The sequence below is a fragment of the Oncorhynchus clarkii genome, chromosome 20 (assembly GCF_045791955.1).
Source record: "Oncorhynchus clarkii lewisi isolate Uvic-CL-2024 chromosome 20, UVic_Ocla_1.0, whole genome shotgun sequence".
Classification (NCBI taxonomy): Eukaryota; Metazoa; Chordata; class Actinopteri; order Salmoniformes; family Salmonidae; genus Oncorhynchus; species Oncorhynchus clarkii.
In genome coordinates, this window is record NC_092166.1 from 78,258,637 (window position 1) to 78,391,189 (window position 132,553).

Below are 132,553 nucleotides of genomic sequence, written 5' to 3' on the forward strand. Positions count from 1 at the left end.
GGGCAGAGGAACGCACCCATGACGTGGTTAGATGTTACATAAAATAACCAAGGAGGTGCACGTTTTGTCTTTTGCCCGAACACCACACAGCTGAGATCTGTTAGGCGTCAATAACGCCTGGGCAGCGGAACACGCCCAATGCTTTAGTAAGCTTGACCCTAGCAGCACCAAAACACAGGGACTGAGTATTGGGTGACCATGACTTACACGTTGCCCTTTCAGCACGGCATACTTTTGACTGAGAAAATGGCCTATGGGTATAAAGCAGATTTGACCAAGGTCTGGAACCTGCTCTTTTTCTGTTCTACATAATTAATTGCACCCACCTAGTGTGCCAGGGTGAAAGCACTGGATTATATAGGAATGGCACTAATTGAGATCCAGATCTGTTTGAGTCAAGGGCTATGCAGTGGTTCTCAAACCTCTCCTCATAAACCCAAGACGTTGCAGTTGTTGTAGCCCTGAATTAGCTTACCTGGCTCACCTATTCAAGAGCTTGATAATGAGTTGACAAGTAAAATCGTGTGTGCTAGCGCTGGAATAGCTCAAATACATAGAATGGATGGAGGTCCCACAGGAAAGGTTTGAGAACCACCTGTATAGAGGAAGCACTGTGTCAAGAACTGGCTTGTGCACAGTAAAGGAATGGGTCTCACAGTGTCTTTTGGGTACATAAGAGGTCTGTAGACCTATAGACTGTGTTTAATGGAAGATGAGCAAAGAGGAGAGCTGATGCCCATATTAAAGCAGACACATATTTGGTAAATATGCCCATCAGCTTCATTCAAGGTGTAGCAATACAATCATTGACTAAATAATATTACAAACATGTTTTTTTCCATTTTCACAAGTGTAGAATTGCTAAAAATTGTAGTATGCTGTAACAACTCATGAGGAATCTAGTTTGAAAATCACTTAATGGGTATTGGCTAGCGGTGTGAAGGAGCCATTACCGATGGGCTCAAGGACTGTTAGGGCAGATCTTGTAACAAAATAGTGAATCAAATTAACCACAAATGTTTATTAGCATTCACCTAAAGCAGTTACAAGAAATCTTGCGAGGGTACACAAAATCCACAGATTCGATTTGTTAAGCTAGTGGAATGCCCTTCATCCCTCCCCTACCGAGCCTTTTCCATCAACAATGTACAACCAGCTCACAACAGAGGGACTAAACCACAGTTGGAGGGGGGTTTGGGATAGGCTGGTGGAACAAGCTTGATCGAACAAACGTTAAACGCAGCGATCAGGCTGGTTCCACCAGGCTAGGGTTGGGAGAGAGAGAATGGGAAAAAGGAGTGTATTTGTACATCAGGAATGGGAAGAGACCATATGAGAACAACACAGGGGGAAGAGATGGCGTGATCAGATCTACCACCACAGCTGTAATTGACTCTTACAAACCAGAACAAGGCAAACGGCAGCAGTAGCACCAAGACGAGCGCCGGGCGACAACTGCACCGGGCACTCACAGGGTACCGCAACACCCCCGCCAGCCACTGCACTGCCACCTCACCATCAGCACTGCATCGCACCTTAACAGCTAACCAGCAATACTCAACTGCTACACAACTGCGCCTAATGCACAAAAGATAACAAGAGGAGGAGGGTTAGAATTCACAGGAAAGCAAACTTAGAACAGAGAAACGGCAAGAAAAAAAATGATCTAGTAGACGTTAGGCAAAAAACAAAAACAAAACACTGCTAGGCAGGTTAACCAATTACATAACACATGACATTTGATACAATATTGGATTATTATTGTTCCTTCTCTCTTCATGTTACTGCTTTTGCTTAGAAAATAATGGAAAATATTTAGGGGCTATTCACTCTCCCTTTGCTAAAAATCAACTCTGCAAAAAAACAAAACAAAAAAACACTGTTAACTCAAAAAACAGAATCTGTCTGTAGAGAATAAAAGACTACTAAATACAGAGAAAAGCTGTAGCTACTTCACCATAAAATGTTTTATTAACAAGATCAAATCAAAATGCAACAAACCAGCACTAACAATAAGACAAAATCCAGTATTCACCTCACAAAACCTTTAAACGTGTCCTCTACTCTAGTCATGGTAGTTACATCGCCTTGGTAATTATATAGTAGAGTCTTTCTGGGCAACTGAAACCAAATAAATCATTTTAGACCAAGTCACAATAACCTTTTGGTCAGTATTCTGTGGGGCATAGAGGGGTGTCCACTGGCAGACTTATGATCTGGTTGGCGTCCGCAGAGAAGAAGTCTCCATCGTATCTCACCTGGAAAAAAAAGACAAGCTGTGTTGGTGGCGGTCAAATGATACGCTGCTAGTTTGAGAACAGTTTGATTGTCTAGTCGTGTCAATCTAAAGTCAAATGTACAGATCGACCATTCCATCCAGGACTTGTCGGTTTGTTTTTAAAATGGCGATTTAACATGTCAATTGTCCATGTTACAGAACTGACCCTTTCCCCTGTGGGCAGGAAATAAGTTCTTTACAGCGTCAGTCGTCTTCACACTCCAAGGGCCCCCAACCCAAAGCTACCTCTCAATATCACAATTGTTTGCTTATTTTTACTCAGGCATTTATTGGACAACAAACCTTGGGGTCCTCCCTCCTTCACCAGTGAGACCACAGACACAGCGGTACAGCCAGCAGAATTCTGTCTGTGGTCCTGTGAAAGTTCCGTACCTCACCACCACCTCACACCTCACCAACTGACAGCACGGACCACGCGTCGCCATTGACGACCTGCTCCATAGCAACCGCCATCGCACCCACCAACTCAGCAACAGGCAGGTCACATGGGCGGGTCGCGTCACACCACACTAACTGCTCTCACACTGCCATCTCTGCCACACCCCCACCTCTCTGTTTGACAAGAGGACCGCAGCTTGGAGGAGAGAATTCCACATTTAGGTAAACGAATGTTTGATTTTAGCACCCCGCCATAAATATAGCATCTTAAAAATAATAGGCCCATTTTATAAATATTGTAAACAATTTTACCCTACTTTACTTCTGACCTTCCATGTAGATAAAATCCTAATGTTGGCTGATGTGTCAGTTTGGTTGGATGTAAAAACATTGGAAGACACCCACACACTTGAATAAAAGCATTCAAGTGTACAGATATCCAGATTTATTTCCTGACTTGACTTTTGTACCCTGCAACTGCATGTTACTCGATGTGTGCACTACTTTCTGAACTGGTTCTAAAACCTAGTTTACAATGGTAGTTTCCCCGGCAACAACCCAGGGTCAGGATTCTGCAGTCTTGACTGGTACGCTGCAACGCTGGTGACTAAACAAGACTAAAGTGTCACACTCAATATCAGACTGTCAAGGCTGCAGAACACTGTCCAACTGCATTTGAATTTAAACCTACTCTGTAGTCTCTCCTACACGAACTAAACTATCCTTACATATATGTGATGGTCACACCCCTTCTCCCCTTCCTTGTGTACCGTTTTAATGGCTCCGGGTTGGAGCTGTTGTTACTAAGAGTCGGTTCCGTTGTCCTCGGGGGACTTGGGCCTGCTCTTGGACCGCGACCTGGATTTGGAGCCTCTGTTGGAAGCCGGGCTGCGGGACCTGGAAGCACCACGGGACCTCGACCGAGATGGGGACTTGCTCTTGCGGGGTGTGCGGGACTTGGAACGGGATCTAGAGTAGGAACGAGACCGGGAGCGGCTGTAGTCACGGCCACGGGAGCGGCTCCTGCTCCGGGAACGACTGCGTCTGCGCCGACGGGGGCTGGCCGAACGACTGAGGGGGAAGAGGAGAAACATGGAGAAATCTTTACCCAGAGAAATTAACAGCAACGCAGGTTAAACAAGTCCCTGTCCTTTTGCTAGACTAATTGGAGATTTGCAACTCACAAACTCAACTGAAAACATGGTACCTAGCTCTCTACAAAAAGTAAACAAACTACTTCGCCAGACAAAAACCCATGCAAATGCTTAACTTGCCAACCAGTTAGCTTAGGTTTAAAGTAGAAGACCGGTGAAAAAAATTGCAATTTCAAAAAACTCCTACCCAAATAACGTGGACTCATCTTATAGTTTTATTTGTGGCCAACTCATTAAAAAAAATCGAAAACCCCACCTCAAAATTTTATCTCGTTTGAGATGGCAATTTCCTCAGAGGATGATGTCATCCTGAGGATTAGTTTACCAATCAGCCGTCTACTTGCATTCATATTTTTAACAGCGGTATGTGCCCACACTATTTGGTTGGTGTACCCCCACACCACTTAAACACAGGAAGGTTACTTTAACATACTATCAAACTTCAGTTAAAAAGCAGTTCTCAACTGTTAGCAGCCAATAGCCAGGTAACGGCACACAAGCGGCACACCACACCTGCATTGCTTGCTGTTTGTGGTTTTAGGAAGGGCTTTATAAATACATTTGATTTGACATTTCAGCAACAAAAAACCCAGGTCGAAATGTATTGTTTACGAGGTTTAATGCTTAATTAAATAATTTGGTAATGACTCAAATTGCAATCATCCTATTTTAATTGCCAGTAAGAAACTGCTAGCCATTGGCTGCTAACAGCAGAGAACTGGTAGCTAAATAACAAGCACCAACAGGGCCGATCGCCCTCTAGTGGCGAAAGTTAGAACATCCGAAATTGCAGTCAGGATTTTTTTTAATTTTCGAGACTACCGTTACGTAACTCAAAATAAACTTAGCACAGTATGATAAATGCAGGAGATCACAAAATTTATAAAAATGCTGGAAGTGAATGCTGTAATTAAACAATTAACTATGCAAAAGAGAAAAACCCGTGTGCATTAAGGAAATAGACACCTGGCTCAAATGCCATCTCTAATAAGCGCCTGTTGTGTTCAGTGATTTAAGCAAATGAACGAATGGGCCACTAATTTAAGTTTTACGGCACTTAATTACCATTAGTTTTTATGGAAAATTACTTCAAATATTTCATAGAAATGTGGAAACACGATTAAGTTTAAGTGCAATTATATTCTCTGAAAATATCTTATTATAATGATTCATGAAGATGTTATTCACTAGGGTTAATATTTTAATAAGATAATTCAATTCAATCAGAAACATTTGTAATTTTGGGTATTACATTTTGTCAACAAAAGATGATGCTTTGACTGAACTTGGCCAGTTACGTCATCGTTGCTGTAGTTTTCAACAATTGCTAGTTACGATGTTTTATTCAAACTGAACCAAAAACTTACCTCCTGCTCCTGCGACCATAGCCTCCGTGCCTCCTTGGAGGTCCACCGCCGCCTCGGCGCCCGAAGTGAGAGTCTGGTGGACGGCCATAGCGCGCCATCTGGACTCGCAGTTCCCGCCCGTCAAGCAAGGCCCCGTCCATCGCGTCCATCGCGTCTTCAGCGTCGCGGTTATCGTGGAACCGCACGAAAGCGAACCCGCGGCTCTCCTTGGTGTACCGATCGCGGGGGATGTACACGTCTCCCACCCGGCCGTACTTCTCGAAAACTCGTCGTAGTGTCTCAGGAGAAGTTCGGTAGGTGAGATTGTCCACTTTGAGCGAGGTCATACCCTCGACATCGGGCGGGGGCCTTCCGTAGCTCATCTTTGCTCCTCAATATGAAACAGCCAGACGATTACAAATCGAAAACAGACTATTCGGGACTTGTTTTCCGATGAAAATCGTTATTTTTGGTAAAATTCGATGTTGTTTTGCCGATTTCCAGGCCTACCTCACACACGTTCTCTCAACTCCTTGCACGTGAAATGGCGGCGCCAGAGCTTCCTTGTTCTGTGTGGGCGGGTTCAGAACTCCTCCCGGTGCCCTACAGTGCCCCATAGAGGACTGGAGTAGTACAACATTTAACGCTCACTGATCATGTCAAGGTGGAAACAGCAACATTGTTCAAGTGTATTTTACGCCTGCTACATTAGGTTATACAAAAGCATACCGTTTGTACATTATAGGCTGCAACGCTGTAGCCATCTAGCCTACGTGGTATGTTATCAGTTTCTCATATTATTTTATCACTGTTCAGTTCAGATACAAGTCTATACTTGCCAAATTGCCTATCAATAATGATGCGTGTAGCCTAAATTGATTGTCTATTTCTGTCCAAATTTCAAAGACACATTTCATTTTATATATATAATTACGCATCTCTGCATGTCGTTGTAACAGTCACTATACATTGCATTATTAAGCCAGCATCTGCTGCAGCATTGCAGTGATTCGTTCCCACATTTGGGAAGGTCACGTTATAGCGAACCGGGAGCTGCCTGCCTGCTGATATTGTACTGCGCAAAACCCATAGTCCGGATTTGTGCCTGACGTCATGGGTAGCCACCATTAGATTCGTTCTTTGACAATTGGAGCACGGAGAGTCCAAGCAAAGATAGCCATCAGCATCCCCGCACGGCCTTAGAAACGGGAGAGAACAAACAGAAAAGATGTCGAGTGGACCGTTATACGGCGCTACATAGGGAGACACCTCGTTTTCCTCCTCAAAGCGGCCCCCGAAAAGCGCTGCAGTGGAGAGGAGAATGCGTCGCTAAGTGAAAGGATACATAGCGTTGCTGTTAAAGGGACGCAATTGTTGCTTTTCTGCCTCTAAACAAACAGTGACAGCCCCACGGGGCTTTGGATAAAGCAATAACAACAACTAATCCCCAGAACGAGCACAACAACTAGGCTACGGCTGCTAACGGCAGGGAACCAAGGACATAAACCAAGAATAACAATGGAAACGGCAGCAGGAACTGGTTTAAGTTAAAGACAATAGAGATTTTTGAGAATAGCGAATGTTTTCTTGATATGTACGTTAATTTGAGCTTTTATATTCTGTGGAAATGGGAGCTTTGACCAGCAGACAAAATGCAGGAGTGGAAGAGGTCGATATACCGTCCAACTCGGTGTACCGCTATCCACCGAAATCTGGTAAGTGGTGCCTGTGCCTCATTGGCGACAGCACACTCATGAATAGGAGCGAACCTAGCCTGGAAACGCCACATTGAATTCTATGTCAGGCATAAATGAGTTTATCAGGATAGTTTCCTGTCATGTGCTGTACAAGCCAGAATGTTGAACATAATTATATTTTAAAGGCCCTTTGCAGTCAAAAAATTGATTTTTCCCGTGTTTTATATATATTTCCATAATGAGGTAGGAATAATACTGTGGAATTGTGAACATGATGATATACCTTTTTTGGTGTAAGAGCTGTTTGAAAATACCGCCTGAAATGTCAACCTTTTTTGGTGGGGTGGAGTTTTGGCCTTCCATTCTTATAATCACCATGTGTTAAATTCACTAATAGACCAATAAGAAAGAGAGTTCCAAACTTCTCTGCCAATAATATCTAATTTTCAGTTTTCCCCTCTCAGACCACTCCCCAAATTCTTGCTTGAGAAATTGCTCTTGCCAAGAAGCTATTTTTGTTTGTTTTTGACCATTTTAGTTGAGACCAATCACAGTAAGTTACTTAATTGTTACCCAGACAATATTTGATATTAAAGTGTCCACTTACATTTTTCAAATGACCGATTTTTAAAATCTGTTTATTTAAGGCCCTGTAAATCGAACCCTGCCCTTATGCTAGGTATAAGATACAACATGAGTGGTAACGGATGTGTGTGTGGAGGAGGGTTGATATCCAAGGACACAGAGACAGCCAGTGTAACCAGACTCCCTGTCTGCCATTCTACTGCATCTGAATCTCTGGCTGCAGGTCCTTAGATTATGTAGAGGAGTATGTCTGGCTGCAGGTCCTTAGATTATGTAGAGGAGTATGTCTGGCTGCAGGTCCTTAGATTATGTAGAGGAGTATGTCTGGCTGCAGGTCCTTAGATTATGTAGAGGAGTATGTCTGGCTGCAGGTCCTTAGATTATGTAGAGGAGTATGTCTGGCTGCAGGTCCTTAGATTATGTAGAGGAGTATGTCTGGCTGCAGGTCCTTTAGATTATGTAGAGGAGTATGTCTGGCTGCAGGTCCTTAGATTATGTCTCCCTTTGTCTCTGGTTAAGTCCAAAAATGGCACCCTTCTTAACTGTGCTACTTCTGACCAGGGCCCATCGTTCACTATGGGTATAGGGTACCATTCCAGACTCAAACCCTGTTTCTGCAAAGGGAAGGATCACTGCCGCTACCTCGCTCTCCAACCAAGGTGCATAAATGTAAGCGCAAACTGAAGAAGAGAGGCTATTCAGCAACACTTGGAGGACAATGAAATGAAGTAAATAAACATCTTTATTGCTAATACCCATCCTCCCAAATGACCTGCATTCAGTTTGGATTCTCATAGGCATACTTTCACCCAGCGGTGAAAATTTGGTTTTAGAAGTTTACCCGACCGCTTGGAGGAATCAACATGGTCCTAAAGCTCACCGTTGCCCTATTTGTATCACATTCCAATGATAAAACTGGGGGGGACAAAAATGCTATTTTAGAATTTGGGGGGGGGGGGGGAGACATGTCCCCTTGTTCCCAGTGAAAGTTGCGCCCCTGCGTTCACTTATCCAGTCATGACCGATCAGTCATTGCATTTAAGAAGAGAGAATTGTTTTTTTTAGAATAAGACTGTGTTAGCATGCTGAGCTAAAGCGTATGAATTAGCCTAGGGAGCTAACACAAGCCTTAAGGTGTGAGACAAGGTCACTTGAGCGTTGTTTACTGAACCACTTCCATCACCGTTATTGAGTAGCTATGGCCTGGCCTGGGATCTCTACTTGGATTGCTCAGCCTCAGCTTTGTGTGTGTGTGTCTGTGCAGAAATACACACAGTGGGCATTCAAGGGCAGTTGATAGGCTTACAATCCCTACAGCTGATTATAATTTGAATGGTATCTGGCTGTCTGCGTTTCTATGACCCTTTCAAAACATACATTCTAATTATTTCTCCACCAGGCAGTGTCACAAAAAAAGGTGTTTTGTTCCTGATCAGAATCGTCTATTTATTGAAATCTTACCTTTATTTAGTCAGTTAAGAACAAATTCTTATTTTCAATGACGGCCTAGGAACAGTGGGTTGTTCCGGGGCAGAATGACAGATTTGTACCTTGTCAGCTCGGGGGTTTGAACTTGCAACCTTTCAATTGCTAGTCCAACACTCTAACCACTAGGCTACCCTGCTGCCCCAATTTCTGAGTTGAAAAACACAAAGTGTTTGAAATCTTACAAGCACTGCTTTTGGGGTGGAAACAGCCGGAACAGCTACGTTGATTCAGATCAGCCAACCCTAGTCTGCTGTTTACCAGACATTACTTTACTGTGTAACCACAGATCTAGGATCAGTTACATTACCACAAACCGTAATTTAGCAAATAGGGGGATAAAGACATTTCTGATATAAAATCAGTGCTTAGAGGCAATGTCTACTGTACCTATCCCCTATCTGTTTCTCTCCCTATTGGCTAAAATTAGAACCAGGGTTGGAACACCTTGTCCTAGCTCGGTGAGCTCCTTTAACTGTCCTCTGTTCAAGTAAAAGGGGAGAAACCTATTTGGGCTATAGTGTCTGTATTGGGATCAGGTTTGCTCACTCCCTCTTCTTGTTCCCCACAGGAAGCTACTTTGCCAACCACTTCATCATGGGCGGGGAGAAGTTTGACTCCACCCACCCCGAGGGATACCTGTTCGGAGAGAACACCGACCTCAACTTCCTGGGAATCAGACCAGTGGCGGTACTGATTCTCACACTAAGCTACACTACACTAAACCTGGGTTCAAATATGATGTACTATTTAAGGTATTTAAATTACTTTCAAAGACATTTGGAAGTAAGTATTCAGATATTTTTTATTTTAAAAGGCAAGTTGTTGAATATTGGAATGTATTTAGAAATACACTTGGCAAGCATTTGAAAATACTCACATACACTCCCATGACATCTTTCTCTCTCTGTGTCTTGCGCTCTCTACATTTTAGTCATTTAGTAGAACCTTTTATCCAGAGTGACTTACAGTAAGTAGTGAGTGCATACATTTTTGTACTGGTCTCCCGTGAGAATCAAACCCACAACCCTGGCATTGCGAGCATCATGCTCTACCAACTGAGCCACACAGGATATCTCTCTGTCTCTCTCTTTCTCTCTGTCTCTCTCAAATTCCGTTATATAAGTCATCCTGCCCTCTCTAAGCAGATGGCAATGTAGAGCCACATCTCTCTTCCCCACTCACTACATCTCTCTCCTCTCTCCCGGAGTTGTTAACTGTGATCTGCAGCACAGGTCTAGTGTATTTCAGATGAAATTGACCCCTACTCTGGATTTGTACAGCTGTGTGTGTGTGTGTGCGTGCGACTGGAAGTACACAAGCCTGTGATGTTGGGGATTTAGACAGCAGCTTACTGCAGTAATTATGGTTGGAAAAGGAGAGTATATTACTGGAAACTTTTAAAGTTTACCAGTAACCTACCAGAATTCAATCTTTCTTTTAAGGATTTGAAGTAATCTCACAAGACATGTAGTGGCCTTTTTGGGTATTTTAGATTATCACAGGTGTCTGTAATTATCTCTGGCCCTCTGTGTGACCTTATCACATGTCAATAATATCACACCATTAAATAAGATGATTTAAAAATAAACAAATAGTATGACAAAGTTTTAAAGCATTATCTTAAATATTAACCACAAAGTTAAATAATACCATTGGTGTTTAATATGAGCATTTCAGCATAATATCATTTTTTAGGCACTTTTATTTATTTGACTAAAACAATATGTATTTGTTATCAATGTTTTGTGGTCAAACTGGTGGCAGTGGTGAAGAAAAGTCAATAATTGGAGGAGTTGAAGAGTTCATTGAAAATAATGCCGTTGTTGATTAGATGTTTTTGTTCATTAATTAGGCTATTTTCTCTTGAACCATATGGTCTATCTACTAGAAAGTCATGGAAATATTATATTATTGACATACAGTTGAATAATATTGACATACAGTTGAAGTCTGAAGTTTACATACACCTTAGCCAAATACATTTAAACTCAGTTTTTCACAGTTCCTGACATTTAATCCTAGTAAAAATTCCCTGTCAGTTAGGATCACCACTTTATTTTAAGAATGTGAAATGTCAGAATAATAGTAGAGAGAATGAGTTATTTAAGCTTTTATTTCTTTCATCACATTCCCAGTGGGTCAGAAGTTTACATACACTCAATTGGTATTTGGTAGCATTGCCTTTAAATTGTCAAACGTTTCGGGTAGCCTTCCACAAGCTACCCACAATAAGTTGGGTAATTTTGGCTCATTCCATCTGACAGAGGTTTGTAGGTCTCCTTACTCGATATATATATATATATATATGTATATGTATATGTATATATAGCACTCACATCCGTAGCCATGAAGTGCTTTGAAAGGTTGGTAATGGCTCACATCAACACCATTATCCCAGAAACCCTAGACCCACTCCAATTTGCATACCACCCAAATAGATCAACAGATGATGCAATCTCTATTGCACTCCACACTGCCTTTTTCCACCTGGACAAAAGGAACACTTATGTGAGAATGCTATTCATTGACTACAGCTCAGCATTCAACACCATAGTGCCCTCAAAGCTCATTACTAAGCTAAGGATCCTAGGACTAAACACCTCCCTCTGCAACTGGATCCTGGACTTCCTGACGGGCTGCCCCCAGGTGGTGAGGGTAGGTAACAACACATCTGCCACGCTGATCCTCAACACTGGAGCTCCCCAGGGGTGCATGCTCAGTTCCCTCCTGTACTCCCTGTTCACCCACGACTGCATGGCCTGGCACGACTCCAACACCATCATTAAGTTTGCAGACGACACAACAGTGGTAGGCCTGATCACCGACAATGACGAGACAGCCTATAGGGTGGAGGTCAGAGACCTGGCCGGGTGGTTCCAGAATAACAACCTATCCCTCAACGTAACCAAGACAAAGGAGATGATTGTGGACTACAGGAAAAGGAGGACCGAGCACGGCCCCTTTCTCATCTATGGGGCTGTTGTGGAGCAGGTTGAGAGCTTCAAGTTCCTTTGTATCAACAACAAACTATAATGGTCCAAACACACCTAGACAGTCGTGAAGAGGGCACAACAAAGCCTATTCCCCCTCAGGAAAATAAAAAGATTTGTCATGGGTCCTGAGATCCTCAAAAAGTTCTACAGCTGCAACATCGAGAGCATGGTTGCATCACTGTCTGGTATGGCAATTGCTCGACCTCTGACCGCAAGGCACTACAGAGGGTAGTGCGTACGGCCCAGTACATCACTGGGGCCAAGCTGCCTGCCTTCCAGGACCTCTATACCAGGCGGTGTCAGAGGAAGGCCCTAAAAATGTTCAAAGACCCCAGCCACCCCAGTCATAGACTGTTCTCTCTACTACCGTATGGCAAGCGGTACCGGAGTGCCAAGTCTAGGACAAAAAGGCTTCTCAACAGTTTTTACCCCCAAGCCAAAAGAGTCCTGAACAGGTAATCAAATGGCTACCCGGACTATTTGCATTGTGTGCACCACTCCAACCCCCCCTAACCTCTCTTTTACGCTGCTGCTACTCTCTGTTTATCATATATGCATAGTCACTTTAACTATACATTCATGTACAGTCGTGGCCAAAAGTTTTGAGAATCACACAAATATTAATTTCCACAAAGTTTGCTGCTTCATTGTGATATTTTTGTCAGATGTTACTATGGAATACTGAAGTATAATTACAAGCGTTTCATAAGTGTCAAAGGCTTTTATTGACAATTACATCAAGTTGATGCAAAGAGTCAATATTTGCAGTGTTGACCCTTCTTTTTCAAGACCTCTGCAATCTGCCCTGACATGCTGTCAATTAACTTCTGGGCCACATCCTGACTTATGGCAGCCCATTCTTGCATAATAAATGCTTGGAGTTTGTCAGAATTTGTGTGTTTTTGTTTGTCCACCCGCCTCTTGAGGATTGACCACAAGTTCTCAATGGGATTAAGGTCTGGGGAGTTTCCTGGCCTTGGACCCAAAATATTGATGTTTTGTTCCCAGAGCCACTTAGTTATCACTTTTTTTCCTAATGGCAAGGTGCTCCATCATGCTGGAAAAGGCATTGTTCGTCACCAAACTGTTCCTGGATGGTTGGGAGAAGTTGCTCTCGGAGGATGTGTTGGTACCATTCTTTATTCATGGCTGTGTTCTTAGGCAAAATTGAGTGAGCCCACTCCCTTGGCAGAGAAGAAGCCCCACACATGAATGGTCTCAGGATGCTTTACTGTTGGCATGACACCGGACTGATGGTAGCGCTCAACTTGTCTTCTCCGGACAAGCTTTTTTCCGGATGCCCCAAACAATCGGAAAGGAGATTCGTCAGAGAAAATGACTTTACCCCAGTCCTCAGCAGTCCAATCCCTATACCTTTTGCAGAATATCAATCTGTCCCTGATGTTTTTCCTGGAGAGAAGTGGTTTCTTTGCTGCCCTTCTTGACACCAGGCCATCCTCCAAAAGTCTTTGCCTCACTGTGCGTGCAGATGCACTCACACCTGCCTGATGCCATTCCTGAGCAAGCTCTGTACTGGTGGTGCTTCGATCCCGCAGCTGAATCAACTTTAGGAGACAGTCCTGGCTCTTGCTGGACTTTCTTGGGTGCCCTGAAGCCTTCTTCACAATAATTGAACCACTCTCCTTGAAGTTCTTGATGATCCGATAAATGGTTGATTTTAGGTGCAATCATACTGGCAACAATATCCTTGCCTCTGAAGCACTTTTTGTGCAATGCAATGGTGACGGCACGTGTTTCCTTGCAGGTAACCATGGTTGACAGAGGAAGAACAATGATTCCAAGCACCACCCTCCTTTTGAAGCTTCCAATCTGTTATTCAAACTCAATCAGCATGACAGAGTGATCTCCAGCCTTGTCCTCGTCAACACTCACACCTGTGTTAACGAGAGAATCACTGACATGATGTTAGCTGGTCCTTTTGTGGCAGGACTGAAATGCAGTGGAATTTTTTGGGGGGGATTCAGTTAATTTGCATGGCAAAGAGGGACTTTGCAATTAATTGCAATTCATCTGATCACTCTTCATAGCATTCTGGAGTATATGCAAATTGCCATCATACAAACTGAGGCAGCAGACTTTGTGAAAATTAATATTTGTGTCATTCTCAACTTTTGGCCACGACTGTACATACTACCTCAATTGGGCCGACCAACCAGTGCTCCCGCACATTGGCTAACCGGGCTATCTGCATTGTGTCCCACCACCCGCCAACCCCTCTTTTACGCTACTGCTACTCTCTGTTCATCATATATGCATAGTCACTTTAACCATATCTACATGCTACCTCAATCAGCCTGACTAACCGGTGTCTGTATATAGCCTCGCTACTGTATATAGCCTGTCTTTTTTTACTGTTGTTTTATTTCTTTATTTACCTATTGTTCACCTAACACCTTTTTTGCACTATTGGTTAGAGCCTGTAAGTAAGCATTTCACTGTAAGGTGAAGGTGAAGAATACTTTATGTATTCGGCACACGTGACAAACTTTGATTTGATTTGAAGGTCCTTTGCTGTTGTCCTGGGATTGATTTGCACTTTTCCCACCAAAGTAGGTTAATCTCTAGGAGACAGAACGCATCTCCTTCCTGAGCTGTATGACGGCTGCGTGGTCCCATGGTGTTTATACTTGCGTACTATTGTTTGTACAGATGAACGTGGTACCTTCAGGCGTTTGGACATTGCTCCCAAGGATCAACCAGACTTGTGGAGGTCTACAATTATTGGCAGATTACATTTGATTTTCCAATGATGTAAAGCAAAGGGGCACTGAGTTTGAAGGTAGGCCTTGAAATACATCCATAGCTAAACCTCCAATTGACTCAAATTATGTCAATTAGCCTATCAGAAGCTTCTAAAGCCATGACATTTTTTTTGAATTTTCCAAGCTGTTTAAAGGCACAACTTGGTGTATGTACATTTCTGACCCACTGGAATAGTGATACTGTGAATTATAAGTGAAACAATCTTTCTGTAAACAATTGTTGGAAAAATTACTTGTGTCAAGCACAAAGTAGACGTCCTAACCGACTTGCCGAAACTATAGTTTGTTAACAAGAAATTTGTGGAGTGGTTAAAAAACTAGATGTAATGCCTCCAACCTTAGTGTATGTAAACTTCCGACTTTAACTGTACATACATTTTTTTTACTATATATTCATACTTTTAAAAAAAGTTATTGAAGTATAAATTACCAAATTTATAATAGATTGTCACACATTTTCTGATAATTACTGAAGATTCCGGTAACTTTGGTAGATGACTGGTAGCTTTGCAACCCTACCTGTAAAACAGAGTCACATTAAGACTATAGAGAGAAAGAGGTGTGTGTGTGTGTGTGTGTGTGCTTGCATGTTCAGATCTCATAGCAGAACTCTACTGGAGTGTGTTTTTTTAATGTGTCGGTATTCCGTATTTTAACAGCAGGACCCTTTCCTGGAAACCACACACACACACACACACACACACACACACACACACACACACACACACACACACACACACACACACCTCCCCCCAGAAGAGCGGTGTAGAGGTATCCAACCACATCCTCCCTCCCTACTGGATGGCATGTTCCATAGAGGTTCTTCTATACACATTTTACAGTACATTCAGTCATTTAGCAGACACTTATCCAGAATGACTTACAAAAAGTGCATTCGTCTAAAATAAGTAAACAACCGCAGATCAAGGTCACTAAACCTGTTTTCTAAAATGGCACGTTATCAGCCTGACTGTGCCAGGACGAATAAAGAAGTATAAACCACACCTTCAACATAATGCATTTGAGATAGTTTAATGCAGGAAAGGTTACAAGGTATGAATGTAGAATAATGTTATTCAGAATGAATTTGATGCAGGAATGCGGTTGGATGATTGTTAGATGGTTGTAGAAGGGAAGAGTCTTGAAAGGTGCCGTCAGAGATGGTGTTGTAAGACGAAGAGGAAAACTCAATGATGGTTGGTTGGTGGAGATTTATGGTTGGTGGAGATTTATGGTTGGTGGAGATTGATGGTTGGTGGAGGTTGATGGTTGGTGGAAGTTGATGGTTGGTGGAGGTTGATGGTTGGTGGAAGTTGATGGTTGGTGGAAGTTGATGATTGGTGGAGGATGATGGTTGATGGTTGGTGGAGGATGATGGTTGATGGTTGGTGGAGGATGATGGTTGGTGGAGGATGATGGTTGGTGGAGGATGATGGTTGGTGGAGGATGATGGTTGGTGGAGGATGATGGTTGGTGGAGGATGATGGTTGGTGGAGGATGATGGTTGATGGTTGGTGGAGGATGATGGTTGGTGGAGGATGATGGTTGGTGGAGGATGATGGTTGGTGGAGGATGATGGTTGGTGGAGGATGATGGTTGGTGGAGATTGATGGTTGGTGGAGATTGATGGTTGGTGGAGATTGATGGTTGGTGGAGATTGATGGTTGATGGAGGTTGATGGTTGATGGTTGGTGGAGGATGATGGTTGGTGGAGGATGATGGTTGGTGGAGGATGATGGTTGATGGTTGGTGGAGGATGATGGTTGGTGGAGGATGATGGTTGATTGTTGGTGGAGGATGATGTTTGGTGGAGCTTAATGGTTGGTGGAGGATGATGGTTGGGGAGGATGTTGCTTGGTCGTCGCATGGATCGGGAAGGACAGATGAAGTCTGAGTGTTGGGGTGGGAGTCCTGGTGGTCTCTGCTTCTCAGCACAGAGTTAATCCCCCTTATGGCCCCTGAAAAACAAGAAGGGAGGAAACAGGTGGTTGATGGATGACGGGTGGTGGAGGGATGAGAAAAACAACAACAGATTAGGATAACAGGATCTGGATACTATAGATGCAGTTACTTTACACAAACATCATAATGTCAGTTAAATAGTTAAGCGTTGGACATTTTGTATTTTTGACCCACTCAACTCTCTTCTTACACAGTCAGCAACAAACACATAGTACACCAGAGAAAGACACTCAGATTGTGCAAAGTCCAGTAATAAAAACTGGGAAAGAAAATGTATCTATTGTTTTAAGTGGGTGAAGTATCCAGGACAATGCTTTGTACTAACCCACCTGATTCAACTGATCAAGGGCTTGGTGATTAGTTGATCAGATCATGTGACACTTTTGTCATTGTTATTGATGTGACCTTTTGTGATTGGTTCCTTTACAGTTTCCCTATGCGGCCCCGCCTCCTCAGGAGCCAGTAAAGACGCTACGAAGCCTTATAAACATCCGTAAAGATACACTGAGACTCGTACGGTGAGTATCTCACACACAATTTACTTCTAGTTTATATCCCCTTCATTATTATTTTACTTATGCTTACAGATGTAAGATCTTAATTGCATCACCCTTTTGTTACTGAGAATTTTACTGTACAGTAGGAAATGCAAACTTGTAGTGTGTTTGAGGTTTAAAAGGCTTCTAAAGTTTGTAATTTCCACTTTTAAAATGTTAGACTTGATTTTCTCAAAGGAAAATGTATCAACCCCTACAAAAAAGATCCATTAACTATAATCCATATAATAATTCAGCATTCTTTAGGATTCTTTCCGTCCTGTCTCAAACCGTCTCAAATTAAAATCCTACATCTGTAGTCTGTTTTATTGCACTAGTCCAACATCTGAACTTCTCCCCCCAGAACCAAATAGCTGGCCGGAGGCTTTCACAAGCTTCGATTGTGGGTTGCCGAGTTTACCCCCTATACTGTTATTACATTATTGGAACGGTGTGTAGGTGACGCTACCTGTGTTTCTGCATGCTGGCAGGTGTAGTGAGGACCTGAAACTGCCAGGGGAGAACGTGGCAGGGAAAAGCAAAGCCTGTTACAACATAGAGTTCACCTTCGACGCTGACACACAGGTGGCCATCACCATCTACTATCAAGCTATAGAGGAGTTCCACAACGGAGTGCCTATGTAAGTGTGTGTGTGTGTGTGTGTGTGTGTGTGTGTGTGTGTGTGTACATGTTTATCTCTCCTAACTCTCTGCATCTCTCCTATAGCTACATTCCCCAGGACAGCTCTCTCCAGTCAGAGACGGTGCACTTTAAGAGAGGAGTCTGTCAGCAGTTCTGTCTGCCCTCCCACTCCATCAATCTGTCAGAGTGGGCCGATGAGGAGGTACGGTCTGTGTGTGTGTTTAGGCATATTACTAACAAAGTATGTGTGTTTTCAGTGTATAACCTCTCTTTCTCACCCGCTTTTCTCTCTTTTACACCAACCCCTCTGTCTCGCTCTCTCTCTTTTCCTCCACCCTCTCTCTCTCTCTCTTTTACACCAACCCCTCTGTCTCACTCTCTCTTTTCCTCCACCCTCTCTCTCTCTCTCTTTTACACCAACCCCTCTGTCTCGCTCTCTCTCTTTTCCTCCACCCTCTCTCTCTCTCTTTTACACCAACCCCTCTGTCTCGCTCTCTCTCTTTTCCTCCACCCTCTCTCTCTCTCTATCCCTCTTTCTAGTTGCTGTTTGACATGGATAAGGATGTGTTTCCCATGGTCGTTCAAGCGACAGTAGACGAGGGGGAAGATCACATGGGTCACTCCCATGTCCTCCTGGCCACCTTTGAGAAGGTAAGGAGCTTTAAGTCTGATGTGCTGTAAGATCGTAAGGAAAGTGTTACAACGTGTTGAAGTATGTTAACTTTTACTCATTAGGTATCTTAACGTTTGTCTGAAATGTTTTGAAATGTTTGACTCTTAAAAGTATCCCACTGGGCACAAACTGGTTGGATCAACGTTGTTTCCACATCATTTCAACCACAAAAAAACCTATATGATAACATTGAATCAAGGTGGAAAACTGATTTCAGTCATCATCATTTTCAGTCATCCAACTTTTAAGCTAAATCCATTGACATGCTTCAAATGTTTGTTGATTTCACATTGAATTCACGTTGGTTGTCAACTTAATCAAATGTAAATGTAAAAAACTAATGTTGAAATGCCGTCTGTGTCCAGTGGGATTGGATTGTTGTAAGCGTCAGCTAAGTATCTACTGTTTGTTCCACAGCACATGGATGGAAGCTACTGTGTCAAACCTCTGAAACAGAAACAAGTGGTGAGTTTGTTTCCACCAGATCCTTTTCCTCTCTCTCTCTTCTCTTTGTCTTCTCTCTCTTACTCTCTTCTCTCTCTCTTCTCTTTGTCTTCTCTCTCTCTCTTCTCTCTCTCTCGCTCTCTTGTCTCTCTCACTCTCTTCTCTCTCTCTCGCTCTCTTGTCTCTCTCACTCTCTTCTCTCGCTCTCTTCTCTTTGTCTTCTCTCTCTTTCTCTCTCTCTCGCTCTCTTGTCTCTCTCTCTCTTCTCTCTCTCTCGCTCTCTTGTCTCTCTCACTCTCTTCTCTCTCTCTCACTCTCTTCTCTCTCTCTCACTCTCTTCTCTCGCTCTCTTCTCTTTGTCTTCTCACTCTCTTCTCACTCTCTTCTCTTTGTCTTCTCACTCTCTTCTCTCTCTCACTCTCTTCTCTCACTCTTGTCTCACTCTGTATTCTATCTTGCCCCTCTCTCTTTCCTGCCTGTTATTGCCTCCCCCTTTTCCTCCAAACCCTCTCTCCCCCTTTCACCATGCTTCCTGGTATGTTATATAGTGAAACCGTCTCTCTCTCATCCCCAACATGTTTCTTCTCCAGGTGGATGGGGTGAGTTACCTTCTTCAGGAGATCTACGGCATCGAGAACAAGTACAACAGCCAAGAATCAAAGGTACCAAGTTGAGAATTTTGGTTGTTTAGGACATGGACTAGTGAACACCTGATTTAACTCATTGAGGGCATGATGATTCGTTGCCAAGTTGAATCAGGTGTTTTTTGTTGTTGTCCGCGGCTACAATAAAACTGTGTTAGAGGGACGGGAGTTGGGAACCATTGCTCTAACCAGTTCTACAGAGAGTCATTTTGAAAGTTTTGAACAAGAAGCATTGTGTTCAGTAGTCCGTGCCCTAAACACACTGAGTTAGAGTATATGGACAGCGAATCTCATTTTTATTGTGTTTGACCAAGCTACCATACTGCTCTCTGAATGTAACGATGTGGTGATGTATTAATTGATTGATTGATTGATTATGTTATCACCAGGTTGCGGATGATGAGATCAGTGATAACAGTGCGGAGTGTGTGGTGTGTCTGTCGGACGTCCGCGACACACTCATCCTGCCCTGCAGACACCTGTGTCTCTGTAATGCCTGCGCCGACACTCTCCGCTACCAGGCCAACTGCTGCCCCATATGCAGACTGCGTGAGTCTATAATGTCTGTAATGCTACAAAAGACCTTTGTAAGCCATAGGCCGGCATTTGTGAGCTTCATAGCAATACATCTAATACATTCTCAGTTAAATCAAATCACATTTTATTTGTTACATGCGCCAAATACAACAGGTGTAGACCTTACAGTGAAATTCTTACTTACAAGCCCTTAACCAACAATGCAGTTTTAAGAAAAATAAGTGTTAAGTAAAAAATGGTTAAAGAGCAGCAGTAAGATAACAGTAGCAAGGCTATATACAGGGTATTACGGTACAGAGTCAATGTGGAGGCTATATACAGGGTATTACGGTACAGAGTCAATGTGGAGGCTATATACAGGGGGTACCGGTACAGAGTCAATGTGGAGGCTATATACAGGGGGTACCAGTACTGAGTCAATGTGGAGGCTATATACAGGGCGTACCAGTACTGAGTCAATGTGGAGGCTATATACAGGGGGTACCAGTACAGAGGCAATGTGGAGGCTATATACAGGGGGTACCGGTACAGAGTCAATGTGTGGGGGGACAGGTTAGTCGAGGTAAATGAGGCAATATGTACATGTAGGTAGAGTTAAAGTGACTATACATAGATAATAACCAGAGAGTAGCAGCAGCGTAAGCGGGGGGGGGGGGGGGGGGGACAATGCAAAAAGTTTGATTTGCTGTTCAGGAGTCTAATGGCTTGGGGGTAAAAGCTGTTAAGAAGCCTTTTGGACCTAGACTCTAGCGCTCTGGTACCGCTTGCCATGCGGTAGCAGAGAGAACAGTCTATGACTGGGGTGGCTAGAGTCTTTGGCAACTTCTTGGGCCTTCCTCTGACACCGCCTGGTATAGAGGTCCTGGATGGCAGGAAGCTTGGCTCCAGTGATGTACTGGGTCGTTCACTCTCCCTTCTGTAGTGCCTTGCAGTTGGAGGCCGAGCAGTTACCATACCAGCCAGTGATGCAACCAGTCAGGATGCTCTCTGGTTCGGCTGTAGAACTTTTGGAGGATTTGACGACCCATGCCAAATCTTTTCAGTCTCCTGAGGGGGAATAGGCTTTGTTGTGCCCTTTTCATGACTGTTTGGACCATGAAAGTTTGTTGGTGATGTGGACACCAAGGAACTTGAAGCTCTCAACCTGCTCCACTACAGCCCTGTCGATGTTAATGGGGGAGTGTTCGGCCCTCCTTTTCCTGTAGTCCACGATCAGCTTCTTTGTCTTGCTCATGTTGAGGGAGAGGTTGTTGTCCTGGCAGTGCTCTGACCTCCTCTCTATAGGCTGTCTCATCGTTGTTGGTGATCAGGCCTACCACTGTTGTGTCGTCGGCAGACTTAATGATGGTGTTGGAATCGTGTTTCGCCATACAGTCATGGGTGAACAAGGAGTACAGAAGGGGACTGAGCATGCACCCCTGAGGGGAACCCGCGTTGAGGATCAGCGTGGCAGATGTGTTGTTGCCTACCCTTACCATCTGGGGGCGGCCCGTCAGGAAGTCCAGGATCCAGTTGCAAAGGGAGGTGTTTAGTCCCAGGGTCCTTAGCCTATTGATGAGCCTTTAGGGCACTATGGTGTTGAACGCTGAGCTCTAGTCAATTAATAGCATTCTCACGTAGGTGTTCCTTTTGTTCAGGTGGGAAAGGGCAGTGTGGAGTGCAATAGAGATTGCATCATCTGTGGATCTGTTTGGGCGGTATGCAAATTGGAGTGGGTCTAGGGTTTCTGGGATAATGGTGTTGATGTGAGCCATGACTAGCCTTTCAAAGCACTTCATGGCAGACGTGATTGCTACGGGTCGGTAGTCATTTAGGCAGGTTACCTTAGTGTTCTTGGGCACAGGGACTAATAGCCTAACTGTTACCCCATCTGCAGACTATGTGAGTCTATAATGCTGCATTAGACTTTCGTAAGCCATACTCTGGTATGCATAAGACCACCACATCCATACTTAAAGGCCCTCCTCAGAGGAAGTTGCTGCACCTATTTCGAGTAATTCCCATCCTAGAGCTGAAATTCTCGTTTAGGTTCCACCTCAAAGGCTGCTAATACATGTTCAGGAATTGGAGGGTGGAAAATGTTGTGGTGATTTTCACGTGTAGCAGAGAAATAACAACCAGTAAGGCATTGACTGTCAGCTGTCAGTGTAACTAGCTAGCATGCTAACCTTTGCTAGCTAATGAAAGTTATGTGAGCACCATTTCAGTTAAGACGGGCACACTGTAAGTCAGGTGAAAATAATTATTTCAGAAAGAGACTAGCAGCCTACCTGTCAAGAGGTCAGTCACAGCTGACAATTTGATAATTCCATGAAACTGTGTCGGATTCCAGACGTCATTAGTGTTTGGACATGCACACGGATATTATCAAATAGCTTTATTCTTTGTTCTCTCTATTATAATTTTAGCTACCTAGCTAAATATCAATGCATTATCTAAACTGCACAGCTATATAACTGCGTCTGTGAATCTACCATTGAAATAGAAAGAATATGAGCTCCAGTAATATGGAGAGCCTAAATATTAAAGCAATGGGCGAGTTTGTTTTGCATGGCCCGGTGCCCCGGGTGGGTGGAGATTTCTCTTTAGGATCAACTGAATGGTAAAAAAGGAGCAAACCCTGCACACCCGGGGCCCCAGGCATTGCAAAACCATTTATCTTAGGGCGACAAGGGGAGCGGGGTTCCAAAGTGCAATCATATCATGCAATTTTACTATCTATAATATGGTCATATTTTTGGACAAAATATCCAATGCATTATGATAATTTTCTGGTAAAAAAAAGGGGAGGTGCAAAAACAGTTTCACCGCGACTCGCAAATTTTGTAGGTGTTTCTGATTAATAGACAATGCCATATTGGTGGGTGGTACCATTCAAATAAAACCCAGCACTGAAACAAAACTAATCATTTTAGTTGGTAATTTCATAGTAAAATAAATGTCATTGGCACTAATTTGCACAGAGCGTGCAGTTTCTGTCACTTCAAGCCCAAATTATATCATACTTTGACTAAAACAATTACTTATTGACTTACATTGTTGTGCAGCATCATGGGTAAGCTCTGGCCATCTTTCAACTCGAAAAAATGGAATTCTACTGATGTGGGCGTTTTAGTGATGTTATAATGCGTCCTTAGCGTTCCGGGCCCTGCTGCAGATCCGAGCCATGAGGAAGAAGCTGAGTCCTCTCTCTCCTGCCGGGTTTAACCCCGTTATCACCTCCCAGACCTCCGACTCAGAGGAACACTCGGTATGATATATATACATACACAGATTTTTTTCTTTATAAATACAGCGCATAGCAACATGACAACTCATCTCCTTTTTTTGTTCACCCCAGGCGTCAGACCACATCCCCCCAGGTTATGAGGCCGTGTCTCTCCTGGAGGCTCTGAACGGGCCCCTGAGCGTGTCTCCCTCGGCTCCCCCTCTGCAGGAACTCTCTGGGGGCCACGTCTCAGGGACCCTGCCCCACTATAGCAGTGAGCCCCACCCCGCCCCGGCACGCTCCATGTCCCCCCTGGACCACTCCAACTCCAGCCAGGGACTCAAACTGAAGAAGAGCGGCTCCAAGTGAGAGGAACATACACTTGAAGACACAGGTTGTGTCCCAAATGACACCAAATTCCCTAAATAATGCATGACTTTTGACCACTACCCTATGGGCCCTGGTCAAAAGTAGTGCACTAGATGGGGAATAGGGTGCCATTTGGGATGCATAAACGCATACAAACATACTGTATATTTGAATAGGAATTCGTTTCCTAGGACTTTTAAAGGTTTAGCTAATAGAATATCTTTCTTTCAGGACAAAGGTAGTGTTGTGAGTGTTTGTTGTGGTGTTTATGATTCTGACTGCTACATTATGGGATGTGTCAGGTCTCTCTCCCAGAATTCTTCGGTGCTGCCCGAGGAGGAGGACGAGAAGTCAGAACGCAGCGAATCAGAAGTTCAGGCCTGCCGCCGGAAACAACAACCGGAGGTACAGTGACACAGTGTGTGCGTGACTGTTGGTGTCTGTCTGTCTGTCTCCGGTGTGTGTGTGTTTGACCTTATTCTGTCTGCTCTCTGTTCCAGAGTGGTGTAACTCCAGAGAGTGAGAATCTGACTCTATCCTCGTCTGGAGCCATCGACCAGTCCTCCTGTACTGGGACACCTTTCTCCTCCACCATCACCTCCCCTGAAGGTGGGCCTTCTGCTGGGGCTGGCTGGCAGGCCCTGCTAGGGGGTGGCCAGTGGGCAATAGAAAATGTGTCAAATTATAATACATTGTTAATTGTCTCTTCTTCTCTCTGTCTCTCCCCCTCTCAGACCAAGTGAGCAGTAGCCTGGCCCAGTCAGTCATGTCCATGGCTTCGTCCCACAGCCATCACTCTCAGATCAGCACTGACACCCTGTCTTCCATGTCTGGCTCCTACCTGGCTGGGCCGGAGGGAGAGGTAGAGGGGGAGGAGGGGGGAGAAGCAGAGGGGGAGGAGAACCAGGATGCACCCATGGAGAGCCGGGGACCCTCACAGCAGGATGGGGAAGTGAGACGGGGGAGAGAAGGGAGAACAGGGGTGGAGAGAGTGAGGGAACACCTAGAGAAGTGGCTTGTTGAAATCTCTGACGTAGAGAATAACCCCCCCCCCCCCTCTTTCTTTCTCCCTCTTTTTTTTGTCTCTCTCTCAGGAGCTACCCATGGAACCTAAAGAACAGAACTTCTCAGTCGCTGTGTCAGACGAGCAGGATTCAGAGGTGCATATATAGTAGGGTCGTTCCACGCAGAGTGCCTGTGTAGTTGGGTCGTTCCACGCAGAGTGCCTGTGTAGTTGGGTCGTTCCACGCAGAGTGCCTGTGTAGTAGGGTCGTTCCACGCAGAGTGCCTGTGTAGTAGGGTCGTTCCACGCAGAGTGCCTGTGTAGTTGGGTCGTTCCACGAAGAGTGCCTGTGTAGTAGGGTCGTTCCACGAAGAGTGCCTGTGTAGTTGGGTCGTTCCACGAAGAGTGCCTGTGTAGTAGGGTCGTTCCACGCAGAGTGCCTGTGTAGTAGGGTCGTTCCACGCAGAGTGCCTGTGTAGTAGGGTCGTTCCACGCAGAGTGCCTGTGTAGTTGGGTCGTTCCACGCAGAGTGCCACGCAGAGTGCCATTTGCGTCCCTTTGATATTTTAAGTAGAAACTGTGAGCAAATATTGCATTGTAAAAGCCAGTTATTTGGTGCCCTTTAATATAGACCACATGGAGAATTCAATAAATCACATTTTTAACACGAATAAAGGCTTGCTAAAGTGACACAATTCAGGATATTCACATGTCCCTCTGTCAACCCTGCGTCACTTCTAGGAACATTTTAACCCACTTAATCCCCCCAAAAATGTTTCACCATCATTGTAAAGTCTTTGTTTTTTTGTTGCTTTGACAAATTCCTTTCTGAAGATGATTATTTATTTAATGTTAGTAGAGATTGTGGTGCAGAAGAGCCAAGCCTAGCCAGCACGTGGAATGCACTCTCCAGCACTGTTCCCTTAATTTAGGGTGGGGAAGCCCTCTAATTGACTGCCTAAAGACTTAAAGGTGCGCCGCTCTGACTCTGTGGGGAGAGCATTCTGGAGAGCATTCTGAAGAGCACACGTCACGTGAGGTATGGCCAGGATCGATATGATTTGCAGCGCTTAAAGTCGACAGGACAAGCCAAAACCTTATGTTAAAGTCTGACCCTGTAGAGCTCTGCAAGAGCCAGGATGTCATTTTCATTTTCTTCATAAAAGCCTCTTTGTTTGCACCGCGTTCCTGTCTCCTGGGCCTTTACCTATGAGTCATTACCTTTTGAGTCATTACCTATGAGTCATTACCTATGAGTCATTACCTATGAGTCATTACCTATGCCTAACAGCCTAGACGGTGTAAAACCCCTTGCACTGTCACAGTGATTCATTTTACATCTGTCCCTCATTTTAAGGTCAACCCTATTACGTGAACTGAACTCTTGTTTTAATATGGTGAAACTATTCCTTGATCAATGTATCTTTAGATTACTTAAAATTGAATAGTCAAATCATAGAGTTAAATCAGTTGAGCTGGTTCTACTCTTTTTGGCCATTTTCATTTTTTATTTTGTGGTGGAAAACTGAGCGGGTCGAGGATAACATGTCAACCCTGTTACCCATAGATAGACAGGCTAGAATATATATATATATTTTGTAGGGGTGGGTGGCACTTCCATTTAATTGGCACTCCTGTTGCACACAACAAGCTTCCATTCCCCCTGTCACAAGGGAATTTATGGCTGATTTTAAGATGAAATCGTCAACCCTGTTACTTAATTTGGCACTTAACATGCTCTTTGTGACAGAATTTTTTAAATGAGATGAAATCAAGTTTTTTTGTAGCCAAGTTGCACTTCTCAAAAGGCACCGAATTGGTGGAATGTACCCTAGACTATATGAATGGATATAGATACAAAACATATAAAATATACACTATAAAATAAATCCAACTGTCTCTCTCCTTCTCACAGGGAAATGATGTCACAGAGGAAGACTGCCCCTCCCCTTCCCACGAGCAGGGTAACTATGTGACCTCTTATCGACCTTTCCCCTCTCACCTCTGACTCCTCTGTTTTACCCTCCTCACTATTTGGCCATGCTGGAAAGGACAGAAGTATGGGGCAGTCTAACCACTAATACAATGTTATCCACTAATCTTAAAGCCTCCTGACCCTTGCCATGCATTAAAAAAAAACATATAATAATAATTTTCAATACTCTCATCAATTCTGACGACATTGCCACTTTTGTCCTTTCTAACATGGCATTCTAGTGACTGACTACCCTGTTACAGCACCCTATACTTTGATCTACCATAGAAAGACCATTATTAGTGAGATAGCAGGGTGTTTTAAGTGGTGCCATGCTAGATTCTCTCTACTGTAAATTAAAATGTGGGCTAAAATACTGGCCATCGGTGAAATCATCCCAAATCATGCGTTTGCACCTGTGCACTTGGCTCAGTATGCTCTGTATGTGTGTGTGTGTGTGTGTGTGTATCAGTCAGACCTGGTTCAAATACCTATTTTATGTGTATTTGAGTATTTTCTAATACTGTGACCAAAATAAACGAGCCTACTTCTATTGAAATGATTTTCAAACAATTTCCTATAAAGAGTATACTATTGGAAAGTATTTTCAAATACTATTTTCAAATACCTGGGTTAAATTGGAGTATATTTGAGTCAGTGTATTTGAGTATTTTAAAATACTTTCCAAGTGTATTTACAAATACATTCCAATATTCAACTACTTGTCTTTTCAAATAGAATATACAGTATTTAAATACTTAATTCCAAATGTCGTTGAAAGTACTTGAAATCCCCTAAATAGTATTTGTATCCAGGTCAGCTGTGTATGTGTGTGGGTTGTTAGCTTGCCAATGCTTGTGTGTTTGCCTGCTGTGCTCTGCATGCGCTGCTTAGATTCCACACCCTAATATGCAGTTGTATGTACAGTATATTTGTGTGAGTGTGAGCTCTCTCTCTCTCTCTGTGTGTGGAGTCATACTCCATCTCCTCATCCTCCTCTCTTCTTCCTCCACTCCAAAGTGATAAATTGGGCTTCAATCTCTAACCCTGCCTCTCTGTGTCCCCAGAGTTTGAATGCGTGTGACCCCAGAGTTTGAATGCGTGTGACCCCAGAGTTTGAATGCGTGTGACCCCAGAGTTTGAATGCGTGTGACCCCAGAGTTTGAATGCGTGTGACCCCAGAGTTTGAATGCGTGTGACCCCAGAGTTTGAATGTGTGTGACCCCAGAGTTTGAATGCGTGTGACCCCAGAGTTTGAATGCGTGTGACCCCAGAGTTTGAATGCGTGTGACCCCAGAGTTTGAATGCGTGTGACCCCAGAGTTTGAATGCGTGTGACCCCAGAGTTTGAATGCGTGTGACCCCAGAGTTTGAATGCGTGTGACCCCAGAGTTTGAATGCGTGTGACCCCAGAGTTTGAATGCGTGTGACCCCAGAGTTTGAATGCGTGTGTCCCCAGAGTTTGAATGCGTGTGACCCCAGAGTTTGAATGCGTGTGACCCCAGAGTTTGAATGTGTGTGTGTAATTTATGAATGTGTGTTTAAATGCTTGTATGTCTGCATGTTTGTGTATCTTGTGTGTGTGTTTGTGACATCTTAATCACCATGCATGTTCTGACTAGTATACAACTTCTTAATATTTATTTTTCTCCAGCCGTAGTCAGTTTGCATGTGTGTGTGTGTACACATTTTACTATAATTGTGTGTGTGTGTGTGTACACATTTTACTATAATTGTGTGTGTGTGTACACATTTTACTATAATTGTGTGTGTGCGTGTGTACACATTTTACTATAATTGTGTGTGTGTGTACACATTTTACTATAATTGTGTGTGTGCGTGTGTACACATTTTACTATAATTGTGTGTGTGTGCGTGTGTACATGTTTTACTATAATTGTTGGTGTGTGTGTACACATTTTACTATAATTGTGTGTGTGCGTGTGTACACATTTTACTATAATTGTGTGTGTGCGTGTGTACATGTTTTACTGTACTTGCGTGTACACGTTTTATTATACTTGTGAGTACCAGAAGTCCTAAAATTCAGAGAAGTGAGGATATTTTGCTGGTCCTCACTTATAAAAAGGGGTTAGGTTTAGGGAAAATAAGATTTTGAATGGGAATCAATTGTTGGTCACCAAAAAGTCCTCACAAGTATAGTAAGACGTGTGTGTGTGTGTGTGTGTGTTTATATGGAGTGGTGCCATTGGCTGTGGGCATTAAATAAACAATAACAAACAATGAATAAATGAGTTAATAAGGAAACCAAAGGAATCCTGTCTCTATATATGTTCATGTGCGTATGATGTATGTTTGCATGTATCTGTCCCTGCTGCATCGTGTGCCAGCTTCCATGTGCATCCTCTGAGCCTGCTGAGCCACATGCTACTCATCACCATCACATGATCTATCCCATGCCCTCCTTTACTTACACACACACACACACACACACACAAAAAACTAGCTACACCCCTGGCCCCGTCCCCTGCTGTGCCTGGCTGCTGTTGTTTGACCTTTGCCCTCGCTTGCAGGTGGGCGGAGCAGGTGTCCAGAGTTGGCCAATAACAATCAGGGCGTCGCCCTCTGCGACACGCACTGTTTGGGGGGGCTGGACAATGAGCAGGTTCCCGACTGCCGATTCGCCGGTGAGTGGCAACCTACCGAACATGGACCAATCAGAGCTGAGACTGGGGCGAATGGGGAGAGAAATGGGTGTCAGTGTAAGGAAATAAGAAGTGAGCGAGGGATCCTGGACGAGAGGAAAAACAGAAGTCAGGGTAGATTGAGAGGGTGGAGAGGGCAGGAAGTGGCAGACAGACAGGTCTACAGAGCTTTAAGTCAAAGCTGAGGCTCCGATGTATCTAGCCAAGATTTGTTTAGCATAAACATTTGCCCTTCAAATGTCTGTCTACTACTGTTGTTTCATCTCAAAGGGCTCAGTAAATAGATGCAGGAAGGGAATGAATGAGCCAGACTAAATCAGGCTGTAATTGGCGTCAGCAGTGGGATCCATCCATACCGAACACTGACAGCATGTCTTTTACAGCAGTTAGAACAGGAGGCTTCCTTCTCATCATCCACCCTTCTTTCACTGTTGTGGTTGTCGTCTGTTGTTGTTTTTCTCAATAGCGGGTAGTTGTGCAATCTCTTCCTACTCTACCCACAGTAAAAAAAATCTCCTGTGTGCGTGTCTTTATGTTTGTGAGTGTGTCTGATTGTGGATATGTGAGAGAGTGTTTTATTTGTTTGTGTGTGAGCTTTTGTGGTGTTCTATTTGTCCGTGTTCTGTTTGTGTGTGTGTGTGTGTGTGTGTGTGTGTGTGGTGGAGGGGGGGGGGGGGGGGGGGGGGTTGAGAGCGCGTGTGGGTGTTCTATCCGGTTCATCCCAGAGCTCCAAGTTCATGTTCAGTGTCTGCCAGTTCCGAGCCGCTTTGCTAATCGTCTGCGACTCATCCCTCCCTCCATCCATCTCTCCCTCTCCTCTGCTTCTCCCTTGCTTGCTAGATGTGCCCCTCTGTTGTGCTGACCAGAAGCAGGTTACAGTGAGGGAGGGGTGAAAGGCTTTGTTTCCCAGTACCAGGCAGTGTGTCAAGATCCCAGTACCAGGCAGTGTTCCAAGATCCAGGTGCTGCTTTTGACAAGAACAACAAGTACCCAAAACCAGTGAAAAAACGTTGCTTTAACTTTATCTCTGTAGCGCTCTAACATGGGCAATGTTTCTGCGGCCACCAACTCTCAAACTATTAGTCCCTGTTTTCTGACCTTTTTGTTACAAGGCTCAAGCCGCAGAGTGAACGCAAAGATTTAGACATCTGGCTACTTGAGAACAGTCCCTATTTTAATAATTACAGACGAAGCCTTAGCTCCTCCCATTCCACGTAACTCCCAACTTATTGACCTCTGACCCCAGTCCCTCGCTCTCCCTTGGTCGCCCTTGTACCCACCCACCCCCTCACCCCTTCTCTTTGTGGTATTTGAATTCTCTGTGCCGTAAATGTGTTCTATTCTCTGTTTCTCTCCTTTATCCATCATTTCATATTTTCCGTCTCCTCTTCGATGTCCCTCTCTCTTTCTCTCTTTCTCTCTCTCTCTCTCTCTCTCTCTCTCTGCTCCCTTTCGGATGGACAGATGCGGATTCGTGCCCTGTGCACATTGAGGAATAGGTATGGCTATAGCTGTGGCTAGCTGGTAGGTCAGAGGATATTCACTAAACTAAAACCATAGGCTCACGCTATTGACACTGTAGACTGCTCTACCTGTTAAATAACCACTTTCTGGTAAATAATTACTACCTGGCTACCTGGGATATAAACACGACATGGCTACCTGGGATATAAACACGACATGGCTACCTGGGATATAAACACGACATGGCTACCTGGGATATAAACACGACATGGCTACCTGGGATATAAACACGACATGGCTACCTGGGATATAAACATGACATGGCTACCTGGTAAATAACCCCTACCTGTTAAATAACCACTACCTATTAAATAAACACATGGTACATAACCACCACCTATTAAATAAATGCCTGGTACATAACCACCACATATTAAATAAATACATGGTACATAACCACTACCCATCAAATGCATACATGGTACATAACACATTAATGGTACATAACCACTACATTGGTACATACCCATGACCTGGTAAATAACAGATACCTGGTACATAACAGCTACCTGGTAAATAACAGCTACCTGGTAAATAACAGCTACCTGGTAAATAGCCACTACCTATTAAATAAATATCTGGTAAATAACCACTACCTATTAAATAAATACCTGGTAAATAACAGCTACCTGGTAAATAACAGCTACCTGGTAAATAACAGCTACCTGGTAAATAGCCACTACCTGGTAAATAACCACTACCTGACTACCTGGTAAATAACCACTACCTGGTAAATAACTGCTACCTGGTAAATAGCCACTACCTGGTAAATAACCGCTACCTGGTAAATAACCGCTACCTGGTAAATAACCACTACCTGGCAAATAACTGGTAATTAACCACTACCTGGTAATTAACCACTACCTGGCAAATAAAATAACCGCTACCTGGTAATTAACCACTACCTGGTAAATAACCGCTACCTGGTAATTAACCACTACCTGGTAAATAACCACTACCTGGCAAATAACCACTAACTGGTAAATAACTGGTAACTGGTAAATAGACACTACCTGGTAAATAACTGCTACCTGGTAAATAACCACTACCTGGTAAATAACCACTACCTGGTAAATAACTGCTACCTGGTAAATAACCACTACCTGGTAAATAACCACTACCTGGTAAATAACCACTACCTGGTAAATAACCACTACCTGGTAAATAACCACTACCTGGTAAATAACCACTACCTGGTAAATAGCCATAGTGTGATCTAGATCAGTGATGTCTTACCTTTCTCCTGGAGAGCCAAACTGTGTTTATATTAGTTTCAGCCCAGCACTCAATCATCCATCATTGACTAATCCTCAAGAAAACCTTGATTAGTTGAATCAGGTGCTTTAAGTGCTGGGCTGGTACAAAACCCTGCATATAGCTACCGTAACTCTCCTGTCTTTCAGGGACGAATCCCAACTTGAGAAACACATCTGGTAAAAGTGTTTTGTGCACATTTCTGAAGTTGGGATAGGTCCCTTATTGAATGTGCATGTGGCTCAATAGGCCTGACTTTAACTCCCCATTGCAACGACCAGGTAGGTAGCCTAGCGGATAAGCGTGTTGGGCCAGTAGCTGAAAGGTCGCTGGTTCGAATCCCAGAGCCAGCAAGGTGTAAATATCTGCAGTTAACCTTCAGCAAGGCAGTTAACCCCCAGCAACAACTGCTCCCTGGTTGCCGATGACGTCATCCCACATCTCTCTGATTCAGAGGGGTTGGGTTAAATGCGGAGGACACATTTTGGTTGAATGCATGCGCAACTGACTAGGTATCCCCTTTTACCCCTTTCCCTCCAATTAGACTGGTCCGCCACAGACTTTAGACTATACCATTATCACCCACTAGATGGCGATAGAATAGAACAGTCCTCAACATGTTGTTTTTCTTTTATATCCTTTGTTTTCTCTCTCTCTCTCTCTCTGTCCCTCTCTGTCTCTCTCTCTCTCTCCCCTCTCCCCCTCTCTCTCTCTCTCTCTCTCTGTCCCTCTCTGTCTCTCTCTCTCTCTCCCCTCTCTCTCTCTCTCCCCTCTCTCTCTCTCTCCCCCCTCTCTCTCTCTCTCTCTCTCTGTCTCTCTGTCTCTCTCTCTCTCTCCCTCTCTGTCTCTCTCTCTCTCTCTCTGTCCCTCTCTGTCTCTCTCTCTCTCTGTCTGTCCCTCTCTGTCTCTCTCCTCTCTCTCTCCCCTCTCCCCCTCTCTCTCTCTCTCCCCCTCTCTCTCTCTCTCCCCCTCTCTCTCTCTCTCTCTCTGTCCCTCTCTCTCTCTCTCTCTCTCTCTCTCTCTCTCTCTCTCTCTCTCTCTCTCTCTCTCTCTCTCTCTCTCTCTCTCTCTCTCTCTCTCTCTCTCTCTCTCTCTCTCCCCCTCTCTCTCTCCCTCTCTCTCTCTCTCTCTCCCCCCTCTCTCTCTCTCTCTCTCTCTCTCTCTCTCTCTCTCTCTCTCTCTCTCTCTCTCTCTCAGGTCTGATGTATCTGGGAGGCTATAGGCCAGTGTTGGAGCCTCTCCCCAACCACGCCTCAACCAGTAATATCAACCTGGAGGAGCAGGGGGCGGAGACTAGGGATGGCCAGAGTCCCAAACAAACACCTCACACACCACACCGCGGACCACTCATAGTGTAACACGCACACACCCGTCCAATTCCGACCTCAGCATCATAACAGCACAGACTGATATTTTAGCCATTTTACGCAACCTCATGATTACGCAGTAGACCTTCCTCCCTGCATCTCCTCACCTAATCAACCAACGCCCATGTCCTGAGGCAGTCCTCACTGAACCGTCCTGCACCTCTCCTCACTAAACCGTCCTGCACCTCTCCTCAATCAACCGTCCTGCATCTCTCCTCACTCAACCGTCCTGCATCTCTCCTCACTCAACAGTCCTGCATCTCTCCTCACTCAACCGTCCTGCACCTCTCCTTGCTCTGGACAATAGATGAGAAGCATCTATCTCAGTTGCTAAATCTAAATCTAACAGGAAAATCTTGAAGAGGATTTAACCTATCCACAGTCCAAAAAGGAGACTGCTAGAGTTAGACCATTCTCCCCCTCAATGTGTCATAATGGCTTTCTTGTGTTTCGTGTCACTGGTAGACCTTTGGGACTCCTCCCCTTGCCTCTACCAACCAACCAATCAGGGGTTAGTGTGATCTGCAATCTAATTAATATTCATGTATTTCTGTTTGACCTTCTAACGAGTGGTCGAACACTATAAAAACAACAGTTAGCTTCACTAGACGACCAAACTGGATTGTACTGGACTCACCAGCTCCAGTCCATGAACCAGTAGACTGGCCCTGGTTTTGCATGCAGCTCTTTTACGTCTCCAATCAGCCCTACTGTACTCAACTGTGATCTATCCTGAATGGGACTTGCCTCATTAGCTAAGAAACTGGACATGCTGGTGAAAGGAGGATTTGATCCAAAATGGCGGCGGTAGATAGATACTGAACTGTAAAGAAGACAGAGTGGAGTCCCTGAGAATGTACGATGCCGATGGAGGATGTGTAACACTCAGAGGAGAATGTAACGTAATGATTTGTTTTGGGGTTATTAACTGTAGAAGAATGACCTCTGAACTTTGAACTACCACCTGTGTCCCTTGCACACCTTTCCTAACGCACACACCAGATTATCTCAGTCTGACTCACTGGTGTAAAGAGCTTTACCACAAAGACACTAAAGCAATACAGAACCTGTACCTGTAAACAAGTAACACACATCACCCTACAAAAACACTTGTGCTGTTCGATAGACAAACCTGAACCTTCTCATTTTGTGAAAACCTTTAGTTAGTTTAATTTTCTATTATATTGTTTTTAGTGTATGCTCTACTGTTAATGTCGTCACATGTTCTGTGTTTTATTTGTTTAAACAAAAATGTGTTGCTCATTACGTGGATGATATGTGAAATTAATAATTGTATTTGAGAAGAAAAAAAAACAACATAAAAAACGGGATGATGACACCAACATGGAATGCACTTCTTGCTGTTACCCAGGCAACACACTTTGCGGTGCATGAGGCGATTGTAGAGTAAAGCATGGTAGTCTAGGTCAGTCTCCACCCCTGTAGAGTACCCACAGTGGTATGCTCCACAGATCCTCACACCCCTAAAGAGTACCCATAGTGGTACACCCCTCTGACCTTTCTGTTTTGTCATATTGTCTCCAAATGACACCCTATTCCCTGTATAGTGCACTACTTTGACCAGAAATCAATTCCCTGTATTGTGCACTACATTTGACCAGAGCCTTATTCCCTTTTAAGTGAAGGTTGCGAGCCATATGGGGCAATAGGGTGACATTTGAGATGCATAGATAGTTTATAAGATACACTACAGATGCTCTCTTCCTTATCCTCAACTACAGGCTGGCTACAGCTGTTAGCTAGTGTTCACACCGTCAGCTCATACACCCCTACCTGTATCCCTCTCACCTACAGTATACTGGACCATGGGTCACTTTTGTAGAATGCTGATTGAAAATGTCAACTGCAAGAGAAAAAATAAAGTTTTTCGAACTAAAGTCCTTTACCATTTCTTGTTTACATCCAGTAAATGAGACAACTTATTTCGCCGTGGTTCAGGCGCTTTTTTTTTCGATTTAAAAGCTGCTTTCAAACACCAACCTCTACTGGACATCGTACTTACAAATATAGATCGAATTTTGTACAAAAAGTTTCAACTGACCGGTAGTTTAGGAGGTGGCTTCTCAGAACATTTTGTATGATTCTGTACGTAAATCAGAAGACACTCCATTTAGTATGATAAATTACGAATTACAATTCTTATTATCTGTTACAAATTTGCAAAACGTACAATATGTTACGAATTTCCAAAATGTATGATATGTTCTGAATTCTATATGAATTCTAGCTAGGTTGCTAACGTTAGCTGGGTTATGGTTCAATTTAGGAGTTAGGTTAAAAAGTTAAGGGAAGGGTTAGCTAAAAGGGTTAATGTTATGGAAAGGGTTAGCTTTAACATGCTTAGTAGTTGTAAAGTAGCTATAAAGTACTAATTAGCAAAAATGCTAAAGTTGTCCATGTTGAGATTTGAACCCTCAACATTTGGGTTGCAAGACGTTCACGTCATATGCCCACCATTCACCCTGACCAAACATCTTATATAACCCTACCCTAACAAACAAAGCATAATATATTATTTTGAGTGCCGGATTTACTTTGATTATGTTACGTCTAGTCTATGACATCGGGCGTAGAAAATATGGGACATTCAGGGAGGTGAGGGTATGAGGTTGAATCCCGTTGAAGGCACATTGTTTTAGAATAAATCGAATTAAAACAATTGTACTGTTGTTCAAATCATTTGTTTTATTTAGTATAGTATAAGATTCTGTCTTAAGCATCCTAAATTAATGCCATAGATTTCGTTTTAGATATTGCTGACTAATGTGCATTGCGAACAAATAACGAAGCTTTGAGTAACGAACCGCTTTTACTAATGAGTAATTAACCGTTTTCGGAACAATTTCGTGAAAGCATACAGAAAGCCTCGGTTTCACATCACTACAAAGAAGTGGAGGCTTTCTCCTTGAGCACATTTTCCGTAGGTATGAAGAATTAGGATCTGAACAGATAGTTCAACGCTTCTGCTCTTTTCTATTACATTAACACTTGTCATTGCTCCTATCCAGAACCTCTTACAGTAAGTAGCGAGTGAATACATTTTAGAATTGATCCACCAAAGGAATCGAACAAAACAACCCTGGCGTTGCGAGCACCATGCTCAACCAACTGAGCCACACAGGACCTGTAGGGAACACGTTATATGGTCTATACTTGGCATGTAGGTTTGTCACTTATGGGTGGCACAAATTGTGATATGGTCCCGCTTTAAATGACGTGCAGATTATAAAAGGGATCATAATGCATTCATAAATGCTACATAAATGTGTTCGAAATAATCTATAACCGTATGTCATGCTTTATAAAGGGTTCATAAGTGTTGCCTAACTGTGTTACATAATCACCCATGTCAAATGTGACATAACCCACTATGTCAAATATGACATAAACCTGTGCTTTATACAGGGTGTCATAAGCACCACTTAATAAAGGCCTTATAAATCATATTCAATTGAGGCTGCACAAAGCATTTATAACCCTGTCGTGCATCTTGGTAGAACATTGTAATGCCAGGATATTGGGTTCAATTCCCGGGATCACCCATAAGTAAAAATGTATTCATGCATGACTGTAAGTCGCCTTGGATGAAAGTGTCTGCTAAATTTCACATTTTAAATTTCACAAACACATTTCTAGGATGGCACAACTCTTTCCCTCTTAGGTGCATAGTCAATAGTGGACCTGACCTCAACTTCCCCCAAAGTGCTGTGCCGCAGGATAACACAGACTAAAGTGCAGTCATGCACAGGAAAACACATTGAGAGGGCCTTTTGAAATCAGTTTACATTTTTTGGGCCGGGGGTCTTTTTAGTTTTTTTTTCTTCCAAGTTTTGGATTTCCCCAAAAAACTCTGATTTCCCCATTTTCTCACAATGATTTTTATGATAAAAACAACAAAATGAGATTTTCTGTGTTTACAACTATGCTTAAAACACACCAGGGGATGATTTTTTAGGTCTTGGAAAAATCTAAGAAATTTAGATTTTGAGTGTAGTTGCCCTTTAATTCAATGAGCGTTCCCTGCACTGTTGTGATGTAATTTGGCAGCCAATGGAATGGGTGGAGTAAGAGGCCAGCAACATTCCGTATTATTCAGAGCCCCATGAAATGACACCATATATACAATCTACAGACCCTACGGAGTATTTCCTACAATATTTTTTACTGCGGCACCCAGAATAGTTCTTGCTCTAAGCCAATATGTATTCAAGATACAGCAATTGGCATTGGGGGCATATATTTGACCTTAGAACATGTTTAAAAACCCAAATGTAATGCAAATGTCACTTAAATATTAACAAATATGAATCATTGTTAATGCTGAGACAATTATTTTTCATATACAGTGCATTCAGAAATTATTCAGACCCCTTAACTTTTTCCACTTTTTGTTATGTAACAGCCTTATTCTATTTCCTCATCAATCTACACACAATGCCCTCTATTGACAAAGTGACATTTTTGCAACTGTATTACAAGTAAAAACCAGAAATACCTTATTTACACAAGTATTTAGACCTTTTGCTATGAGACTCGAAAGTGAGCTCAGGTGCATCCTGTTTCCACAACTTGATTGGAGTCCACCTCTGGTAAATTCAATTGATTGGACATGATTTGGAAAGGCACACACCTTTCTATATAAGGTCCCACAGTTGACAGTGCATGCCAGAGCAAAAACCAAGCCATGAGGTCGAAGGAATTGTCCCTAGAGCTCCGAGACAGGATTGTGTCGAGGCACAGATCTGGGGAAGGGAACCAAAACATTTCTGCAGAATTGAAGGTCCCCTAGAACACAGTGGCCACAGAGAGTCAGGACACCTATTTAACATCCCATCCAAAAGACAGCACCCTACACAGGGCAATGTCCCCAATCACTGCCCTGGGATAAATATAAAAAAATAGACCAGAGGAAAGGGTGCCTCCTACACCACTTCCAGCATCATCTGGTCTCCCGTCCAGGGACTGACCAAGACCAACTCTGCTTAGCTTCAGAAGCAAGTCAGCAGTGGGATGTAGGGTGGTATGCTGCTGGCTTGAGAGGAGCTCCAGAGAAGAATGGGAGAAACTCCCCAAATACAGGTTTGACAAGCTTGTAGTGTCATACCCCCAAAAACTCAAGACTGTAATCGCTGTCAAAGGGGCTTCAACAAAGTACTGAGTAAACGGTCTGAATACATATGTAAATATGATATTTAATTTTTTAAATATATTTTTGTATACATTTGCAAACATTTCTACAAACTTGTTTTTGCTTGTCATTAGTAAGTATTGTGTGTAAATTGATGAGGGGAAAAACTATTCAATCAATTTTAGAATAAGGCTGTAATGTAACATATTTTTATCCGTAGCATAAATGCTAACAGTATGAGGTTCATACTGGTGTTTCCATGTTTTTTGAGATAACAGCTGTTTCATCATACACCTTCCTACTAGTGCCCTCAATACACTCTACTTATAATAAACGGTGCATGCTTTTCGTGTCTTATAATGTGCTAATGAAACAAAACATTGCTATTGTAGACTATGCTGAACAGCAATAAAGAAAGAACTGAAAGACCTTCCAGTGCGTGTGTGTGTGTGTGTGTGTGTGTGAGAGAGAGTATCTTGCCAGTTGCTCCTCCAAGCTGTAGGTGGCGATATGCTCTGAAATATCGCGTCATTGGCACAACTGTATCTTTCTATCAATGACGTGGACTTTCATTGTAAGAATTTACTGCAGCCTCGCTGCTTTACACACAATATATTTGTCTGCGATATAATCGCATGCTACGACTATTTTGACAATTGTCTATAAAGTAGCCATTATTGTAGTATTTATTAGTAGGAATAGAAGGTCTGAGACGTTTGAAAACGGTGGTGATTTCTCAGTGAAACAGGTAAGTACTTTCACTAACGTTACTGTACCAAGAAAAGGTTACTTTGCTGCGCTGTCACCACGTTAGCTGCCAACGTAGAAACTGGCGCACGCTAGAAGAGAAACAAAGTGTAACTTTAGCTAGTCAGCTTAGTTACTAAGTAATTGCAATGACATTAAAATAAGGTTGGAACAACGTATCTTACAGTAGCTAGCTCCTATATGCTTCCTCAATTTGTTTTGTCTAGATAGGCTACATATAGCAAACCATGGTAGTCAACATGTCAGTTAGCTTTTCTATTGTGTTTGATTGTGAAAACAGAAACTTTAATTTGTATGCTCCCCCAGCCCCCCACCCAAAATTCAGGATGAGTAAAAACAAGGTGTTGAATCTGAAGGACAAAGTCGATGGCAACGAGATGGATCTGAGCCTCTGTAACCTCACTGAAGTTCCTGTTAAAGAACTGGTAGGCCAACAACGACACACTTACACCACATTACTTTTTATAACGCCATGTATTATAGGCAGTAGTCTTGTTGTCATACTGTTATGTGTGCGCTTTCAGGCTGCCTTCCCGAAAGTTACAGTCCTGGATCTGTCCTGCAACAACATCACCTCCCTGCCTGTGAGTAACCTTGAATGACCCCATCCCCAAAGCCAAACACTGGTCACCACAATCTTCAGTTCGGTCAGTTGTGTTAGTGCTGGACTGGAACTAAATCCTGCTCACAGTGTTGCTCTCCTCTGAAGACAAGTGGCGAATGTCTTTAAAGTAGATATTCTGGTAGCCAACCCAGCCAGATGGTCAAGGAGTTGTACTACTGTGTATTAACAAGAGGTATATGGGTAGAGGAGGAGAGGGGTGTAAGAGTTAGCAGCACTAGTGTACCTTGAGTTTCCTCTGAGCATTGAACTTGCGCAGACATTCCACTTTCTCCTGTCTGTGGATCATAGAAGCCACGGCGGAATGTTGCTGTAGGAGGGGAGAGAGATGAGTATTACAGACTGTACATAACTGTGTGTGTGTGTCCAGCTGGAATTCTGCAGCCTGAGCCACCTGGTCAAGGTGGACCTCAGTAAGAACCAGCTGACTGTTCTACCTGATGATCTGGGTCGCCTTGGCAACCTGCAACACCTGGATCTGTACAACAACAAGCTGACCATTCTGCCAGTCAGCTTCTCACAGCTCAAGGTAGGTAATACACACACTAGAACTGGGAATTGCTAGGGACCTCATGATACTAAACGGTGTCTAACCACTGAAGTCATTAACCAGACAAAGATCTGCCCACTATTTAATTAGAAAACAAAGGAGTTGGCATGCTTCACCATTGGCACCCATGTAATTTTTTTTTTACCAGGTAAGTTGGCTGAGAACATGTTCTCAATGACCTGGAAATAGTAATGAGCCAATTGGAAGCTGGGGAGGATTAGGTGGCCACACCCCTACAATAAATGCCATTAGATCTTTAGTGACCATAGCGTCCGGACACTCATTTAACATCCCATCTGAAAGACAGCACCCTACACAGGTCAATGTCCCTAATCACTGCCCTGGGCCATTGGGTTGTTTTTAGACCAGAGGAAAGAGTGCCTCCTACTGGCCCTCCAACACCACTTCTAGCAGCATCTGGTCTCCCATCCAGGGACCGGCCAGGACCAAACTGACCAGGACCAAACCTGCTTAGCTTCAGAGGCAAGCCAGCAGTGGGATGCAGGGTGGTATGCTGCTGGCCAAGATCTGCCTGGGTATAGTAGTTAGTTCCCCTCCGAAGCTCTTCTGGAACAATAGTTCTAGCAGGCAAACTACAGCACAATATAAGGCCCATGTTCACTGGTGCCATTCTGCTGGAAATACATTTGACCTGGAACTAGAGTGAATTTATTCAGAGGAATTACGAGTCCCAAATAAGTGGTCTTAATGCGTGGGTGTATGGAAATACTGCTGACTTCGCAAAATGAGTTAGTGATGATACTTCTCATGTAATAGAGGAAAAATAGACATTTCCCAAACATCAGCGTACAGACAGCTCAAATGTATTCACCCCCTGGGTCCCAAAAGTCCCAGTATTCTCCTGGCATTTTTACTACTATTATTAATTAATATGGCCATCTACTTAATTCTATAATATATAGCAATATTTACTGTTCATTTATTTTTGGTGGACACAGATATTATGTGTAAAGCTCTGAATGAGCTGGGAATAAACTTTGAATCCAACCATCAACAGTAGGAAAGGCTAACTGTACTCAGCCAATCCATAACCTTTTACGACAATCTGAAAATTCTATTGTTAGACAGTTAATTACAAACCGTTTTAAAAACATGAAGTCATATGTGCCTTTCATCACCAAGACTACACAGTAAACTCTACAATTAGCCAGTTATCTTTGAGCTGGGTAATATTGGTGAACTCAACACGACCACAGTGGCATATGGATGGAGGTTGAAGACAGAAAACACTTTACACAGTCTCAACAGTCTTCTTTTCCCCCTTTGTCTGCGTGTGTGTTTGTGTCCGCAGAACCTGAAGTGGCTGGATCTGAAGGACAACCCTCTGGAAATCAACCTGGCCAAGGCTGCAGGAGACTGTCTGGATGAGAAACAGTGTAAACAATGTGCTGCCAAGGTAAGACTGGGATGGAGAGATGGGAAGGTAGGCAGAGGGAAGTTGAGGAGATTCAGCAACTCTTGGAGGACAATGGAAGTTGATAATAAAGTTTCTTCATAAGAGATTACATTTTTATTTAACTAGGAAAGTCAGTTAAGAACAAATTGTTATTTACAATGACGGCCTACCCCGGCCAAACCCTAATGACGCTGAGCCAATTGTGCAATGCCCTATGGGGCTCCCAATCATGGCCAGTTGTGATACAGCCTGGAATTGAACCAGGGTCTGTAGTGATGCCTTTAGCCCTGAGATGCAGTGCCTTAGACCGCTGCGCCACTCAGGAGGATAGAGAGAGGAAGGAGACGTTGAGATGGACTAGAGGTTTGTTGGGTTCTAGCATGGTGCAGTGTAATTTCAACTACAATGTGATTGTAGGTTCTCCAGCACATGAGGATCCTTCAGGAAGAGGTAGACAAAGAGAGGGAGCGGCGCCTCCTAAAGGACAAAGGTAGGTACTATGATACCGTTGCCAGTGGTCAGTCATCGGGCTCCGCCTGGGTCTGCGTCCAACATGGCGCCCTTTTCTTTTTGACCAAAGCATAGGGCTCTAATCAAAAGTAGTGCACTATATGGGGAAAAGGGTGCCACTTTTCCCCATATAGCCTAGGATTGCTAGAAGCTATCAAATAAAATGCTATTGGTCGCATACACATTTAGCAGATGTTATTGCAGGTGTAGCGAAATGCTTGTGTTCTTAGCTCCAACAGTGCAGTAATATCTAACAATACACACAAATCTAAAAGTAAAATAATGGAATTAAGAAATATTAGGTTGAGCAATGTCGTAGTCCGGAGTATAAATATGTATGTATATGTGTGTGTGTGTGTGTGGTAGGCTGTATAGACATTATGGACAGTATGTGGATATAATATGTAGTATATCTGAAGAATACGTGGAAAGAATAGTAAATGTACAGTAATAGTTGAATAGGATGGCATTGACTAGAATACAGTATATACATTTTGAACAGTATGTTAACATGATTTAAGTGACCGGTGTTCCATTGTTAAAGTGTTCCATGCCTATGTACATAGGGCAGCAGCCTCTAAGGTGCAGGGTTGAGTAACCGGGTGGTAGCCGGCTAGTGACAGTGACTTAAGTTCAGGGCAGAGTACTGGATGGAGGCCGGCTAGCGATGGCTATTTAACAGTCTGATGGCCTTGAGATAGAAGCTGTTTTTCAGTCTGTTGGTTCTAGCTTTGATGCACCTGTACTGCCTCTCCTTCTGGAAGATAGCGGGGTGAACAGGCAGTGGCTCGGCTGGCCGATGATCGTTTTGTCCGTCCTGTGATCTTGGGTGCCGTGTAGCGTTGCACATTTTGGGGAATATTCAGAGATGGAAACTTTCCGTGGGAATTAACGGAAATATATGAAAATTAATATTAATACTATTTAAATGTAGATGTTTTTTGCTTTGGATATATTTACCATATCATATGGAGACAGAAACATAAACCTTTTACCTTATCATAAGTAGACATACATGCAAATGATTAAATCCTTCTAATAGAAAAAATAAAATAAACATTTAGTTATGAATTGAACTTTAATTAAATGAGTTGACTCTTCACATGGGATGATTTCACTGAACAAAATAAATTAAATAATCCCCAATGATCCATCGCATCTCCCAAAAAACGTTTTCAACAAACATCTGTAAAATGATAGTCTAGAAACTAAAGCTTTGGTTGTCTTCCTCTCAGGCTTCCATGTCTTCTCCCTGGACCTCATCAATGTCCACCTCTTAAACATCAGACTCATCTTCACTGTCACTTTCCAACCTTGTTGAGGATGGCTCGTTGTCAGGCTCAAAAGCCCAAAATTTGCCCGGATGGCTACCAATTTTTAACCCTTGTATTGTTCAGCCTGTTGTGTGCTTTGGTGTGTGTGTGTTCCCAAACAAGGACCAGTTGCGCTCTGAGGCGGATGATGTTGGTGGGATTTGGAGGATGATGGAGGCAACAGGGGAAAGGGCCTCAGATCCACAAAGTCCCTTCCACCAGGTGGCTGATGCAGTATGGTAGTCGTGACAACATATCTCATCTCCATCCCAAAGCCCTTGCTTGGAAGTGTACTTCGCCAGACTGCCAAGAACCTTGCCCCCGCCCAGGCCAAGGTGGCGAGACACGGTAGTGGTGACACCATAGGCCTTGTTGATCTCTGCACCAACATGTACTCTGTGGCGTGTATGATCTTCAGGCAGAAGTCTTCACGCTTTTTGATGTATTTCAGCACTGCCGTTTCCTCTGCTTGGACGACAGTGAAGGGGGCAGGGCAGTATGGATTTCTTCTCTTACATCTGCAAGCAGAGTTTGAACATCAGACAGGATGCCAGACAGGATGGCATTGTCTCCCTCAATCCGTGCAATGGCTACTGCTATATGTTTCAGGAGTTTCAGGCTGATTACCACTCTCTTCCAGAATACATCATCCAGGAGGATCCTCTTGATGGGGCTGTCCATATTGGCAAACTGTGATATGGCCATTTCTTGGAGAGACTCCTTCCTCTACAGGAGACTGTCAAACATGATGATAACACCACCCCAACGGGTTGTTGCTGGGCAGCTTCAATGTGGTGCTCTTATTCTTCTCACTCTGCTTGGTGAGGTAGATCGCTGCTATAGCTTGATGACTCTTCCCGTACCGAACCATTTCCTTGGCTCTCTTGTAGAATGTATCCATTGTTTTCAGTGCCATGGTGTCCTTGAGGAGCAGATTCAATGCATGAGCAGCACAGCCAATGGCTGTGATGTGAGGGTAGGACTCCTCCACTTTAGACCAAGCAGCCTTCATGTTCGCAGCATTGTCTGTCACCAGTACAAATACCTTCTGTGGTCCAAGGTCATTGATGACTGCCTTCAGCTCATCTGCAATGAATTGACTGTAGAATACTGGTTAAGGGATGGAGATGTAGATAATTAGTCCTAGCCCACAAACATTTGACCACCCATCAGAGATGATTGCAATACAGTCTGCTTTCTCTATGATTTGCTTGACCTTCACTTGAACTCTGTTGAACTCTGCCTCCACAAAATTAGTAGATAAAGCATGTCTGGTTGGAGGGGTGTATGCTGGGCGAAGAACATTCAGAAATCTCGTTCAATACACATTGCCTGTGAGCATCAGAGGTGAACCAGTTGCATACACAGCTCGAGCATGACATTCCTCAGCATTTCTCTGACTACGTTCCTCCATTGAGTCAAAAAAAACTTCTGATTCCAGGAGGACCATGAGCTGTTGCTGTCGATAAGGTGTCTGCTTCATCATTTTCACCTCGAATAGAAGCAGAGGGACTTTAGTCAGAGGTAGCTTGTTGTGAGCGCTGAGGGAACTTGGCCAGATGATTCTGTATATTTGTTGCATTCTTCACAAATGATTTGACACAGTATTTGCAAATGTACACAGCTTTTCCTTCTACATTAGCTGCAGTGAAATGTCCCCACACATCAGATAGTGCCCGTGGCATTTTTCTGTTGCTCCTTCTTCACCACACTGCGGGTGGACCATTTCAAATAGTCAGTGATTGGTACGCAGAGGAACTTGAAGCTTTTTACCTTCTCCACTGCGGCCCCGTCGATGTTAAAGGGGGCATGCTCCCTTTGCTGTCTCCTGAAGTTCCACAATCTGTCCTTTCGTTTTGTGGACGTTGAGGGAGAGGTTATTTTCCTGGCACCACTCTGCCAGGGCCCTCACCTTCTCCCTGTAGGCTGTCTTGTGGTTGTTGGTAATCAGGCCTACTACTGTCGTGTCGTCTGCAGACTTGATGATTGAGTTGGAGGCGTGCGTAGCTACGCAGTCATGGGTAAACAGGGAGTACAGGAGGGGGCTGAGCATGCACCCATGTGGGGCCCCCGTGTTGAGGATCATGGGGGTACAGGTGTTATTTCCTATCTTTCAGCACCTGAGGGCGGCCTGTCAGGAAGTTCAGGACCCAGTTGCACAGGGCGGGGTCAGACCCAGGGCCCCAAGCTTAATCATGAGCTTGGAGGGTACTATGGTGTTGAAGGCTGAGTTATAGTCAATGATTAGCATTCTTTCAGTGCGATGGCATCATCCGTGGATCTATCGGGGCGGTCTAGGGCAGGTATTCCCAAACTAGCCTCGTTTCACGCAATGCCATCGCCGGTACGCCAAATACAAATGTGATTCACATTCTTCACATTTTCAAACAGTACATTTATATTTTCCAACAGGGCTATGCATTTGGGTGAGATTTTTTTTCTCTCGCCTTAGTAGCCTCGTTTCATTGCCAAAAATAAAATTCAACCATCTAGTGTTCAGCGAAATAACAAAACAATGTCAAATACAGGTAACCTAGTCAAATAATTAACATCCAATCACATTAACCATTACTATCTCGCAGGGAAACCTTTACTCTTGCACAGACATTTAGAAACGAAACATAACTATTTGAAAAATAAGCCACGGGTGTTTTTGGAGTGAGAATAAAGACAACTTTCGAGTAGTAAGACGTGTAAAAGCAACAGATACCATTAATAAGAAGGGACTAGAAGCCTCTTATATGGTGAACTACCGAGTGGCTAGAACAGGCAAGCCCCATACTATTGTGGAGGACTTAATTCTTCCTGCTGCTGCGGATATGGTTGGGACAATGCTGGGGGAAAAGCCCCAAAAAACTATACAATGTCTTCATCAAACAACACTGGCACAGCTCCTGGGGGGTCAATTAGGAAAGACATTCTCTTCTGCAAATGACTGGAAACCAGGACAACATGAGAGGATATTTAAGTACTGGACAGCTTTGTGACATCAAATGGACTTTGGTGGTCAAGATGTGTTTTTATCTGTACTGATGGAGCAAAAGCCATGACAGGGAGACATAGTGGAGTGGTAACGCGCGTGCAAGCAGTTGCTCCCGGTGCCACTTGGGTACACTGCAGCATCCACCAAGAGGCTCTGCTGCCAGGGGAATGCCTGACAGCTTGAAAGACGTTTTGGACACTACAGTGAAAATGGTTAACTTTGTTAATTAAAGCAAGGCCACTGAACTCTTGTGTATTTTCTGCACTATGCAATGATATGGGCAGCGACCATGTAACGCTTTTACAACATACAGAAGTGCGCTGGTTATCAAGGGACAAAGTATTGACACGCTTTTTTGAATTGAGGGAAGTGCTTAAAGTTTACTTTACTGACCATAATTTTCATTTGTCTGACCCCTTGCATGATGACGAGTTTCTCACACGACTGGCCTACCTGGGTGATGTTTTTTATCACCTGAATGATCTGAATCTAGGATTACAGGGACTCTCTGCAACTATATTCAATGTGCGGGACAAAATTGAGGCTATGATTAAGAAGTTGGAGCTCTTCTCTGTCTGCATTAACAAGGGCAACACACAGGGCTTTCCATCATTTTTTTGTGTGCAAATGAACTCAAGCTTACAGACAATGTCAAACGGGATATAGCGACGCACCTGAGTGAGTTGGGTGCGCAATTACGCAGGTACTTTCCCGAAAACGGACGACACAAACAACTGGATTCGTTATCTCTTTCATGTCCTGCCTCCAGTCCACTTACCAATATCTGAAAAAGAGAGCCTCATCGGAATTGCAACAAGCGGTTCTGTGAAAATTTAATCAGAAGCCACTGCCAGATTTCTGGATAGGGCTGCACTCAGTGTATCCGGCCTTGGCAAATTGTGCTGTTAAGACACTGATGCCCTTTGCAACCATGTGCCTATGTGAGAGTAGACTCTTGGCCCTCACTAGCATGAAAACTAATACAGGCACAGATTGTGTGTGGAAAATTGTTTAAGACAGACTCTCTCCAATACAACACAACATTGCAGAGTTATGTGCGTCCTTTCAAGCACACCCTTCTCATTAACCTGTGGTGAGTTATTCACAATTGTTGATGAACAAAATTCAGCTAACTAAAGATAACTAATTCAGCTAACTAAAGAGCTAAATTATTGATTATTATATTATTATTTGTGCCCTGGTCCTATAAGAGCTCTTTGTCAATTCCCACGACCCGGGTTGTGACACAAACTCTCACTCATTCTTATATTTAATATATATATGTATCGTATAGTGTGTGTGTGGCAGGCTTACAATGTTGGCAAAAAACAACATTTGAGAGTGTGCTGACCCTGGTGCTAGAGGGGATATGCGGCTAGAGGTGGAATGTTTGAAGGGATATGGGACTATAAAAAGTTTGGGAACCACTGGTCTAGGGTGTCAAGTAAGGTGATATGATCCTTAACTAGCTTCTCAAAGCACTTCATGATGACAGAAGTGAGTGCTACCGGTCGATGGTCATTTCATTCAGTTACCTTTGCGTTCTTGGGGACAGGAACAATAGTGGACATCTTGAAACAAGTGGGGAAGGCAGACTGGGATAGGGAGAGATTGAATATGTCCGTAAACACTCCAGCCAGTTGGTCTATGCATGCTCTGAGGACGCGGCTAGGGATGCTGTCTGGGCCGGCATTCTTGCGGGGGTTATCACGTGGTTAATATGTCTTACTCACGTCGCCCACAGACCTCGGGAGTGTCCAGCGTTGGTGGCACTGTATTATCCTCAAAGCGGGCGAAGAAGGTGTTTAGCTTGTCCAAGGGCAAGACGTCGGTGTCCGCGACGTTGCTGGTATTCCCTCTGTAATCCGTGATTGTCTGGAGTCCCTGCTGCATACGTCTCACTATGGGTTCACTCGTGATATTTCATACTGTTTTAACATTGTTAGCTCAGAGCAGCTGATAGTCAGTAATATCTAGCTTGCCATGATTATAGCTAGGAATTTGATTAAATTCAATAAACATTATTATTCCCCACTGGGCAATCATTGAATGAGACAACAAACACGTTAATGGAAGCCGCAGGAGAGTGTACAAAACATTAAGAACACAGAGTGAACATATCAAAACTTTATGTTCATCTTTTTTCTTTCTTCCATGGCATTAGAACTGGAAAAGAAGAAAGAGACGAAACAGAGAGAGAGGGAGGCGAAAGAGAGGGAGGCTCGTAAACGAGAGAAGGCAGAGGGGAAGGAGAGGAAGAGGAAGGAGTACAACGCTCACATGGCTGCCTTAGCTGTCCAGGAACAGAAGAATAAGAGAAAGGAGGAGAAGAAAAAGCGGAATGGACAGATGGCAGCAGGTATGTAATGGGCGCGTTCCAGGTTGTCTTTAATGGAGTTGTGCAGTGCACGTGTTGACTATACAGCGAACATCACTTACTCACTTCTCTCTCTCCAGATAAGAAAGCAGCAGCTGAATCCACCCCCAAAGCCCAAAGACGTTCTCTCATTGGCCTGCTTTTCAAGCTCCTCCTCCTGGTGCTGCTGGGATTGGCTGGAGTTGTCGGGGTATGTCATCTGACCGGGCTAAAGGAGGAGGCGGTGTGCGCGCCAATCAACATTGCTGTGGATGACGGCCTATCCTGGATCCGGGAACAGGAAGTAGATGTGAGGGTCAGAGAGCTGGTACAGGAAGTTGATATCAGAGCCAGAGAGCTCCTGCAGAAACTAACCTCTCTGGCGCCGCATTTCCTCGAACCGCTCGGCGTCGCACACACGGCAACGGAACCTGTGGAAACGTTAGAAAACTGAGTAAGGAAGGAAGGTAGGACTGACGAGAAAAAAAGAAAGATAGACGACCAGCTTAAATTCCTATGGAATTGTCCTTTCGTCGCTCCTGGTTTCCTCTGTTTTGTACGCTCTCTTTTTAACCAGTGGCTGTCTGCGTCACAAGTTACTCACCCTAGTCTCACACCCTAGTTCCCTAAAGTGTGGGACTCTATTGCAAAGTAGTGCACTATTAAAAAGGGAATAGGGTGTGATTGGAGGCTTTCCCTGTGACTCATGTGCACACTCCCAAGTCAACCCCCAGCCCCTACTACCCCCTAGGCACGGTAGATCTGAAAGGTCTGGATAAGTGTATTCAATATGGTGGAAACGCAAACTTGCCCATCACAGGGCAAGGTCAAGATACAATATATATACCACACCTGTCCATTCCTTTCATATCTACACAGGTGCACAGGACGTAAAGGGTAGGGGTTGATTTGGGATTGGGCAATAGTAACAGACTCCGTCTGTGCTGCGTCAAAGTCTTAAGAGTCCAACTGGGCCTCCCGAGTGGCGCAGCGGTCTACGGCACTGCAGTGCTAGAGGCGTCACTACAGATCCGGGTTAGATCCCTGGCTGCGACCGGGAGACCCATGAGGCGGTGCACAATTGGCCCAGCGTCGTCCGGGTTAGGGGAGGGTTTGGCCGGATGGGGATGTCCTTGTCCCATTGCGCTCTAGCGACTCCTCGGTCGTCAGTTGCACAGTGTTTTTTCCAACACATTGGTGCGGCTGGCTTCTGGGTTAAGCGGGCAGTGTGTCAAGAAGCAGTGCGGCTTGGCAGGGTCATGTTTCGGAGGACGCATGGCTGTCCACCTTAGCCTCTCCCGAGTCCGTATGCGAGTTGCAGCGATGGGACAAAACTTTAACGACCAATTGGATATCACGAAATTGGGAGGCAAAAGGGGTAAAATATTATTATTATTATTTTTTAAATAGACTCCAACTGCCAATCAGAGCCAGGTATTGGCCAGAATTTGAGCCAATCAGATCATAATATAAATGTTATCTGTGGTTGGTTGATGCAGTCTGAGCATGTGCAGTGAGGCTGTAAATATGGAGTAATCCTGTGTCTTCCATCTGGGGCAAGTTGGCTGCATTCATTTTTGTAACGCTACATCTCTGCTCAAGGACTGTCAACATCAATAAATGCCTTTAAGCTGGAGGATTGTCTCTGTAGTTTTTGCAGAGATGTGTATGTGAGAATGGAGCATTGTGGCATGCCTCAGTTTATTGAATCAATGGAAAACCTTATTCTATAGCAGCCACGGGCCAGGGGAACCTTCTTCCAATCAAAACGCACCATTCCAGGTATCCGACTGTACCCAGAATGCCTTGCTCCGACACTGGCCTACAACAGTAGGCCTGATTACCAACAATGACAAGACCGCCTACAGGGAGGAGGTGAGGGCCCTGGGAGAGGTGCCAGGAAAATAACCTCTCACTCAATGTCAACAAAACAAAGTAGGTGATCGTGGAAACAGCAGAGGCTGCACACCCCTATCCACATTGATGGGACCGCAGTGAAGGTGGTAAACTTCAAGTTCCTCGGCGTACACATCACTGACTATCTGAAATGGTCCACCCACACAGACAGTGTGGTGAAGAAGGCGCAACAGCGCCTCTTCAACCTCAGGATGCACATTTGAGAGCATCCTGTCGGGCTGTATCAACGCCTAGTACGGCAACTGCAGTGCCCGCAACCGCAGGGCTCTCCAGAGGGTGGTGTGGTCTGCCAAACGTATCACTGGGGGCAAACTACCTGCCCTCCAGGACACCTACAGTACCCGATGTCACAGGAAGGCCAAAAAGATAATCAAGGACATCAACCACCTGAGCCACTGCCTGTTCACCCCGCTATCATCCAGAAAGCAAGGTCAGTACAGGTGCATCAAAGCCGGGACCGAGAGACTGAAAAACAGCTTCTATCTCAAGGCCATCAGACTTAAATAGCCATTACTAGCTGGCTTCCACCCAGTTACGCAACCCTGCACGTTAGAGGCTGCTGCCCTATATACATAGACTTGGAATCACTGGCCACTTTAATAATGGAACACTAGTCACTTTAAATATGTTTACATACTGCTTTACTCATCTCATATGTATATACTGTATTCTACTGTATTTTTGTCAATGCCACTCTGGCATTGCTCAATCTAATATTTATACATTTCTTAATTCCATTATTTTACTTTTAGATGTGTGTGTGTGTGTGTGTGTATTGTTGTGAATTGTTAGAACTACTGCACTGTTGGAGCTAGGAACACAAATATTTCGCTACACCTGCAATAACATCTGCTAAATACGTGTATGTGACCAATAAAATTTGATTTGAGGGCTACATCCCGAGGGGTTCATGTTGATTGTATGGAGATTGTGACAGCCGGTTAAATGGTGTGCCTTGACAAGGCAAGAACAAGTTGTAAGGAGAAGTGCTGTATTATCATAAGGAGGCTTATACTTGGAATACGGAGGAGGAATGGAGGAAAAAAGAGAGGCAGAGGAGGTCAGAGAGAGAGAGAGAGAGAGGGAGGGAGGAAGAGGGTGAGCTTGAGTCAGTTAAAATGGCAGAAAAAAGGGAGATGGTTTGTTAAAGAAGAATGGTAGAAAGTAAAAGCTGAAGGAGCTGAAGACAGGAGGAGAACGAAGTGAATGAGGGCGAAGTATCGGAGGTGGTAGGTGTGGTGAAGTTCTCAGAGCCAGAGGCTTGCACTGAGGATCAAGATAAAGATATTTTTGAAAAAAGTGGAGATGTGAATTGCTTTGCTCTCAAGAAAAGGGTGCCATTGAAAGGAGTGATTACTGGGGTAGGGGTAAATGTGAAAGTTGACCAACTGAAGGGGAAGATTCCTGGTGTTTGATGCTCAACGTTTTGTGCGACGCAGACAGGGTGGCGTGAGTGGTGAAACTGAAGAGTCATTGTGAGTGGTGAAACTGAAGAGTCATTGTGAGTGGTGAAACTGAAGAGTCATTGTCTGTTCTTTTGAGTTTTGATGAGTCTTTGCCCGACAAAGTGTTGTTAGGATATAATAAGTTATCCTGTATGAGATTTTGTGCCAAATACATTACGTTGTTACAGGTGTCAAGCTCATTGGCATGTGGCAGTAGTGTGTAGGAGAGAGGTTCCTAGGTGTGAGAAGTGTGCAGAAGGGCATGAGACAAAGGAATGTGAAGCCTTGTACAGTACAGAGGGATAAACCAGCAAGTGATATACGTTCAAGTAAGATTGGATTTTTTGGCATTTATAGCAATAGTTATCAACTGTACTGCTGGGATGGAAAGTAAATCACAGAAAATAGAGGTTGTGGTAGCAGCTGCAGAGAGGTATTTGGATGTGCGAGACTTGACATCAGAGTTATGGGGTGTTTTAAGTGGTGGTGTCCCATCATTTCAGGCTGTTGGCCTGAAGTAAGACTAAATATATTTAAATAGTGAACAAAGATATATTTATTTTTGTGAGTGTAGTGTTAGGTGGTAGGGTATTTGTTTAATAAAAACAATTCAAGTATAAGGGAGTTATACTCCAGTCTAGTAGGTGGCGGTAATGCAACATTTATTGGATGCCAACCGCCGTTAAATCTCATCGAAGAAGGTCTCTCGGCTATAATGCCATACTTAGCCCATATACACGGGTTCGTCGTCGTGCAGCTAGCTAGTTATATAGTTCATAATTTGTAAGTAATTATTGTAACAGTAAGGCTAATGACATACATTAACATAATGACATACCTTAGCTAATTACCTAAGAAATGTTCCCGAGGTAAAAACGAACCTCTCAAGCTACAGTAACGTTTAGCTACCAATACATTAGCTAACGTTAATAGTTAGCTACCTGTCAAAGTAATAAAACAAAATAACTAGCTACTCACATTGTTATTAAACAATTATTGTATAATGTGTTCAATATTTTATTTTCAAAATAATAAAAGTAATTCGCTATTTATCTCGACTTGCAACTTTGGTTCCGGGGTGTGGTGGTTGACGGGAGGGTTTTGATGTGACACAAGGTCACGGCTAAACCCCGCCTATTTCTACAATTTTTCTTAAAATAATATTTTAACCCTAACCTCAACCACACTGCTAACCTTATGCCTAACTTTAAATTAAGACCAAAAAACCTCATTTTTGATATCATGAATTGTTACTATATAGACCATTTTGACTTTGCGGCTCTGGTAACTAGTAAAACAAGATGGCTGCGCTCTCGTCCTTGATGTTCAAGTCCAGAGCAGGTAAAATATTCAAATCATAATTTATTTGCGTTAAATAAAACCTCTTTGAAACACGTCTTTAGACCTAATATACGCCAATGACGCGCATTTATTATACAGCTATTTAGCTGGATAACGTGTTTTTGAAGCTAGCATGACAATAGCCAATCGCTCGTTCTCTGTCATCAGCTTGCTTAAAGCTGCAATAGGGTCAAATCAAATTGTATTTATATAGCCCTTCTTACATCAGCTGATATCTCAAAGTGCTGTACAGAAACCCAGCCTAAAACCCCAAACAGCAAGCAATGCAGGTCAAAAGGCCAAAACCTAGAGAGGAACCAGGCTATGAGGGGTGGCCAGTCCTCTTCTGGCTGTGCCGGGTGGAGATTATAACAGAACATGGCCAAGATGTTCAAATGTTCATAAATGACCAGCATGGTCAAATAATAATAATCACAGTAGTTATCGAGGGTGCAGCAAGTCAGCACCTCAGGAGTAAATGTCAGTTGGCTTTTCATAGCCCATCATTAAGAGCATCTCTACCTCTCCTGCTGTCTCTAGAGAGTTGAAAACAGCAGGTCTGGGACAGGTAGCACGTCCGGTGAACAGGTCAGGGTTCCATAGCCGCAGGCAGAACAGTTTAAACTGGTGCAGCAGTACGGCAGGTGGACTGGGGACAGAAAGGAGTCATCATGCCAGGTAGTCCTGAGGCATGGTCCTAGGGCTCAGGTCCTCCGAGAGAGAGAAAGAAAGAGAGAATTAGAGAGAGCATACTTAAATTTACACAGGACACCGGCTAAGACAGGAGAAGTACTCCAGATATAACAGACTGACCCTAGCCCCCCGACACATAAACTACTGCAGCATAAATACTGGAGGCTGAGACGGGAGGGGTCAGGAGACACTGTGGCCCCATCCGATGATACCCTCGGACAAGGCCAAACAGGCAGGATATAACCCCACCCACTTTGCCAAAGCACAGCCCCCACACCACTAGAGGGATATCTTCAACCACCAACTTACCATCCTGAGACAGGCATTCCTGTATATACAGTATTAAGACACCGTGGAGCCGGCGAGAGATATGGGTTGAAAAATGTACCTCATTCCAGGGATGAGAAAGGCGTTGTACTCCGAATTGTCCCATTATCCTAACTGTTACACCAACCAAATTTAACACAATTTAATCTTCATAGTTAGGATAATGGGACAATTCAGAGTAAAATGCATTTCTCATCCCTGGATCGAGATACACAGGAATGTTGTGAAGCTGTAAGCAAGCTGGTCGGATCTGCTGGCTAGTTCGTTCTGCATTTAGTTAGCTAACTATCACCGGCTGGTGTACTCCTTGCCCTTATGACTCAAATTGCAAAAGTAATAGATTGAGGCATTCCACGTACCTATATGCCGCCTAAGGGTTATGCCCGGCTCGCCGACCCTCTGTCTAAACGCAAACACACCTCACTTGCAATATGGTTTTGGGAACATAACTTTCACATAAGAGAATTGTTCAAATACAAAAGTTACACATAGCAAAGTCGCACCCGGCTGTGTTTTGACAAACGCCTGCTTCCAGCTGAAAATATGAAATGGAATTGTCCAATGGAAATGTGAGCACAAGGTGACATACCTCTGCAGGAGGTTGTAATTGAAAACAGCCTGGTGCAACTTTTCTCACCTGCATACAGTAAGTGTATCTTTTGTATGTGTTTTTATTTTTTTTAATTTAAGCTTTATTTAACTAGGCAAGTCAATTAAGAACAAATTCTTATTTATGATGATGGCTTACCGCAGCCAAACCCTGATTTTTGGTTGAATTGAACAGTATAAAACAATCCGTTTTGTACTGGAGAAAGACCCATTGAAATCCTTTAGAATATATGTGTTGCCACTCTAGGATCACTCACTACTCATAAACCACTCTAGGATCACTCACTACTCATAAACCACTCTAGGATCACTCACTACTCATAAAGCAAATGTAGAACTTTTATTAATCAAAAACATGAAACACCGTCCAATTTTTTAAAGATACTGGGATCTGATATTTTGACCATATCGTCCAGCCCTAATTCTTTCTTGCTGAAATTATTGTTAAGTTCCAAATGTTTCCAAAACTGTATCGCAAGCGATGGTTAATAACGTTTCTAAATGTTAACAGAGCGTCCAGATTGTAATTCACAGTGAGCCAGCTGGGGTCAATACCTTCAACTGGTATTGGGGAGGGAGGGGAGGCTCTAAAGCCCCCTTGGCTTATCAATAACTAGTGTAGTCCCGACATGACCATGCTATCCAATCCCTGGACAGCAGGGCCCCTTCTATTAGACGTAAACCTAAACTTCTCTTGTCTATCACAAATGTTGATTTAAAATTATATTTGAACATTTCAGTTTTTGTGTATGTAGTAATTGCGTGGCCATGCTGTCGAGGGATTGGATTGCATGGTCATGTCTAGCTCTTGATCATGACTCTCAGTTCCATTAGATTATACATAAGTCATTGGACGAAGGCGTCTTCTGTACGGGGGGAGGTTTTGTTAATGTAAAAACCGAGCGTCGGGGATCTTAACATGCATCACTTGCAGTATGTTTTTTTATTTTTTTAAAGGTTGAATTGATACATACCTTGATAGGGTTAGTGTTCCCACACGGCCATATCTCCATGTTACAGTACTTGTTTACAGAAAACAGACAGAAGCCAAGAGCCTGTTCTAATGAGCTATCTGAACACCTGTGTGTAAGTGTAACTCAGTAAGTGTAGTTTCGTCAGGTGGCGGCTCCATAACTGTGTGGATCAGTGCACAACTGCTACAGTAACTATCTTTGATTTAAAGGATTGTTTCTCACCGATGAAAGTTTAGGGCCAAATGGTTTCGATTGTAGTTCACATGAGGCAGTCGTGGGTGAAACGAATGCCTGAGAACTGTAAGGAGAAGGCAGAATGCTGCCTTGAGTTTGAGAGATTGGTCATGTCGGGACTACAGCTGGTGTATCCGACAACTAGCTACCTACATTGGAAAGAAGTTGCTAGCATTGCATGAGCATCACAAATGGCATTGAACAGCCCACTGTCATTATACAAGCCAGACAGTCATTGTATCCCCTTGCTACAACTGTTACAATGTTTCCAAACTACAATGTTAACTCAATGAAATTGCAGGTCTTCTGCTCCCTTGCCAGTCCTCTCTTGCGGACTGGGTGCGGTTCGCCTCCAAGAAGGCAGGCGGTAGCAGCAAGAACCTCGGTGGAAAGAGCCCTGGTCGCAGATATGGCTTCAAGAAAACCGATGGTAGGGTGAAAGACATAACATGCACCTCAGAGATGTCAGAACTAAGCATACTGGTCGCAGATATGGCTTCAAGAAAACCGACTGCACTGGTAGGGTGAAAGACATAACATGCACCTCAGAGATGTCAGAACTAAGCATACTGACAAATAAACAGCATTAACGTAGCGTTAATGCTGTTTATTTGTCAGTATGCTTAGTTCTGACATCTCTGAGGTGCATGTTATGTCTTTCACCCTACCAGGGCAGTCACTATTCCAGTATCCTGATACTCGAGAGGTATCGAGGCAGGGAAACAAAACATGAATAGGACTACATTTCTTGAGGAAATCAGTCCAAATGTTGGGGGAAAAAACATCAGATTTTGTCACCCAGAATCACGTGTTTCTTTTCCAAGCTATAGCACCATGTCACACACTATGTCACACACTATGTCACACACTGTGTCACACACTGTGTCACACACTGTGTCACACACTGTGTCACACACTATGTCACACACTATGTCACACACTATGTCACACACTGTGTCACACACTGTGTCACACACTGAACTCGGCAACAAAAAATAAACGTCCTCTCACTGTCAACTGCGTTTATTTTCAGCAAACTTAACATGTGTAAATATTTGTATGAACATAACAAGATTCAACAACTGAGACATAAGCTGAACAAGTTCCACAGACATGTGACTAACAGACATGTGACTAACATTGTCATGCTGGTGGGTCATGTCAGGATGAGCCTGCAGGAAGGGTACTACATGAGGGAGGAGGATGTCTTCCCTGTAATGCACAGTGTTCAGATTGCCTGCTATGACAATAAACTCAGTCCGATACTGCTGTGACACACCGCCCCAGACCATGACGGACCCTCCACCTCCAAATCGATCCCGCTCCAGAGTACAGGCCTCGGTGTAATGCTCATTCCTTCGACGATAAACACGTGACCTAAGTTGCCTACCGTCTGTAAGCTGTTAGTGTCTTAACGACCGTTCCACAGGTGCATGTTCATTAATTGTTTATGGTTCACTGAACAAGCATGGGAAACAGTGTTCAAACCCTTTACAATGAAGATCTGTGAAGGAATTAGGATTTATTACGAATTATCTTTGAACGACAGGGTCCTGAAAAAGGGATGTTTCTTTTTTGCTGAGTTTGTCACACTATTTCATAGTCGTTTTTGAAAGTCCAAAGTGTTTATTCTGCTTTGTTTTCTTTTTGCCATGAAAAATTAGGTATCGTAATATCGCGATACTGGTATCGTGATACTGGTATCGTGATATCGTGATACTGGTATCGTGACAACATTAGATCCTACACACCATGTTTGCATTATCTAACAAACACTTCTGTTTTGTTGTCATCCATCTTCAGGGAACTTTGTCCATGCTGGCAACATCCTAGCAACACAGAGGCTCATGAGGTGGCAACCAGGAGCACATGTAAGGTTTCACACGGTCACGGTTAATATCCTGGGGTGTATTCATTAGACGGACATCTTAGCAAAACATTTTTCAAAAGAAACCGTTTACTCCAAAGAACTATATGTTTCTATTAGGACAAATTCAGGTAGGTCCCTCGCTGTTTCGTTTGGTTCCTAGTGAGTACACCCCTGGACGTTTTCAAATGTCTGTAGGTGGCTGGTTGATTGTCAACTAATCTCTCTTCCCCCTCCTCTCTTTCTGTCTCCCCCCACCTCTCTCTTTCTCTCTCAGGTGGGGATTGGAACCAACAACACCCTGTATGCCCTGGAGGACGGCATTGTCAGGTTCACTAAGGAGGTGTATGTTCCAGCCCCACGCAGCTCTGAGACCTTCAAGGTCATCACCAAGCTGCCCACAGGAACTGTACTCTACAAGACCTTCATCAACGTAGTGCCCAACAAACAGGAGGGCAAATTCAAACTGGTTGGCATGTTCTGAAGACTCATTCCTATTCCACTCTGTAGGTACAAACCCTACTCTTTCTATGGACTGGGCAGTTTGGATTTGAAAGGTTCTGTTCAACCGCAGACTAATTTGTCGTGAATGTTGTGGAACTGAGCCAAAGCGTGATGATGTTCCGTGGGAATTCCTCAAAGCTTCCTGTGTTACCTGTGTTACCTGTGGTGACCGTTGTCATCGATCCTGCACTCTGGAAATGTGACTTGTCGAAGTTTATTCAACAGGCACCTTTATGACTTTTTGTGCTGTAAGAAGACATACCAATGTCATTCCATCCAATAAAGTTTTATATATAATCATGACATCAGCAGTCTGTTGGAATTTTAAGCTTAGATAAGAGAACAATTTCCTGTGTATCCAAAGGTATTTAATTGTTGGGAATAATTTGGTATTGTTTTGGGGAAAAAAATCAATATCTAAAACCACCCCTGTATCAAGTGTGAATGTGTAGTTCTTGAAGTAACCACAGGGTGGCTCAAGTTACCCCTCAGTTTTCTCCATACAGACCACAGAGGGCTAATGTAAAAACCCGTGAAGCAGATTGAAGTAATAAATCACACTTTTTAAGCAGCAGACTGTATTCTAAAGAACTCTCATTAATCATTAACTCACAGCCCTATCTATGCGTTATCTTATAGCCAACTACCTCGCATCGTTTCGTGTTGATGACCCTGGTTCAAGAAACATTGGGTGTTGACTTGTAATTTCCTGTGAATTATTTATAAAAACCCATTCACATTCTGCTCGTACCAGGATTGATCCATTTGGGAGAAAAACAAATCTCCAAGTAGACATCACACTGTGCAAAAACTGGTTGAATCAATGTTTCTACGTTATTTCAACATGTAAAACGGATTCAATTTCAACAAAAGTCATCAACGTAAGGGAATTTGTCTTTCGCCAAACTTTGAACCTAAATCCAATGACATGGTGATAATTTGTTGTTGAAGTTGAATTCACAGTAGTTGACAACTCCACCAAATGTAAATCAAAACTAGAAGTTGGACTGATGTCTGTGCCCAGTGTGATGGCAGGATGTGTATAGCATTTTACAGATCATACTTTACTCAGAACTTGTAGAGTGAGTTAGGTGCCATTTATTTTGAGAGTATGAGTTCCAGATAGTATGTCAACTCCTCCCAGTGGAATGCAGGGGAGTGTGAAATACATTACGAATGCCCTGGTACATTCACCACAACAGACAGCTTGTCGAAACACTTCTGATGGAGGCCCTCTAATAACTGATGAGCGCTGTGGTTTAGAGTGCTGTAGTATGTGTTTATAAGATTTGTAAGTGCTTAGGGGAAGATTGGGTTTGGGGAGAGAAACTCTGCAAAAAGGGAGAGGTCAAAATGAGGTCTCTACTCCCTTCGCTGACATTACTCAACATCTATTCTAGGTTGTGGACATATTTGTGCCTGGTAGAGGTAAAACAGACACATTTCAACTCACTTTGACAAACGTCAATGAATAGAAGGTTGATAGCAATGCTATCAGTTTTTAAGAATTTGACCTTTATTTAACTAGGCAAGTCAGTTAAGAACAAATTCTTATTTTCAACGACGGCCTAGTGGGTTAACTGCCTGTTCAGGGGCAGAACGACCTTGTCAGCTCGGGAGTTTGAACTTGCAACTAGTCCAACGCTCTTAACCACTAGGCTACCCTGCCGCCCTGAATAATATAGGTCAAGTTAATACAACAAGTCTGAACTAAAACATGTATATTTTCTCACCAATGGTGTATTTCAACCTGACTTGTTGCAAATTAAAATCAGTGAGCGATGATGTAGTGTACACACACAATTTTATTTTTTGCTTAAGTTTTAATGTACTAAATAAAAGTTTAAAGTTCAATATGTTGCCATCGCATTTTCACCTCTACCGATAGTTTTGTCACAAAAAAACTGTTACGTTAAATAGAAAATATGCCTACTCTGCAATGGAGGCTGGTGGGGGGAGCTGTAGGAGGATAGGCTCATTGGTCTTGGCACGTTCGCTCTAGCCAACAGCTTGTAGATACAGTGCGGGTAGGCTAGTCTACATGATGAGATTATTATGGATAGGAGCAAGAATATTTTATTTTTGTCAAATGGCAGTCATGAATCGGTCAAAAGAATAAGACCCTCAATATTTATTGGAAAAGAGCATCAAGATCACTGTGCACTTTCACCACCCTGTGAAGTTCATAATTTATTTATTCTATATTCTAATAAATTGCAGGGATTCCCCAGTTGTAGTGGGAGGACCACACACACCATGTCATCGCGTGACTCCAAGTTTACTTCGACACGGTTGTTATATCAATATTTGTGCATAAACGAGTTTCCACCACCATTTCTCGCATAACACATTTTACAGACACGAAAAGATCCCACCATGTCGAACGAACAAATGATCTGTCAGCGTTTAGAAAACTGTATTGAAACGTCTTGTTTCCATCACAGCTGTCGTGATTAAATTTATCAAAGGTATGACTTTTCTCGCATAAAAACTGTATGGAAATGTAGTTAGAGTAAACTTTTTAAAAAAGCGGATAGGTTATTTATATCTACTTTAGTTCACCTATTTTACCTTTTTGGTTCAGCTATTTAACTATTACTTTCACATGTTTTTTTGTTTGATTTGGGTCACACATAATATAAATGTTTTGCATAGTTACATACTGTATCTCAGTCTAAACACATTGACAAACCCATTCCAGTTTAGCCCAGGAGGTAAATCAAATCAAATGTTATTAGTCACATGCGCTGAGTACAACAGGTGTAGTAGACCTTGCAGTGAAATGCTTATTTACGAGCCCCTAAACGACAGTGCAGTTTCAAAAAATACGGAACGTCAGGGTCATGGTGAGTTTCTCTGTGCATAGTTAGTTTGACCTGGGTTAAGACAAATGGTCCCTGGTCAACTGTCCCTGAGTGAACACACTTTGATTGTCTTTCAAATGGGACCCTATTCCCTATGTAGTGCACCTACATGGGGATTAGGGTGCCATTTGGGACATAGGCATTGTCTGCCTTCAGTAGTGTTAATAATGTGTTCAACCACAACAGATCTCTGGTCTGGCGCTACACTCAAAGCCATCATCATCACATGTCAGGTAGCTGGGTATTCATAGCTCGGTGTTCTTTTGAAACAAGGAGATTTAGATTTTTCATTAACACGTTCAACCCGAAACAATGTCCTTGTTTTGTTGTTGTCTACGACATTGGATGTTGTGATGAAGCATAATATGTCTGCTTGTGAGGTGCAGACATCTTTTCCACACACCCGAGCATGTCTAGAGTTTGAAATGTAGGCTGATTTGATTATTTAGCTGATAAAGGATATCATTGCCAGGATATCAAGCCATTTACAGCCTACAGTCATGTTAAAACCACTCACTACACCAACAGACGACAGTCAAGAGTTGAGAGCGTTAGTCTCAGGAGGACAAACTCTGAGTGAAACTGACTCATGCATTATCATGACAATGTATCTTTCTTTGTTGATTTGTCTTCTTTTCTCTTGCAAAGGGTAGAAACACGAGTCTCTAGTTAAAATGCGAAGTTGAAAACCAGGAGTGTTCCCGACCCTCAAATAACTCCTGGTCTAGACAGAGAGGGGTTCCCGGGTCGGGCTCTGAATAGGGCGGTAGGGTGACGGGTCTGCATCTACTGTCACTGTGTGTTCAAGGCTGGAGTTAGAGGTGGAGAGAGGGAGGTCTGAGGGAAGTGCCTCTTCAGAGGAGATGATCATGGACTGGCGAAGAGTCTCCTCGTAAGTCGGAGGAGGCTGTAGGTACAGAGACATTTTATGAGATCAAATTTACTGTAATAAATCAATATTCTATGTATGAATATATTCATTTTTTATTTGACTTTGATCTCAACAGGGATTCCCATTGAGATCAAGGTCTCTTTTACAAGGGAGCCCTGCAACATCCTTCCACAATTTCATTGATGTAAATGAGAATGTGTTCTTTAGTCAACTTACATGGTAAAATAAGGCTTGAATAAATCAATGACAAAATAGATATTTACATATGTAGTGAACAATACATAATAAAAATAGGTCCAGAACCCAGGAGTGACTGACCTCCGTTTCAGACTGTGTGGGGCTGATACCAAAGCGGTCGGCTATCATAGAGTGGATCTGTCTCTGACGGTCCTTCTTACGGACGCTCTCGTAGGACGGAAGGCGGGGCAGGATCCCATCCAGGTGATAGCTGCTGGGCTTACCAATGATAAACAGCCTCCCTGGAAGCTGCAGACACACACCAAACATGTTTATAGGATATCACTTTTTCTATTTTTCAAGAGTAGATCTGATTGGTCAAAAGTAAACGCAGCCTAATTACAAACGGCACTGGGCATCAATAACAATGTGAAAGCAGCTCAGATGGTTTTTAAATAGAGATTATAATAGGGAGAAGTGAATTAATTGATTAATACCTCAATCTCTATGTGTAATAGGGGAGTGTGGGGTACGTTGAGCCACCCTTGTTTCTAGTAAACCATACACAAAATGTATAATTTTACAGAATATTTAGGAAGAGGTCATAATTTCATGGAGTTTGTGGAGGAAGTAACCACATGGAAAAAGTGTTTAAGCAAGTTAGGTACAAAAAACAAGCTTCTCTATAAGCTTCAATATGAGGTCCTAAACCTGGCATGAAAGTGCATCCTTGTAGCTGTGTGGGCTAATATAGTTCAAATGCTTGCCTTAGGGTAAATTGAGCCAATGGCCATGTGGTCATTTGAGTCAATAGTTTGAGTCAAATTGAGCAAATTGAAATGTTTTCTTCCCCAGACCGCTGGGATATGAGGTAACAACAGGGCCTGTGTTAAAAGTGTTTTAAAAAGTATAAAGTGTTTGTTAGGTGTTAAGCCTGTGTTAAAACCCTCTTGAGTCCATTTCCCCCCGTGGAAATATAATTAGCATAATAAAACAAAATCCCCATAAAAATCTGTCTGTTAGGCTAGATATCTCTATTATGGTTTTGCTCTACAACCGCCACAAGCGTCACATGACTCGTCTGAAGTCGGTACCGCCGATCTGCCAACTTCTGTCTGTAGTGTCCAAACGTTTTGGGCTACACACTAACATGACCCCTCTATGGAAAGATGACTCTTTCTTTACATGTACAGTACATGTCGGTTGTTTTGCTCTAGGACGCCGACAAGCCTCACAAGACTCGCCTGAAGGTAGCCCAGTACCAGTTTAAAAAAATGAATGGAAGTACCTTCTGTGTGGAAGTAGTTCAGTGCCTAAAAAAGGGGCTAAATATGTGTAAAAACAAATACATCTCCTGATCTTTATTTAATCTCTCAGATATAGGACATCTGTTTTTCCATGTACGAATCTGTTATTCATTGCATTTCTATAGGCTAATAGCAGTAAGGCCAAATTCTATTTTTCATTTAAAAAAAATGTCAAATACATTTGGGATACCTAAAGGGGTTGTAAAATACAAATACATTTGGGATACCTAAAGGGGTTGTAAAATACCAAATCAAATAACTAAATGATCCTTGGTATGGCCACCTTAAAACAATTCCATATGTTATCTTAGTAGAACCCCACAGGCTTAGACAATAGAGTCTAGAGGGCTAAAATATGATTGTGATTGTGTTGAATTGAATTGTGTTTGGGAAATAAAGGTAGACATGGTTTTAAAAAAGTAGTGGTCATATTTCATTCAGTACAGAAATGTGTAGGTGGCTTAACTTACCTTGTCTAGCAGCTCAATTTACCCCAAACCCTGAGTAAGTTATGATGAAAGACCACTTTTTTTTGGACAAGCTATGTTTTCAAAACTGTAAAGTTGACATGTATTCTGATTATTACCAGGTATACACAACATCCGGAAATATATGTAGATATCTTTGTTAGAAAGAATACCATATTTCCCTTGACAGAGTGATGCTGAATGAACAAAATGGCTAAACTTACCCCACTCTCCCCTACTATGTAAAGACAGAGGTTTTTTTTCACCTGGGATCCAATGTTTCCGTGGGCCATGGCAGCAGTATGTTCATTGTAGGGAGACACCACTAGAGACTGTCTTCTGTTGTACTGGGGTGGAGCATCCTGGGTAGGGAGAGAGGAGGGAAGACTGGTTAAAGTCTGTCTACACTACAGTGGAAAATTACATCTTACCAAAGTTCAGTCAGTGTAAAATAAAGTTATTCTATTCGGTTCTATTCTATTCTGTTCTATTCTATTCTGTTCTATTCTATTCTATTCTGTTCTATTCTGTTCTGTTCTATTCTGTTCTGTTCTATTCTGTTCTATTCTGTTCTATTCTGTTCTGTTCTATTCTGTTCTGTTCTATTCTATTCTATTCTGTTCTATTCTGTTCTATTCTATTCTGTTCTATTCTATTCGGTTCTATTCTATTCTATTCTATTCTGTTCTATTCTATTCTATTCTGTTCTCTTTCTATTCTGTTCTATTCTATTCTGTTCTGTTCTATTCTATTCTATTCTGTTCTGTTCTATTATATTCTATTCTATTCTATTCTATTCTATTCGGTTCTATTCTATTCTATTCTATTCTATTCTGTTCTATTCTATTCTGTTCTGTTCTATTCTATTATATTCTGTTCTGTTCTATTCGGTTCTATTCTATTCTATTCTATTCTATTCTATTCTGTTCTATTCTATTCTGTTCTGTTCTATTCTGTTCTATTCTATTCTGTTATATTCTAATATGTTCTATTCTGTTCTATTCTAATATGCTCTATTCTGTTCTATTCTATCTTTACAATTAGTAACGTAGCAGCAACAACAAAGGCATGACAACAGTTCAATACAAATCTCCAATAAATTAACCTCAAGCCAGGTTACTAGGCGGCGATGGAGTAACTTGGCTATAGAGCTGTAATTACATTTTCTTTATGCCCAATAATATACTCCACTCAATATACTCCAATCAGTCTTGTTAAGGGCTACCAGAGCTGTTCTCCTGATCTGATGCATGTTATGCACAATCGACCACACAATGGAAGATGCCTTTGCCAAAATCTACAGTTAGATCCAACCGTTTATTTCTTTATCCCTCTGTCTCGGCTCTGACACTCTGTTGCAGTCTCCCTACCGATAACGCTATATGGGTTTTAACATGAGACATCATCGTGCAACACACAATCCCCTGGCAGCCTCCATAATATCACAGCATCATTTGTAATATAATCAACTAAATACTGGTTTAACGAAGCGACAGTGTTGATATTTTCAATGTTAATATTGAAAATGTTTTTCCTTGAATGAGTGGAAGGAAAGGAGTGGGAGGTAAATGGGGCTGGAGGATGGCCTGAGGTAAATGGGGCTGGAGGATGGCCTGAGGTAAATGGGGCTGGAGGATGGCCTGAGGTAAATGGGGCTGGAGGATGGCCTTCACTGTAACTGCCTAGCATGTGATGCAAAGGAAAAACACACTCATGTAAGGTTATCTCAGATGAGTAGCCTATGCTTGAATAAAAAACATTGCCGTATATTAACAGAAGAATATCAATGTTTTTGATACAACCAACCAAAAGGTCAAAGGAGCGTTTATCTGTGGTTGCATTCTCAATTGGGGAGAAAAATATGGAAACAAAAAGCAGGGGGTAATGATCTTAACCTTATCAAATGAGCTGCGCACTGCATGCTCTCTCAGCTCTGTATCATAACAAATACAGAAAACAGAGTTGCACAGGGAAATATTATTCACGTAAACCTTTTAAAACAGCCACTATAGCCACTAGGGTTTGGCTGGGGTAGGCTGTCATTGTAAATAAGAATTTGTTCTTAACTGACTTGCCTAAATAAATAAATAATCTACTGTACTGTACACTATAGGACTGTGCTCTACTGTACTGTGATGTACCCTAATCTACTGTACTCTAAAGGACTGTACTGTACTGTACACTATAGGACTGTGCTCTACTGTACTGTGATGTACCCTAATCTACTGTACTCTAAAGGACAGTACTGTACTGTACACTATAGGACTGTGCTCTACTGTACTGTGATGTACCCTAATCTACTGTACTCTAAAGGACTGTACTGTACTGTACACTATAGGACTGTGCTCTACTGTACTGTGATGTACCCTAATCTACTGTACTCTAAAGGACTGTACTGTACTGTACACTATAGGACTGTGCTCTACTGTACTGTGATGTACCCTAATCTACTGTACTCTAAAGGACTGTACTGTACTGTACACTATAGGACTGTGCTCTACTGTACTGTGATGTACCCTAATCTACTGTACTCTAAAGGACTGTACTGTACTGTACTGTACACTATAGGACTGTGCTCTACTGTACTGTGATGTACCCTAATCTACTGTACTCTAAAGGACTGTACTGTACTGTACTGTACACTATAGGACTGTGCTCTACTGTACTGTGATGTACCCTAATCTACTGTACTCTAAAGGACTGTACTGTACTGTACTGTACACTATAGGACTGTGCTCTACTGTACTGTGATGTACCCTAATCTACTGTACTCTAAAGGACTGTACTGTACTGTACTGTACACTATAGGACTGTGCTCTACTGTACTGTGCTCCAGTTTACTCTCCTTGAGTTTCTTACAATTGAAGAAAGGGCCCATAGACTCGTGACAATTTTACTTGCCATATCCCAACTCACTGGATCTGGATCTTGGGACCAACGTCCTGGCATAAATCTTGGTCTTGGCTCCTGGATAGCGCCTTAGTGTAACGTTGTGGGTGTCGTGAGTGGGACGTCAGGCGCAGGAAACAGAGAGTTCAATATAGTGCTCTTTTAATGCACACACGGTGAACAACGGGCACCCCACAAAACACTGGGTGCTCAAAACCAAAATGCCCCAGACACGGTGAACAACGGGCACCCCACGAAACGCTGGGTTCTCAAAACAAATGCCCCAGACACGGTGAACAACGGGCACCCCACGAAACGCTGGGTTCTCAAAACAAATGCCCCAAACACGGGGGGGCGAAAAGTGTCCAGTAAACTCCACGAACATAGACCAACACGTTCGTCTACACCAAACACAAAGGCTACTTAATATAATGTTTACATACCCTACATTGCTCATCTCATATGTATATACTGTACTCTATATCATCTACTGCATCTTTATGTAATACATGTATCACTAGCCACTTTAAACTATGCCACTTTGTTTACATACCCTACATTGCTCATCTCATATGTATATACTGTACTCGATACCATCTACTGCATCTTGCCTATGCCGTTCTGTACCATCACTCATTCATATATCTTTATGTACATATTCTTTATCCCTTTACACTTGTGTGTATAAGGTAGTAGTTTTGGAATTGTTAGGTTAGATTACTCGTTGGTTATTACTGCATTGTCGGAACTAGAAGCACAAGCATTTCACTACACTCGCATTAACATCTGCTAACCATGTGTATGTGACAAATAAATGTGATTTGATTTGATCTATCGTCCAGCCAACAGTAGCAGCCGATGTGTGGTGTTCAATGTAGGTCTACATTCCATGAGACTTTTGAAAAGGAACATGCAGGGCTTTACATTAACCTGTTTATCCACTTCTCCTTCAGATAAGGAGGTGATGCTGGAAACCACTTTTTGCATAATCATTTCCATACCAAATTATGTCTGTCTCAAAATACAACACTGCCTCTTTAAGACAAGATATCTAGAAATGTACACGTTTTGTGTTCTTGGAGGAAGCAATCACTCCCCTAGTGCTGACTACAAATGATCTATAACTGGGCTAATAACTCACTAACTAGCAAAGGATATGAACAAAATGTGACTCACCACCTGGATTCAGTCTTACGTAGCAACATTTGAAATTGTGTTTTTTACATTGGATAAAAGTAGAGATTCAGAGCTACAAAATGGTAAAATGGGAAAGTAATTCTGCTTTGAAAGTTGATCAACTTGTAAACTCACTTTTGAGAAAATGGCATTTGAATGTTTTGGTATCTAGTGAAGAGCTCTTCTTTGTCTGCACCCATTCAGCATCGCTCACACCCTCTTAAAGGCTCCCGAGTGGCACAGCGCTCTAAGGCACTGCCTCTCAGTACAAGAGGTGTCACTACAGTCCCTGGTTTGAATCCAGGCTGTATCACCTCCGGCTGTGATTGGGAGTCCCATAGGGTGGCGCACAATTAGCCCAGTGTCGTCTGGGTTTGGCTGGTGTAGGCCGTCACTGTAAATAAGAATTATTTCAATTTCATGACGCTTTTTTGCAGATGTTTACTGACACCGGCCATATTCAACGGGTGTTTTACACACGTCACGTAACGTTAGCTCTCGCTTTGATCTCAAAATAAACGCATCTACTCACGATCGCTCATGCTGTAAAAACAGTCCAGTTCAAAGTGAATGGCACAGACCCACATACGGCAATGGTCTATTTGCATATAGGCCTACTGCAGCTCTGATTGGTTATGGCGCACCAGTCTGTGTAGAGTACAGGCATGAGTCGTGCCTGTCAATTAAATAAAATCCTACTCTGCTGCCTTCTGCCTACAACAACATCTCTTGCATAGTTTGTTTTGTTTCAGTATGTTGCATTGAAAGTGGCTAATATTGCGTTGATTTGATCATAATTCCCACAGTAAAGGGAAACGTTGGTAGTGTTAACTAACAGGGAAAACTCTAGAAAGTTGAGTGAAGTTCAATCTCGTACTTCTCTGCGCAGGCTGATATTTCTTCTGCACTGCAATCCCGGGGGAGCTGCATGTCCACGGAAACGCGCAGTTTAGAGGGAACATTGGTTATATCCAGCTAGAGTCCTCTATTTATCTCTATGATTGACACTTGTCACCAAAACGCCTGTTATTTTGCCAAAAGAAAGATAGGTAAAATAATAATTTTCTAACAACATAATTATCTAGATGCATATTTATTTAAATCTACAAGTTTCAGATTCATACAATCAACATGGAACATTTTACAGAGAATAATAGAGATGATATTTCTCAGAATTAAATATAAAGGTTTTGAAAATCTGGTTAAAAGTAATGTTTTTACAATTTTTTAAATTTGGTATGCCAATAACATTTCTAATCTGTAACAGAAGGTTAATCAAAATGATCACTACTGTACACGGTTCTCCCTTTATTTAAACTTTTCCACTTTGTTTTGGTAGTAACAAATTTAGTGGGGTGGTAATGAATTCAGGTAAATAGTGTGTGAATATTATATGTCTACTTCACATATGTTGGAAGATGTGTGCTGAAAGTTTGGGAGAAATACGATACAAATGTTACAATACAAATGTAAATTGATTTCCAACCCCCAATTTGCACCACGTCTGTAGAATAGCCCATATACTGCATTACTTTTGACCATATACTGCATTAGCCCATATACTGCATTAGCCCATATACTGCATTAGCCCATATACTGCATTAGCCCATATACTGCATTAGCCCATATACTGCATTACTTTTGACCATATACTGCATTAGCCCATATACTGCATTAGCCCATATACTGCATTAGCCCATTTACTGCATTAGCCCATATACTGCATTAGCCCATATACTGCATTAGCCCATATACTGCATTACTTTTGACCATATACTGCATTAGCCCATATACTGCATTACTTTTGACCATATACTGCATTAGCCCATATACTGCATTACTTTTGACCATATACTGCATTAGCCCATATACTGCATTACTTTTGACCAGGGCCCATAAGGTCTGGTCTGCTTGCTGCAGAAAAACAAACAGGAATCTCTCTTCACCTGAACTAACTTGGGAATCTAGTTTCATGCTAGAGCAAACGTATAATCACATCATTCTCCTTTATCGCATCTCGCTCTTATTGGTTACTGAAATCCATTATTCCACATTTATACAACGTTCCAAAGAGTTTACAGTACTCTATTGTACCTGTGTTCATATCGTTTTGTCGCAGTGTTTACATAATGGTTTATGGATGTTTCTCTAGCCTCGTTTACCAGACTCCTGTTACTGTAATCAGGCTCCCAGCTGGTGAACATGTTCATGATATTGTAGCGATCTTCGCTATATGATCCACGTTACATTCCCACCAAGTGGGTTAACTCTGTTGGTTGCGATGCGGTGGGTGTTTGCCTTTCACACCAGAGACCCGGGTTTGTAATGATAATGAGCTCCCTGGTAAGGCCTGACCTTGCAGCCTTAAAATAAGGGGTTATAGCACATGTATAATACCATTATAGCCATTTGTAAATGACCTTAGTGATGAGATTAGGGTAAACCCTATAGATGTTTATATCACATTTGTAAATGACCTTAGTGATGAGATTAGGGTAAACCCAATAGATGTTTATATCACATTTGTAAATGACCTTAGTGATGAGATTAGGGTAAGCCCTATAGATGTTTATATGACATTTGTAAATTACCTTAGTGATGAGATTAGGGTAAGCCCTATAGATGTTTATATCACATTTGTAAATGACCTTAGTGATGAGATTAGGGTAAGCCCTATAGATGTTTATATCACATTTGTAAATGACCTTAGTGATGAGATTAGGGTAAACCCTATAGATGTTTATATGACATTTGTAAATGACCTTAGTGATGAGATTAGGGTAAACCCTATAGATGTTTATATCACATTTGTAAATGACCTTAGTGATGAGATTAGGGTAAACCCTATAGATGTTTATATCACATTTGTAAATGACCTTAGTGATGAGATTAGGGTAAGCCCAATAGATGTTTATATCACATTTGTAAATGACCTTAGTGATGAGATTAGGGTAAGCCCTATAGATGTTTATATCACATTTGTAAATGACCTTAGTGATGAGATTAGGGTAAACCCTATAGATGTTTATATCACATTTGTAAATGACCTTAGTAATGAGATTAGGGTAAACCCTATAGATGTTTATATCACATTTGTAAGGTGTTTATGTCCTTACTGTACATATGTACAATAGGCAGGGTAGCCTAGTGGTTAGAGCGTTGGACTAGTAACCGGAAGGTTGCAAGTTCAAACCCCCGAGCTGACAAGGTACAATAGGCAGGGTAGCCAAATCTGTCGTTCTGCCCCTGAATTTGTTCTTAACTGACTTGCCTGGTTAAAAAAAAATTAAAATAAACTAGGCGTTAATAACACGTTTCCCTGTTAATTACATATGTATAACATGCATAGCCTTCTTGATGGGAAATGATGTAAAATATATCACTAGCCACTTTAAACAATGCTACCTAATATAATGTTTACATTATTCATCTCATTTGTATACGTATATACTGTACTCTATATCATCTACTGCATCTTTATGTAATACATGTATCACTAGCCACTTTAACTATGCCACTTTGTTTACATACTCATCTCTAATACTGTACTCAATACCATCTACTGTATCTTGCCTATGCCGCTCTGTACCATCACTCATTCATATATCTTTATGTACATATTCTTTATCCCCTTACACTTGTGTGTATAATGTAGTAGTTTTGGAATTGTTAGCTAGATTACTTGTTGATTATTACTGCATTGTCGGAACAAGAAGCACAAGCATTTCGCTACACTCGCATTAACATCTGCTAACCATGTGTATGTGACAAATAAAATTTGATTTGATTTGGATTTGATTTGTATAGTGTTGGATGACCCTGCATCAGAGAGGGTATTAATATACATTAGGCGTTTATAACATGTTATCCCTGTTTATAAAAAATAATATAGAAATTAGCTTTTATCCAAAGCAACTTATAGACTTATAGTTATGCTGCATACATTTTTTGCGTATGGGTTGTCCCGGGATTCGAACCCACTATCCTGGAATTGCAAGTGCCATGTCCTACCAACAGAGCTACTTATATCCTTACTGTACAGCGCTGGTTGGCCTGGTAGTTCGACACCCTGCAGCAGAAAGGGTCTTTCCTGTACAAGACCACCAGGAGCACGAGAATCACTACGAAGAACACCAGGCAGGACACTACAGAAATGAGGCAACAAGAACACAGACGTGACTAAGAAGCTTTATAAAACATATCTGGCATTAATGTAAACAGATAGGTTATACATGATTCCTTTTTTATGTGTATTTATAACACATGCAAAACATACATAACCTAAACGATCAACAGTTAGCCAGTCCTGTATCAGAGCAACAGGTTTATGTCGACTGAATATATATGTTCATGTTTTAGCAGCAGCCTACTTAAGTTTTTGTGACTGCCATCACTCACCGGAGGCCACGATGACCGTTAGCTGATCCGCTGTCAGCGCAGGTGGGATAGTTGTAGATGCAGATGAAGACATATTGAACTAAAATCAATCAGCATGTAAACGAGGTGCCGCTATGTAAAGGGCCCACATAAAAATGTTGGCTTTCACTGGCATGATATTAGGCTACTCCTGCCCAAACCAAGAAGATTAAAATAAATCGATTATCTTCTTCTTCATTCGAGGGCAGAGCCTGACACTGTTGTTAAATCCAGTTTAACTGTAGGATTCTGCCACCTGACCTCGCTGCTTCGATTCAGCCTGGTCTCATAGACTAGACGTAACATAGTAATCTTAAATCAGGATACTCAAATTAGTATGATAAACTTTAAAAAATATATTTTATATGACATTTTAGTCATTTAGCAGACGCTCTTATCCAGAGTGACTTGCAATTAGTGTATTCCTTTTAAGATAGCTAGGTGAGACAACAACCCATCACAATCGTATCAAGTACATTTTCCCTCAACAAAGTATTTATCAGCAAAGTCAGTGGTAGTGGGATAAGATAGGTGTTTATTATATTATACTTTTTTACAACTGTTTTTTTTTTTGGGGGGGGGGGTATGGTCACATGAGACAGAAGGTTATTTAAAGGGATAGTTCACCCAAATTCCAAAAGTACATGTTTTAAAAAAAAAGCAGTCTATGGACCAGGTATGACAGTTCTTAACTGACTTGCCTAGTTAAATGAAGGTTAAATAAAGATAAAATAAATAAATACAAAACGTTACATTACTTCTCTGGAGTTACGTTTACTATATTACGTCTACCACTCAGTCCAGGTTGTTCGATTCTGCTGCCAGGGTGTCTTTTCGTAATGCCAGAGCGCGCTAGATGGAGAGAGGGGGTATGCTGGGCAGCGTGTGCTCTGTGCTCTCCACAACAAAATACTACCTCGCAAACCTTTGCTAAAAAAATATAGGTTTGGCTATGGTACAGACCTTTCCCGTCTGTAATTTAAGATTTTTGTTTTACTGGAGATAAAAACTTTTCCAGGTTGTGAATGAGGCGCAGCCTACTGGACACACATGGGATATGTTGGAAATTACACTATATACTGAATATTGTGGACACCCCTTAGTTGCTGACAGGTGTATAAAATTGAGCACACAGAAATGTAATCTCCATAGACAAACAACACGTCCCTGCTGCCATGCAGAATATCAGAAAGAGAATAGGGCCAAGGAGGTCAGAAGAGAACATTGTTTCCATAGGTGAATGTGCATCTAATATGAACCATGTGAAGGGATGGTGTGAGTAATGGGGAACCAATCACTTGTCTCCACAATATCTGTGCTCAGTGACCCCCTCCTTGGGCCTTGAGGGAGATTGTCCTCTCCCCTGGATCCCCTTTTTTTTAGCATGTCCTTTTGTGTTCTTAGTACTGAACAAAACAACACGTTCTTTATACTGGAGGCCAAGTGCTGGCACAGGATGTGTTGACGTTTGGAGCCATTGTACGTCATCTCTGAGGTTGCACCTATCTTGAGATGGTATATAACCCAGAGGCTCACTCCACTCAGTGGGCTCTCACTCTGTTCACTTTTGTGTGGGTAAAATACTTTATCGATAAGTTATTTTAATAAAATTAATATCCTGATTGTTGATTGACCTTGTCTCTTCTCATTATTGATTCAAATATCTACTACAAGTTCCAAAAATGCAGGTGTTTCAGCCTAGCTCTGTGCTTTCTGTGGTGGTGGGGCAGCCAGTGGAAAATACATAGGTTAGGGGTTGGTAATGTTCTCTGGTTGCGCCGTGATAGGCTCAGTGTTCTGTCACTCATGGGGACACTACGTCACAGCAAAGTCTACGGGGAGAGCTCGAAAATTCAAGCCTCTTGGATGTTGCCATAGCATTACATTAGGAATGCCCATCCAAGAAGGCTTACGGTACAGGGGACACAGAGGATACAGGGGACACAGGGTTATACAGAGGATACAGGGGACACATGGAATACAGGGGACACATGGAATACAGGGGACACAGGGAATACAGGGGACACATGGAATACAGGGGACACATGGAATACAGGGGACACATGGAATACAGGTGACACATGGAATACAGGGGACACAGGGAATACAGGGGACACATGGAATACAGGGGACACAGGGAATACAGGGGATACAGGGGACACATGGAATACAGGGGACACAGGGGACACATGGAATACAGGGGACACAGAGGACACAGGGGATACAGGGGACACAGGGGACACATGGAATACAGGGGACACATGGAATACAGGGGACACATGGAATACAGGGGACACATGGAATACAGGGGATACAGGGGACACATGGAATACAGGGGACACATGGAATACAGGGGACACAGGGGACACATGGAATACAGGGGACACATGGAATACAGGGGACACAGGGAATATAGGGTATACAGGGGACACATGGAATACAGGGGACACAGGGGACACATGGAATACAGGGGACACATGGAATACAGGGGACACATGGAATATAGGGGACACAGGGGATACAGGGGGTACAGGGGACACAGGGAATACAGGGGACACAGGGGACACATGGAATACAGGGGACACATGGATTTCCGACAGTTAAATGAGACAACAAAACATGATTTATTAAACACAGTGATATGGTTTTTGAACGTGATAGCTGTACCTTTAGTTTCTGGTTGACACAGCTTGTGTTTGCCATCAGCCAATCGGCGTTCTCAACGAGTTCAAAGCACATGAACGCACACAACTCGTTCCTCCCGGTTTACAAGTAGCATTGTCAGAGTTTCCCACTTCTGATGAATGCAGCCTTAGTTGTGGTCCCGTGACCTCCCTTCTTGTCCTCTGATTCTCTGTTTCTCCCTCTGCACACAAATTACTTAATACATGTATGTGTCCAAGCACTCGTGCACTCGTTGTTCCCCCCTACCTCACACAAATTACTGAAATATATCTGTATTCTTGTTCCCCCCTACCTAACACAAATTACTGAAATATATCTGTATGCTTGTTCCCCCTACCTCACACAAATTACTGAAATGTATCTGGACACATACATTTTAGTCATTTATCAGACACTCTTATTCAGAGCGACTTACAGTACTGAGTGTATACATGTTTGTACTTGAGATATTTGGCCTTTCTCTTCTCCAATGGTGTGCATCTCTGTTTCCCCTGCAGGCAGACATGGACAGAGAGTGATCAGGAGAGATGAAGGAGACAAGCTGGCCAGGGTGAGCAGCACAGTCCATTCTGAACTAAACCATGCTTTGATGTGAAGGACACATACGGAACATTTACGGTTACGCACATATATAGATACTCATCTCAAGTTACGATTCAGCACATTCTAAATTGACTATCTAATCCTTACCCAAGTTAAATGGTAATCATTCTGTTGTCCTCTCCTGTGTTTTTCTCTCCAAGGGGTATTCTGTTCCTTTCCTGCCCTGCAAAACTGAAACGTACTTGAAGGTAACTGAAACCTGCTTTTGGGCTCCCGAGTGACACTGTATCTCAGTGCTAGAGACATCACTACAGACACCCTGGTTTGCCTGGTTTCCAAGTCATCTCCTATGTCAAGTACTGATTTGTATCAGGGGAGACCTGGCTGGCCATCTAAGGCCTACACAGCAAGGACCTGATCAGCAGTTCAGCTTTGGAGACTTGTGGGAGAATTGGCTTTTTGAGGTTTTTGTATTTCTCTTTTACTTATCCAAGTACAGAAATTCCATAGAGATGTTTTCCCTTTCACAAGGGAGACCTGTCTCAAGATTAATACATTTTCCCTAAGGTCAAATACACCGTTTCAAAAATAAAATTGTATCACATTTTGTGTCGTGACTACCATGCAGTGTGATGTACGTGTCACAGCGTGGAAAAGGACAGCTTCAAGGTCTTATCTCCTAAGGGATGATTTTCTCCACATAAGTTGCAAATCAAAGTTCCAGCATGTTCTCAGTTCACATTCTTACATCAGTGTTGTAATTTGTTATTTGACTTTTAGCTCATGTTCTCAGTTCACATTCTTACATCAGAGTTGTCATTTGTTATTTGACTTTTAGCTCATGTTCTCAGTTCACATTCTTACATCAGAGTTGTCATTTGTTATTTGACTTTTAGCTCATGTTCTCAGTTCACATTCTTACATCAGAGTTGTCATTTGTTATTTGACTTTTAGCTCATGTTCTCAGTTCACATTCTTACATCAGTGTTGTAATTTGTTATTTGACTTTTAGCTCATGTTCTTTTACGTTGAGCTTTAAAAATCATGCTGGTTAAAACCAGAGACATACGAACGAAACAAAACAAAACAGAAAGGGTCACAGGAAGTGATGCAGCCCAGGAAGCAGGTGCCCATTTTCTCAAGATCTCCATTTCAGCTTCACCAAACTCGATAAGACATGTGCTCTCACCAAACAAAGCCATAACACCTTCTGACACAACCTGGGATCCACCATGTCCCCAGACTGCATTCACTTGTTGGTGGGTGGCTGTCTGCAACACAAAAAAAGGGAGTTTACTTTTTCGTAATCTTGCTGCTGAAGTTATTTCCGGTTGCCCCTTTGAATATGAACTTGTGTATTTTATTCAGAATATTATAATATGTTATTTACCAGGTCAGTTTCTTGTGAGAATGCCAAATGTTGTAGTGACCTATGCTGCATAATGTTGTAGTGACCTATGCTGCATAATGTTGTAGTGACCTATGCTGCATAATGTTGTAGTGACCTATGCTGCATAATGTTGTAGTGACCTATGCTGCATAATGTTGTAGTGACCTATGCTGCATAATGTGGTAGTGACCTATGCTGCATAATGTGGTAGTGACCTATGCTGCATAATGTGGTAGTGACCTATGCTGCATAAAAAGTGTATATTCTAACACGTCTTATACTTTTTTTTGTCTCTTCACTGTGAATAGTGTGTGTGAGAGAAAGAGAGAGAAACCGAGAGTGAGAGAGAGCAAGAGAGAGAGAGAGTTCATAGCTGGTACACACCACCAGAGGGCCTTGTCTTATCATTTATGTTCTGTAATTCGCTGGAAGGCACCTTTCATCATGATCAAAAGTAAAACAATTAATGTAATGCTATTATATTTAGAATTGTGTGCTACATTGAATTTAGAAGGATTTTATTTGTGTGTCTATTTTTTTACCAATATTGTTTTTTTATTATTTCAGTTTGGATAAAATCAAACGTGTCTACTTACATTTGTCTATGGATGAGGATTCATGAAGAAGCTTTGCATCATAGAATTAGAAATTAGAATACTAGAATGAACACAAACCTTGTTGTGATGTTTGTGACTAGAGGGAGTAGCTTACAGCTACGATTGGAAGTGACTTTTCACAGCCGGTTAGGAGATCGTTTTAGATAACCCTTTTCCTAACCTTAACTTAAATCTCCTAACATGCCATGTTAATTATCCTAGCTTGCTGGGTAAAAAACTAACTTCCGGTCATAGCTGTAGCCTACTACCTCTAGGGGTCAGCAGCATCCCACCCTGTATCCCACTGCTGGCTTGCCTCAGAAGATACAGTAGGGGTTGGTCACTGGATGGGAGACCAGATGCTGCTAGAAGTGGTGTTGGAGAGCCAGTAGGAGGCACTTTTTCCTCTGGTCTAAACAAATGCCCCAGGGCAGTGATTGGGGAAATTGCTTGGTTGTTGCTGTAAATGAGAATGTGTTCTCAGTCAACTTACCTGGTAAAAATAAATAGTCAGAACCTCTTCTGATGGTATAAAGGTCAGGGAGTTGGTCAACCATGGTTTGCCAGTGCAGTGATAAGACATTGTGTAAAACAATGACTTTGAAGAATTGATCTGCACTGTATGTTTGTTAGCCAGTCAGTTTTAGACAAATGATTACATCCATTTTTCAAATTAACAGTCAATATTTAAACATTCAAACAATGTAGTACATCCACAGCTATAAACTGGTTGAAATCAGTTGATGATTAAGTGATAATGCCTGAGAAGCCGGTGTTTGGAGGATATATTGGCAACGGGTGGTGTTAGGCCTTATCACTTCTATACAATGGATTACCAACATATTCAAATAATGATTGACATATTTTCATTAAAAATGTTATTTTGGTGAATTTATTCATCGTATTTCATCCTTCCACAATATATAATCCCGACACAAATTTAGGGTAGCTACCCACGCCGGCTGGTTGTTTGTTCTATCGGTTCGGTTGCTATAGACGCAACCCAGTCATTCAGTCTTTTTGTTCTGTATCTGTGGAAGTAATTCGTTCCAAATGTTCCATTGCCATACGGCTGGCAAAGATCTTATCCCTTGCTAGCCTAGCCTAGCCAACTACAACTAACTTACAGTCACCTCAAAAAGTGCAGACAGAATAACAACAAAGTAGGGTCATTTGCATTTGTTTAAGCTGTTTTCTAATGACATTTATTTGGATACATCCATAACAATTAGCTAATGAGGCGCAATTTTGCCTGTCATAGAAAATGTGCTCACTCATCAGGACAATTTTGTTCAGAGGAGTTAGCCAACAACACAGCTAACACAATCACTTCAAACTGAAGCTGCAAAGACTGCAAACTTGCTGCACTTCATTTTGTTTTACCTTTTTTCTATTGACAATTCTTTGTATATATCCATAAAAATGATGCCAGCTGATTCATGATTTAGACTAGCTGAGAAACGCTGCCTGAATGTCTGTCTTGTCCTGACTCCCGTGTGTGAGATGTGAGATGATGTCTAAATGTTTTTTATAGTGGAGATCAAGTTTATAAATTGCCTGGCTGGGCTGATGAGACAGTGGATTGTGCAGACAGATGGACCAGACTAAATAGGCATTTTAACACCATTGATTTAACCATTGGTAACTTGTGGAATAGACACCGGCTGGAATGTGGTTTTAACCAATCAGCATTAAGGATTAGACCCAGCCGTTTTATTATAGGACTTAAACAAGTTATTTATGCAACAACAACTGATATTGTGTCATAAAAATAATAATAAATGTTTATATATATATTTTAGAGGCTATTTATACAGTATACAACCTCCATAAATTGTATTTATAATTAGGCCTACATGACAATATTTTGATAATAATTCTATTTCACAATTTCTGATATATCACATGCATTAAAATCAGGATAATGCCTCTACTGCTATTCATTCCAATTAGACCGGTTTGGATTTCTCCCTGACCAATATGGCTGCAATTTCCTTCCCAACCTGGATCTTAAAGGGTTTGTGACATAGCCATTCTAGTAATTTAATAGGATCGCTATGCTTTGAATTCACACAAATAGCCTAGCTATAAACCCCTTTCCATAAAAAAAATAATATTTACATGCTAGAACTGATACACATAAGAAATAATTGCAACAAACGCACTGGAAAAGGGTTTAAATCGACTTTAGGCGCACTAGATAAATTCCTTGGTAGAGGTGGTTCTATATTAAGCTAACATATAGAATTATTTTAAGATGGTCATTCTACGGATCATTTAGCTATTTGATTTTGAATATGAGGACCCCTCACACACGTTCAAAAGTTTGGAGCCACTTAGAAATGTCCTTGTTTTTGAAAGAAAAGCACATTTTTTGTCCATTAAAATAACATCAAATTGATCAGAAATACAGTGTAGACATTGTTAATGTTGTAAATGACTATTGTAGCTGGAAACGGCTGATCTTTTATGGAATATCTACATAGGCGTACAGAGGCCCATTATCAGCAACCATCACTCCTGTGTTCCAATGGGAGGTTGTGTTAGCTAATCCAAGTTTATCATTTTAAAAGGCTAATTAGTAATTAGAAAACTCTTTTGCAATTAAGTTAGCACAGCTGACAACTTATCCTGATTAAAGAAGCAATAAAATGGGCCTTCTTTAGACTAGTTGAGTATCTGGAGTATCGGCATTTGTGGGTTCGATTACAGGCTCAAAATGGCCAGAAACAAAGACCTTTCTTCTGAAACTCGTCAGTCTATTCTTGTTCTGAGAAATGAAGGCTATTCCATGCGAGAAATTGCTAAGAAACTGAAGATCTTGTACAATGCTGTGTACTACTCCCTTCACAGAACAGCGCAAACTGGCTGTAACCAGAATAGAAAGAGGAGTGGTAGGCCCCGTTGCACAACTGAGCAAGAGGACAAGTACATTAGAGAGTCTAGTTTGAGAAATAGACACCTCACAAGTCCTCAACTGGCAGCTTCATTAAATAGTACCCGCAAAACACCAGTCTCAACGTCAATGGTGAAGAGGCGACTCCGGGATGCTGGTCTTCAAGCCATGTACATGGTTGTGTGTGTATATATATATATATATATATATATATATATATATATATATATATATATATATATATATATATATATGTGTGTGTGTGTGTGTTAATTATTTGATAAAATATTGATTTTACTGCTATAGCCCAAATAAACACATTACATAACACATTCATCAATTGCAAAACAGACAGTCAAAAAATAAATCATAAGGGGTAAGTTTTCAAGTGTCGGGTAGCAGAGCTCTACACTGGAGTCATTGCAAATCAAATTGTGCCACTTGTACCCTACCGTGAGCTGCCGCAAACAGATATTTAAATAGCCTATAACTTCAATTTAGGCTATTGCAGCCTTGTGTTATCATGCAATTAATGACCATGTTTAAATTAAATTGGAAGCAATTGTGGTCATGGTCACAGCTCTATCGCAATTGCCGATCAGAGTACATTAGATTGATGGTAACAGTCTGTCATATTAGGCTACATGCAAACAAAAACAAAACACTGGCTGTTGTTGACAAACGTATTCAGTTCATATCAATGGCATATTAATAACATTTGATGGAAATTACGACCCCGTCCTCAGTAGTCAATTCCAGCACTAGCCTAGGCCTACAGAGTAATTAATGGGCAACACGAGCACTCTTGGCTCTAAATCGCATCGCTGTTCACAACACTATTCATGATGAATAAATGAGTCTGTCAATTTAAATTAAGCAAGATGCTAAAGCGTTCAGCTTACATTTTACCTACATCTTTACCTAGGCTATCTGAAATTAGATGTAGGACCTATCAAGGACTAGGCTACTTGTTCTAAGCAAAAGCAAACCATGGCAACGTTTAATTACAATCATAAACCCAGATTTTAGTCAGCAGCCCAGGTCTATTGAAAAGTCAATCACGCAAATAGGCCTAGCTATTTGCATGATCCATTCAACGATTTGTAGTCTTTAACACCTGGCTCATAATACGGCACAATTGCAAGAACATAACATTAAGCCAGTTTTTTTTTTTTTAACGTTTGTCCAAATGTTTCTTGCAAAGAGATTTCGAGATCCTCTGTCCAACTTTCATCACCCAAACTTCTGTCGGATGTATCTATAGTTATGCACATGCGCAAACGGGATATATTTACAATCATAGATAGCATTGGTGGAAAATGATCAGGACCTTTTCCCGATAGCGATGGAATTTAGGCTTTAAATGGTTTAGGGAAACCGAGTTTAATAAAGGCGACATAGGCAAATTCCTTTTTAAGTTACATTGGCTCGCAAGAATTATTATTTTGACGGAAAACTGAATTTTGCGTTTTACATCGACATTCCTTCCTAATTCATTCAATAACGTTATGGAAAAAGGATAGGACAGTGTCTCTAGAATCTAGATATGTGACAAGTAATAGCCTAGGCCAGAGCCACGTATTTAGAAATAAAATACATGTATGGCTCTGGCGTAGGCAACGACTTTTGTTCAGAGGGAAATTTAAAGGCAGTCCATTGGCTATCGGATAAACTCAACGACAGCGTTTTCCTAAAGGAGATTACTGATTGGTCTTGTCACCTGTCAGACTAGAACCCTTCACCATCAACTTCAGATCAACTTAAAAAACAAAGCCCAGTTGATTTGAGCACACAAGGAAGAGTACTTTTGTGGGTGTGTCTGACTACGTGCACTCCACAAATAGTTACTTGATCGCAACATAGTTTCGAGGAGGACCTTACCGAGACGCAAGTGAAATAATACGTTCTGTTTTGATAGAAAGTAAACTGTGAGAGCGACCGGTCGTTCGAAGTAGTTAGTCCGTCAATTTAATTTCTGAGATTGTTTGTTGTCCACGTTTACCTTCTTTGTTGTGACGTCTTTGGACGTTATCTGTGAGAATATTTGATCAGCGGCAACATTATGTCAAACCTCCGGCCTAGATGTTGTATTTTAGGAAAGGGTTCGAATGGCTACGGCTTCCACCTGCACGGTGAGAAAGGGAAGACCGGACAGTTTATCCGACTGGTAGAACCAGACTCTCCTGCCGCCACCGCCGGTCTCTTCGCTGGGGACCGACTGACGTTCGTTAACGGGGACAGCGTGGAGGGTGAGAGCCACCAGCAGGTCGTTGCCCGGATACGAGCCACCGTGGGCAGCCTCGAGCTGATCGTGGTAGACGCTGAGACCGCGGAGGTACTGAAGAAGCACAACTTGGAGTGCCGTAAAGAGTATGTCACGGAGGGCATTCCGTTACCGGGCAGCAAGTCGGGCCATGGGGATGCAGCGGAGAGCGAGGCGACTGCTACATCGGCAGAGAACGGAAACTTCTCCCTACAGAGGCTAAGTGTGAGCGCCAAGGTAAAAGGGATTTCCGAAGTTTCCTATCTAGATTCATTTCGCAGAATATTACATTTTATGTAGGCAATTTTCATACGCCTAGTCATGGGATGTATTGGAGAGCTGACCAGGGTCAACCACTGTCTGTCAACACATTTGAACAACAATATATATTACCAGTCAAAAGTTTGGACACACCTACTCATTCAAGGGTTTTTCTTTATTTTCTACATTGTCAAAGTTCTTGAAATTTTTCGGATTGACTGACCTTCATGTCTTAAAGTAATGATTGACTGTTGTTTATCTTTGCTTATTTGAGCTGTTCTTGCCATAATATGGACTCTGTCTTTTACCAAATAGGGCTATCTTCTGTATAGTACCCCTACCTTGTCACAATACAACTGATTGGCTCAAACGCATTAAGAAGGAAATAATTTTATTTGTGGAATTTAACAAGGCACACCTGTTAATTGAAATGCATTCCAGGTTACTACCTCATGAAGCTGGTTGAGAGAATGCCAAGAGTGTGCAAAGCTGTCAAGGCAAAGGGTGGCTACTTTGAAGAATCTCAAATATATTTTGATTTGTGTCACACTTTTGTTTACTACATGATTCCATATGTGTTAGTTCATAGTTGTGAAGTTTTCACTATTACATTTCAATGTAGAAAATAGTAAAAATGAAGAAAAACCCTTGAATGAGTAGGTGTGTCCTAACCTTAGGCTACATCCTACCCTAAACTCCATATGTCATGTTCTAGACATTTGCTGAGACTTGCTTTTGTCTCTATTTTATTTTATTTTATTGTACGTCTGTATTGTGTATAGAAGCATTAAACAGACACATGCCTACAGGGCAGATATTCTGTTAACCCTTTATGCATGTGGAAATTGGCCTATGGATAGGGACAAATTGGAATGTTTAAAATAATAAATATAAAAAGCATATGCATGACCATGGTAGCAATGCCCCCGTGACTACAATTCTGGACCCCCTTGTGGACCCCCTAAATGTGGCATATGAAATAATTTTTACATAACTAATTTTTGCTATCTTTTTTTACATCTGTTATTAGACAGTGGCAACGATGATGATTATGAACATGGTCTTTTGCCTGCTAATGCCTGTAATGCAATGCAGTGAAGAAAACGATGTCAACAATAACGTCTAATGTAACTTGCCCCTCTAACAGTACAACTGGCCCCAGCTTGCCCCCCCCCCCCCAGTTGAAGTGGTCTAGAACCCCCACTGGACACACCTCTCCAGACTGGGCACAGTTCATACGGAATTTAAATCTACTTTAATGGCTCAAGGAAGGAGCCTTCAGCTAGAAGGTGCTTTTTTGATCTCTCCCAGCTTTGCCATTGAGGAACTGAAGCAAACACATTTGTAGTTTGTTTGGAACACAGCCCTGCATCCCCCCCCCCTTTACACAATTACTGTTGTTGTTTAGACAATCCAGAAATATTCCATTATAAATAACCACTTGGGTCAGGTGGGCATCATTGTGAAAGCTTATTATATTGCCAACATGACTTGCTAAGTTATAAAATCCAGTCATAGTGTTAGGCTTTCAATATGGAAATGTGAAGTGCACATTTAGACTCACAGGTTTGTGGTTGTTGTTTGACATCAAGGCGGTATTTATTATAATCCTCAACATTTCGTCTTTCAGAACACAGATTCCCCTCTCTCATGCCCCGTACACATCGTGATATATTTCATTACGCTGTATGGTCATCTTCACGGAGTCTTGCACCGCTACTGAGCGGACAAGTCTAGCGTTTTTAACGCAAGATGGAGGTGAACCAGAGATCGCATTTATTTTGGCAGATCGCAAAATATGACTTTTTCATTGAAGACCGGAGACCTATTGTTTCCGGTAATAGCTAAAAAAAAACATGTTTTGTTTAGTTTTAACTCTACTTGTTACGCTAACTTTATAGCTAGTCAAGCTAGCTTGCAGAACAGCTACAGTAGCTAGCTAAAGGCTAGGTTGAAGATACCACTGTAACTAGCAACCTCCACCATAATAATAATCAAAAACAAATGTCATTACCATCACAATATATTTAAACTGGAGGCAAGTCATATAATATAACTGGCTTAACTGCCCATGTGTATTATTTAACATTACTATTAAAATAGTATTCACTTATAGGGATAGGTAATTGTTTACAAGTTGCTAGCTATCCCATAAATCCATCACCGAAACCAGATAAGGTGAACATTTTTAGTTTTGGTCACCTGTTCTTCAACAGACTTTGTCTGTACTGAAGACTACGCAAAGTGTGGAAAAATTCCAAGTGTGCAGTGTCTGACTCCCAACTGAGCCTTCAACCGCAAGGGGGCAGTGCGATTCCGCTCGGTTGTGGACATCCCCATTGAAATGAATGACATCCAGCGTAATTTATTGTGAACGAGGCATTAGACAACAAAACCAATTTGTAAAAGTAGCTCAATTAGCGGGAGGGAAGTGGTCATCTTTTTGCTGTGCGTGGTACACACGTTTAGAACAGCTGTCAGTTGAGTCCCATGTGAGTTCTGACGTCGTATTATTTATATATATATATATATATATATATACACACACACACATATTCACACACGTGTGTTACTGTACAGCCACTGAGTTCCAATTTAGGCACTACCAAATCTACATTGTTCAACCCATACAGGGACTGACAGGGGCAGTGAGTGTACAGTACAGGGCTACAGAGAGAACTGAATAGACCACATAAAGATCATGTTCTTTAACAGGCCATCGAGCTAGAGACGCCTGTCTGCTTATTGTCTCAATAAGGTATGTGATCAACACAACATAGGAAATAAGGGCCGTATTCATAAAGTGTCTCAGAGTAGGAATGCTCATCTAGGATCAGGTCCTCCATTTCATCTTTATTCAATATAATATAATAAAAGCGTTTTTAAATGATCCCAGATCAGTACTAGTACTCTGAGATGCTTTCTGAATATGGAACCAGCACAAAATGTCTACCGATCCATTTGTAAGCCAGAGAGCTCCTGGTTTTCTCAAGGTCGGAATATCAGGAATTCCTCATTTAATCAGAAAATAAAACATTTATCTGAGAAAAGGATGGCTGAGCTCTAACATACAGACCCCTCTTACACAGCCTCATACTGCTGGTTATGAAATACTTTCCCATGTGGTATTTCATCCGTGGGTGTGTAGGGGTCGGTTAGTTAGGCAAAACATGTGCAACGGCTTCATGTAACTTTGTTAGACAGTGCAAGGTCTGCCCTCTGATTTACAGCCATTGTGCAACACAAATGGAACATTTAAAAAAATCCGATCTCTCTCGGCCTCGCCTTGATGTGTAGCTAGTGTTTGACACACTAGTTGACACACTAGTCATGTAGGGGAAAGTGTGGCAATTTGAGACGAACACGAAAGGTCTCCTAAATAGTAGGTCTCAACGAGACATGATCTGAACAGGACAAACTCTCTCCGTCCTTTCTCGCTCTCTCCCTGCACCTATCCGGTGTATGTGACGATACAAAATCATATTATTACTCATTCACTCATTCGGCTTCTTTAGGGAAGGAGTGTTTCCTCGTCTGGTCACCATGATTGGTCTGTTTCTGTTTATCGTCTCCGGTCATATTCTGTCTCTGGTCAGAATTCTGTTCCTACCTTAAGAGACTGAGTGGAAAGCGAAACGGTGGTATGTGGGAGTAGTGGCTATGGAGGGAATACGGTGCCATTTGGGATGTAGCTCATGTCTCCCACCACTAATGCACTGATACCCTTCACTAATCTTCTGGGTTCAAGTGACGGGGGCCACAGAAAGGCCTCGTCTCTCTCACGGTGCTGCCTGCTTGTGACGGGGGGCCACGAAGGCCTCGTCTCTCTTACGGTGCTGCCTGCTTGTGACGGTGGCCACAGAAAGGCCTTGTCTCTCTCACGGTGCTGCCTGCTTGTGACAGGGGCCACGAAGGCCTTGTCTCTCTCACGGTGCTGCCTGCTTGTGACGGGGGCCACAGAAAGGCCTTGTCTCTCTAAAGGTGCTGCCTGGTAGCCTCCTGCATTCCTCCCTGATGGGACACTTGGCAGGACCTGGCTGATACTGGTCTAATATGGACTGCGTCCCAAATGGCACCCTATTGTCTACATGGTGCGCTGCTTATTACCCAGGTATATAGGGAATATGGTGTCATTTGGGAATCAGCCATGGACTGAGAGGCAGGACTTGGCTGGTACTGGTTTGTGTCCAGTAGGAAGAAAGTGTTTTTGAAATGAGGTTTCTGAACTTTTTGCTACAGTTGGGTGTGCCCTGCTGAACACAACCATAGTCTAATATGGACAGAGAGCCAGGCACAGACAGCTCCTCCTGGACTCTCAACACTTGGCAAGCCCTCAAAGAGCTGCATATAGTCTGGGTAGGCATTTTATTAATTGTTCAGCTTGGGGGTAGAAGCTGTTAATGAGCATTTTGGACCTAGACTTGGCACTCCGGTACCGCTTGCTGTGCTGTAGCAGGGAGAACAGTATATGACCAGGGTAGCTTGAGTCTTTGACCATCTTTTTGGGACCTTCCTCGGACACAGCCTGGTATGGAGGTCTTAGATGGCAGGAAGCTTGGTCCCAGTGATGTACTGGCCCGGATGCTGAGCAGTTACCATACCAGTTAGTGACGCAACCGGTCAGAATGCTCTCTGATGCATCTGTAGAACTTTTTAAGGATCTGGGGACCCATGCCAAATCTTTTAAGTCTCTTGATGGGGAATAGGTGTTGTCTTCCCCTCTTCAGGACTGTCTTAGTGTGTTTGGACCATGATAGTTTGTTGGTGTTGTGGACATGAAGGAAATGGAAGCTCTCAACCTGCTTCACTACGGCCCTGTCGATGTGAACGGGGGACTGTTCGGCCCTCCTTTTCCTGTAGTCCACGATCATCTTCTTTGTCTTGCTCACGTTGAGGGAGAGGTTGTTGTCTCTGACCTCCTCCCTATAGGCTGTCTCTGTGATCAGGCCCTACCATTGTTGTCAGCAAACTTAATGATGGTGTTGGAGTTGTGTTTGGACACGCACAGAGACTGAGTGTGTTTATTAATGGTGTCAAGTTGACCACATGGAAATTATGACCAGTAACACCTTGGAGGACTGTGTCCATCTCGGTTTCCCTGGAGACCCCAGCGGCGCAGAATGAGACATTGTCTGTGGTGTGTTTGTCTGGGGAGAAAAGGAGAAAGAGAGAGACTGGGCCAGAGAGGAAAGCGAAGACGACTCTCACGCCTCTCTAAGGAGGTTGAGCCTGAAATACCTTACCCCTTTCTCACCACAAACACTCATAATGATCTCGTACTCAACCGTGTGTGTGAGAGCCTTGAGGGATTAACCAGAGTTTAGCCTTTTGAAAGGAAAACCCCTCAAAGACCGGCACTCATTAGTTCTAGTAAGATGGAGGAAGGCCCTGGAAGGCGGACTGTTACTCAGAGTAGGGTGTCTAACCACTCTGACCAGAATGGGTGAAAACACGCTTTGGTGATTACATTGATGTTATAAAATACATTTTACCAAGACAAATATGATTGTTATGTTGTGGAGTCTTTCTCATAATCATATGTTAACTTTATATCTAAAAAGTCTGATTTCGTAACCTAATACATCTGGTAATAAGCACAGAGCTCTGATGACATGGTACTCATCTTTAACATTGTTTCTGTTGGTCGTAAAAGGCTAAATTAACATGACACAAGCTGAATTAAGTGTAAAAATATGAAAACACTACGTTTCAATCGATATCCATCTTACCTCTAATGTTTTATGTCCTCTGGATTTGAGGAGAAAGACGACTAGTTTAACAGGAAAGTGAGCCTGTCAGGTAGCCTTCATTCGTACATAGAATCCAGCCTAGTTGATGTGATGCAATTTTTGTTAAAAAAAAATTCCCCATCTGGCCTCCATTGATTTAGTCACCCTAATTCTGGCCATCCTACAAGTGGTAAAAACTCCCTTCCTTTTGAACGGATTATGATAGAGACATGCGGTTTGTCCATTCTTTGTCCTTGAAGGATTATCTTCACAGGATTATTCATTTAGAGGATTATTATTATATGTTTTTGATTGGACACCCTACTCGGATAGCTGTTAAGATGGAATGACCCTGGAGGGCAGAATGTTACACTCAGAGAGCTGTTAAGATGGAATGACCCTGGAGGGCAGAATGTTACACTCAGAGGGCTGTTAAGATGGAAGCTGTTAAGATGGAATGACCCTGGAAGGCAGAATGTTACACTCAGAGGGCTGTTAAGATGGAATGACTGTTAGTGATGACAGTGAAACAGCCTTTCCTTCTCTCCTCCCTCTTTCTTTGGCCAATGACATGGCCTTATGTCCTAAAATCACGAAGCGAATTCCATGTCTTCAACTTCACCCTGACCTTTTAACCATTACCCAGTAGCAGTAGGCAATCTCTGGCTACTGTTTTACAGGTATTTACTAGTTATGTTTTCCCTGAAACATCTTGGTGTCCTTCCTTCATCCTGAGTACACTGCCTCCTCCCAGTGTACGTCACAAATGCCACCCTATTCCCTACGTAGTGCACTACTTTTGACCAGAGCCAATAAAAGTAGTGCACTACTTTTGACCAGAGCCAATAAAAGTAGTGCACTCGGCTATTTAGGAAATCTGCTGCCATTTGAGACACAGCCCCAGTCTGTACTGGAGGACCTTAGTTAGACATCAGTCTGTACTGGAGGACCTTAGTTAGACATCAGTCTGTACTGGAGGACCTTAGTTAGACATCAGTCTGTACTGGAGGACCTTAGTTAGACATCAGTCTGTACTGGAGAACCTTAGTTAGACATCAGTCTGTACTGGAGAACCTTAGTTAGACATCAGTCTGTACTGGAGGACCTTAGTTAGACATCAGTCTGTACTGGAGGACCTTAGTTAGACATCAGTCTGTACTGGAGGACCTTAGTTAGACATCAGTCTGTACTGGAGAACCTTAGTTAGACATCAGTCTGTACTGGAGGACCTTGTCTATAATATAACCTCAGTCTGATGTCTATAATATAACCTCAGTCTGATGTCTATAATATAACCTCCGTCTGATGTCTATAATATAACCTCCGTCTGATGTCTATAATATAACCTCAGTCTGATGTCTATAATATAACCTCAGTCTGATGTCTATAATATAACCTCAGTCTGATGTCTATAATATAACCTCAGTCTGATGTCTATAATATAACCTCAGTCTGATGTCTAATAATATAACCTCAGTCTGATGTCTCTAATATAACCTCAGTCTGATGTCTCTAATATAACCTCAGTCTGATGTCTATAATATAACCTCAGTCTGATGTCTATAATATAACCTCAGTCTGATGTCTAATAATATAACCTCAGTCTGATGTCTATAATATAACCTCAGTCTGATGTCTATAATATAACCTCAGTCTGATGTCTATAATATAACCTCAGTCTGATGTCTATAATATAACCTCAGTCTGATGTCTATAATATAACCTCAGTCTAGCTGTCTATAATATAACCTCAGTCTAGCTGTCTATAATATAACCTCAGTCTAGCTGTCTATAATATAACCTCAGTCTAGCTGTCTATAATATAACCTCAGTCTAGCTGTCTATAATATAACCTCAGTCTAGCTGTCTATAATATAACCTCCACATCAGTCTAGCTGTCTATAATATAACCCCCACATCAGTCTAGCTGTCTATAATATAACCCCCACATCAGTCTAGCTGTCTATAATATAACCCCCACATCAGTCTAGCTGTCTATAATATAACCCCCACATCAGTCTAGCTGTCTATAATATAACCCCCACATCAGTCTAGCTGTCTATAATATAACCCCCACATCAGTCTAGCTGTCTATAATATAACCCCCACATCAGTCTAGCTGTCTATAATATAACTACATAACCTTGGTGTTAGTCTTAGATAGCGTCCCAAATTGTACCCTATTACAGTACTCATTTAGTGCACTACTTTTGGCCAGGGCATATTAAGCTCTGGTCAAAAGTAGTACTCTATGGGTATAGCCTTGTTCAATGTGAGATTTCAAAACGGCTCTTATCACTTAATTGTGGGTGTTGTTGTTCTCCAATGATCTGGGTGTAGTGCCATTGAGTTGCCCTTATCCCTATTTAACTACACCTTATTATAACTGCACTTATAGCATTGTTACAACATTGTATTAAAGACTGCTTTGGTGACTAAGTATTTAAAACCCTTTTGGGCTGGATGTATCAATGTGTTCATTTAAGTAATAATGCACCTCAGGGGTTTGTGGTATACGGCCAATATACCACGGCTAAGGGCTGTTCTTACGCACAACGCGGAGTGCCTGGATACAGCCCTTAGCTGTGGTATATTGGCCATATTTCACAAACCCCGAGGTGCCTTATTGCTATTATAAACTGGTTACCAACGTAATTAGAGCAGTAAAAATGTTTTGTCATACCCGTGGTATACGGTCTGATATAACACGTCATTGATATATGTAAGGGCCATAGAGTTAGTCAATCAGCATTCAGGGCTCGAACCACCCAGTTTATGAACATGCATAATCTATGAGCAGAATTACTGTCTTTCCTTAATTAGCCATGAAATCCTTAGTTTGAAAGCAACTGTTTTTCTGGAAGCTGTGCTGTGCCTTTTTTTCCTTACATTTTTCACCCACGTGGGCCAGTCCTCTAGCAATTTGAGTTCAACCAATGAGCTTCAGGCCCTCGCCATTTGAGTGACAGCTAGCAAGAGGCAGGAAGAGCGAGAGCAGGGGGAGGGGGCAATGACGTGGTGCACATATACCAATGACGTGTTATATCAGACCGTATACCACGGGTATGACAAAACATTTTTACTGCTCTAATTACGTTGGTAACCAGTTTATAATAGCAATAAGGCACCTCGGGGTTTGTGAAATATGGCCAATATACCACTGCTAAGGGCTGTATCCAAGCACTCCGCGTTGTGCATAAGAACAGCCCTTAGCCGTGGTATATTATGTGACGTAGTATCTAATTTTCAGGGACCAATTTTGTCCCGTGAGCGCTACATTCAGAACTGCTGGCTGAAAAGTATACAGGGGTTCGGGAGAGTCTCTGTCACATGCATTTCCATAATAGCACAAGGAGTCTTACAGTGGTAGCGATGGATTTCAATGTGTTGCAGTGAAGTTGAACTTGATTCTGACCCCCGCTTTCCCCACCTCCTCTTCTATTGCCAAGGCAACACAGATTTGCCACACTGTCTAATCTGTTACCACGGAGATCCTGATTTGGGTCACCATAACAACTAGTACTCACAAGCCCTTGGATGATCTTGACATCTCACGGAGCTCTTTGCTGCTCTGGGTTGTTTACTCAGTGGCACACACACACACTGGGCTGACTGCCAACATAGTTTGTGAAGATCAATACCTTATGGCTCAAAGTAGGTCTGGGTGATATGGCAAATCAATTATCACGATATCTATATATTTTTTTCATTCGATAACAATAGTTATCATGATATTAATCAAATAGTGTTTAAAAGGTGCATATCTGCTTCAGACTCAAGATTGCCTAATTCCTGAACAAACCACTAGGCACGTAGCCTAGTGGTTAGAGTGTTGGGCCCGTAACCGAAAGGTTGCTAGATCGAATCCCCGAGCTGACAAGGCAGTTAAACCCACTGTTCCCCGATAGGCCGTCATTGTAAATAAGAAGTTCTTAACTGACTTGCCTAGTTAAATAAAAAATGTATTATGTGAGCTACACAAAAGTATATTTTAAGGAAAATTGTTCCATGCGGCCAGGGAGCACGTACCTGGGGTCAATGAAATTGATAAGCCTCTTGAAACCTTCCTTTTCGACTGTGCTAATTGGTAGCATGTCCTTAGCAATGCAATGCATAATAGCATTTGGGATGTCTTTTGTCTTTTCGATGTTTGCTTGTAGGGCATAAACTCTGTCAGTGTTGACTGCTTCGGGCAACATCCCTAGATTGGCTGGTACTTGAGGGGCGTTGATCAACACCGTGGCTCAAACTCAAACTTCCTGCATGTTCCAAAGAGTGATTTTTGCTTCAGATGTTGAAAAGGGTTTGTCTTATTACCAGACTTTGTAGGCAACATTTTACACCGAGCATTGTTCTGCTCTTTGTCGGACTTCAAAAAGCCCAACCACTTCCAGATGACTGAAACAGTTGAACCATTTTCATGAATAATTTCCTCGCTGGAAGCTGCTCCTTCTCCATGGCTATCACTGCTACTGTTTTCGCCTACATCACTCATTTAGTGGTGAATAATGGCTCCTCCATCACTCAAGGTGCTAAGTGGTTTTTAGTGGGCGTGTACCTCTCCACGTGCATAGTGTCACTTCTCCGCATGTTCCTGCTGCGTCACAGAGGTGAAATAGACTGCCGTACCTAATTATTCTATATCGACATTATCGAAAATGAATCTATACGTTTTCATATCGTTATTGAGTGAAGTAATTACCTCGATTTAATTATTGATTTATCGCCCAGCCCTAGCTCGACGCTTTCCTCCCAGGATTTTGGGTTACTCATATAACAACCTCAAATCATGTGATTGTATTAATCATTGATTTGTGTAATGGTGTGTGTTGTTATTAAACTTTGAGGCCCTAAATTTAAGACCCTTCCATTAACCCAGGCTGTCTGACTGGTTCTCCCTCTACTAGAGATAAAGACAGTGAATACAGCCGTTTTAACACATTTGTTTAATGGTGATGAGGCTGTGAGGTCTTAAACAGCCAGAAAAAAACCCTGGTGAACAAACCTGGAAAAAGGACTTCTGATAACATGACAGGGTTGAGAACTGCATTCAGCTTCTACATGTAATTGTGAGTGGGGCCTTGTGTGAGTGAATTGATTCTCTGTTATGAGCGATGCTTTGTCTCTGAGCTTCAGGCTCTGTATGCTCCTCCTCTGTAATCATGCAGAACTAACACAGCTAAGTTGAGCTTCTACACTGTGTGTGTGTGTGTGTCAAGAGGCCTGTGGTTTGCTGGCATAGCTGTGCAGAGATTCCAGGCCCAGTAGAGAGCACAGTAGGTTAGGCCATGGTGTAAGCCTTACCATGATGCTTTGGTCCATAGGGGATGCCTTACCTTTGTATCTGACCACTCAAACGGTAGTCTGGACAGTCCATCTTCATTATATTCTCTACAGGTTGGAGCCAACTCAGAATCTTGTATAAAGACAAATACAAAGACCCTACATTACTCATCTCATATGTATATACTATACTCTATATCATCTACTGTATCTTTATGTAATACATGTATCACTAGCCACTTTAAACTATGCCACTTTGTTTACATACCCTACATTACTAATCTCATATGTGTATATACTGTACTCGATACCATCTACTGCATCTTGCCCATGCCGTTCTGTACCATCGCTCATTCATATGTCTTTATGTACATATTCTTTATCCCTTTACACGTGTGTGTGTGTGTGTGTATAAGGTAGTAGTTTTGGAATTGTTAGGTTAGATTACTCGTTGTTTATTACTGCATTGTCGGAACTAGAAGCACAAGCATTTCGCTACACTCGCATTAACATCTGCTAACCATGTGTATTTGACAAATAAATTAGATTTGAAATAGAGTAGCTACCGGTATCTGAGGTTTAGGGTGGTGCTGTATCATCAGTCTATCTGAGGAAACCACGTCCTGTGTGTTGCCATGGCGCCAGGCCAGACAGCACTGTCACTGACAGTACTAGACTAGAACAACCGGAACAGGAAAGAAAAGACGTGAGACAGCTAGTGTTTGTTCTGCTGGTTGGTAGACAGAGGAGATGGAAGTCATTTATATTGTGTCAGAGAACACAACTCTCTGACTGTGTGGGTAAGCAGATCAGAAATGAGTCATGACAAAGGAAGACAAGGGAAGATTGTTCATGGTTCTAAACAAACCTTAAAGGAAGATGAAGTTTATGGCAGTTCTTATTATTATTATTATTATGTGTCTATCATATAATAAAACATGTCTATATGGAGTTCTTTCACAAAAGCCTGTTTCTCTGGTAAACTTCAGACTTGGTGTCAGAGAGCGACAGAGAGGGAGACTGATGTGAAGCCATGGTAATGTTGTGGTCACGTAGCTCAGCCATGGGGTGTTCTTGTTTGCTGCGTTATGTTGTAACTTTTGACCAGAGCAGAGGTGAAAGGCCCTTCTATAACCAACAGCACTGCTTTGTTGACATTCAATCAACCATTATCCCATGCCCCACACCGGTCTCCTATCTAAAAAGGATTGACACACACATACACAGCCAGTCCTCCATACCTACCACACCCATCTGTCTGTCAGATGCGTTGATGCTGACTCACTATTCATGTTCAAACACAGGTCCAATCATTGCTCTATAATGAGATGTTATCAGGTGCTGTCAGATAAGGTGTTTTTGGATGACCGACTGCTGTGTCTAGTTACTGTGTTCATCCAGTGTGTTGCAATATTGTTGGTGAAGCTAGGATCTTCCTATGGGTGACCCCCAAATGGCACTCTATTACCTACACAGTGCCCTATGGGCCCTAGTTAGAAGTAGTGCACTATATAGGGAATAGGATGCCATTTGGGATGAAACCTGTGTCTTAACTTGACCCTGTAACTAGTCTGCTGCTATCAGCCCATCTCTCTTCAGCCTGTCCTGTGTTGACAGATCTGATTGAGTTTGCAGCGCTAGCTGTTTCTCCAGTTAGTTGATGATTATCTCTAGGTGGCTGTGCAAGACAAAAGTGCAGCTCTAAGTTCAAGGGTTTCACACAAACTCTTAACTGGTGAAATAATTTTTTTATTTGATTTCACACTCCAATAAAACACCCTTATTCTTCAAGGATGGACTAAATGTTTTGGTTTACTATCTAATGCCACTAGATATCCATCTCTTCTTCAACAATGGTACTGTGATAAAGACACGTTGAAAAGTGTAGAATCCCCCAAAGAGGACCACAAGCCTTAGCCACCAGGACCAAGGAAGCAGGAGTGGAACATATTTTTGGCATCTCTGATTGTTTTTGTAATTCTCACATAGAAACTTAATTGAGAGGAAGGATGTTTGGAAGCATTTTTCTATTTTGTATGGCAACATTTTTTGTGGGGGGGGGGGGGGGGGGGTCTCCTGAGTGGTGCAGCGGTCTAGAGGCGTCACTTACAGACCTGGGTTCGATCCCGGGCTGTGTCTCAGCTGGCCGCGACCGAGTGACCCACGAGGCGGCGCACATTAATGGACCCAGGGTTGTCCTGATTAGGGGAGGGTTTGGCCGGCCGGGATGTCCTTGTCCCATTGCGCTCTAGTGACTCATTGTGGGGGTCACCAGTTGTGGGGGTCGCCATTGGTTCGGCTGGCTTCCGGGTTAAGCAAGCAGTGTGTCAAGATGCAGTGCGGCTTGGCAGGGTCGTGTTTTGGATAACGCATGGCTCTCAACCATCTCCTCTACCGAGTCTGTACGGGAGTTGCGGCGATAGGACAAGACTAACTACCAATTTGGATATCACAATCTTTCTGTAGGGAGCTGTAAAAACATTAACCTTTTGAGATGCAGGACCAAGGAATGTTATGTCAAAAAGAAAGTCCAGTTTTTACAGGCTTTTAGTTTCCACATGTAAGCTAGGCGGTGCTATGCAGATATGCTAATCTTTATTAGTAAGGATAAGGCAGTGTGTGTGCACACGCCCATTAGTATTATGAAGACTCCGTGCCACAATAAGGGAATTGAGGTTGTCATTTTGACAGCCTCCAAGACTTCCTGTTAGCAGTAGGTCTACTACCTTACCCAGTATTTGCTCTGCGGTTGAGAGAGCGAGATACAAATTCCATCTAGACACCGTTGCTCTAGAGCACACAAAACTATACATGCCTTGGCCTAAACATCAGCGCCACGTTAACGTCCACAAAGCTGTGAACGAGCTGAGACAAGGGAAGAGAACACACAATGGGACAGATTGAGACTGCATCTTAAATTGAGACTGCATGCAGAATTTTGAAAAATATCCCCTGTGTACAAGGTAAAAAAACAAATAATGAATGCAGAGCAGAATTAGGCCGATACCCACTAATTATCAAAATCCAGAAAAGAGACGTTAAATTCTACAACCACCTAAAAGGAAACGATTCCCAAACCTTCCATAACAAAGCCAACACCTACAGAAAGACGAACATGGAGAGGAGTCCCCTAAGCAAGCTGGTCCTGGGGCTCTGTCCACAAACACACAGACCCCACAGAGCCCCAGGACAGCAAATGTGTAAATATTTGTATTAACATAAGATTCAACTGAGACATAAACTGAACAAGTTTCACAGACATGTGACTAACAGAAATGGAAAAATAATAATGTGTCCCAGAACAAAGGGGGGGTCAATATCTGCAGTATCTGGTGTGGCCACCAGCTGCATTAAGTACTGCAGTGCATCTCCTCATGGACTGCACCAGATTTGCCAGTTCTTGCTGTGAGATGTTACCCCACTCTTCCACCAAGGCACCTGCAAGTTCCCGGACATTTCTGGGGGGAATGGCCCTAGCCCTCACCCTCCGATCCAGCAAGTCCCAGACGTGCTGAATGGGATTGAGATCCGGGCTCTTTGCTGGCCATGGCAGAACACTGACATTCCTGTCTTGCAGGAAATCACGCACAGAACGACCAGAATGGCTGGTGGCATTGTCATGCTGGAGGGTCTTGTCAGGATGAGCCTGCAGGAAGAGTACCACATGAGGGAGGAGGATGTCTTCCCAGTAACACACAGCGTTGTCATTGCAGGCAATCTCAACAAGCTCAGTCCGATGCTGCTGTGACACACCGCCCCAGACCATGACGGACCCTCCACCTCCAAATTGATCCCGCTCCAGAGAACAGGCCTCGGTGTAACGCTCATTCCTTCTACGATAAATGCGAATCCGACCATCACCCCTGGTGAGACAAAACCGCGACTCGTCAGTGAAGAGCACTTTTTGCCAGTCTTGTCTGGTCCGGAGACAGTGGGTGTGTGCCCATAGGCGACGTTGTTGCCGGTGATGTCTGGTGAGGACCTGCCTTACAACAGGCCTACAAGCCCTCAGTCCAGTCTCTCTCAGCCTATTGCGGACAGTCTGAGCACTGATGGAGGGATTGTACATTCCTGGTGTAACTCGGGCAGTTGTTGTTGCCATCCTGTACCTGTCCCGCAGGTGTGATGTTCAGATGTACCGATCCTGTGCAGGTGTTGTGACGCGTGGTCTGCCACTGCGAGAATGATCAGCTGTCCGTCCTGTCTCCCTGTAGCGCTGTCTTAGGCGTCTCACAGTACGGACATTGCAATTTATTGCCTTGGCCACATCTGCAGTCCTCATGCCTACTTACAGCATGCCTAAGGCACGTTCATGCAGATGAGCAGGGACCCTGGGCATCTTTCTTTTGGTGTTTTTCAGAGTCAGTAGAAAGGCCTCTTTAGTGTCCTAAGTTTTCATAACTGTGACCTTAATTGCCTACCTTCTGTAAGCTGTTAGTGTCTTAACGACTGATCCATTGTTCATGGTTCATTAAACACTGTTTCCCATGCTTGTTCAAACACTTTACAATGAAGATCTGTGAAGTTATTTGGATTTTTACAAGCTATCTTTGAAGGACAGGGTCCTGACGTTTCTATTTTTGCTGAGTTTATCTATTTACCCAAACAATATATGGGGGATTGGAAATGATGCAGACAATTACATTGATGGAAGCAACAATCAATCCGCAATATTAAAGCCGATCCACCCCTTAAATTATAATAATTCGAAAACAAATCCAATTTTCATTAACTCCCATATCGAATGGGTGAAATACCACAGTGTGCAATCACAGCAACAAGATTTGTGACCTGTTGCCACTTGTTGACTTATTTTCCCTTTTGTACTTTAACAATTTGCACATACAATGACATTTGAAATGTCTTTATTCTTTTGGGAACTTTTGTGAGTGTACTGTTTTTTTTATTTTATTTCACTTGTTTATTATCTACTTCACTTGCTTTGGCAATGTTAACATGTGTTTCCAATGGGGGAGAGGGAGAATGGTTCTCCTTCTGGCAGTGTAACACTCACACACACTTAACGTGTGGTAGATTGTAGGTATGCTCTTCTTATTCAAGGGGGGGTCTAATCCTGAATGCAGACAGTAAACATTACACTCACTAAAGTTCCAAAATAATAAAATGCATTTCAAATGGAATTAAAATGTCATTCCAGCCTGTCTATTCCACAAGTTACCACTGGCTAAATTCTATGATGTTAAAATGCCTATTTACTCTGTTCCAGTCTCGGCTTCAGCAAACCGCACGACAGCCTGGACAAATACAGAGGGAGAGACGGGGATCTGTGCCAAATGCCACCCTATTCCCTATATACTGGACTACTTTTGACCAGAGCCCTATGGCACTATATAGGGAATAGGGTGCTATTTTGGATGTACTGTAGTGAGACGAGTGACAGTCTGCTGCTGGTGGGTTGAGTGCTTAGAGCTCACTGCTCTGTAACTCTGCTGCATTTAAAGCTTCAACAAGATACTTGAAGCTGAATGAGAACTTTAATAGACAAGCGCTTGTTTTGGATGCTTTGAGCTGTGCACTACTAGTGTTGCCAAAGCTCAAATCACCCCCAAAACATCAATCCATTTACAACTGCTTGTCTATCAGAGATTGAGTCTTTGCTGTGGCTGCAGCTGGCTGAGGAAACCTCCCTCGGAGTGTTTTGAGTGCAGATTTCTGCTGTGACAGCGGCTGGCTGGGGATCAGGGGTTCAGGCCTCTCCGTCTCCCCAGGACAAAGCTTCTCATTGTCAGCCTGCCTGGCCTCCCAGTCCCCCCCGAGGACGACCTGGGATTGGAGCTGGACATGGGCGTAGTGACTGACACCAACAGGATGTGTGAGGGGGAGGGGGTGGGAGGTATATCATTGCTCTCCTCCTGTGTCGGCTGGTTCTCTCTTCTCCTTCTGGTTCATAGGCTGGTTCTCTCTCTGTTGTGCTTGTATTAACTGGATACCTTAGATGGCCCTCAGTGCTTTCTTCTCTCTCTGTGTGTGGTGTGCGTGTGCTTACTATTTGTGTCTCCCACATTCAAAATCATGTTTGTCTGACATCATTACTGTTGACATGTTCATGTTGACGCTTGACAGTCAGGAATGTGAGATTGTCCTGCCCTCCATCCTTTGTACTATGAGTTGTAATAGTTTTAATGTACCATTCAGTACTGAAGCTGTCATACGGCCTGTGTTGGTCTTCCTCAACAGTCAATGGTTATGAAGCCATGTGTGAATCAATGAAACGCTCAATAATGTCCTTCCATGTTCATCCCAGCCAGAAACAACTCTGCACTGACCATTTTTAGGATATTAAACCAATCATATTCTGTGGTTGACTCTCAAACTGACCCCTATTTCCAATATAGTGCACTACTTGTGACCAGGGCCCATAATGAATAGGGTGTCATTTGGGAGGCAGGATCTGAATCATATGAACTGGGTTTATTTTCTGCCAGCAAGTTTTCTACAGCAGGGAGACACGTCACATGGGTGGATGTTCAGGATGCAAAGGTTGCTCTTAAGGTTGGTAACAGATAATTATTAACAGGTGACTAACGATTACAGAGCAACAATCTCTGGAACAGCCCTTTTTATCAGTGGAGGAGGAGTACATTTTATATGATGATTGTTCTCTATCATTACTGTAGTATGCAAAATAGATATAGGCCTCTATATATCCACCGGTCATAAAGTCTCTCCACCTTTACAGCATCTTATCTGTTCCATTAGTTATGATTGAAATGGGATTTAACACCAATCAGGGTGTTTTTTTTGTCCTTCCCCAAAACGACTTGTCCTCAACCTGGCTCAATAAATGTAAATTTCCTGTCTTCCCCTGCTATTCTCATTAGTGTTGAACCATAGCACAGCCATATGCATTTAGAGAATTCTGCTAACGTGGAATTCTAATGGATTACATATTGGTATCAAAAGTTCCAAGAACAATTGCATTCTGGTTCTGAATGAGAATGTTTTGAATAGAGTGTTTGGTTGGTGCCAACATGGAGGTTAGGTTTGCAACCTCTCTCTGGCTGTGCTGTTAACCTCATTCCCTTTTCTGCTACTGCACTCCTATGTAGCTGTTAGCCTGGCTCCACCTCTAGTGGGATTAAATGCTTAGTCTAGCGTATGACCACTCCTGGATTAGTTCATTACGTTGAACACCAGTCCAGAGCCCAGCTAGATTCTCTAGCAAGCCTTGTCACTGACTTGAGACAGAGTTTAACGGATGCTCGCACACAACCCAAGCCACACAGTTGTGTTTTTTAATATTTATTTTACCAGGCAGGTCAATTAAGAACAAATTCTATTTTAAAATCACAGCCTGGAGTCTGAACTGCTCCTCTTAGACACAGTATTATCCTACTGTTCATATTCATAGAACTATAGTACGTAGAAGCAAGTATGGAGCTTGGAGGTAGGGTTGCCAACTTTCTCACTACCAAATAAGGGCCAAAAGGTGGCGTGCCAGTGCACGGTGCCACGGCGGTTTGGGTATGGTGTTGTGTGAAAGTGTATATTTAATGGTCTTATTTAATTGGAAAGGCAAAACATTCGTATATTCTGTTTAGCCTATAGCTTTACTAAAACTGTATCATTATGTAAACAAACCTCAAAATAAATGATCAAAGAAATCTCAGTTTGGAACTTGACAGCAGACACAACATTTCAAATGGAAAAGAGGGACATGAATCACTCCAAGTCTACTTCTTCCATGGATATTTTTGCTGCTCTAGACTGAGTCAAGCAGTCCTGTTTCATAGCCAGAGAGAAGTCCTTCCATGACAAGTCACAGATCAGATATTTGAAGTTCATTTTGATCAGCTCTGTGCTGCATCTGTTTCTTGAGTCACACCATCTAATGGTCATCAGACAGAATCCTCTCTACAAAGGCATTTGAGCCTGGCACACTGAGGACAAATGAGTCAATCCTGAACATGTTGATCAAGTTGGCTTTCCCTTGGTTTTGGAAAACTGCCACCCACTTCTCACTGGTGTATTTTGTGGTATCCTGTCTGGCTTTCTGTATTTCCTCCCGGCTAACACAAAGCTATTCAGAGTTGGTCAGTATGACTGTCTCTGTCATTTTGAGGGCAACCACCACCCGCTCCAGGTCAGTGAAGGAGAGCTCCTCAGAGGTCGACTGGTTTCAGTTCCACCATTACATTTTCTGGATGAGTAATCAAACCACTTGTCAATGTATGTAATGACAGTGTCATAGACCCTCAAAGTCCTGTTGCTGCTTGGGCCTTTGTGCTGACAATTGTTTGTCCATCAGCTGCTTGGTTTTGTATCCAAAAAAGCTGTCCTGTTTCCCCTGAAGCATCTTCATTTTAAACTTTTTGACTTCCTCGTAAACATCTGTGATGCAGAGTGTTGTTTCCTCCAGCTTTTTTACGAGTTGGTCAAAAACACACCCTACGTTGTGGGAAAAATCACAGATAAATCTCGGCAGCTTCTGTTTTTTTCTTCATACTAAAAAATACTCTTCAGTGCCACAGGACAGGTCTCCCCAAGGGACCTGAAGTATGACGTAAGAGCTGGCCAGCTTTGCAGGAGACGGTCGACAGCTGGATTGAAGAGCGAGCCATCGTGTGCAAACATGTCGCAGAATTTCACACACTCCATCAGACACAGAGAAATATCTCACACACACTGGAATTTTTTTCTGATTCCCTTGTTTGAGGCATCACTGGCAACTGAGAAATACACGGGCTCACCTTCGTTCGGGGACAGACCATCCAAAACTAATTGTAATCCTCTCCGCTTTCGTTCATCCCAAGTGCATCATCTTCACAACATTTGAGTCATGAAACAAAGCACCGGTGACCCTAACAAGACCGTCTGTTGTAGCAGAGTCCGTGTTTAACCGTATGGTACATAGACGAGGCTTCACTTGCTGCAATTTTTGTCCTTTTCCGCAGTAAGACGTCACGATAAATGAACCAATATTGCTAGCACCTTTTTAGCTAGCGTGGCCTTCTTGTACATTTCTGTGGTTACTCTCCCCTCCATGGCCAATTGAGAATTCCCGACCGCATAAAGTACAGAAAGCTTTTGTCGAGTCACCACTGACGGGCTGAACCCACCTCTTTTTTGCTTTCCGTTGTTTGTTGTAGGATTTGTTTTGTCTTTTTTGCAGGTTTATCCATATTTCCTTGATATGCCAAACCGACCGAACAACAACAGAAATGACTTGGCAGGAATTGCCGTGTTTACGCTATACTGTGATTGGATGAAAAAAAACGACACCAATTTAGCCCAATATAAGGGACATCCCGGCTAATACGAACTGTTGGCAACCCTACTTGGAATAGCTATAGTGTTCTTAAATAAACTGAATTATGCTTGCTTGGTGAGTATTTAGTAACAGCAGTGCACTAGGTCCAATAGCTTCATGTCCGTTTTCCCTTGCTAGCCGTCTATGTTCCACATTTGCACTAATAAAACGACACGGGGCGACGTTTTAATTGTCCCAGCTCCCTGTCTCTGGTGTAAACCTGTCACGGAGTGTTCTCTAATTCATTGAGAACAGGAACCTTGCCTATTTCTCTCTTGGTCTTCGGATGGTTGTGGAACGCTAGAATCTAGTCCGTCTTGATCTCTGTCACACTAATGGTATTTTAACCACATTTTTTATATCCATTCCAGGTCAACTGTTGCTTTAAATGTGGAGTTTGTGCTAATTGTTCTCTGTGATGAGCAATCTGCTATTTTGCTCTGTGTAGAGGTATAGATCTGCTCTCTCCATGTAACAGCGTAGATATGTGCTGAACTAGACATGCTTTATCTCTCTGTCTCTCTCTCTTGCTGTCTCACTCTCTCTAGGTATAGATATGTGCTAAATTAGACATGCTTTATCTCTCTGCCTGTCTCTCTCTTGCTGTCTCACTCTCTCTAGGTATAGATATGTGCTTAACAAGATCTGTTTTCTCTGTAGGACTCAAAGGCAGAGCTGCGTCCTCGTCTGTGCTCGATGAAGAAGGGTGCGACGGGCTATGGCTTCAACTTGCACAGTGAGAAGTCTAAACCGGGCCAGTACATTAGAGCTGTGGACGAGGAATCTCCTGCTGACAAGGCTGGTCTCAAACCGCAGGACAAGATAGTACAGGTACGTATATCTTTACTGTACAAACAGAGACTCTGTTCAGGACGTTTTTATAAAGCCAACTACTCAGCAGCACATCCCTGCTCTCATCCCTGAACCATATTAGCAATGCAGTGCAATATTCTTCTGGTACTATTTGTCTTCACCTTTTATCAACTTGTACAGACATGTCTTCTCTTGTACAGATAGTATGTCAGGCATCGATATGACAATCAGACAGTTGTGCTGGCCTTGAGGATGAATGTGTGTGTTGTAATCTCATTACATCAGTGGCAGAGTAGGAATGGTAATCAGTACTGGGATTAGGTAATGCACTGTTGGGAAGTGACTTTGTGCGGGGGGAGGGAGAGAGTGAGAGACACAAAAACAGAGGGTTTTTCAAGGCCAGTTGTGTGAGTGTGAAGGGGAAACAGTCCTTGATACTGTTGTTTTTCGGGCCCTTGGTCCCCATGTCGTAATACGACCACTGTCTGTCTATGACTTGAATTACACTCCAATTACACTGACTTCAAACAGTGTCTGACAAAGGTCAAGGCTGTAAGTCTAACTAATGCTTTCTACTAACCAGGGAAACGTTTGTGAGCTACCGTTCTTAGGTATGGTGTACACACAGACTGGGATCAGCGATAGAGTCTATCAGGGCTCTGCTCTATTGTGTGATCACTATGGAAGTCTGTGAGATTGAATTGATTCTAAACGATATTCCCCCCTCTGACTTTCTCCTGTTGGAATTCAACAGGCAGCACTGGGTCCTATAGCAGTGGGTAGTTCCTACTAGGGTGCTTCCTACAGCGTCCCTAAGCGTTTAATTCAGTTTAAATTGACAAGAGATGACCACCCATAACAACTATATTGTCTCACTGTTCTCTGTCATCATGGTGAATGTACTGGACAGCTGTACTTTTTAAAACTTTCTGTCTCTAACCAGGTTAACAGTATGTCTGTCTCTAACCAGGTTAACAGTATGTCTGTCTCTAACCAGGTTAACAGTATGTCTGTCTCTAACCAGGTTAACAGTATGTCTGTCTCTAACCAGGTTAACAGTAAGTCAGTAGCAGGGATGCAGCACAGTGAGGTGGTAGCAGCCATCAAGGCCGGGGGAGATGAGACCAGTCTACTGGTGGTGGATCGTGAGGCAGAAGCTTTCTTCAACAGCTGCAACGTCATTCCTACTGAGGCCCACCTCACAGGTACACACACACACACACACACACACTATATCCTTGGAATATCGCTTGTCGGGCAGATTCCTGTGAATCCTTCGGTCATTTGGTCATAGATTAGTTCAGTAGAACTTGACTAGGAAGGATTAAGGAAGTGATAGACTTCCATGTAAGTACTACTTGTCGTCAAGTAGTCTATCTCTCTCCAAACGTACACACAGTGGCCTTGTTGAAGTTAATGATTAAACTGGAGTTGGGGGTGGAGGACTAGCTGGCTGGCCATAGTCCCAGTCGGTATTAGATAGAACATTGCAGCCCGCTTGTGGCGAAAAAAAAAACGGTGGTTACCTAGGTTACACCATTGGCTCACAGCAAAAACTTCACATTTTTTCAAACACAGTTTTCTTGTTAGGTTGATTTGGTCTATTACAAAACTACATTTGAAGAAATGTAAAACATGTCTGAAGATGACTTTTCAAAATGGCTGCCGGGCGTTCCCACTACTTAGAACATGTTCAAGGTCACTTGGGTAGGCAAAAAGCGAGCTGAGATCTAACGCTCAGAATTGTTTCAAGACGTGACCTAAACGTAACATTAACCTAATAAAAAGACTTCTGTGAAGGAATGAGGTTTTTGGCCTAATACATTATCACATCATATTGGCTATATGCCTGGCCTGCCAATATTGTTATTCTCAGGGAGAGAGCAGCAGAGGATCCCTGCTCTCTCCTTCCTTTCTTCTGGTAGACTGACCAGAGAGAGGGGACATGTCTTCCACCTGCTCTCTCCTTCCTTTCCTCTGGTAGACTGACCAGAGAGAGGGGACATGTCTTCCACCTGCTCTCTCCTTCCTTTCCTCTGGTAGACTGACCAGAGAGAGGGAACATGTCTTCCACCTGCTCTCTCCTTCCTTTCCTCTGGTAGACTGACCAGAGAGAGGGAACATGTCTTCCACCTGCTCTCTCCTTCCTTTCCTCTGGTAGACTGACCAGAGAGAGGGAACATGTCTTCCACCTGATTGCGAAAAAAGAGTTGCATCGCACAAATTCATGTTGTTCTTATGACCAGAGAAAGTGAAATATTCCTAGGTATTAAAAATGGACACGACCAGCTGCTAATACTAATAACAACGCAGGGCCATCAATGGACTTGGCTACTCATTCATTGCTGCTGCAGTGTGAGGGGAAGTAGGGAGAAGCACGTTTTATAATAGTGTTGACTAAAAACAGTTGACAGTGCTGAATAAAATAATAGACATGAACTCAGCAGCTCTTTGTTGTATTCTTTGACAAGCTCTCTCTGGTCAAGGTTTTAAAAGTTATGAAATCTCACGTTGGCTAGTATCAAATTTAGCTGGTCGTGGAAGCTGTAGGCATGGTGATTTGAGCTATCCAACGGCCAGCACAGTAGGCAGCACTCGATTTAGCAACATGTCTCCCAGTCCGCTGGGTAGGCGGTTTGTCTTCTCAGACAGATGAAATGGCAACACTTGGTGCGCAGGGCTTCTGAGTCAAGTGCATCTACCACCAACAGCACAACACAAATCACATCAAAAAGGAGTGAAAACCTTTGTTGGCTTTTCTATAGAAATGTTTGTTGATCGACTAGAAGATCAATCGGTTGGTGACCATGGCCTCCCTCATGCCCGTTCCATGACGGCGCTAGCAGCCACGTGAGTGAATACTAGCTAGCTACTGACCGTAACATTAAGGTAGTCAACACCAACAACACAAACAAATGGACAATAAAGTGAGTAGAATTACAAGACTAAACAAGTTTATATGTCTTACCTGTGGTGAAATGTTTTCCAACCACATAGTAGCCTACTTGGACACAGTCCCCACTCTCCCACATCAAATAACCTGAAGCCACATAGTCTTCTCGCTGGCTCTATTTCCCTACATAGGAGTATTACGAACTGTAGTTTGGTATTTCTGACCTGGTTGCATGTACATTGAACAACAGCTTTTCAGCATGTTTTGTTATTTCTGTACAACGAAGGTGGCTCTTTTACAATGTGGGTCAACGGAGAAAGAATGTTTTGTTATTTCTGTACAACGAAGGTGGCTCTTTTACAATGTGGGTCAACAGAGATTTTTTATTTATTTTTTCCTCAATTTGTGGTCGACAGGAATCTCATATTACTACGTGAATATCGACTCGGACTATCAGAACTAGACCAAGCCAATAGCATTCTCTTTGAAGATGAAGTCATGGCAACAGTATTCATGGTGACAGCTGGGGTGTGGAGGATGAAAAAGTCCCTTAAGATCTAGGACAGAAGAGTCAGGCACTAAAGTCCAACCCTTTATTCAGGTATATTACATTTCCACAGTACTAATTAGTCAACAATAACACTGACATCATACAGGACAGAAAAGGACTGTGATTCCAATAAAGAACTACACTATATGACCAAAAGTCTGTGGACACCTGCTCGTCGAACATCTCATTCCAAAATCATGGGCATTAATATGGAGTTGGTCCCTCCTTTGCTGCTATAACAGCATCCACTCTTCTGGGAAAGCTTTCCACTAGATGTTGGAAAATTAATGCAGGGATTTGCCAACCCAGACAGGATGACCACATCAGTGACTCAACCCACTCAGGTGACGCACCCCCTCCAGGGACGGCATGAGAGCCCCAGTAAAGCCAGTGACTCAGCCCCTGTAATAGGGTTAGAGGCAGAGAATCCCAGTGGAAAGAGGGGAACCGGCCAGGCAGAGACAGCAAGGGCGGTTCGTTGCTCCAGAGCCTTTCCGTTCACCCTCCCACTCCTGGGCCAGACTATACTCAATCATATGACCCACTGAAGAGATGAGTCTTCAGTAGAGACTTAAAGGTTGAGACCGAGTTTGCGTCTCTGACATGGGTAGGCAGACCGTTCCATAAAAATGGAGCTCTATAGGAGAAAGCCCTGCCTCCAGCTGTTTGCTTAAAAATTCTAGGGACAATTAGGAGGCCTGCGTCTTGTGACCGTAGCGTACGTGTAGGTATGTACGGCAGGACCAAATCAGAGAGATAGGTAGGAGCAAGCCCATGTAATGCTTTGTAGGTTAGCAGTAAAACCTTGAAATCAGCCCTTGCTTTGACAGGAAGCCAGTGTAGAGAGGCTAGCACTGGAGTAATATGATAAAATTTTTTGGTTCTAGTCAGGATTCTAGCAGCCTTATTTAGCACTAACTGAAGTTTATTTAGTGCTTTATCCGGGTAGCCGGAAAGTAGAGCATTGCAGTAGTCTAACCTGGAAGTGACAAAAGCATGGATTAATTTTTCTGCATCATTTTTGGACAGAAAGTTTCTGATTTTTGCAATGTTACGTAGATGGAAAAAAGCTGTCCTTGAAATGGTCTTGATATGTTCTTCAAAAGAGAGATCAGGGTCCAGAGTAACGCCGAGGTCCTTCACAGTTTTATTTGAGACGACTGTACAATCATTAAGATTAATTGTCAGATTCAACAGAAGATCTTTGTTTCTTGGGACCTAGAACAAGCATCTCTGTTTTGTCCGAGTTTAAAAGTAGAAAGTTTGCAGCCATCCACTTCCTTATGTCTGAAACACATTCTTCTAGCAAGGGCAATTTTGGGGCTTCACCATGTTTAATTGAAATGTACAGCTGTGTGTCATCCGCATAGCAGTGAAAGTTAACATTATGTTTTCGAATAACATCCCCAAGAGGTAAAATATATAGTGAAAACAATAGTGGTCCTAAAACGGAACCTTGAGGAACACCGAAATTTACAGTTGATTTGTCAGAGGACAAACCATTCACAGAGACAAACTGATATCTTTCCGACAGATAAGATCTAAACCAGGCCAGAACTTGTCCGTGTAGACCAATTTGGGTTTCCAATCTCTCCAAAAGAATGTGGTGATCGATGGTATCAAAAGCAGCACTAAGGTCTAGGAGCACGAGGACAGATGCAGAGCCTCGGTCCGATGCCATTAAAATGTAATTTACCACCTTCACAAGTGCCGTCTCAGTGCTATGATGGGGTCTAAAACCAGACTGAAGCATTTCGTATACATTGTTTGTCTTCAGGAAGGCAGTGAGTTGTTGCGCAACAGCCTTTTCTAAAATTTTTGAGAGGAATGGAAGATTCGATATAGGCCGATTAGTTTTTTATATTTTCTGGGTCAAGGTTTGGCTTTTTCAAGAGAGGCTTTATTACTGCCACTTTTAGTTAGTTTGGTACACATCCGGTGGATAGAGAGCCGTTTATTATGTTCAACATAGGAGGGCCAAGCACAGGAAGCAGCTCTTTCAGTAGTTTAGTTGGAATAGGGTCCAGTATGCAGCTTGAAGGTTTAGAGGCCATGATTATTTTCATCATTGTGTCAAGAGATATAGTACTAAAACACTTGAGAGACTCTCTTGATCCTAGGTCCTGGCAGAGTTGTGCAGACTCAGGACAACTGAGCTTTGAAGGAATACGCAGATTTAAGGAGGAGTCCGTAATTTGCTTTCTAATAATCATAATCTTTTCCTCAAAGAAGTTCATGAATTTATCACTGCTAAAGTGAAAGTCATCCTCTCTTGGGGAATGCTGCTTTTTAGTTAGCTTTGCGACAGTATCAAAAAGGATCAGGACAACAGTTTTCAGCTGTGCTAACATAATTGCTAAATGCTTTTCTAATGATCAATTAGCCTTTTAAAATGACAAACTTGGATTAGCTAACACAACATGCCTTTGGAACACAGGAGTGATGGCTGCTGATAATGGGCCTCTGTACGCCTATCTAGATATTCCATTTAAAAAGTAACCAGTTTCCAGCTGCAATAGTCATTTACAACATTAACAATGTCTACACTGTATTTCTGATCAATTTGATGTTAATAGACAAAAAAATGTCTAAGTGACCCCAAACTTTTGAAAGTTTGTGTGTGTGTCCTCTTAATATCACTATTCCTTATCCACAATGGTGACTAAACTATTGTTCCACAGAACCGGTCAGCTGATTTGGCTTTTTTGTCTGTTTCCTCTAGGACCTCTTCCTGAACCTGTGTCCAATGGAGGAGCAGAAGAAGAGGAGGTGAGGAGTGTGGGGTGTGGGGTGGGGGGGGGGGGGGACTTCTCTCGGGCTCTTATCACCAAAGTGGACATTCCTGGATAGAGATTAGGACGGTTCTCGTGGGAAAACTTTCCTCAACAATCACTCATCCGACCGAATGTTCCTTCTCTCGCTCTGCCGTACATATTCACACGATTCAGAGCTTGAATTGGTAAATCAGAAACCTAAATAAGTCTTTGGCTAGATAAGATGGGGGTGTGGTAGTAACCACGCACTATAATCACACCTCATTGAGAGCAGACCAATCTAAAGCAGTGACACTAACGCTGTGTCCCTAAATGGCACCCTGTCCCCTTTACCCATTGGGCTCTAGTCAAAAGCAGTGCACTTAATAGATAATGGGTTGCCATTTGGGATGCACAATAAGATTTGTCCCTGACTGACAAAGAAGCCATGACACCCTGGGAACGAGCCTAGGGGATTGGCAGCGACGATATCGTGGCTGACCCTGTCACCATGGTAACTGTCGGATCAGAGCGGTGGACAGTGGGCCAGTGTGCTCTCTCTCTCTCTGGGATTGGGAGCCTCTGTAATTCCTGAGGCGTGCTGTAGATTATGCTAATGAGATGAGATGGCTAACTATCCGACTATCCCACTAACTCAGGGCGTCAGAGCTGAGAGTAGAGAACATACGCATTATGTCTCTGAGCAGGTGATCAAATCAAAATCACATTTTATTAGTCACAACGGCCAAATACAACCGGTGTAAATCTTACAATGATATGCAGTTAAAAAATAAGAAATAAAAGTAACAAGTAATTAAAGAGCAGCAGTAAAATAACAATAGCGAGACAAGAGACGGGGGGGGGTGTACCTGTACAGAGTCAATGTGCGGTTGCACCGGTTAGTCGAGGTAATTGAGGTAATATGTACATGTAGGTGGAGTTATTAAAGTGACTATGCATAGATGACAACAGAGAGGGGTAGAAGCTGTTTAGAAACTTCTTGGACCTAGACTTGGTGCTCCGGTGCCACTTGCCTTGCGGTTGCAGAGAGAACAGTCTGACTAGGGTGGCTGGAGTCTTCGACAATTTTTAGGGCCTTCCGCTGACACCGCCTGGTATAGAGGTCCTGGATGGCAGGAAGCTTAGCCCCAGTGATGTACTGGGCCGTTCCCTCTACCCTATGTAGTGCCTTGCGGTCGGAGGCCGAGCAGTTGCCATACCAGGCAGTGGATGCTCTCGATGGTGCAGCTGTAAAACCTTTTGAGGACCCACGACAAATCCTTTGTCTCCTGAGGGGGAATAGGTTTGGTCGTGCCCTCTTCACAACTGTCTTGGTGTGCTTGGACAATGTTAGTTTGTTAGTGATGTGGACACCAAGGAACTTGAAACTCTCAACCTGCTCCACTACAGCCCCGTCAATGAGAATGGGTGTCAATGTTCAGCAGCAAATAAGACTGCACAGTGATCAGTGTTGGTGTGTTGTCTCAGCCAGTTAATAGAATCACACAGGTTGCTGTGAGTAGGGTACCAAGGTGAATCCCGACCCCTAGTGGCCACAGTGATCAGTGTTGTCTCAGCCAGATAATAGAATCACATAGGTTGCTGTGAGTAGGGTACCACAAGGTGAATCCCGACCCCTAGTGGCCACAGTGATGATCACACCCACTGGTGATGGCAACGTGCTGTATGTTTCTGAGGTGTGTTTAGCTGGTGTGTGATGCAGGTAATCAAGGGGGGTGTGTGTACATTTGAACAGTAAGGTGTAAGCTGTGTTTATAGTGTATTTGTGTCTCTTATCTCTACAGCTGGATGGTAAGGTAGCAGTAAAGCCTAAGGTGTCTGTCAGTGCATCGACATCCAGCACCACCTCCACTGCCTCTCTACCAACATCCGCTGCCAGCACCCCTCCACCAGAGGTGTGTGTGTGTGTGTGTGTGTGTGTGTGTGTGTGTAGGGTGTTTTGAAAACCCAGTATAAGTGGAAGGATAAGTCGTCACTAATCATCAAGATAAATATTCAGAAGATACAAAAGATGACTGAGTCTTATGTAAATATTCCTGTGAATTATTATAATATCAAAAAGTTTCTGCTATTCTACATGACTTTATGGCCTGGAGGGGTATTTTGAAAACCGTATCGGTCATGTAGTTTACTAATGCAATTCCACAAATTTTGTTATGAGGCTGATGGAAAATGTTGCAATTCTATACATTTTGCCATTGCTTATGTACATATTCTATCCCCGACCCTCAACCTTTTCTACATTTATTGAATCGGCCTGTTTTGAATATTGGGGGTCCCCAAATTCCCCCCGTGGCAGTTTTACGTATGGAGTAACGCATAATGTTCTCTCTCTCTAGGTCCGGGTGCCTCCGGTTAAGGAGCCTAATGCGAGCCTCAGCATGTCTCTAGCCCAGGCCAAGGAGAGAGCTCACCAGAAACGCTCATCCAAGAAGGCCCCTGCCATGGACTGGAGCAAGAGGAACGAACTCTTCAGTAACCTATAAATCACCTTTCCTTCCTCCTTTCTCTCGCCCTCACTCCTTCTTTTGCTCTCTCTCTCAAGCAGACACACAATGTACGACATGAACAGTGTTAATATTTTGTGATTTTCATGTGCTAATTGAGGGGTTTTCCACTATTTTTTTTCAATAAAAAAATTGAAATGCCACTCCTGCATAAGAAACATTGTATAGTTTCCATCTAGTAGGATGATGAAGAAATCAAAGATGATGGAATATATGGAAATAAGAAATGAATGTGTATCATGAAGGTCTGTTGAATCTTATTGTCAGTCTATCTGCAATCTGATTGGTTGCTATACTTCCTTGTAGAATCACGAGCTAGCTAATAGCAAGCTGGGAGTGATTGAGTTTTTCGGGATGAGTTAAGATGAATCAAAACCTTCTTTCCAGAGACTCATGTTTAGTACTTCTGCCTGATCACTGGGCTCAATCCGTATGGTGGAAGATCCAAGTTATTTCTTCATCTAAAGTTAGTGAATTTTCCTGCGTTTGCGGAGACTGCATTCACAGTAAACGTTGACGCAATCAGAAATGACCTTTACATTTGAACCTGGATCTTCTGCGATATGGATGAAACTCAGCCCTTAATGAATGACTAACCATCTGAATTCTTTAGCAATACAAAATAATTAATGAGAGGTCGACACGTCTGGTTAGCAAATATCACTGAATTTGTTCAGGAAATGTGTCATTCTAATGCTGACCACTGGTGTACTACCCTATCTTTTTGAAGATGTTGACATGTCAATTCTTAGACTGTAGAACCCATTCAGAATACATGAGATTCTCTGTTCTATATGTGACAATCATTGTTGGGTCACATTTCGGTTAAAGGGACTGAGGTATGTGGTTCTAGATGTTAACCCAAAGTAAACTGTTGTTTAACTGTAAAGTTAACCTGTCCAAACTGGTGTTCAATCACCACTATTGTAAAATCCTACGGTATTTTTATCGTTGTGATTCAACTTTTTGTCCTGCCTATGTGTCATCGTTTTAAAGAATGACGAGATTGTGTCTTCTAGATTTGTACATAACTCAAAATACAATTTCCGTCTTAAAGAAAGAAATCCTCAATTTGTTTGAAGACTGTTCCAGAATCTTTCTGGGTTGACGGGAGTGTTAGCCTACTGTATATGTGGCAGCTCTGGTCCAGGGCGCTACTGGCTGTGTACGGTACAAGGGCTGAGTTGTCAAATGTCTTGAGGATGACTGGTATAAATGTGGTATCAAACATGTCTTTTGTCTTTTTTAATGTGTGTGTGTGAGGAAAGGCATTCTCTGTAGGATCTCAAAGGAAAATGACCGCGTTTGTATAAATTCTCCTTTTTAATGTTGTAAAGAGTAAGCAGGTGGGCGTGTATTGACCAATCAGCAAGTCAAGGGCTAGTGTTCTAGAGCAGCGTTTCCCAAGCTGGGTCCTGAGGACTCCATGGGGTGCACGGTTTGGATTTTTTGTCTTGCAAAATAAACAAAAACGTGCACCCCTTGGGGTCCCCAGGACACAGTTTGGGAAACGCTGCTCTAGAACAGGCCAATCAGCAAGTCCGTGATCTAAAACAATGTTCTGACGTGAGAATGTCACTTTACTGTTCCTGTAAATACATCGTACTTACTAACACTGTGGTTAAGGTTGTGTACAGTACAAACAGTTTGAGTAATAGTTCACCCAAATGACAAATTAGCATTTGGAGACAGTGGTCAGGTGAACAAAACCAAAGCATGCATTGCGGTCTCACCTTTTACAGGGTCATGAAACCAATATTTAATTTGGGTGAACGAACTATAAGTACAGTATTGATGGGTATTGTACTGCATAATCTGTCTATACTGGCTGTTTAATGCTCGAGTAACTGACTGCGTCACAATTCCCAAATAGCACCCTAATCCCTATTTAGAGCACTACTCAAAAGGTGCACTAAATAGGGTACATCCCAAATGGCACCCTAATCCCTATCTGACCAAAGTAATAAGACAGTGTGTGAAACAGAAGCAGCGACACGAGAGAATATTAAGCACAAAACTGTTAAATACCACAGCTATGTAATGACTACAATGCTAGAATCATGGAATGTTTTTATGAGCTATAATATAAATACATTGACATGACAGAGAAGATGCATACAAACGGTTGGATGAAATACAAGTTTGTTTTTAACTCCACACGAAAAGTCAGTCGATTGTAACAGTGCATTGTCTTAAAAGTTAAATACATACGGATGCCGCTTTCTCTTCAACAAACCGTCACCGAAATGGGCTCAACTCCGCCCCCTTGTGTTTGGTTTTGGGGGTGGCACGGTGTTACCACAGAATTAAAATGGCAGTTACAGTTGCCAAGACACACCCCACAGTTTTCCAAACAAGTGGGAAAACAAAGTTGCAGATTGTGCTTTTTACTATGTCAGGGCTTACTGTAGGTTACAGTAGTACAGCTCGGTTTGCGTTTTTTACTATGTCAGGGCTTACTGTAGGTTACAGTAGTACAGCTCGGTTTGCGTTTTTTACTATGTCAGGGCTTACTGTAGGTTACAGTAGTACAGCTCGGTTTGCGTTTTTTACTATGTCAGGGCTTACTGTAGGTTACAGTAGTACAGCTCGGTTTGCGTTTTTTACTATGTCAGGGCTTACTGTAGGTTAAAGTAGTACAGCTCGGTTTGCGTTTTTTACTATGTCAGGGCTTACTGTAGGTTACAGTAGTACAGCTCGGTTTGCGTTTTTTACTATGTCAGGGCTTACTGTAGGTTACAGTAGTACAGCTCGGTTTGCGTTTTTTACTATGTCAGGGCTTACTGTAGGTTACAGTAGTACAGCTCGGTTTGCGTTTTTTACTATGTCAGGGCTTACTGTAGGTTACAGTAGTACAGCTCGGTTTGCGTTTTTTACTATGTCAGGGCTTACTGTAGGTTACAGTAGTACAGCTCGGTTTGCGTTTTTTACTATGTCAGGGCTTACTGTAGGTTACAGTAGTACAGCTCGGTTTGCGTTTTTTACTATGTCAGGGCTTACTGTAGGTTACAGTAGTACAGCTCGGTTTGCGTTTTTTACTATGTCAGGGCTTACTGTAGGTTACGGTAGTACAGCTCGGTTTGCGTTTTTTACTATGTCAGGGCTTACTGTAGGTTACGGTAGTACAGCTCGGTTTGCGTTTTTTACTATGTCAGGGCTTACTGTAGGTTACGGTAGTACAGCTCGGTTTGCGTTTTTTACTATGTCAGGGCTTACTGTAGGTTACAGTAGTACAGCTCGGTTTGCGTTTTTTACTATGTCAGGGCTTACTGTAGGTTACAGTAGTACAGCTCGGTTTGCGTTTTTTACTATGTCAGGGCTTACTGTAGGTTACAGTAGTACAGCTCGGTTTGCGTTTTTTACTATGTCAGGGCTTACTGTAGGTTACAGTAGTACAGCTCGGTTTAAAGCCTGATGCTATGCAGTAGATTAGAACCATCCAAGACTGTTCTACTGTAATGTATTGGTGTGAACACACAGCTGACACGTTACATACACTAACCCCTTCCACAGCTCAGCTGACACGTCACATACACTAACCCCTTCCACAGCTCAGCTGACACGTCACATACACTAACCCCTTCCACAGCTCAGCTGACACGTCACATACACTAACCCCTTCCACAGCTCAGCTGACACGTCACATACACTAACCCCTTCCACAGCTCAGCTGACACGTCACATACACTAACCCCTTCCACAGCACAGCTGACACGTCACATACACTAACCCCTTCCACAGCTCAGCTGACACGTCACATACACTAACCCCTTCCACAGCTCAGCTGACACGTCACATACACCAACCCCTTCCACAGCTCAGCTGACACGTCACATACACTAACCCCTTCCACAGCTCAGCTGACACGTCACATACACTAACCCCTTCCACAGCTCAGCTGACACGTCACATACACTAACCCCTTCCACAGCTCAGCTGACACGTCACATACACTAACCCCTTCCACAGCTCAGCTGACACGTCACATACACTAACCCCTTCCACAGCTCAGCTGACACGTCACATACACTAACCCCTTCCACAGCACAGCTGACACGTCACATACACTAACCCCTTCCACAGCTCAGCTGACACGTCACATACACTAACCCCTTCCACAGCTCAGCTGACACGTTACATACACTAACCCCTTCCACAGCTCAGCTGACACGTCACATACACTAACCCCTTCCACAGCTCAGCTGACACGTCACATACACTAACCCCTTCCACAGCTCAGCTGGACCTGAAGACTTGCACTTTCATTTGACAATAGTGCTTTACAAAGTACCCCCGCCTCCATATTTGTTTTGAACTCTCTGGAGGGAAAACACTGGATTTCCACTTTGGTCAAACATACATGGAATTTATTATAATGTAATACATATTTTAGATACATTTAAATATTTTCACACCTCACAAACAATCAAGAATAAACTACACTGAACAACAATATAAATGCAACATGTAATGTGTTGGTCCCTGTTTCATGAGCTGAAATGAAACATCTCAGAAATGTTCCATATGCACAAACAGTTAATGAGCATTTCTCCTTTGTCAAGACAATCCCTCCACCTGGACAGGCATATCAAGAAGCTGATTAAACAGCACGATCATTACACATGTGCACCTTGTGCTGGGGACTATAAAAGGCCGCTCTAAAAGGTGCAGTTCTGTGACACAACACAATGCCATAGATGTGTGAATTTTGAAGAAGCATGCAATTGGCATGTTGACCGCAGGAATGTCCACCAGAGCTGCTGCCAGATAATTTATTTCTCTACCATAAGCTGCCTCTGTCGTTTTAGAGAATTTAGCGGTACGTCCAACCGACCTCATAACCGCAGCCCAGGACCTCCACATCCGGCTTCTTCACCTGCGGGATCTTCTGTGACCAGCCACCTGGACAGCCGATGAAACTGAGGATTATAAAGCCCTTTTGTGGGGGAAAACTCATTCTGATTGGCGCACCCCTGCCCAGTCATATGAAATCCATAGATTAGGGCCTAATGAATATATTTCAATTGACTGATTTCCCTATATGAACTGTAAGCATTTCACGTTAAGGTCTACACCTGTTAAATTCTCAGTAAAATCGGTGAAATTGTTGCAGACAAGCTGTATCTACTTAGAGTTTTCAGCTGTATTTTTCGTACATACCACAGACCGATGTTGGCACTTAAAACCGCACTCAATGAGGGGTATACGGCCATAAGCAAACAGGAAAACGCTTATCCAGAGACAGCGCTCCTAGTGGCCGGGGACTTTAATGCAGGGAAACTTAAAATCAGTTTTACCTCATTTCTATCAGCATGTTAACGTGCAACCAGAGGGGAAAAAAAATTCTAGACCACCTTTACTCCACACACAGAGATGAGTACAAAGCTCGCCCTCCACTTGGTAAATCCGATCACAACTCAAAACAGGTCAACATTCACAAGGCCGCAGGGCCAGACGGATTACCAAGACTTGTACTCCGAGCTTGCGCTGACCAACTGGTAACCTGCCTAACTGACTACAGACCCGTAGCACTCATGTCTGTAGCCATGAAAGGCTTTGAAAGGCTGGTTATGGCTCACATCAACACCATTATCCCAGAAACCCTAGACCTACTCCAATTTGCATACCGCACCAACAGATCCACAGATGATGCAATCTCTATTGGCACTCCACAGTGCCCTTTCACCCCTGGACAAAAGGAATGACTGTACGGCCAGGCACAACTCCAACACCATCATTAAGTTCGCTGATGACAACATTGGTAGGCCTGATCACTGACAACGATGAGACAGTCTATAGGGAGGTTAGACACCTGACAGTGTGGTGCAAGGACAACAACCTCTCCCTCAATGTGATCAAGACAAGACAAAAGAGATGATTGTGGACTACAGGAAAAGGAGGACCAAGCACGCCCCCATTCTCATCGACAGGGCTGTAGTGGAGCAGGTTGAGAGCTTCAAGTTCCTTGGCGTCCACATCACCAACAAACTAACATTGTCCAAGCACACTAAGACAGTCGTGAAGAGGGCACAACAAAACCTATTCCCCCTCAGGAGACTGAAAATATTTGGCATGGGACCTCAGATCCTCAAAAGGTTCTACATCTGCACCATCCTGACGGGTTGCATCAGTGCCTGGTATGGCAACTGCTCGGCCTCCGACCACAAGGCACTACAGAAGGGAGAGTGAACGGCCCAGTACATCACTGGAGCCAAGCTTCCTGCCATCCAGGACCTCTATACCAGGCAGTGTCAGAAGAAGCCCTGAAAATTGTCAAAGACCCCATCCACCCTAGTCATAGACTGTTCTCTCTGCGGTACCGGATTGCCAAGTCTAGATCCAAGAGGCTTCAAGACAGCTTCTACCCCCAGGCCATAAGACTCTGAACAGCTAATCAAATGGCTACCCAGACAACTCATTGCCATTCGCCACATGTGACAAATACATTTTGATTTGAAAATGTTGCGTTTATATTTTTGTTCAGAATATATTACATGTTATCATAAAACTTTTATTTATTTATTTACAAAGTACTTTTCTAATTACCATAGTTACTCCTAACATCACGTATAGTATATTTTGAAGAGAATAGGTGCTCCCTTTGTAAAACACAAAAATGCAACGTAAAAACAACAAAATCTCAGTTTTCAGTAACATTTAAGAGTCTCATGTAAGAATATTGACACACAACATAAGATTAGGTAAAGTTTAAAATGAGAATATGATATAATTTACAATAAATGTTAAACATGGACCCTTATTCCCTTTGTGGTAAAATCTGGTTGGCTCAGAGCAAAGATGTAGCAAAGCCACTCGTTCTGTCATAAACCCGTGCTCTATGTCATAAACCCGTGCTCTATGTCATAAACCCGTGCTCTATGTCATAAACCCGTGCTCTATGTCATAAACCCGTGCTCTATGTCATTAACCCGTGCTCTGTGTCATAAACCCGTGCTCCGTGTCATAAACCCGTGCTCTGTCATAAACCCGTGCTCTTGGTCATAAACCCGTGCTCTATGTCATAAACCCGTGCTCTATGTCATTAACCCGTGCTCTATGTCATAAACCCGTGCTCTATGTCATAAACCCGTGCTCTATGTCATAAACCCGTGCTCTATGTCATTAACCCGTGCTCTATGTCATAAACCCGTGCTCTATGTCATTAACCCGTGCTCTATGTCATAAACCCGTGCTCTATGTCATAAACCCGTGATCTGTGTCATAAACCCGTGATCTGTGTCATAAACCCGTGCTCTGTGTCATAAACCCGTGCTCTGTGTCATAAACCCGTGCTCTGTGTCATAAACCCGTGCTCTGTGTCATAAACCCGTGCTCTGTGTCATAAACCCGTGCTCTGTGTCATAAACCCGTGCTCTGTGTCATAAACCCGTGCTCTGTGTCATAAACCCGTGCTCTGTGTCATAAACCCGTGCTCTGTGTCATAAACCCGTGCTCTATGTCATAAACCCGTGCTCTATGTCATAAACCCGTGCTCTATGTCATAAACCCGTGCTCTATGTCATAAACCCGTGCTCTATGTCATAAACCCGTGCTCTATGTCATAAACCCGTGCTCTATGTCATAAACCCGTGCTCTATGTCATAAACCCGTGCTCTATGTCATAAACCCGTGCTCTGTCATAAACCCGTGCTCTGTGTCATAAACCCGTGCTCTGTGTCATAAACCCGTGCTCTGTGTCATAAACCCGTGCTCTGTGTCATAAACCCGTGCTCTGTGTCATAAACCCGTGCTCTGTGTCATAAACCCGTGCTCTGTGTCATAAACCCGTGCTCTGTGTCATAAACCCGTGCTCTGTGTCATAAACCCGTGCTCTGTGTCATAAACCCGTGCTCTGTGTCATAAACCCGTGCTCTATGTCATAAACCCGTGCTCTATGTTATAAAACACAGTAAATTGTTCTTTGTTATTGTGCTGTCTTTGCCAAGCAAAACCATTGATTCAGGGTTATGCGCTCCAGTTAAGGCAAGTCCCGATGTGTGTGTTAATGATATCCACACTCTTTCAAGTGCAGTCAGTGGTTCTCCACATTGTGACTGCTCTCTTCACCCCATTGCCCCCCCTTCGCCCTTTCACTTTCCCTCCCTCTTCCTCTCCCCGCTCCTACTTTCTCTCATCCACCCTATGAAACATGCAGATCAGTGCATCAGTCTAATCAATTCAAGCGATGCATCCCAAATGGCCCCCTATTCCCTATATAGTGCACTTCTTTTGACCAGGGCTCTATAGGGAAGAGGGTGCAATTTGCAACCCAATCCTACGGGTCCTATTCAGGTTGCCTTGAGTGAAGAGGAAGTATTTACTCCAACATGGCATCCAGTTGGTCGGCGAGGTCATCAAACATGTTGCCGATGTCATCCAGGATATTCCCTGCTGCTTTCACTGTGCTGCTGCCACTGGGAAACAAAGAGGAGAGTGTTAACACAGTGTCTGTGTGTGTGTCTGTGTGTCTGCCTGCACGTGTGTGTCTGTGTGTGTGTGTGTGTGTCTGCCTGCATGTGTGTGTGTGTGTGTGTGTGTGTGTGTTTGCCTGCACGTGTGTGTGTGTGTGTGTCTGCCTGCACGTGTGTGTGTGTGTGTGTGTGTGTGTGTCTGTCTTACCCGTCAGTGCAGTCATCCTGAGACGCTTTTCTCTCTACAACTTTCAGCGCTGCCTCCAGTGATGTGTTGGTCTCAACCAGCCTCTTCTGAACCAACACCTCCGAGCAGGCCTCACCAGCCTGGGCCTTTCCTGCTCTCCCTGCCTGGCCTGGAGGCACCAAGGTGCGGTAGGATGGAGCGCGGGTTGCCTGGGCTGTAGGGGCTGAGGTTATGGATGAGCTGAGCTGGGGAAGTGTAGTGGCATAGACAGTAGCAGGCATCTGATTCGTTGGCCTGGATGTTACTGTTCTCTGCTGAATGCCTGCTTTGGTTGCTGTTACTGGTTTTTGTGGATTGCCTGGTATACAGGTGGTTGTGTGTGTATTTTGACTGGCTGTTATATGGTTCTGTGTGCTGCCTGTCGCTGTCTTCTGTTGACTGGCTGGTATAGGGGTGAGGATAGGTTTGAGGACAGGGCTGGTTGGTTTGGAGGACAGGGGTGGTTTCTGGCCTTTCCCTGTCGATTCTGTTCTCTGTAAACAGCTCCCTGACTTCACACCTGCTTCCTCCTCTTGCTTGTCTCCGTTTGTGTGTGTGTGGAAGCCGTTGGACCGGCTGTGTGTGTGTGGCTGTGTGTGTCCGTCGTCTTCGCTGGCGGTGAAGATCTCGTCCAGTGTGTGTGTGTCCCGGTCTTTGGGCTGACGCCGTCGTTTGACCGTGTCCGATTCTTTGAGGTTGAACTCAGGGACCCCCAAGGACTTTGAGGCCTGCATTTTTGGGTCTTCTGGAGAAGCCTGGGGTTGGATTTCAGAGTCTGACCGGAAGCCTGCTCCCATCCTGGGCCGTTGTTTGATGGTGAGGTTGCCCTCCTCCGCAAAAGGGAGGTTCTCATTGGAGCTACTCTGAGGTGATGTAGAGCTTTCCAATACTGAACCATCCTTCCGCACTCTCTCCTCCTCTTCTGGGCTTTTCTTTATCCCTCCATCTCTATCCCTCTGCTCGCCACCCATCCTCCTCAGGCCTCCCAGCCCCAGAGCGGGTACAGGTTTGTGGGAGGCGAGGGTGGGGGTGTGAGGGGAGGGTAACGCTACCCCCTTAGAGGGGCTGCCCCCGGGCCTGGACCCCTGTAGCCTGGCTGCGATGCTTCTCACACTGCCTGCACTCTCTGTCTCCACCCCTCCCACCTCCACCTGCCCTGACACTACTGCCACTCCTGATTCACTGGCCTGGCTGCCACTCACCGAGCTCATCCTCTTAGGTGGCGGTGGGGGCGGGCCTTTGCGGCGAGAGCGGACAGCGAATGAGTGGCTCCGGCTGATGTGGCGTTGGACGGCGGAGGAATTTGATTGGCCGCAGCCTGTTTTGCGTCCTAGTGTTGCGTACGAGGGCATGGTCACCGGAGGGACGGATTCCTGCAGTGATGACTCGTCGTCTTCCGGTTCCCCATCTGACAGGGCGTAGCGGGACAGACTCTGGGTGCGTTTCTTAAGAGCCTCTGTGTTGAGGCCTTGTCCTAGGTGGGGGATTGCTCCAGCCTGGGGCTTGGGTAGACCACGTTGGCACAGATAGGTGCCTCCTTCCTGGGTGTGGAGGAAGTTGAAGGCCCTCTGTGTGGGGGAGGCCTGGGGAGAGGAAAAGGGGTGAGGGTGGGCCGGGGGCTTGCAAGATTTGGGTTTACTATGCACGTCTGGGTAGGCGAAGCGTGGCATCGAGCTGGGGGTGAAAGGAGGGGTGAGGGGGGTGATGGGTAGTTTAGTGGGTGGCTGGGGGTAGCGCTTCTGGTCTGGCCACACCTCTGTGAGTCTCTGTCGGTCTCTCCCTGGACTACCTCCTCCCCCCTGTCTCCTTCCCCCTCCTCCCAAGCTTTCGTCCGAGCGACTGTGCACTCCAGCCGATGCCAGAGTCTGTTGGTGAAGCTCTTGGGAATATCCCGTAAAATTCCCAAAATTCCCAGATTTTCCAGAATTCCCAGATCCGCGGGAGCGCGTTCCGATGCTCTCCTGGCTAATGCTCTCCCTCACACCCATCCCAAACCCCCCTCTCCCCACTCCTCCTCCTGCTGCCCTCCCCATCATGGTGTTCTGTACCTCTGTGCTCAGCTCGCTGTCATGGAATGAGGGGAAGGGTGTCCTGGGGGTGTGAGGGGAAAGGGGGCAGCAGTCGTAGGGGATCTCGGGGGGCTCAATAGTCACCGTGGTAGGTTTATGCCGGAGCGTGTCGGAGCCGTTGGCACGGTGACGAGAACGATGCAGGTCACATAAACGCTTCACGGCTAACATCAGCTTCTTCTGATGACCTGAGAGAGACAGAACAAGACAAATTGCAGAAAACAAAGAACTTCATGAACAGTTATTTTTGTATACAAGTGGTTAAAAAGGTTGCTGATTGGTTGTCAACAGCAAGGCTGTCATAATGAAAAGGGGGTGTTCAAGAGGTCTCACATACACTGCTGACACACAGATGCACTTAAACTAAACAATGTGACCTTGCAATGTGAAGAGTGTGATGATTTCTTACCCAGCTTGGTGATTCCTATCTCTGATAAGTCCTCCCAGGTGATATCCTTGACGATGCTGATGGTGTCATAACCATTCTCACATAGTCTCTTCTGGTACTGAGGGAGACCGATCGCACTCAACCACTCTGACAGCTCAGACTGACAGAGAGAGAGAGAGAGATGGGGAGAGAGAAAAACTAAAATAAAGCATTTATTAAATGTAATTCAATTGGAGAGAGAGAGATGGACAGAGAGAGAGAGAGAGATGGACAGATAGAGAGAGATGGACAGAGAGAGAGAGAGAGAGAGAGAGAAAGAGAGAGATGGACAGAGAGGGAGGAGAGATGGACAGAGGGAGGAGAGAGAGATGGACAGAGAGAAAGAGATGGACAGAGAGAGAGAGATGGACAGAGAGAGAGAGATGGACAGAGAGAGAGAGATGGACAGAGAGAGAGAGATGGACAGAGAGAGAGAGATGGACAGAGAGGGAGGAGAGAGAGAGAGGGAGGAGAGAGAGAGGGAGGAGAGAGAGAATTGAATTGACAGAGGGGACTTCTGACTGTTTAGATTGTCTTTATTGTTTTGAAACTTCTGTATGTGTAATGTTTACTGTTAATTTTTATTGTTTATTTCACTTTTGTATATTATCTACCTCACTTGCTTTGGCAATGTTAACACATGTTTCCCATGCCAATAAAGCCCCTTGAATTGAATTGAATTGAGAGAGGGAGGAAAGAGAGAGGGAGTAGAGCGATGAGAGAGAGAGCCGGAGGAGAGAGAAAGCGAGCCCGAGGAGAGAGAGAGCCGGAGGGGAGAGAGAGAGTGGGAGGGAGGAGAGAGAAAGCGAGCCCGAGAGAGAGAGAGCCGGAGGAGAGAGAGAGAAAGAGATGGACATAGAGAGAGAGAGATGGACAGAGAGATGGACAGAGAGAGAAAGAGAGAGATGGACAGAGAGGAAGAAAGAGATGAGAGAGAGAAGGCAGAATGACAGAGTGACGGTGAGCTTGTTGACCAATAGTTGTATGACAAAAGACAGTTCCTGCTGATTGTAAAGCTCTACATGAAACATGAAGAACTAATTATTATTCCCGACAGACTACTGCACAACTCTCTCTTTCAGTGTCAAAGGCCTGTCGTCATCAGCCAGAGACTGTGTACAGAGTTCAAAGGTCATGTGACAGTCTCTTACAGGGGTGTAGTCAGGCAGCCACTCTGGGATGTTCAGGTTGCCTATCTCCATGGAGATCTTCTTTCGGTGGCCTGGTTTGGTCACACCGATGGCAGTCAGGTCCTGGACAGACATACACCAGGTTAAGAAACCCCACGACTCGGCTGTCAATCAGAAAAATTACTACAGAATACATTTATCCATGCTCATTTATTTTGTTGACCTAAAAAATAAACAGAGGTAAATGTGGAATACGTTTGTTTTAAATCTCAATGCTGTGAAAAGAGACATTGTAGAGGTGTGTTAAATCTCAATGCTGTGAAAATAGACATTGTAGAGGTGTGTTAAATCTCAATGCTGTGAAAAGAAACATTGTAGAGGTGTGTTAAATCTCAATGCTGTGAAAAGAAACATTGTAGAGGTGTGTTAAATCTCAATGCTGTGAAAAGAGACATTGTAGAGGTGTGTTAAATCTCAATGCTGTGAAAAGAGACATTGTAGAGGTGTGTTAAATCTCAATGCTGTGAAAAGAGACATTGTAGAGGTGTTTTAAATCTCAATGCTGTGAAAAGAGACATTGTAGAGGTGTGCGTGTGTTAATATCTCACTTGCTCTCAAATGTGTCAATCAATTAAGCGTAATCAATAAATGTATGATAATCCGGCGTCTGACCTCTGGGGTCATCCTACTGACAGTAAGTACATCGTATCCTGCTGTGAGGAAGTTGGCAGTGTAGCTCTCCAGCTGGAACTCACACAGCCATTGGTAGATGGCCTCAGAGTCCTATAGACGGAGAACAGAGGGTTATCACACAGACATGAACGGACAGACAGACTGACACACACCATATTCAACTTACGCTGCCCACCAGGACCATGTCTGGACACATGAAGCCACTCTGCTCCCCCAAACGAGTACCACCACTGACTTGACGACTCTGACCACCTGGGGGAGAGAGAGAGAGATTACAGCCTTTACCAAATGAAATGTTCACCGCTAACAGCACGAGGAAGGACTGAGGTGAAGGTGTATTATCTTGTAGATCTGAGGTGCCAGTCAACAGACCGATGTCAGATTACTGAAGCATGCCTCTCTCCTCTCTCTTTCACACGGGACAATGGTTTTGATCCCACCCCCTCTACTCCCTCAATCCAAACAGGTCAGAGCCCCCATCCCCCGATCCCTCTTCAGAGTGAAGCAAGCACCTGAGAGAGCGGTCTAGAACAAGACATAGAGGCCCCTCTGTACACAGCTCATCAATCATCTACCCTACATCCAAAACACACTTACGCTTCTACTCTCAAGGCAGAGACAGACAGAGAGACAAAGACAGAGAGACAAACAGAGAGAGAAACAGACAGACAGACACAGAGACAGGGACACAGACACAGAGAGAGACAGAGAGATAAAGAGAGACAAAGAGAGAGACAGACAGGGAGACAGACAGAGAGAGAAACACAGACAGACACAGAGACACAGACACAGAGAGAGAAAGAAAGAGAGAAACAGACACAGAGAGAGACAGAGAGAGACAGAGAGAGAGAAACAGTACACTGTATCTAGAAGCTGAGTATAGCAGTAAAGTGAAACAGCGATCACACAGAGTGTATGAGAACTTCATCTGTTTACAAGACTACTGCATAAACAGCGTTCTGTGATTTTATCAGACTAAATCAAATCAAATCATCAAATCAAATTTATTTATATAGCCCTTCGTACATCAGCTGATATCTCAAAGTGTTGTACAGAAACCCAGCCTAAAACCCCAAACAGCAAGCAATGCAGGTGTAGAAGCACGGTGGCTAGGAAAAACTCCCTAGAAAGGCCAAAACCTAGGAAGAAACCTAGAGAGGAACCAGGCTATGTGGGGTGGCCAGTCCTCTTCTGGCTGTGCCGGGTGGAGATTATAACAGAACATGGTCAAGATGTTCAAATGTTCATAAATGACCAGCATTGTCAAATAATAATAAGGCAGAGCAGTTGAAATGTATCATGTTAAGGTTTTTCCCTGGTTAGTCTGTCCTTATGTTTGGTATATGTTTTTAAACTTGCTTATTTTAATGTGGGATTTTATTATTACAATTAATCTTGTATGTGAAGTGACTTTGGGTATCTTGAAAAGTGATTCAAATAAAATGAACCAGAATGACAAATGGTTTTGAACATATTGATGACTTTACATGTATATGATGGGGTCAATGAAGGGTCAATAGGGACGTGGTGTATGGAAAGTTACTGAGTGAGACAAAGGCAAGTGTAGAAAGTTCCTATTCTGTTCCATGTTTCTAAAGAGGGAAGTGAAGGGCAATAGTTTGTCTCTGATAAGGCAGGCCAGCTGAGGAACTAGGGAGGAGCGAGGAATTCAACAGTCTAGTTAGTCTCTGATAAGGCAGGCCAGCTGAGGAACTAGGGAGGAGCGAGGAATTCAACAGTCTAGTTCGTCTCTGATAAGGCAGGCCAGCTGAGGAATTCAACAGTCTAGTTAGTCTCTGATAAGGCAGGCCAGCTGAGGAATTCAACAGTCTAGTTAGTCTCTGATAAAGCAGGCCAACTGAGGAATTCAACAGTCTAGATAGTCTCTGATAAGGCAGGCCAGCTGAGGAACTAGGGAGGAGCGAGGAATTCGGCTCGTGGTCAAGTCAACAGATGAAGTGAGAAGAAACCTCTGGGAGGGGGGCCAGAGTGGCCCACCACAACAACCCTCCTACTACAGTCCTATCTCACACAGAGGGGCCCACCACAACAACCCTCCTACTACAGTCCTATCTCACACAGAGGGGCCAACCACAACGACCCTCCTACTACAGTCCTATCTCACACAGAGGGGCCCACCACAACGACCCTCCTACTACAGTCCTATCTCACACAGAGGGGCCCACCACAACAACCCTCCTACTACAGTCCTATCTCACACAGAGTGGCCCACCACAACAACCCTCCTACTACAGTCCTATCTCACACAGAGGGGCCAACCACAACGACCCTCCTACTACAGTCCTATCTCACACAGAGGGGCCCACCACAACAACCCTCCTACTACAGTCCCATATCACACAGAGGGGCCCACCACAACAACCCTCCTACTACAGTCCTATCTCACACAGAGGGGCCCACCACAACAACCCTCCTACTACAGTCCTATCTCACACAGAGGGGCCCACCACAACAACCCTCCTACTACAGTCCCATATCACACAGAGGGGCCCACCACAACAACCCTCCTACTACAGTCCTATCTCACACAGAGGGGCCCACCACAACAACCCTTTATCACACAGAGGGGCCCACCACAACGACCCTCCTACTACAGTCCTATCTCACACAGAGGGGCCCACCACAACAACCCTCCTACTACAGTCCTATCTCACACAGAGGGGCCCACCACAACAACCCTCCTACTACAGTCCTATCTCACACAGAGGGACGTACCACAACAACCCTCCTACTACAGTCCTATCTCACACAGAGGGGCCCACCACAACAACCCTTTATCACACAGAGGGGCCCACCACAACAACCCTCCTACTACAGTCCCATATCACACAGAGGGGCCCACCACAACAACCCTCCTACTACAGTCCCATCTCACACAGAGGGGCCCACCACAACGACCCTCCTACTACAGTCCTATCTCACACAGAGGGGCCCACCTCAACAACCCTCCTACTACAGTCCTATCTAACACAGAGGGGCACACCACAACAACCCTCCTACTACAGCCCTATCTCACACAGAGGGGCCCACCACAATAACCCTCCTACTACAGTCCTATCTCACACAGAGGGGCCCACCACAACAACCCTCCTACTACAGTCCTATCTCACACAGAGGGGCCCACCACAACAACCCTCCTACTACAGTCCTATCTCACACAGAGGGGCCCACCACAACAACCCTCCTACTACAGTCCTATCTCACACAGAGGGGCCCACCACAACAACCCTCCTACTACAGTCCTATCTCACACAGAGGGGCCCACCACCACAACACTCCTACTACAGTCCTATCTCACACAGAGGGGCCCACCACAACAACCCTCCTACTACAGTCCTATCTCACACAGAGGGGCCCACCACAACGACCCTCCTACTACAGTCCTATCTCACACAGAGGGGCCCACCACAACGACCCTCCTACTACAGTCCTATCTCACACAGAGTGGCCCACCACAACAACCCTCCTACTACAGTCCTATCTCACACAGAGGGGCCCACCACAACGACCCTCCTACTACAGTCCTATCTCACACAGAGGGGCCCACCACAACGACCCTCCTACTACAGTCCTATCTCACACAGAGTGGCCCACCACAACAACCCTCCTACTACAGTCCTTTATCACACAGATACACTTCCACACCCACCAAGGTTCTAGCATCAGGCAGGGCCATGACTACACCAGTGAGAGGAAGCAATTAAGTTCCTGCCTAGCAACAGAGATGTATTGGCTGTCTAGACGTGAGTTAACCCCACTATTAGGAGGTTATAAACATATGTTCTTGTGTAATCACGCTTTGTCTTTGCAGCTGTATGACCCAGTTGGTGAATAAAGTTGGTTTGAGTATTTTCTAGTCGTCCGTTTGTTCAGAACTTAACAATGGTAAAGGTCTCCAGTAAAACTACAATCGCACTAAAGTAACAGAGTAATAACTCTCTCAGCTCCAGAGAAGCTGACAGTAGTGAGTTCAGGCCTTCCTCAACAGAACCCGCATCTCTATTCTCTCTCTCCTCTGGTCCTTCTATAAAGAGCTGAGCTGTCCCAAATGGAACACTATTTATTTATCAAGTTAAATCTAGAATCGGCTTCCTACTTCGCAACAAAGCCTCCTTCACTCACGCTGCCAAACATTCCCTCGTAAAACTGACCATCCTACCGATCCTCGACTTTGGTGATGTCATTTACAAATTAGCCTCCAACACTCTACTCAGCAAATTGGATGCAGTCTATCACAGTGCCATCTGTTTTGTCACCAAAGCCCCATATACTACCCACCACTGCGACCTGTATGCTCTCGTTGGCTGGCCCTCGCCTCATATTCGTCGCCAGACCCACTGGCTCCAGGTCATCTATAAGTCTTTGCTAGGTAAAGCTCTGCCTTATCTCAGCTCACTGGTCACCATAGCAACACCCACCCATAGCAAGCGCTCCAGCAGGTATATTTCACTGGTCACCCCCAAAGCCAACACGTCCTTTGGCTGCCTTTCCTTCCAGTTCTCTGCTGCCAATGACTGGAACGAATTGCAAAAATCACTGAAGCTGGAGACTCATATCTCCCTCTCTAACTTGAAGCACCAGTTATCTAAGCAGCTTAACGATCGCTGCAGCTGTACGTAGCCCATCTGTAAATAGCCCACCCAATCTACCTACCTCATCCCCATATTGTTTTTAATTTACTTTGTTGCTCTTTTGCACACCAGTATCACTACTTACACACCATCATCTGCTCATCATCATCTGCTCATCTATCACTCCAGTGTTAATCTGCTAAATTGTAATTACTTTGCTACTATGGCCTATTTATTGCCATACCTCCTCACGCCATTTGCACACACTGTATATAGACTTTATTTCTTTTTCTGTTGTGTTATTGACTGTATGTTTTGTTTATTCCATGTGTAACTCTGTGTTGTTGTATGTGTCACACTGCTTTGCTTTATCTTGGCCAGGTCGCAGTTGTAAATGAGAACTTGTTCTCAACTAGCCTACCTGGTTAAATAAAGGAAATTTATTTTTATGGAATATATATTTTTTAACTATATAAAGGGCACTACTTTTGACCCTATTAAGGGCCTAGGGTGCCATCTGGGACTCTTATGTTTTGCAGTGAGGTGAGTTGGTCTATAGTGAGGAGATCCGTTGTCTATACTGGTTGGTGGAGAGGTAAGTTGGTCTATAGTTGTCTATACTGGTTTGTGGAGAGGTAAGTTGGTCTATAGTGAGGAGATCCGTTGTCTATACTGGTTGGTGGAGAGGTAAGTTGGTCTATAGTTGTCTATACTGGTTGGTGGAGAGGTAAGTTGGTCTATAGTTGTCTATACTGGTTTGTGGAGAGGTAAGTTGGTCTATAGTTGTCTATACTATACTGGTACTTGTGGAGAGGTAAGTTGGTCTATAGTTGTCTATACTGGTTTGTGGAGAGGTAAGTTGGTCTATAGTTGTCTATACTGGTTTGTGGAGAGGTAAGTTGGTCTATAGTTGTCTATACTGGTTGGTGGAGAGGTAAGTTGGTCTATAGTTGTCTATACTGGTTTGTGGAGAGGTAGGTTGGTCTATAGTTGTCTATACTGGTTTGTGGAGAGGTAAGTTGGTCTATAGTTGTCTATACTGGTTGGTGGAGAGGTAAGTTGGTCTATAGTTGTCTATACTGGTTTGTGGAGAGGTAAGTTGGTCTATAGTGAGGAGATCCGTTGTCTATACTGGTTGGTGGAGAGGTAAGTTGGTCTATAGTTGTCTATACCGGTTTGTGGAGAGGTAAGTTGGTCTATTGTTGTCTATACTGGTTGGTGGAGAGGTAAGTTGGTCTATAGTTGTCTATACTGGTT

General features: G+C 43.3%; 6 protein-coding genes across 12 annotated transcripts in view; 4 read left to right on the plus strand and 2 right to left on the minus strand.

The window, feature by feature from the left end:
- Nucleotides 1-662: 662 nt before the first annotated feature.
- LOC139376961 (serine/arginine-rich splicing factor 2-like) lies at nt 663-5,560 on the minus strand. 3 transcript variants are annotated; one of them, XR_011627976.1, is made up of 4 exons: nt 5,199-5,560; nt 3,448-3,748; nt 2,162-2,258; nt 1,007-1,578 (listed from the first exon to the last, which is right to left on the minus strand). XR_011627976.1 is itself a non-coding variant. In XM_071119988.1 (3 exons), the coding sequence occupies exons 1-2, from the start codon at nt 5,558-5,560 to the stop codon at nt 3,481-3,483; spliced, it is 630 nt and encodes a 209-aa protein (XP_070976089.1). In that variant the 3' UTR covers nt 663-2,258; nt 3,448-3,480. The 3 variants fall into 3 exon arrangements, 1 of the variants encoding a protein (XP_070976089.1); XR_011627977.1 differs by having other exon boundaries at nt 2,162-2,873; XM_071119988.1 differs by having other exon boundaries at nt 663-2,258.
- A 168-nt stretch (nt 5,561-5,728) lies between these two features.
- LOC139376959 (E3 ubiquitin ligase Rnf157-like) lies at nt 5,729-35,425 on the plus strand. 3 transcript variants are annotated; one of them, XM_071119987.1, is made up of 19 exons: nt 5,729-6,892; nt 9,516-9,634; nt 17,115-17,203; nt 17,713-17,862; nt 17,949-18,066; nt 18,405-18,515; nt 18,955-19,002; nt 19,572-19,643; nt 20,015-20,174; nt 23,300-23,412; nt 23,503-23,735; nt 24,042-24,144; nt 24,240-24,348; nt 24,474-24,691; nt 24,834-24,899; nt 26,658-26,706; nt 29,251-29,364; nt 30,847-30,906; nt 33,358-35,425. In XM_071119987.1, exons 1-18 carry the CDS (start codon nt 6,805-6,807, stop codon nt 30,879-30,881), a joined length of 1,995 nt encoding a protein of 664 aa, XP_070976088.1. In that variant the 5' UTR covers nt 5,729-6,804; the 3' UTR covers nt 30,882-30,906; nt 33,358-35,425. The 3 variants fall into 3 exon arrangements, with proteins under 3 accessions (XP_070976088.1, XP_070976087.1, XP_070976086.1); XM_071119986.1 differs by having other exon boundaries at nt 30,847-30,881; XM_071119985.1 differs by lacking the exon at nt 30,847-30,906.
- Nucleotides 35,426-39,231: 3,806 nt separating this feature from the next.
- On the plus strand, nt 39,232-50,836 carry LOC139376962 (leucine-rich repeat-containing protein 59-like). The gene is made up of 8 exons (XM_071119989.1): nt 39,232-39,424; nt 39,751-39,869; nt 39,969-40,028; nt 40,437-40,595; nt 41,929-42,033; nt 42,451-42,523; nt 49,004-49,198; nt 49,297-50,836. Exons 2-8 carry the CDS (start codon nt 39,771-39,773, stop codon nt 49,647-49,649), a joined length of 1,044 nt encoding a protein of 347 aa, XP_070976090.1. The 5' UTR covers nt 39,232-39,424; nt 39,751-39,770; the 3' UTR covers nt 49,650-50,836.
- Nucleotides 50,837-53,726: 2,890 nt separating this feature from the next.
- LOC139376963 (large ribosomal subunit protein bL27m-like) lies at nt 53,727-59,407 on the plus strand. Its single transcript, XM_071119991.1, has 4 exons — nt 53,727-53,898; nt 57,037-57,165; nt 58,539-58,606; nt 58,880-59,407. The coding sequence occupies exons 1-4, from the start codon at nt 53,859-53,861 to the stop codon at nt 59,084-59,086; spliced, it is 444 nt and encodes a 147-aa protein (XP_070976092.1). The 5' UTR covers nt 53,727-53,858; the 3' UTR covers nt 59,087-59,407.
- A 23,732-nt stretch (nt 59,408-83,139) lies between these two features.
- LOC139376964 (Na(+)/H(+) exchange regulatory cofactor NHE-RF1-like) lies at nt 83,140-114,978 on the plus strand. Its single transcript, XM_071119992.1, has 6 exons — nt 83,140-83,904; nt 104,872-105,042; nt 106,076-106,229; nt 111,190-111,236; nt 113,026-113,136; nt 113,581-114,978. The coding sequence occupies exons 1-6, from the start codon at nt 83,467-83,469 to the stop codon at nt 113,725-113,727; spliced, it is 1,068 nt and encodes a 355-aa protein (XP_070976093.1). The 5' UTR covers nt 83,140-83,466; the 3' UTR covers nt 113,728-114,978.
- A 5,216-nt stretch (nt 114,979-120,194) lies between these two features.
- The window catches only part of LOC139376965 (caskin-2-like), a 67,489-nt gene continuing 55,130 nt past the window's right edge, over nt 120,195-132,553 (minus strand). For 2 of the 3 annotated variants that reach the window (XM_071119994.1, XM_071119993.1), the window contains 6 exons: nt 126,871-126,956; nt 126,684-126,794; nt 126,033-126,134; nt 124,864-125,002; nt 122,368-124,642; nt 121,896-122,162 (listed from right to left, as the gene is read on the minus strand). In XM_071119994.1, coding sequence (XP_070976095.1) covers nt 122,066-122,162; nt 122,368-124,642; nt 124,864-125,002; nt 126,033-126,134; nt 126,684-126,794; nt 126,871-126,956 — 2,810 coding nt within the window. In that variant the 3' untranslated portion in view covers nt 121,896-122,065. Of the gene's footprint in view, nt 122,163-122,367; nt 124,643-124,863; nt 125,003-126,032; nt 126,135-126,683; nt 126,795-126,870; nt 126,957-132,553 lie in introns of all 3 variants that reach the window. The other variant, XM_071119995.1, reaches the window with a different exon arrangement.

Excerpts from the sequence above, each read along its gene's own strand:
- LOC139376961 (XM_071119988.1), bottom strand. The coding sequence starts at position 5,560 with ATGAGCTACGGAAGGCCCCCGCCCGATGTCGAGGGTATGACCTCGCTC. Across the intron at positions 3,749-5,198 it reads TATGGTCGCAGGAGCAGGAG|TCGTTCGGCCAGCCCCCGTC; the intron begins GTAAGTTTTTGG and ends CTTCCCCCTCAG.
- LOC139376959 (XM_071119985.1), top strand. The coding sequence starts at position 6,805 with ATGGGAGCTTTGACCAGCAGACAAAATGCAGGAGTGGAAGAGGTCGAT. Across the intron at positions 6,893-9,515 it reads CCGCTATCCACCGAAATCTG|GAAGCTACTTTGCCAACCAC; the intron begins GTAAGTGGTGCC and ends TGTTCCCCACAG. Across the intron at positions 24,900-26,657 it reads CAGACGAGCAGGATTCAGAG|GGAAATGATGTCACAGAGGA; the intron begins GTGCATATATAG and ends TCCTTCTCACAG.
- LOC139376962 (XM_071119989.1), top strand. The coding sequence starts at position 39,771 with ATGAGTAAAAACAAGGTGTTGAATCTGAAGGACAAAGTCGATGGCAAC. Across the intron at positions 39,870-39,968 it reads AAGTTCCTGTTAAAGAACTG|GCTGCCTTCCCGAAAGTTAC; the intron begins GTAGGCCAACAA and ends GTGCGCTTTCAG. Across the intron at positions 40,596-41,928 it reads TCAGCTTCTCACAGCTCAAG|AACCTGAAGTGGCTGGATCT; the intron begins GTAGGTAATACA and ends TTGTGTCCGCAG.
- LOC139376963 (XM_071119991.1), top strand. The coding sequence starts at position 53,859 with ATGGCTGCGCTCTCGTCCTTGATGTTCAAGTCCAGAGCAG. Across the intron at positions 53,899-57,036 it reads GATGTTCAAGTCCAGAGCAG|GTCTTCTGCTCCCTTGCCAG; the intron begins GTAAAATATTCA and ends ATGAAATTGCAG. Across the intron at positions 57,166-58,538 it reads TGGCTTCAAGAAAACCGATG|GGAACTTTGTCCATGCTGGC; the intron begins GTAGGGTGAAAG and ends ATCCATCTTCAG.
- LOC139376964 (XM_071119992.1), top strand. The coding sequence starts at position 83,467 with ATGTCAAACCTCCGGCCTAGATGTTGTATTTTAGGAAAGGGTTCGAAT. Across the intron at positions 83,905-104,871 it reads GGCTAAGTGTGAGCGCCAAG|GACTCAAAGGCAGAGCTGCG; the intron begins GTAAAAGGGATT and ends TTTTCTCTGTAG. Across the intron at positions 105,043-106,075 it reads CGCAGGACAAGATAGTACAG|GTTAACAGTAAGTCAGTAGC; the intron begins GTACGTATATCT and ends GTCTCTAACCAG.